Genomic DNA, 121896 nt, shown 5'->3' on the forward strand with positions numbered 1-121896 from the left:
CTTTATCACGTTGTTGTTGGGAGAGTTCCACTTTAAACAATAAACTATGATAATTTCACTACTCTTTTCCAACAGGATCCCATGTTGGAGAAAATGAAGCCATATATTGTGCAACAATGACTAATCTCTGAAGTTGTTTTTTTCCAAATCCACTGTGTTATTACTCTGTATAAGCAACTGGGAATCAGAGATGGCTGTTTTCATGTGACTCAGTTCAAATCATTTATCAGCCCAGGTTCACACTGGGTGCGATTTCATTCGATTTGAGATGCGATTTCACATGTAAAAATCGCATCTCAAATGCCTCCAATTGTGGGCAATGGCGCCGTCCTAATCGGTGCGACGCCGCATCTGCGGCGCTGCACCGATTTCAAAAAGTAGTTCTTGTACTACTTTTTGCGATTTCGGGCCGCGATTTACATAGACATCTGTGCAGAAACCTGCACAGATGTCTCTTAAATCGCGGCCGAAATCGGGACTGCCGGCGGGAGTGAAATCGTGCGAGTTCAGCTGAACTCGCACGGCTTCACTCCCGCAGCCCAGTGTGAACCAGGGCTAAAGCTTTTAAAAAGTAGTTGCAGTGATACAGAGAAAACAAAGGTTTCCTCCAATGGGGCTGCAGGGAAAGCTGAATGCAGAAGTTTTTTTTCCCTTATTGCGTAGAAGGTAATAAGGTAAAAAAAAAAAAAAAAGCTTCTGCCTTTACAACCACTTTAAATCTGCATAGAAAATGAAATAATTATTGAAGGCTTTTTTTTTTTGTGCCCAAAAAAAAATATTTATCTGGTTTAATCTTAAAGGGGTTGTAAAGGAATTTTTATTTTTTTCATAATAAGCATCCTTTACCTGCAGACATTCCTCTTTTCACTTCCTCATTGTTCGTTTTTGCCCAGAAGTTGCTCTATTTCTTCTCTGTTCTGTTCACTTCCTGCTTGTTTGATTATTACTCACCACCGTGATGGGAGGCTTTACTGCGGTGGTGAGTAACGTGCTCACCCCCTCCTGGGAACTACATCTGTGCGGCAGGACGCTCTCTACGTGTTAGAGACCTCAAGGAGGTGTGAATTACTGGGCGTGCCGCAATTCATACTGGGAAATGTAGTTCTTACATGAACGAGCGCCACAAACCAGGAAGTGAATGAGAGAACAGAAACTAGAACGCCGGAGGTGATATAGATTTAGGCCCCGTACACACCATAGAATCCATCCGCTGAAAAATCCCAGCAGATGGGTTTCAGCGGATAGATCCTATGGTGTGTACACGCCAGCGGATCTGTTTCCGCGGATATTTCTCCCCTGGGATGGATTTCCAGCAGATCGAATATTTGCTGACATGCCAAGCATATCCATCTGCTGGAATCCATCCCAACGGATGGATCCGCTGGTCTGTATAGACTCACCGGATCCATCCGTCCGAAGGGATCCCCCGCATGCGTCGTAATGATTCGACGCATGCGTGGAATTCCTTATATGACAGCGTCGCGCACGTCGCCGCGTCATAATCGCGGCAACGGCGCGACACGTCATCGCCAGAGGATTTCAGCGCAGATTTCAATGCGATGGTGTGTACACTCCATCGCATGAAAATCCGCCGAAATCCTCGAGAGGATTTATCCGCGGAAACGGTCCGCTGGACCGTATTCGCGGATGAATTCTCTCGTGTGTATGGGGCCGAAGGAATTTAATAGGTATTTACTTGTTTTTAAACAGAATCATTACACTATTCTGTCTGTCTACCTTGCAGACATTAATTTTAGGCAAACTGTTTTTTTCCTTTACAACTCCTTTAAGCAATGCCAATGTTCTTGTTTAAATCAATATGTATATAAATGACTTGTAAATGTTGGTATGGTCCATAATGCATTACTCATCTTTCTATAAATCATTGGATTATATAAATTCAATGCTGAATTCATTTTTTTGATCTGGTTCATCATACTCCCTTTTATTCTGATGACACATAGGAGATCCTGCTGTCAGAGACAAATTGCCAGCGTTGGGATAAAAAGGCTGCCTGTGTGTCTCTATGGAATCACTTCCTCTGCAGCCACAAGCAGCAAGATGTTACTTTGTCGGTGGGATGAACACTGCTGAATATTGATTGCTAGCGATAGGAGTGGCATAAACCAGGCAGCCTCTAGCGATCCTCCTGTTGTTGATTTTGACAGACTGTCAGAGGCAGGAATGCTAGCGGCAGAAATACAACAAACAAAAGTCACTGCCCCTACCTATGACTGGTCTAAACAATAAGGAGCGCTGAAAAGGGCAGATATACATACAAAAACATAGAATATCCAGGCTCAAACTTACCGACCAATCAGCAACCAACCAAATATCATCTGTCAAACTGTGTGCTTTAAAAACAGAGGTTTAGTTGCACGGCTTATGTGCAAGGGACATCGGTCCCAAAGAGGAAGAGGCAATTCTGCCTCATCTGTGACAATCAGTACCCCCTGCCAGTGCCACCTGCCAGTGCCCACGAGTGCCACCTATCAATGCCCACGAGTGCCACCTATCAATGCCCACAAATGCCACCTATCAATGCCCACCAGTAGTGCCAATCAGTGCCTCATCAGTGCTACCTAGCAGTGCTGCCTATCAGTGTAACCTACCAGTGCCAATCAGTGCCCATCACTGCCACCCAGTGCCTATCACTGCCACCTATCAGTGCCACCTATCAGTGCCACATATTAGTGCCACTTCTCAGTACCCACCAGTGCCACCTAGCAATGCCCTTCAGTGTCACCTTTCAGTGCCCACCAGTGCCGCCTATCAGTGCTGCCTTATCGGTGCCCATCAATGCTGCCCATTGGTGCCCATCAGTGAAACCCAATGGTGCCCATCAGTGCAGCCCATCAGTGCAGCCTCATCAGCGTACATCAATGAAGGAGAAAAATTACCTTTTTGCAAAATGTTATAACAAAATATAATATATATTTTTTTAATTTAACAAAAAATAAAAACAGAAGAGGTAATCAAATACCACTAAAATAAAGCTCTATTTGTTGGGGAAAAAAAGTATAAAAATGTGATTTTAGTACAGTGTTGTATGACCGCACAATTGTCATTCAAAGTGCATCAGCGCTGAAAGCTGAAAATCGGTGCACAGCTAAAGGGATGAAATAATTAAAGCAGTCTTAAAGTGTTACTAAGCCCACAACAGTAAAATCAGTCTGTATATGTGTAGCGCCTGTGTACTTTCAGTACAGGTGCTATGTTAAATTTAGAGGGGGATGAGAGAGTTACTTTGCTCTCATCCATGTTGTTTATGTAAATTAGGTTTCTGCCAGGCTGGACTGTTCTGTGGTTCCATTCTGTGTTCCAAAGATACCGTTCCATCTTTGGATAGCAGGTGGCGCCAGAGGGGTCCAGGCGGAGGCGCCTTTCTCCAGCAGCCAATCAGAGGAGTGTTTCTCTCACGGGGCATGCTGGGGGAGGGTATTCCTTGGGCAGACGCCATTTTGTGGCGTTCGTCTTTGCCCGTTCCAGGTTCCAGGTGCAGCACCCACCTTTAGGGTGTGCGCACAATCACGGGCCCCGGCGAGATGGCCTACCAGGCCGGGGCGCTACACAGAGTTCCTGACTCTGGGCCCTCATGGCCCAAAGCAACTAAAGCTGCAAAGGGGCCCCAGTGACTTACTGGGTCCCCACACTTCAGAAAAGGATCCCAAGCGAGTTATGCTGTTCGGTGGGGAGTCGGTCTGACGTGAGCCCGGAGGCAGGTGATCCAACAGGGCTTAGACAATCCATTGAGGATCTGGGTGACAGGACACTGAGAAGTTGTATGCTGCAACTTGTCAGTCGGTGACCCCTAAAACCAAGAAGTCTACCTGAGGAGATTCAGGCAAATTATATTCGCTCTATTATCTACGTTCCTGAGTAGAGGGCCTGTGGCAGAGGTTCCACTCTCTGATTCTAATTCCATTAGAGCCAAGTCGGTGGCAGAGACTTGTTCCTTCCCAGAGGTTCAAAGTGATACTCTGGCTGCCAGGTCAGTGAGAGAGGCCTGTCCAGGTACACTATACCCACTCCGGCTGGAGTGGCGACGTGAGTTAAAGTCCCATTGGAGGCAGGACTGCTTCTATTCTTCATAGGCCTGCAAATTCTCCTTTCACCAACCTATTTCTATCTACCTCAAGTTAACTGTTTGCCATGTTGGCAAGAAATAAAAGCACAGAAAACGACATCCTGTTGTTTGGACATTCCGTTATTGCTTCTCATCATCATCCCTAGACACATCACAGAGGTAACATAACATGCCGTCCCAAATCTAACCAGCGGCTCCTGAGGGGGTAGCGCTACATAAGCAGTAAGGCATGCTTGTTATACTCACTGTGGAACTTAAGGGGTTAATTTCACATTGTGTTTGATCCTGCCTTCTCTGACACTCCCCTCCTTCCACTGACTCCTAATAATTTCCTAATAACAAAGTCTATGGATTCACTTTGCACATACTCAGTTTGGTGTGTATTGCTGGAGAGGTTTTTATTTCTTGGGAGAATGCATGTGATCAGCACATGGCCAATCAGCACTGTCCAGACAGAGGGTCAGGGGTCTTGCAGTCTCATAGCACAGTCAGGAATCTCCTCCTACAAGCTTTAACCAGTGCATGGCTGGACACTTATAGAAGTCACAAGACTGCTTTAACTGCTGATGAGAAAGGGTAGTTAGCAGTTTATATATTTTTTAAAAATTGCATTTTCATGCTCTGTGTACTGTGGGGGACCAAATATTGTGAATGCAGGGTCCTGGGTTTAGTGACACTTTAGGCTCCATGCAGACTTTTTAAGCTCCTAGAAGTTGTTATTAGCATTTTTCTGCTCCTAGGTACTTAATATTGTTATCCTATGTGTCCAGGCTATTAAAGTTTTTTTTAGCTTCAGCATCTAGGAGCAGAAAAACAATTGTTTTTGTAGCGTTTCCTGAAGCATTTTTTCAGCAGAAACACTCCTAAACGTTACTAATAGCGTTTTTTTAGCTTTTTCCAGTCCTTTTTTAAAATGAACTGCAACAATGCTAATAAAACACTAATGCTTCTAAACGCTACTAAAATGCTGCTACAAAAAGCTGTTTTTTGTAGCTTAAAAAAAATGCTAGTGTGCCTGGAGCCTTAAAATTATTCTAAAGCTAAAATGTTTTTTACCTTAATGCATTCCCTACAATAAGGTGAATAATGTTTTGCCACTTGCTGTGCCCCCATTGATCCAGCTCTGTGCCTGTCTGCAGGTCTTCTTCCCTGTCTTTCTCTTCTCACAGGATGTTCATGCACCAGCGTGAACCATTGGCTCTGCTGATTCTCCACCACTCTCTTTCTCCAGTCCTTGCTCACCTCCCACTATATTGCTCACTCCCATCTCTTCCATTTTGTCCCTGTACAATTCTTCTTTGTCCCCCCCCCCCTAATTGTGGCAGGCACAGCTCCTCCTCCCAATCCTCTACTGCCCTCTTATGAGTCCTCCACAGCCGGTACTTAAAAGGTGCAGCCTACGTGTAGGTGGGATACAGCGTTGTGCAGCAGAAATAATTTACACAGTCAGGTGCAATGGAAAACTTCTATTGAAATTGTCAAGCTCAGTTCTCAACAAACCCAGCGGGAAGGCTGCCCATCAGTTGTACTCACAGTTTCTAGTAATGTGTAAAGAGCAAGTATCAGCTGGACTGGCAGAATGCAGCCAGGCCGTCTTGTGCTCAAGCAGGATGATGGCCAAGGGAGATGTGAGCCTAGGCTATTCCCTCCTCATCAGGAACCTTTTCCTACCACTAGTGCTGTCCCTAACAGGCGTGGTATCTGTCCCTACTGTACCAACTTGCAAATGCATGCCAAACCTGGAAGCCAGATAAAAAGGAGCCAGCACTTTAAATAGGCTCTGCCTGACCCAAGATGGCTGCCAGGGTCACATGGGGCAGCATCCAACTGGATAGCTTCCCCAGTGACCCAGGAAACTATAGAGGAACTGTGTTCCTCTTGACTTCCTCTCCAGCTACAGGGCTGCTGCGGGTGAGCGCCACCTTCAGTGGAGAAAGTAAGCTGTACCTGCCTACATGCGTGTCTCAGACAAATGATATCTTACACTTTGTTTACATATCCAGGAATACAAATTCTGGAGATGTAAGCATTCTGGTAGTGACCTGGTAAATGGAACTAAATTATGGTATTGCTTGATCAATTCCAGTAAACTTCCCAGCTATGGACATCAGGATGGCATTGGCCCTGAGTTCCAGCACATTACTTTTGTAATTCTCATTTATAAATTTTGGGGAAAGTCACACATGTCTGCTCCAAAACTCAGCAACTCCAAGCTGTTCCGTGCTGCATGTGTTTCTCTGCTCACCTTAGCTGGTGTTTGGCTGCTGGAATCTATGCTGTATGTGTTTTCTCTGCACACCTGAGCTGAATCATGGTGCTGGAGTTAGTGCTGCCTTTTATTTTCTCACAGAGGTACAGTATCTCACAAAAGTGAGTACACCCCTCACATTTTTGTAAATATTTTATTATATTTTTCCATGTGACAACACTGAGGAAACGACACAATGCTACAATGTAAAGTAGTGAGTGTACAGCTTGTATAACAAGATGTGTAAATTTGCTGTCCCCTCAAAATTATTCAACACACAGTCATTAATGTCTAAACTGCTGGCAACAAAAGTGAGTACACCCCTAAGTGAAAATGTCCAAATTGGGCCCAATTAGCCATCTCCCTCCCCAATGTCATGTGGTTCATTAGTGTTATAAGGTGTGAATGGGGAGCAGGTGTGTTAAATTTGGTGTTATCGCTCTCACTCTCTCTTACTAGTTCCTGGAAGTTCAACATTGCACCTCATGGCAAAGAACTCTCTGAGGATCTGAAAAAAAGAATTGTTGCTCTACATAAAGATGGCCTAGGCCAGTGATGGCGGACCTTGGCACCCCAGATGTTTTGGAACTACATTTCCCATGATCCTCATGCATTCTGCAGTGTAGTTGAGCATCATGGGAAATGTAGTTCCAAAACATCTGGGGTGTCAAGGTTTGCCATCACTGGCCTAGGCTATAAGAAAATTGCCAAGACCCTGAAACTGAGCTGCTGCACGGTGGTCAAGACCATACTGTGGTTTAACAGGACAGGTTCCACTCAGAACAGGCCTTGCCATGGTCGACCAAAAAAGTTGAGTGCACATGCTCAGCGCCATATCCAGAGGTTGTCTTTAGGAAATAGACGTATGAGTGCTGCCAGCATTTTTGCAGAGGTTGAAGGGGTGATGGGGGTCAGCCTGTCAGTGCTCAGACCATATGCCACACACTGCATCAAAATGGTCTGCATGGCTGTCGTCCCAGAAGAAAGCCTCTTTTAAAGATGATACACAAGAAAGGCAGCAAACAGTTTGCTGAAGACAAGCAGACTAAGGACATGGATTACTGGAACCACCTGTGGTCTGATGAGAGCAAGATAAACGTATTTGGTTCAGATGGTGTCAAGCGTGTGTGGCAGCAACCAGGTGAGCAGTACAAAGATGAGTGTCTTGCCTACAGTCAAGCATGGTGGTGGGAGTGTCATGGTCTGGGGCTGCATGAGTGCTGCTGGCCCTGGGGGGCTACAGTTCATTTAGGGAACTATGAATGCCAACATGTACTGTGACATACTGAAGCAGAGCATGACCCCTTCCCTTTGCAGATTGGGCCGCAGGGCAGTATTCCAACATGATAACGACCCCAAACACACCTCCAAGACGATCACTGCCATGCTATATAAGCTGAGGGTAAAGGTGATGGACTGGTCAAGCATGTCTCCAGACCTAAACCCTATTGAGCATCTGTGAGGCATCCTCAAATGGAAGGTGGAGGAGCGGAAGTCTCCAACATCCACCAGCTCTGTGATGTCGTCATGGAGGAGTGGAAGAGGACTCCAGTGGAAACCTGTGAAGCTCTGTGAACTCCATGCCCAAGAGGGTTAAGGCAGCACTGGAAAATATTGGTGGCCACACAAAATATTGGAATTTGGAAATTTTTACTATGGGGTGTAATCACTTTTGTTGCCAGTTGTTTATACATTAATGGCTGTGTGTGGAGTAATTTTGATTGGACAGCAAATTTATGTAGCGCTACCCCCGCAGGAGCTGCTGGTTTGTTGTTGGGATCGGCATATTAAGTTACCTCAATGTTGTCTAGGGGTGTAGCTGATGAATAAAGCAGTGAGCGAATGTCCAGTACATGAAGGAAGGATTTCAAATACTTTATTTCAGGCCCAACATAGCCAACTTTAACATGCAGTAGGAAGAAAAAGGTTGATGAAGCGATAGAGAACTTTGCGGTATCAGACCTGGATATAGAGAGAACAATCCTGCTCTCAGTAGTACAGTAGTAATAATCACAGTTCGTCACCACTCTAGCCAGAGTGGGTGAAGTGCCCCTGGACAGACTTCTGCCACAAGCCTGGCAGCCGAAGTGTCACTTTATGTTGCTGGGAGGAACAGGCCTCTGCCACAGGCCTGACTCTAGGGCCTCTGCCACAGGCCTAATACTTAAATGAGCTGAATGAATTGAGCTAATCCTCCCAGTAGATCAAGTCAGGGTCACCGGGTGACAGTTGAAATGTACTTGCCAATGTCCCGGTCACCAGATCCCCGACGGTTCGTTTAAGCTCTGTTGGACAACCTGCCTCCGGGTTCTCCTCAAGCTGATCCCCCAATCGAGCGGCACCCAGCCCGGGATCTTTTCAGTAAAGCAGGGGACCCAGTAAGTCACTGGGGCCCCTCTCTGCCATATGGAGCTTCGCGTAGCATGCGACCCCGGCCTGGAAGGATGCGCGCACCCTAAAGGTGGATGCCGCACCTGGAACCCGCGGGAAGAACCAATAAAGATGGCCTCAGCCACAGATATACCCCTCCCCAGCATGCCCCGTGAGGGAAAACTCCTCTAATTGGCTGCTGGGGAAAAGTGTCTCTGCCAAAAGAGCCACCTGTCGCCCAGGGGTGGAAACAACACCCCTGGAGCGCAGACTGACCTATAGGACAGTTCTGGAATGACAGCAGCCCATAATTTAGCAAATTGTGAATGGGAGCAAAATAACTCTCCCATTCCCCACTAACTTTAGCGTAGTGCCCATACTGAAAGTAAGGGGGCGCTACATTTACACTGTTATACAAGCTGCATACTCACTACTTTACATTGTAGCAAAGTGTCACTTCTTCAGTGTTGTCACATGAAAAGATATAATAAAATATTTACAAAAATGTAAGGGATGTACTCACTTTTGTGAGAATTTTTTCTCTATGTGTATTCCTAGGTGCTGTTATCTGTTGGCCCAAAGTTTGCTGTAAACATGCTGCTGCTATTTGCTATTTCCTACATCATTTTGTTCACCACTACCTTCACCCACAAGGCATGCAGCAAACATTGGATTATCTGTGTTTTACACAGGTTGTAATGTTTGCTGTAATGTTAAGCATACGTCTCCTCTTCGTTGGGACCCACCATGTAGCTAAACAAAGTGCAGGTGTTGACTGCAAGTTGATTTAGCTGTATGTGTGATAAGGAGTCGCACCAGTTTAGCAAACAGCAACCAGCACGATGTACCACTGACAGACACAATTATAATAATCACAGGTATCAATGTGAGGAACATTTTACTTTTCTTAAAACAAAACAAAAAAGGCAAAACTTTTTTTTTTAGTTTTGGATAGAGTGAAGAGAGATTAGAACACCCTCTCTACTTATCCTGTTTACTGTTATCATCAAGAGTGAAAATAAAAGAAATAGTTTGGATTGTCACCAGAACCACTTAATTGTTTTACATTAATTGTTCTAAAATATCAAATATACCATGACCCTGCCATTTTTGGTCTAAAAAGTGTCTTACCATTTATTTATTTCAGTTTTTTTAATTGTCCTGTGCACCTCCCGATCCTCCACTGATGCACCTCATTACTACTAGTGTAGTGCTATTATTTATGGTCACATGCTTCACTCTATAGGGTCAATTCACTGAGCGTTAAAGAACAGCAAATAAAATGTGGTAAAATAATGCATGCAGTAAATCAGTTGTAAAGAGAAAAATATTGCGCTTGTTACAGTGAAAAAAGAAATTGGGATCAAAAAGTGTTATACCACACAAACAGATATGCAAAAAAGGGAAGAGATCGCGCTAAATGAATGATGCATAAACATAAATAGTGACATAAAGTTCAAATGAATAATCAGTCCCGCCACAAAGGCAAGTAAATTCAAATCTCCCAAGTGATGAACTCAATCCACAAGGAAAAGTGCTGGACAAAAAGATCCTCCACCAACGAAATAAAAGCCTCTTACCAAATATAATTGATCTCCAGATTAAAAGAGATCAAACAGCGCATAAGAGACATGGATGGATTGTATCCCATAGACAGCAAACAGACAGCAACAGCGATGAAATCCTGGTAACTGTGTCTTTACAGATGCATCTCTCGATATGTCATCCAGGGGTATAAGAAACAGAGAGACCTCACATAGCGTAATACCGTCTTAGTTTAATATTAAATAAAAGTGAAAATGCACTTACATAGCATAGTAGATAAATATATTTTTACATATTTATCTACTATGCTATGTAAGTGCATTTTCACTTTTATTTAATATTAAACTAAGACGGTATTACGCTATGTGAGGTCTCTCTGTTTCTTATACCCCTGGATGACATATCGAGAGATGCATCTGTAAAGACACAGTTACCAGGATTTCATCGCTGTTGCTGTCTGTTTGCTGTCTATGGGATACAATCCATCCATGTCTCTTATGCGCTGTTTGATCTCTTTTAATCTGGAGATCAATTATATTTGGTAAGAGGCTTTTATTTCGTTGGTGGAGGATCTTTCTGTCCAGCACTTTTCCTTTGGATTGAGTTCATCACTTGGGAGATTTGAATTTACTTGCTTTTGTGGCGGGACTGATTATTCATTTGAACTTTATGTCACTATTTATGTTTATGCATCATTCATTTAGCGGGATCTCTTCCCTTTTTTGCATTTTAGTAAATCAGTTGTGAAAGTTCAATTCACTAGAATTTTTCAGCAACTACCGCATTTTCTCATGTGGTAATTTATTGCACGTGTCAGCGGTTAAGGGTTGTTTAAAGAGGAACTGCAGTCTGCTCACATAATTTGTAATAAAAACATATTTGCCATTTTGAAGCTTACCTCCAACCACTTTGCATATTATTTTATATATACTGTGATTCTGTACTTGCCAAATATGCTGCAGAAATCTCCCTCCACTAAGTCTGGTTGCATCTATTTTAACTGTGGGCAGCAGAAGCTGCTGCCTCTTAACATCCTGGATTTACACAGACACGCACCTCCAGCTCTGCAGCTCTCATTGGCCCTCTTTGACTCGCCTCCTCCCTTCCTGGCAAACTCTCACAAGAGTGAGAGAGAGGACTGTGCATGATGTCATAAGCCTAGGCTTTTTACCAGACAGGAAACATGAAGTGGGCTATATTTACTGGCAGAATTTTTTTTTTACTATCCAAAGTTAAAATAAGGGCAAAAGATTTAATAGATGGAAAGTTGAAAAAATTACTGAAGGTCTCCACTTCAGGTAATTTCCTTCAAATTGTTTACTTTTTACAATGTTTTTTTGCAAAACAATATTTTTTAATCTAACATCTTTTACAGTAATCTGTATTTGGAGGCAAAAAAAAGTTCTTGATGTTAAATTTCAGCAGATGTTAGCATTTAATGTGCACTGCACGTCATGCCTTTTTGATTTAAAAAAAAAAATACTTGTGCACTCGTCATGTATAATGCCACATTTTTGCGTGTCCACTGCTGGTGGAATAGTGTCAACTTTCTGTGGGTGGATTTAAACCCCTCTCTAAGGGTAGTATTTCATCCTTTTCTGTAGTTAGAATAGTACCCCTTCCTGTGGGTGTTCTGTGGGTGTTTTATCCATTGTTTACTGCAAAATCATTATTTAATTTTTTTGTGAATTGTATTTAACTCACTGCGTGCAATAAGAAACAAGGAGGGGGTAGGTGAATAGTTTCCTAAGTCGAACAGCAGTAACTCACAATCCCATCATAAGATACATAAAAGCAAAAATACATATAAGGAAGAGAAGAGTTCTCCTCCAAATATAGGGAATTTTTAGGTGAGGTGCTGTTCGTGGTATTTAAGGTAAGTGCACAAAACACAATGGTTTTAGAAAAATATCAAAAAGTTTTTAATGTTCATATAAAAATATCCATATAAAACAGTTTACATAATATGACCAAAATACATGATGAAAAAATTAAAAAGAGAGAATTCTTAAATGCAGACTGCCGACTAGTTTCGCACAGGTGTGCTTCGTCAGGGCTTGCAATTCATTCTTTGTGAATATGATGGTCTGTGTATGACATAAAGATATACGTCAAATACATTATAACAAAGTACAATATAGTCCATTTAACAATCTTAGTAATAAATGAAAGATAAGCTATAGTAACCATGTGCTTACCAATTCCGTTTAAGAAAATGAGCCAGAGCAATTTTTTGCCTAAATGTTAGCCAGTGAATCCCAGCGGAGTGGGCCGGTGCAGCGATGTGCTTAGACCAGTGGAAGCCAGATTCACCTGGCCGTAGCAAGTGCGGGTAAAGGGATGTTAGGACTGACGGCAGGGTCCAGGGTTAGATCTGTAAATGTTCAATATAATATATAGGTGTATGTCCTCAAAAAATGGTAAAGACACCTTGTGTAGAGTGACAATTGACAGTGGCAAGATACCAGCAATGCCAAATACTTTATGCAATACACTTATCTCATGCGGTAAACATTAGTGAATCGACCCCTATGTGTAACATTTCTATAAAACTGAATGTGTCTGCAGGTGGATGTGTTTTCCTTCTCAGGGGAGAGCAAGAAAGGGTGCATACGATTACATACACCAGGGTAGGGGTTTTACATATATACATAGTTACATAGTAGGTGAGGTTGAAAAGACACAAGTCCATCCTATGTGTGTGATTATAGGTCAGTATTACATTGTATATCTCTGTAAGTCAGGGGTCTGAAACTCAAATTACCTGAGGGCCACAAGACAAGTTTTCATATTCCATGGGGGGCCGCATGCAAACTTTCAAACTTCAAAAACAACAGTACTGGTGTCAGCGAACACATTATTAACCCCCCAGCACTGGTGTCAGCGAGCGCATTATTACCACCAGCACTGGTGTAAGTCAGGGTTTGACAAATTTGCTTGGAATCTAGGAGCCAGCTACAAAAGTTAGGAGCCAGAAAACGCACCCCACCCCAACGAGCTTGCGCGCAGAAGCGAACACATACGCGAGCAGCGCCCGCATATGTAAACGGTGTTCAAACCACACATGTGAGGTATTGCCGCGATTGGTAGAGCGAGAGCAATAATTCTAGCACTAGACCTCCTCTGTAACTTAAAACATGCAACCTGTAGATTTTTTTAAACGTCGCCTATAAAGATTTTAAAGGGTAAAAAGGTTTGTCGGCATTCCACGAGCGGACTCAATTTTGAAGTGTGACATGTTGGGTATGAATTTACTCGGCGTAACATTATCTTTCATAATATTAAAAAAAATGGGGATAACTTTACTGTTGTTTTATTTTTTAATTAAAAAAAGTGTAATTTTTTCCCAAAAAAGTGCGCTTGTAAGACCGCTGCGCAAATACGGCGTAACAGAAAGTATTGCAACGATCGCCATTTTATTCTCTAGGGTGTTAGGATAAAAAAATATATATAATGTTTGGGGGTTCTAATTAGAGGGAAGAAGATGGCAGTGAAAATAGTGTAAAATGACATTAGAATTGCTGTTTAACTTGTAATGCTTAACTTGTAATACCAACGGCCACCACCAGATGGCGCCAGCTCACATTTGGTGGTAATAACTTGTAATACCAACGGCTCACCACCAGATGGCGCCGGCTCACAAAAAAAAATGGCCCGCGGGCCGGTATTTTGAGACCACTGCTGTAAGTAGTGTTTTTTCGGGTGCTTATCTAATAGTTTTTTAAAACTATCGATGCTCCCCACTGAAACCACTGCCTGTAGAAGTGAATTCCACATCCTTGCCGCTCTTATCTTCTAATCTTAAAGAGTGGTCACGTGTCTTATTAAACTCCCTTCCATGGAAAAGTGTTAAAACTTATCAGCACATCGATGCATCACGATGCAGCCTTTAACGATTCTGCATCGATGCAGAATCCAGTTTAATCGCAATTAAGCATGACGTCATCCCGGCTCCTTCCCCTCCCTCCACAGAAGTGCCATGGCTCGAATGACATGCTTCGGCAGCCTGGCTGGGCCCGGCGCCGCTCCCCCCATTGGTTGGTGTAGCCTCAGGAGTAGGGCGCTGTAGCGCGTCACCATGCCGCCCCCACCTACTCTCTCCCCCTCAGGATTTGTTAGCTCTGTTACCACCCTGCTTCAGGAAATGAGCTGCAAGGGCAGGACAGGGTTGATAGGAGTGCTCTGGAGGTGAGAGACCAGCCTGTCATGCTTAATGTATGTGAGGGGTGAGTGTGTAGTAGTGGCACATCCCCCACCTATGCTGCACCTATTCAGTCTGTGTATGTGTGTGCTGTGTGCCTATCACATTGGGGGCTGAACTCCTTTTTTCTGGATATTAGTATTTTTTCTCTAAAATAAAAAATATATCATACCTGCTGACTGTCTCCTGTATCATGTCTGCAGTTCTGACCTTTTCCTGTATCATGTCTGCAGTCTCTGACCATCTCTTGTATCATGTCTGCAGTTCTGACCATTTCCTGTATCATGTCTGCAGCCTCTGACAATCTCTTGTATAGGGATGTGCTTCGTATTCGAGTCAAACTCATGTTCGACTCAAACATTGTATGTTCGATCGTTCGTCGAAATACGAACAAAACGGGTCGTTCTCACCAAATTCGAGTTACGTTTCACAGACCATAATTCACTGCGGCATCGCTGGCTGATGATTGGCCAAGCATGCACTATGACCAGGCCCGGATTGGCCATAGGGCAAACCGGGCATATGCCTGGTGGGCCGCGGCCGCCAGGCCGCTGTTCTTGCTTGAGGGGCCAAGGCAGGCTGCTCTGTAAGCCCGCGCCGGTCCTCCGACCTTTCCGCGGCCGCCCGGCTGCCAGTTCAGCCTTCGGCATCGGGATATGCAGCAGGAGGACGTAAACAAGAAGGGGGAGGGACTAGAGGAGACACCGCTCCACGGCCGCCAATGAACTGCAGCCGTTGGTGCCGAGGGGCGTGACCAGGAAGGGAGAGGAGCCTGCTACAGCCTGTTCTGCAGATGGGATCTCTCCGAGAAAACGTAAGTGCCAGCCCCTGTAACCTGAATAGGAGGAGCGGTGGGGTGGCTGCATCTAAAAGAATCATTCTCTCCATCTTCTTCCCGCGGTCTCTGAATGCCTGCTTCTCTCCCTCTCGCAGGCATTCAGGTACTGCGGGAAGAAGATGGAGAGAATGATTCTTCTATATGCAGCCAACCCACCGCTCCACCTATCCTGCTCATCTCTGCTGCCCCCACAGTGCTCTCTACCCCCCCCCACACAGTGCTCTCTACCCCCCCCACAGGACTCTCAAGCCCCCCCCAGTGCCTCACCCATGCTCTCTGCTGCCCCCTGCCTCTCTTCCTGTGGTCTGCACCTCCCCCCTGTGATATCCACCTCTCCCTGTGCCCTCCACTTCTCCCTCAGTGCTATCCAGCCCACCCCCCCTGTGCTCTCCTCCTCCCTCCTGTACTCTCCACCTCCCCCCATGCTCTAGGCTGCCCCCCTGTGGCCTCCGCCTCTCCCCCTGTGCTCTTCACCTCCCCCAGTGCTCTCCAGCCCCCCCAGTGCTCTCCACCTCCCCCCATGCTCTAGGCTGCCCCCCTGTGGCCTCCGCCTCTCCCCCTGTGCTCTTCACCTCCCCCAGTGCTCTCCAGCCCCCCCAGTGCTCTCTACCTCCCCCCATGCTCAACGCTGCCCCCTGTGCCCTCCGCCTCTCCCCCTGTGCTCTCCACCTCCCCCTGTGCTCTTTTCAATTCCCCCCTAATTCTCTCCAGCCCCCCCCCCTGTGCTCTCCACCTCCCCCCATGCTCTACGCTGCCCCCCTGTGCCCTCCGTCTCTCCCCCTGTGCTCTCTACCTCCCCCCATGCTCAACGCTGCCCCCTGTGCCCTCCGCCTCTCCCCCTGTGCTCTCCACCTCCCCCTGTGCTCTTTTCAATTCCCCCTAATTCTCTCCAGCCCCCCCAGTGCTCTCCAGCCCCCCTTCTCTCCACCTCCCCCATGCTTTACGCTGCCCCCCTGTGTCCTCCGTCTCTCCCCCTGTGCTCTCCACCTCCCCCCATGCTCAACGCTGCCCCCTGTGCCTTCCGCCTCTCCCCCTGTGCTCTCTACCTCCCCCTGTGCTCTTTTCAATTCCCCCTAATTCTCTCCAGCCCCCCCAATGCTCTCCAACCCCCCTTCTCTCCACCTCCCTCCTGTGCTTTCCACCTCCCCCATGCTCTACGCTGCCCCCTGTGTCCTCCGTCTCTCCCCCTGTGCTCTCTACCTCCCCCTGTGCTCTTTTCAATTCCCCCTAATTCTCTCCAGCCCCCCCAGTGCTCTCCAACCCCCCTTCTCTCCACCTCCCTCCTGTGCTTTCCACCTCCCCCATGCTCTACGATGCCCCCTGTGCCCTCCGCCTCTCCCCATGTGCTCTCCACCTCCCCCTGTGCTCTTTTCAATTCCCCCTAATTCTCTCCAGCCCCCCCCAGTGCTCTCTATCCCCCCCAGTGCTCTCCAGCCCCCCTCTTCTCTCCACCTCCCTCCTGTGCTCTCCACCTCCCCCATGCTCTACGCTGCCCCCCTGTGTCCTCCGTCTCTCCCCCTGTGCTCTCTACCTCCCCCCATGCTCTACGATGCCCCCTGTGCCCTCTGCCTCTCCCCCTGTGCTCTCCACCTCCCCCTGTGCTCTTTTCAATTCCCCCTAATTCTCTCCAGCCCCCCCAGTGCTCTCTATCCCCCCAGTGCTCTCCAGCCCCCCTCTTCTCTCCACCACCCTCCTGTGCTCTCCACCTCCCCCATGCTCTACGCTGCCCCCCTGTGTCCTCCATCTCTCCCCCTGTGCTCTCTACCTTCCCCATGCTCTACGATGCCCCCTGTGCCCTCCGCCTCTCCCCCTGTGCTCTCCACCTCCCCCTGTGCTCTTTTCAATTCCCCCTAATTCTCTCCAGCCCCCCCCCCCCAGTGCTCTCTATCCCCCCCGTGCTCTCCAGCCCCCCTCTTCTCTCCACCTCCCTCCTGTGCTCTCCACCTCCCCCCATGCTCTACGCTGCCCCCTATGCCCTCCATCTCTCCCCCTGTGCTCTCCTCCTCCCCCATGCTCTATGCTGCCCCCCTGTGCCCTCTGCCTCTCCCCCAGTGCTCTCTAGCCCCCCAGTGCTCTCTAGCCTCCCAGTGCTCTCTACCTCACCCTGTGCTCTCCAGCCCCCCAGTGCTCTTTAACACCCCAGCCCAGTTCTCTCCACCTCCCCCCATGCTCTACGCTGCCCCCCTGTGCCCTCCGTCTCTCCCCCTGTGCTCTCCACCTCCCCCATGCTCTATGCTGCCCCCCTGTGCCCTCTGCCTCTCCCCCCAGTGCTCTCTAGCCCCCCAGTGCTCTCTAGCCTCCCCAGTGCTCTCTACCTCACCCTGTGCTCTCCAACCCCCCGTGCTCTTTAACACCCCAGCCCAGTTCTCTCCACCTCCCCCCATGCTCTACGCTGCCCCCCTGTGCCCTCCGTCTCTCCCCCCTTTGCTCTCCACCTTCCCAATGCTCTACGCCTCCCCCTGTGCTCTCCACCTTCCCCCTATGCTCTACGCTGCCCCCTGTGCCCTCTGCCTCTCCCCCAGTGCTTTCTAGCCCCCCCAGTGTTCTCTAGCCCCCCCAGTGTTCTCTAGCCCCCATTTGCTCTCCCCCTCCCCCATGCTCTACGCTGCCCCCTGTACCCTCTGCCCCTTCCCCAGTGCTCTCTAGCCCCCCAGTGCTCTCCAGCCCCGACTGTGCTCTCCACCTCCTCCCATGCTCTACGTTGCCCCCTGTGCCCTACGCCTCTCCCCAAGTACTCTCCAGACCCCCATTGATCTTCACCTACCCCCTGTGCTCTCTACCTCCTCCCATGCTCTCTGCTGCCCCCCTGTGCCTTTCGCCTCCCCCCAGTGATCTCCGCCTCTCCCATGTGCTCTTCACCCCCGTGCTCTCCTGCCCTCCCTGTGCTCTCTGCCCCACCCTGTGTTTTTGCTTCCCCCTGTGCTCTTCAACCCCCCACTCCCTGTGCTCTCCAGACCCCCATGCTCTCTGGCCCCCTTGTGCTCTCCTCTTCCTCCCTGTGACCTCTGCCTCTCCCCTGTGCTCTCTGCCCCCTCATTCTCTCCACCTCCCACGTGCTCTCACCCCACCCAATGTTCTCAAGGTTCTTCCCTGTGCTCTCTGCCCCTCCTGCTCTTTCCCTGTCCCCTTGCCCCCTGCACCTTTGCAGGGTTTCCCCCTCCCCTCTCCCGGGGGATCCTTTAGGATGGAGAGTGGGGATGGGTCGGTTAAGGTGTCATGGGCTGCTCATTCCTATTTTTTGTCCCAGTCCGGGCCTGACTATGACCCACATGCTTGGCCAATCACAGCTTGCAAAAAACGGAGAGCCATAATTGGCCAAAGCCAGGGTGGCTTTGGCCAATTATGGCTCAGGGGATTTAGTACACGCCCACACTATAAAAGGCCGCCTGCAGGTCGGCCTTGTGTAGTGTGTTGCGGTGGTTAAGAGAGGACAGAGAGAGTGTCATTTTTTGCAGGTAGATAGAGCAGGCAGGCTAGTCAGTTAATGTTACAGTGTGAAGAGGATATATATACATCCCAGGTGTTGTACATATATTTATACACTGTATAGTTTAGCTAGATCAGTTCTTCCTAGTTTACTGGCAGGCAGGTGATTGTGCTAGCTGCAGTATTCTTACATGGTTTATTGCCTGTGTCCTCTGTAGTTTGCACCTAAAGCTACTTGGTGTGTACTGGCCGTGTGCTCTGTAGTTTGCACCTAAAGATTCAGGAGCAGTGATTTTAATGATGCTTAATTTAAAAAAAAAAAAAAATGAAAAATTCCTTTAAATATTGTACCTGCTGGGTGTCTATAGTATGCCGGTGAAAATGACATTTTACGACAATAACTTGCATATTAGGCTTTAAAATGAGCACTTTTGAATTCGAACGTTCGAGTCCCATAGACGTCAATGGGGTTCTAAATGTTTGCGCGAACGTTCAGGCCCGTTCGAAGGTTCTGGTGCGAACCGAACGGGGGGGGGGGGGTGTTCGGCTCATCCCTACTCTTGTACCATGTCTGCAGTCTCTGATCATCTCTTGTATCACGTCTGCAGTCTCTGATCATCTCTTGTATCACGTCTGCAGTCTCTGACCATCTCCTGTAGATTGTCTGCAGTTTCTGACCATCTCCTATAGTAGGTCTGCAGTCTCTGGCCAACTCTTGTATCATGTCCACATTCACTGATCATCTCTTCTATCATGTCTGCATTCTCTGATCATCTCTTGTATCATGTTTGCATTCACTGATCATCTCTTGTATCGTGTCTGCATTCTCTGATCATCACTTGTATCATGTCCGCATTCACTGATCATCACTTGTATCATGTCTGCATTCACTGATCATCTCTTGTATCATGTCCGCATTCACTGATCATCTCTTGTATCATGTCTGCATTCTCTGATCATCTCTTGTATCATGTCCACATTCACTGATCTTCTCTTGTATCATGTCTGCAGTCTCTGACCATCTCTTGTATCATGTCTGCATTCTCTGATCATCTCTTGTATCATGTCCACATTCACTGATCATCTCTTGTATCATGTCTGCAGTCTCTGACCATCTCTTGTATCATGTCTGCATTCTCTGATCATCTCTTGTATCATGTCCACATTCACTGATCATCTCTTGTATCATGTCTGCAGTCTCTGACCATCTCTTGTATCATGTCCGCATTCACTGATCATCTCTTGTATCATGTCTGCATTCTCTGACCCTCTCTTGTAGTATGTCTGTAGTCTCTGACCATCTCTAGTATTTTGGGGGGAGCCTGAAGCTCCTATAAATTGTTGTTTGCTTGTTTAGACTTTGCTACATGCAGAAAGTGTTGTCCCTGCAGATAAATAAATAAAAATGGTGTTCCTTTTGACTGCTTGAATTATTTTGATGAAAACCATGGGCAGTAATCATGATGCATCGTCGAATCGAATTACAGTAATCAAGTTAACATGATAATCATAATTGAAATTGAATCGTGAGGCCAGTAAAAGGGGCACAGAGAATGAACATAGCCACCTTTTGAATAGTCAACAAGCCTGAGAATAGCAGAAACAAGTTTACATTTAAGGGATGAAACAAAGGAAGGTACAATCTAGTTATATTAAAACATGTTGCATTTATTTTAGTTTATAAAAAATTTGAGTTCAGTGTCACGTTAATGTTCATAGAAATGTGAATCTGTCAGGAAGAGATGGAAACAATGTACACATTAATTTAAATTACTACCTGCAGCAGGAAAATCTGCAGTTTTGTAATGGCTTATGCTGCGTACACACAACCGTTTTCCGGGTTGTAAAAAATGACGTTTTCAATGGTCTTGAAAAAACAACGTTTTTTTCAATCCGATCATTAAAACGGCCTTGCCTACACACATTCGCTCTAGCAAAGCGCGGTGACGTACAACACATACGACAGCACTATAAAGGGGAAGTTCCATTCGGGTGGCGCCACCCTTGGGGCTGCTTTTGCCGATTTCGTGTTAGTAAAAGACGATTCACGCTTTTCAGTCTGTTACAGCGTGATGAATGTGCTATCTCCATTACGAGCGCTAGTTTTACCAGAACGAGCGCTCCCGTCTCATAACATGCTTCTGAGCATGCGCGTTTTTTTTCACGTCGTAAAGCCCACACACGACCATTTTTTACAACCTTAAAGCATGTTCGAAATTTTTAATGGTCATTTTTTACATCGTGATAAATGCTCTGGAGCCCACACACGATCGTTTTTAATGACATAAAAAAAAACCATAATTTTTTTACAACCCGAAAAACAGTCATGTGTACGCGGCATTAGGCTGGATTTACACCTATGCAGTTTTAGTGCTTTTTGCAGATTTTCACTACAGCCCATTTAACATGATTTCCTATGGAACACATTCTGTAGAGGAAATCTGCAAAAAGCACAAAAAATGCATAGGTGTGAATCCAGCCTTAGTGGTCTGAGTTTTAAGCTTGGTACACACGATGAGACTCTCGGAAGAATGATCATCTGTTTTTTTTTTTTGCATGCTAATCTCATGTCAAAAAGTGATGTAATGTTTTGTAATGTAGTTGTATTTTGGAAAAACTGTACTGATTAAACAAAAATCGGACGATCTGTTATGGTACAAGACATTTTTTTCTTGCTTGTTGCAACGGATAATTTGTCGTGATTGGCTCCTGAAAGCTGCGTACGAACGATCAGATTATCATACGATCGCTTAGAAAGCTGTAATTTTTATACGATTTTTTGTCCCTGTGTATGGCCATTTGACGCTTCAAATAATTCTTTAGGCCCCTTTCACACAGGTGCCTCCAGTTTGCAGAATCCGCTTGCTCAGCGGAGGATCACTCCGCCGATCCCTGCTGAGCAAGTGGATGACAGGTCCGTCTGCTCTCACTCTGCAGAGTGGAGGCAAACACAGTCCCACTCTCTTCTGCGGAAATCTGGTGACAACGGACCGCCTGTCCATTTTGATCCGATCTGCCAGACGGATGGAAAATAGGACCACCATTCGTCTGGATTTTGCGAGCAGGATCGGATCTGATAGCGGCGGATATTAGAGCTGCACAATTAATCGTTAAAAAATCGTGATCTCTATTCAACTCCCCTGACGATCTCCAATGCAGAGTTTGCTGATTCTTTCATATAACAGACTTTATCTGCTCACTCGGCTGTCAAAAGAAAATATCTGGGCAGTCTGCCAAGTTTGTAACTAATGCTTCCTTCTTATATCAAAGAGATAAACTTCTGTGTGTAAAGAAAAAATCAGGGCAGTCTGCCAAGTTTGTAACAACATGAAACATTGTAACTAACTTCCTTCTTAGAGCAAACTTCTGTATGTAAAAAGTCCAAATCTTTTTCTGACACGTGTTACTTTAGTTAAAATCAATATTTTTTGCTAGAAAATTATTTGGAAGCCCAAAAAAATTCTATATATTTTAGCAAAGACCCTAGGGAATAAAATGGCAATTGCTGCAATATTTTCTGTCACACTGTATTTGCCCAGCGGTCTTTCAAATGCAATTTTTTGGGGGAAAAAATACACTTCAATGAAAAAAAAAAAAACGAAACAGTAAAGTTAGCCCAATTTCTTTTGTTTTAATTTGAAAGATGATGTTACGTCGCGAGAATCGTGATCAATCTTCTAGGCAAAAAAATTGTGATTCTCATTTTAGCCAGAATCGTGCAGCTCTAGCGGATATCAGCGGTCTTGTGTCTGCTGACATCCACCGCTCCATAGGGGAGAGTGCAAGGTCCGATCAGGTATGCCTGAAAAACTGACAGGTGGACTTAATCGGACAGCCCATATGAAAGGGGCCAAAGCTTCCTACTTCACTGACTGTCACCACCAGGGCCGCCATCAGGGGGGTACAGGCAGTACACCTGTAGGGGCCCCAGATGGCAACCCCCCTTTTTAAAAGCAAAATATATATATTTTTTATTTATTTTTATTAAAGGGCCTAGAGGTCCCCAGGGCCCCGAATGGCTACCCCCCTTTTTTTATATATAATTTTCTTCTTCTTTTTGTAAAGGGCCCCCCCCGCTTCTCAATTCGCGGCAGCCCCCCCCCCGGTTCTCTGCTCCAGGAGGGCCCATGCCTGAAGCTGTGTAAGGGGCCCCATAATTCCTGATGGCGGCCCTGGTCACCACTGAGATGTTTGAGCTAGGTGAAGTTAATGCCTGTTTGGATTTTTTGAATTGTAGCAGTCATTGACCTCCGGAAGATTTACCCCCTTCATGACCCGCCCATTTTTTGCAATACTTTAACTGGCAATTGCGACACTGTACTCCAAATACATTTTATGTCATTCTCCCACAAATAGAGCTTTATTTTGGTGGCATTTGATCACCACTGTGTTTTTCTATTTTTCTGCTATAAGAAAAAAAGGATGAAATTTAAAAGAAAAAACAAAAACAATCTTTTTTACTTTCTGTCATAAAACACATCCAGTGAAAAAAAAAATTCCCCTGGCAAAGCACCTTGTCCCAATATTGATAAGGACAAGGGGCTCCTCCTCATAGCCCTGACCCTGTGGTTGTGGTGATTGCAAGCTGGGGGCTTATGGGATCTGGAAGCCCCCTTAAAACCCCCCATGCGAATGAGTAATTTTATCTCTACTTATTCACCAAAAAAATTGAAAAAAAGGCACACACTTTTTTGGAAAGTCTTTTATTTAAAAAAAAATCCCAAAAACGATCCATGATGTAAATTGGTTGTCTATCCAATAATGAAGATTTTGGACATGACCATATTTTGTCAGTGATGTCATGGGTCATTGCCCAAATATGGTCATGCCCCTTTTTTCTAAAGAGGGCTTTCAGATTCCAATAAGCCCCATGCCTGCAGACCCAAACAAACAAAATGGATTTCCACCATTTCTACTCCTAGAGATTCTAGTAGTATGTTAGAGGTACTCAAAACCACACATGCTTTTGCGCTTATTGTTTCTTCTAGACAGCTACCAACTGCATTGGTTAAAAACGACCTCCACAAAATACTTACAAATCTGCTTTGCATAGTGGCCAGTGGATGCAAATCATTTTTATCCCAACTTACATTGGTCAAGTTGGACACAATGTAATTATCCATGTATTAGATCTAAGGGGCTATTGGAGATGCTTTACCACCTCATTACATTTAGTGATAGCTGCAATCTTCCAAGTCTTGTTTGAGTAGTTTCCCCGTTGCACAATGAACACAGGGTCATAGCTCGGCGACCTGGTCAAAATTTGGGGTTCCTCGCACCTATGGTTCCGGACATATGGGGTGGCTTGTACAGCCTTTTAGAAGCTACATACAGAATGGCCAGTTTAAAGCGGAGCTCCACCCTAAAGTGGAACTTCCGCTCATCGGATTCCTCCCCCCTCCGGTGCCACAATTGGTACCTTTTGGGGGGAGGGGGGACAGGATACCTGTCTTTGACAGGTATCCTTTCCCACTTGCGGGAGTCCAGCCGTGGTCGTGATGCGGCAGTGACGTCACCGCGGGGCTCCCTCCTCCTCCTCCTCCCCTGGCCACCGGACAAATAGGAGAAAGGAGCGGAGACTTGCACATGCACAGTAGAGTCCCGGGTATAAAGCTTAAATGCTACACTGCCGGGTTCCCTTACCCGCAATGGTGGCGGCAGCACCCAACAGCTGATGGAAACATCCGATGCAGTGCTGACATCGAGGGACTGAAGGACAGGTAAGTGTCCTTTTATTAAAAGCCAGCAGATGCGTATGTGTAGCTGCTGGCTTTTTTTTTCCCGGACCTCCGCTTTAAATACATGCTGGCACACTGTTTGCAGCAGACTGAGAGGATGAGCTCACAGTGCCTCTCCTTACTTCTTGTCAGAGGCAATGCGCTTAACCTCCCTAGCGGTATTCCCGAGTGTGGCTTGGGGTGAATTTTCAGTACCAAAAGCGGTAACCCCAAGCCCCTGGCATCGCAGGATCCATGTACAGCTTACTTACCTTGTCCCCAGGATCCTTTGATGTCTCCCTGCTGTGTGTGCGAGCTGTGTCTCTATCACAGTGCCAAGCTCTGTTCCCTGCGAACGTCGCGACACATGGGGTTGGAGCTCGGCGCCAAATTCAAAAAGTGAAAAACGCACAATACATACAGTACACTGTAATCTTACAGATTACATTACTGTATCAAATAATTTCACATCCCTTTTGTCCCTAATGGTTTGTCCAGTGCACTGCATGCAGTTTTATATTATACTGTTCTTTCTGGCTGTAAACTGGAGATTGTCCATAGCAACCAAAAAGTGTCCCTTTACGTCAAAAGTGGTTTTAGACCAATATTATTATTTGTTATAATTATTTATAGTTATTTGTTATTTTATAATTTATGATTTTGTGTTTCTAACTTTATCATACCCGGGATGTCTATTAGACTCTTATTTGGACAGATTTAAGCAAGTTATTTTTAAGAATTACAGGCTTACAATATAAAACGCCAAATTTCCATGCAAAACATTGTACCACTTTTAGCATCAAAAATCTGACATAATCATGCTGCTAGGGAGGATAAAGCACCATTGGAACAAGCTTTCCAAAAAAAATGCTGCAGTGGAGGCTGTAATTTGTCCATTAAGCCACCTGCTTGAATACAGTTTTTGGAAAATAAAGTAAATTACATTAAAACCAATATATAAAAATGTGTATATTACTTATGGTAAACAGCCCCTTGCCACCCAGACCAATTCTGACACTTCTCTCCTACATTTAAAAATCATTATTTTTTTTTGCTACAAAATTACTAAGAACCCCCCAAACATTACAATATATGTGGGATAATGAGGATATAAAATAAACACACCAAACCACTCCTAGTGCTATATGGAAAAATGAATAGTAAATAGTAAAGCTTCCACTATAATAAATCAAACATAATACATATACTGAAAAGAATTCCAGCATTAGTGGCGCTAGAAGTCCAATAGAGAAGTTTTGTAGGTTGATCCTTTCTTGGAGCGGCAGGTACAGGTTAGTTACTCCATCTATGTGTCAAAGATAGGAGGTCATAGGCATATCATGATTTGTCCTTATGTGGATCGCTGTAATCCATGGGGCAGATCCACAAAGGAAGTGCCTAGATCACTAGATACACCGGCGTACTTTCAAATTTCCTGCGTCGTATCTTTGTTTTGAATCCTCAAAACAAGATACGACGGCATCTGGGTTAGATCCGACAGGCGTACGTCTTCGTACGCCTTCGGATCTTAGATGCAATTCTTTGGCGTCCGTTGGGTGGCGTTCCCGTCGTAATCCGCGTCGAGTATGCAAATTTGCTATTTCCGACGATCCACCAGCGTACGAGCGGCCATCGCATTCTTTTACGTCGTTTCCGTTCGGCTTTTTTCGGCTTATAGTTAAAGCTGCTATTTGGTGGCATACGCAATGTTAAGTATGGCCGTCGTTCCCGCGTCGAATTTGAATTTTTTTATTTTGTTTGCGTAAGTCGTCCGTGAATCGGGCTGGACCTAATTTACGTCCACGTCAAAACAATGACGTCCTTGCGACGTCATTTAGCGCAATGCACGGCGGGAAATTTAGGAACGGAGCATGTGCAGTTCGTTCGGCGCGGGGACGCGCTTCATTTAAATGAAACACGCCCCCTACTCGCCGCATTTGAATTGCGCTACATTATACCGCGAGAGATAGACTACGCCACCGTAACTTACGGCGCAAATTCTTTGTGGATTCAAAGCTTCAAAAAGTAAGTTACATCGGCGTAGCGTATCTCACATACGCTGCGCCCATGCAAATGCACGTGAATCTGCCCCCATGTCTGTACACTCATGGGTTGCTGCTATGTCTCCAAAGGCCTATCTGAACCTGCTGATACATAGCCCCCAAACATATTATATAAAATATATATGTTTATTTATATATTTAGCAGACACCCTAGGGAATAAAATTGTGTTTTTTGCAACTTTTTATGTTACATGGTATTTGCGCAGCAATTTTTCAAACGCATTTTTATGGGAAAAAACTTTTATGACTATAAAAAAAATAAGCACTAGTTAGCCCGATTATTTTTTTTTTGCATAATGTGAAAGATGTTACACCAAGTAAAGCGATACCTAAGATGTCATGATTTAAAATTGTGCACACGTGTGGAATGGTGCCAAACTTCGGTACCTACAAATCTCCATAAGCGACGTTTGAATTTTTTTTTACAGGTTACATGTTAAGAGTTATAGAGGAGGTCTAGTGCTAGAATTATTGCTCTCTCTCTAACGATCGATTGCGGCGTATGTAACCCATGTGTGTATATGGCTCTGATACTAGCCAGTGCCTCACCAGCCACTGACCTCACCGCACGTCCCTGGTTCATAGTCATTATCCTACCAGCATGGAGGTAACCCACACAAGCACAAGAAAAACATACAAACTCCATGAACATACGATCCCCATTGAAAACGTCTGCGTATGACGAAACGCACCTGGAACGGCGTACAGTTACGTCACTGCTTCGATTTGAAGGAGGAAGGGCTCCTAAAGTGCCGGCCGGCATTTATTACATGCTTTTATCATACATCTATTTGTAAGTGCAATACTTTATTTCAATAAATCTTTCTATATGGAATTATGCTATGGTCTCCTTTCCTCTCATGTGCCTCATGATCCACGGACTACATGTATGTAAGAGCCTAGCACCCTCAATACCGGAAGAATTTCTGTCTGAGTTCCCTGAGTTTCCAATCCTGTGGACGGAGGCCACGGCTGGGCATGATACAAACGCTGTTTAAAGCTTGCCCTCTGGTAAGCGGCTTTCCATTAGGTGGTGGGCTCTCACTCATATATGGATTCACAGTGGTGTTTATTCGTCATGCTTATGGATATACATTGAGACTACATACATTGTGTTTTGGGACACTGTTTTGACGTCCTTCATCCCCCCCAATCACCTCCGGTGTTGGTGTTTTTTTGGACTTATTGTTGGCGCAGTTTTTTCTGTTCCATGGAGGTAATATCCTGGTTTGGACTCAAACCAAGCTCCCTAGTACCACTTAGCCACTGCGCTGCCCTAAAGGGGAACTCTGATGGAGAGATACCACTTCTAGAGCTCCCAAGACCTACAAGAATGTAGGACAGCAGCATCCACCCATAACTGACATATAAATTGTAGGTGAACTAATAATAATTTGCTATGAATGAGTAGAATGTGACTTTTGTGTGCAGATAAAACCATGTTGCTGTTGCCCTATACATACCTCCCAAATTTTTGAGATGGGAATGAGGGACACCTATCAGCAAAAGTATGAAGGGATAGGACACACCCCTTGCCACACCCCTTAAAGGAGAATTGCACAACAAAAACAAGATTGGTTAAACCCACTACTATTTCTTTATATTGGCCTTTGGAATTAACAAATGCAGCAATTTAGAAATTAGTTTAGCCCTGGGAAACACTTTTTGATATAGAAAATGTGCATTTTATACATCTATATAGATAAAAATGAGGGACGAATGAGGAGGAAAGAGGGACGGAGGGACATTGCTCCAAATCAGGGACAGTCCCTCGAAATCAGGGACAGTTAGGAGCTACGCCTTTATATGATCATGGGTACAAGAGAAAAATTGCACATTGCTATCTTTATTGAGATGCTTCTATTGCTCCTGTAACTTTTCTCTGTATATTTTCCAGCCAGTAGCCTGTAGTCTCTGTTTACATTGAATGATTGGCTGCATGTGGTGTACATCACATCTTTTCAGACATAGGTGTCATTCTCAAGTCTCCATGCTGGAGCCTGCTCTGCCTGTGCTGGAATGCTGGCCAAACAATGAATGATCCTCCCATGAAATACAGTACACATGGATTTTCCTCCTTTATTTCGAGCCACCTATGATTGCAATGGCAGATGCTCCCAGGTGTGAAGGGGTTAATGGCAGCCTTTGAAAAGAAAAAAAAAAAAAGCTAAAAGGGGAGGAGAGGGGAGGATCAGATTTTAGGGAGAATTGGATCCCCTCCTCCCCAGGACTGTAGGAACAAATGGGATATTCATCTGGAGCTTGTCTATGCCAGAGAACCTCCCAGAGGGAAATGAGTAGAGGCTCAGGCTATAGGGCGATCCTCCTTATAAAACCCCTGTAGGCTCATCATCCTTACTTACTACTGGGGGGGACTACTGCAGGGACAGACATGAGCAACCAACTCACTGTGCTGCTCTCCTGCCTGCTCCTGGCTGCTCACAGCTCTGCACAGCAACCCAATGAGAGGTAAGGAGACACATCCTGGGGGTACCACCCGAACCCACTGTGCCCGCTCTGCCCATCCACTACTACCTGGCTGATCTGGGACCCCTCTCCTCTGTTTAACCCTTCCACTGCCATGAGCAATCTACAGACCAGCAATATGCTGCTTATCATACATGACAAACCAGACTACTTTCCCCAACCTTCCTCTTACTTTATTAGGTTTATCTGGTGTTGCAACCAGGAACACTCATCTGTCATTGTAGAAATGGCTGGCACGTGGTTGCTGTGGGTTACTAAAGTCAACTGTCCTTTATTAAATTAACTAAGGACGCAATGTGGTTGCTATAGGTTACTAATCTCATCTTTCATTTTTTAAATAGGTGAAGACTGACACATGATTTCTATAGGTTACTTAACGTGTCTGACATTATTAGGAGGGATGAATTACGGTTGCTATAGGTTACCAATCTCCGTTTTCCATCTCTAAATGGCTCAAGGTTAACACGTGGTTGTGATAGTTTATTAAACTAGCTGTCAGTTTCTAAATGACTGCAGGGTGAAACATGGTAGCTATAAATTACTAATCTCATCTGCGATTTTCTAAATGGCTGAAGGATGACACGTGGTTGCTGTAGGTTACTAAGGTCAACTGTCACTTCCTAAATTAATTCAGAACAAATGCAGTTTCTATTGATTTGCTAAGCCCTACTGTCATTTTCTATATGGCTGAAGGAGGAAATATTGTTACTTAACTCGTCTGTGATTTTCTAAATGAATGAAGGATGTAATTGGTTCCTGTAGGTTACTAAGCCCAACTGTCATGTTCCTAAGTGCCTATTCACACCTAGGCGTATATACGCCTGTAGTGCGACGCCGCAGCAGCCCCTGATACGCTGGAGGGGTGAGATTACATTGTCGGCTATAGAGATGGTTCACATCTCAACGCCAAACGCCGTACGCCTGCCGCCTGAAAACAAGTCCCGGACCTTTTTTTCAGGCGGCTTTCGGCCATAGCTGACAATGTTGTCACCCCTCCTGTGTATGTTACCGCGGCGTATTTTACCGCGTTTTGTCGCGGCAAATCACGGGACAAAACGCCGCAATTTGTCGCGGCAAAATACGCCGCGGTAACATACGTCTAGGCGTGAATGCAGCCTAATGGCTGAAGGATGAATTGCGGTTGCTATAGGTTACTATTCATATATTTTAAGTTTCTTAATGGCTGAAGACTAATGCCGCATACATACGACCGTTTTTAATGTCATGGAAAAAAACGACGTGATTCTTGTCAAGCCTGCCTTGCATACACACGACGTACAACACGTACATCGGCGCTATAAAGGGGAAGTTCCATTTGAATGGCGCCATCCTTTGGGCTTGATTATGCAAATTTCCCTTCTCATAACTTGCTTCTGAGCATGCACGTTTTTTTTCCCGTCGTTAAAGCGTACACACGACTATTTTTCACGACGTGAAAAATGACGACGTTAAAATAGTCGAAAAAATAGAGCATGTTCTACATTTTTAATGGCCATATTTCACGTCGAGAAAAATGCTCTGGAGCCTACACACGACCGTTTTTAATGACCGATTTAAAAAATTGCATTTTCTCGTCATGAAAAACGGTCGTGTGTATGCGGCATGACATGTAGTTACTATAGGATACTAAATTTACCTAAGTGTGGTTGCTAGGGGTTATAAACTCCCCTGTCATTTTTTTGTATTCATGGCTGAAGGAAGAAGTGTGGTTGCTAGGGGTTATAAACTCCCCTGTCATTTTTTTGTATTCATGGCTGAAGGAAGAAGTGTGGTTGCTAGGGGTTATAAACTCCCCTGTCATTTTTTTGTATTCATGGCTGAAGGATGAAGTGTGGTTGCTAGGGGTTATAAACTCCCCTGTCATTTTTTTAAATTTATGGCTGAAGGAAGAAGTGTGGTTGCTAGGGGTTATAAACTCCCCTGTCATTTTTTTGTATTCATGGCTGAAGGATGAAGTGTGGTTGCTAGGGGTTATAAACTCCCCTGTCATTTTTTTAAATTTATGGCTGAAGGAAGAAGTGTGGTTGCTAGGGGTTATAAACTCCCCTGTCCTTTATTTTTATTCATGGCTGAAGGATGAAGTGTGGTTGCTAGGGGTTATAAACTCTCCTGTCATTTTATAAATGGGTGAAATTTGGTTGCTGTAGGTTACTGAACTCATCTGTTATTTTCTAAACTGATGAATGATGAAACAATGTTGCTGTAGGATACTACATTTTGCACAGCATCACTTTATTAAATATATATAAAGTTATAAAGTATACAAATACTGCATGTAAATGTATATAAATATATATGAAATGTATGATTCTTGTTTGCTAATTCGTTCAGTAGACTCAGTGAAAGCTGAACTCTAGGAAAAGTGAATATCCCCCTTGCAGTGAGCTGCCTCTGTGAAACAAGGGTTAAATGCATCTATGGGATCAAGAAAAGCAGTTTTACTTACCCTATCCTCCGCTCTTGCATGCCACACTTCTAAACCGTTCCCTACAGCCCCCCCCCCCCACACACACACACTCCAGGAATCTGATGCCCTCTGACATCATCAAGTGCAATGCAGGGTCCATAGCCATGTATTGGACGTGAGGGCGCCAAGGTACCGCTAGAGCATAGGGGAAAAGAGGCGAGAACCAGCTGCCAGAGAAGCAGGGGATTGGGTATGTCAAACTGCTTTTTCCAGTACCCTAATCCTAAACAAGGCCCGGATTCACAAAGGATTTACGACGGCGTATCTCCAGAATGTGAGGCGTCGTATCTATGCGCCTGATTCAAAGAATCAAATACGCCAGAATTTGTCCAAGATACGACTGACGTAAGTTTCTTACGCCGTCCTATCTCAGGTGCATACTTACGCTGGCCGCTAGGGGCGCTTCCGTTGATTTACGCGTCCAATATGCAAATGAGCAAGATACGCTGATTCAGAAACGTACTTGCGCCCGTCGGATATAGCTACGCCGTTTACATAAGGCGTCGGTCCGGCGTAAGTTTACCCCTCATAAAGCAGGGGTAAGTCATGTTAAGGTATGGACGTCGGAAACATCGGGAACAGCGTCGTATTTTACGTCGTTTGCGTAAGTCGTACGTGAATGGGGCTGGGCGTTCTTTTTTTACGTTCACGTCGACAAAGCATTGGGCCGACGTATCTTAGATTGTATTTGCGACGTGACTCTGAGCATGCGTGCGCATGCCCTGTTCGTTCGGCCCCTCATTTACATGAGGTCACGGCTCATTGTAATACAACACGCCAACTGCCTTGATAATTTGAATTAGGCGGGCTTATGCCGGCCCATTTACTCTATGCCGCCGTAACTTAGAGCGCAAGTTCTTTCTGAATACGGTACTCGCCTCTCTAAGTTACGGCGGCGTAGCGCATATGAGATGCGCTACGCCCGCCGAAAATTACGCCGATCTTTCTGAATCTGCCCCCAAGTCTTTTTTTCCCCTGGAGTGAAGGGGTAGCCCCATTACAAAGGAAGGTTTTTAATGTACAATTTATGTCAGCCATTCTCAATAAGGCCAACCACCAAGGTAAGAGGTCACATCTCCGCTGTCCGCTAATGTAAAGGGCCCTTGCAGTTGCTAATGCCTGCATTTAATCATTTCCATTTGATGACTATTACTTAACATAATTCTCTTATAATTTGGGGTGCTGCTAAAAAAGTATATGGTCTGTCATAAGCTGTAGATAGTCGTTTTTAGTAGGACTTCCCTGAGACATGAAAATCACTTTAAGTGTACCTCCAGGGTTAAAAGTTGAGAAGAGTTAATCTTGATCTTCCAGAGCACATGCTAAACATTCTGGGCCAGATCCTCAGAGCGAGTACGCCGGCGTATCTACTGATACGCCGGCGTACTTTCAAATTACCCGCGTCGTATCTTTAGTTTGAATCCTCAAACCAAGATACAACGGCATCTGGGTTAGATCCGACAGGCGTACGGCTTTGTACGCCTTCGGATCTAAGATGCAATACTTCGGCGTCCGCTGGATGGCGTTCACGTCGTTTTCCGCGTCGGGTATGCAAATTAGCTATTTCCGACGATCCACGAACATACGAGCGGCCGGCGCATTCCTTTACGTCGTCTCTAGTCAGCTTTTTCTGGCGTATAGTTAAAGCTGGTATTTTGCGGTGTATAGTTAGACTTGCCATGTTAAGTATGGCCGTCGTTCCCGCGTCGAAATTTGAATTTTTTTTTTTTTTGCGTAAGTCGTCCGTGAATCGGAATGTACGTAAGTCCCGTCTAAGTTTAAAAAATTACGTCCTAGCGAGGTCATTTAGCGCAATGCACGCCGGGAAATTTCGGGACGGCGCATGTGCAGTTCATTCGGCGCGGGGACGCGCTTCATTTAAATGAAACCCGCCCCCTAATCGCCGATTTGAATTCTGCCGCCAGAGATACACTACGCCGCCGTACCTTACGGCGCAAATTCTTTGAGGATTCAAAGCAGCCAAAAGTAAGTTACAGCTGCGTAGCGTATCTCACATACGTTGCGCCGATCTGGCCCTCTGTGCTCATTGACTTGCTTCACATAGTCAGAAACCATTGTTAGCTACAAGAACTATTTAAAGCTGGCCATAGATAGGTCAAAATTCAACCGGTTTAGACAGGACCACCTGAATTTCGATCCATCTGTGGGCAGGCTGGTTGTACATAAGTCGATCTGTATATCAGCTTGATCAGTGATCAGTGCAACCAGCTGTAGCTGGCAGTGCTGATGGGAGTATTCTGAAGGCTGGGAACTCTCCCCATAATCAGAATACAATAGCTCCGCAGAAGGGATTCCCCCTATCCACCCTGAATGTGTAGATGGGGGAATCGATTCTATTTCTTTCGTTAAACCCGTTGGTTGTATGACCCATCTAAGGCTTTCCTATCCACTGTTTTACTGGCCCCATGGCTGCCCTTCTATAAAGCAAAACAACTACCTTGGGAGGCTAAACCTATACCTATTGTTTCATATATCATATTTTATCTTCATATAGATTTTTAAGATTTCACAAACAATTGTATATGGTATTTACCTTTTTCTGATCCCATATTTTTTTGTGAACTCAATGTCTATTGATATTACTTTATTATCGATGTTTGCTATTTTATGTTGTCATTATACAATAAAAAGTTTGTAAACACAACAACATTGGGAGACATTCTGCGTGGGGGATGCTGATAATGCCGAGTTGCATGTAAAACGTGACCATTCAAATCAATGGGGCTGCACCACAGCCGTGAGCCTAAAACTTTATTATCCATTATCCCTACTTTAAATTAGCAATCAGCAGAAAAAAAAAAAAAAAACGAAAAAAAAGGAAAGGCTACAGGATCACCTCCTGAATGCCTGACAGCGGTTGCTTAGCCATGGGCTGAAAAGCAGTCCACCTCAGATTGCTTTTCAGGGCATTGGCTAGTGTGAATCTAGCCTTCACGTACATTGTATATGTGACATCAGATAGTGTGTGTGTGTGTTTTTGAAACAAATATCTTATATTATGATTCATTAAAATACTTAAGACCAGGGCTTTTTTCAGCTGGAATGTGGGGGAACGCATTTCCGGCACCTACAGCACTGAATGTATGTAATGACAAGGGGTGCTGTGGTTTGCTGGAGGCAGATTGATGCTGGGGATCTATTGCTGCTGGGAATTTGTTGTTGGGGAGGTCTGTTGTTGCTGGTGGGTGATCTGTTGTTGCTCGGGGGTGATCTGTTGTTGCTCGGGGGTGATCTGTTGTTGCTCGGGGGTGATCTGTTGTTGCTCGGGGGTGATCTGTTGTTGCTTGGGGGTGATCTGTTGTTGCTGGTGGGTGATCTGTTGTTGCTGGTGGGTGATCTGTTGTTGCTCGGGGGTGATCTGTTGTTGCTCGGGGGTGATCTGTTGTTGCTGGTGGGTGATCTGTTGTTGCTGGTGGGTGATCTGTTGTTGCTGGGGGGAGTCATTTGTTGCTGCAAGAGGTCTACAGTTGAGGGAGAGCCTATTGATGCTGGCTGGTCTATTGATGCTGGCTGCTGGAAGATCTATTGTTGTTGGGGCGTTTTTGTGGGGAGTTTATTGTTGCTGGGTGATCTATTGTTGCTTGATTGGGGGGGGGGGTATACTGTTGCTAATTGCAGGGAATCTTTTTTACTGCTTTTTACGCTATTAATAAATTCCATACAAATTACCTAGAGCAGGGCCGGCCTTAGGTGTTCAGGCGCCCTGTACGAGCTAATCCTGTGGCGCCCCCCCCCCCCCCATCTTCACCCCTCGCCCCCTAGTCACCTAAACATACACAAAGATGTATGGTGGATGGTGTGGCTATGCACTTAAAAATGGCGCCACCCGACACTTAGACGCCACTGCGCATGCGCCGTCTGCCCGAGAATACCCGAGAGTTTTCAGGTGTCGAGGTCGGCAGCAGCCATTTTTTTTCAGGTGCCGCAGCCGATGCATTGCTCTTCACCCAGTCCCAGGGCAGGGGGACCTGGAAGCGCGCAGGGGGACTAGGCAGCGCCTGCTGCTGCGACTCGTAGGAGTCGGACTCCTGTGATGATCATGTGAGTAACTGACTGTGACTCATATTCTGCGAGCTGTGATGGCCGCACGGCGCCCCTGTTGCCCATGGCGCCCTGTGCGGCCACACAGCTCGCACACCCCAAAGGCCGGCCCTGACCTAGAGCCGCCAACATGATACTTTGGTTCTTTACTCTTGAAAAGGGGCAGTACAGAGAGGTGGGTAGGAGATTGAACCAATGGACAGTGCTTGGAGGTGGTTAGGGGGCGGAGACCAGGGGTGACTCAAAAGTGGGAGTACCTGCACCTATTTTCTGAGAAAAAAAGCCCTGCTTAAGACTGTATAATAAACAGAGCTTAAGTAAATAATCACACATAAAATCAGCAATCTGTATCAGTAATTGTTTATTGTCATGTTACATTAAAGGGTCACTAAAGGATTTTTTTTTTTAGCTAAATAGCTTCCTTTACCTTACTGCAGACCTGGTTTCATGTCCTCATTGTTCGTTTTTGCTCTGATGTTGCTGTAATTCCTCTCTGTTCTGGACACTTCCTGGTTGTCTGTTTCCTGATCACCACAGTACTGGGAGATTCTAGTTTTGTTTTCCAAACCATCACTTCTCTATCACTTCTCTATGGGTCTATACAGCACAGAGGCAGGATAACATGCAAAAACGAAACTACAGGTACATTATATGATTGATTTTTATCTATTTTTAATCGTTTTTAAAAGGAATCAGTTAACTATTATGTCTCTATACCCTGTAAACAGTTATTTGAGCAAAAAAAAATGTTTTCCTTTACAACTCCTTTAAGTATCTTAGTGAATCATAATAAATAATGTATGTTTTAAAAACCAAGTCCGATTTAGGTATATTTCTTCTTGGGGTTTTATCTTTATTCATAGTATAGTGGTTCTGGCTGTTATTTGAGTGTGCATGCTGTTTGCTTTTCCCAAGCAATTGCCTAGATGTGTATAGCATGCATACATCCTGCTTCTTCTTCAAACACTTCCATTAATCCAGTTTGCTTCTCATCCTACAATTGTCCCCGATCTTTGCATTCCTTCTACCTGCGGAGAACATCTTGCAAAGCTCTGGGAAGGTAATAACACGTGCTGGCGCTCTCTATATACATATTCCATTACAGCTGATGTTTCCTTGTGTTGGCTTTGCCAAATACCTCCTAGGAACCAAAGTCTATCTGCAATTGGTCATTATACCGCACTCCCTTTCCTCCCAAAGTGCAAGGAACCCAGAATTACATAAAATCCTCACTCCTTTAGTATCACGTTTCTTAGTGCGAGACTAAGTGGTACTTTCGCTCCCATGAACTGGTATTAAGTTGCATTTTGTACATTTGATTCTTTAGCAAAGTATATGTGATCCAGCCTGGCAATCAACGTGTGAAAGCTTTTAACCGCCTCTGAATTAATTCCACTCATAAAATGTCACTTTAATGCCATTAATTATCTTTCGACTCACTTTACAGGTGAGATAATTCCATTGGCTGTTTTATTCGATTTTATTACACAGCATGTGAACTCGGTTTGTGTTCTAGGTAATGCCTAACTGAACTGGTACAGCGTAGCTGACCTTTCCGTGAAGGGTCTTATAAGAAATAGAACATCTGCTACTAATGTTTTGCATTTTGCGTTGTGCACCTATAAAAGGACTGTATGGATTTTAAGGATCAATTTCAGCTATGTATGTTTGGCTACAGAAAATGTGTCAAATTAAATCCGGGTTCATTTTCCTTTTACGTTTTTGCGCCATTTACTTTTCACCTTATGGAACTCGACCCAATCGCTTTTTTGTACAGATACCGGGGTAGATTCAGATAGGTTAGCGGATCTTTAGATCCGCGTAACCTATCTCATTTACGTTACGCCGCCGCAATTTTGTGAGGCAAGTGCTGTATTCAGAAAGCACTTACCTCAAAACTTGCGGCGGCGTATCGTAAATCCCCCGGCGGAATTCAAATTCTGCGGCTAGGGGAAGTGTAGGATGTAAATTACGTCCATCCATATCCGCGAACGACTTACGCAAACTACGTAAAAATTCAAAACTCGACGCGGGAACGATGGCCATACTTAACATAGGATACGCCTCACATAGCAAGGGTAAGTATACGCCGAACGCAAGCGACTTAAAAAAAAAAGCGTCAGGCTGTTGTTCGTTTCTGAATCGGCGTAAATGCTCATTAGCATATTCGACATGTAAAAGACACAGAAGCGCCACCTAGCGGCCGGCCTGGAATTGCAGCCTAAGATCCGACGGTGTAACACAGTTACACCTGTCGGATCTTAGGCATATCTATGCGTAACTGATTCTATGAATCAGTCGTATAGATACGACCGGCCGGCCTTAGAGATACGACGGCGTATCAGGAGATACGCCATCGTATCTCCTATCTGAATCCGGGCCACCGTATTTTCCGGCGTATAAGACGACCTTTTATACTTAAAAAAAAAGTCCAAAAAGCAGGGGTCATCTTATACGCCGGGTATAAAATGCAAATTGCTATAAGATGCCAGTCTGCCGGATGCCCGCTGGGTGTGCAGTAATACTGTATGTAGCTTTAGTATTGGCTACAGCTTCAGCTACATACAGTATATACCGCTGAGCCAATCTCGGCGAGCGATGTATTCTATTATTGAATACAGAGCCTGCTCGGATTGGAGTGACAACCTCTGCCAATCCAAGTAGGCTACATACAGTGGCCTGTTCGGATTGGCTTTGAGAGTCAGAGGCACAGGCTGATGATGTTACAGCCTCTGCCAATGCAAGCAGGCTATGTATTTATTAATAGAATACATTGCTCGTCGTGATTGGCTCAGCGCGCTATGGTTCCAGCTCCAGCAAGAAGGAGATATAAGACATCGTCAGGGGGGTCGTCTTATACAATGAGTATAGGCAAAAACTGTAAAAAAAATATGTAAAATTAGGGGGTCGTCTTATACGCCCTGCCGCCTTATACACCGGAAAATACAGTACCTTTTTTGTTGAGTTCTTTATGTTAATATAATGGATACAGTGCTCTTTGCTTAGAGGAGTCCACCTTTAGGCCTAATTCACACCTATGCATTTTTAGTGCTTTTTGCATTTTGCAGACTTGTACTACAGTCCATTCAACATGGTTTCCCATGGAGCATGTTTTGTAGTGCAAATCTGCAAAATGCAAAAAGCACAAAAAATGCATAGGTGTGAATCAGGCCTTAAAAAAGCAAAAAAATTTAAATTCCAAAATATTATATTTCTAACATTAGGGCACATAGGCAAATATTATAAAATTAGGTAGTCATGATCACCTACAGTATACCAGTGGTCTCCAAACTGCGGCCTGGGCCAGATACGGCCTTTTGATTGCTTTTATCTGGCCATTGGGGCACTATTTCATCCACTGATACCAACAATGGGGCATAGTTTCTTCTACTGACCCCAACAATGGGGCCCAACGACAGCAACAAAAGGGCCCAATGACATCAACGATGGGTCACAATTCTTCCCAATGAAACCAACGATGGGACACAATTCCTCACAGTGACACCAAGGATGGGGCACAATTCCTTATAATGACACCAATGATGGGGGACAATTCCTCACAATGACACCAACAATGGGACCCAATGACGGGGCACAATTCCTCCCACTGAAACAAACAATGGGGCGTTAATTTTTCCCACTAATGTCAGGACCTTTTCAACTCCCACTGACCACTGTCCGGCCCTCGTAAACTCTGAAGGACAGTAAACTGGCCCTTTGCTTAGAAAGTTTTGAGACCCCTTACCTATACAATGCCCTAGATTGTGTCTGCTTTTAAAACTGCTGGTCTAAAGAAGTTTCCTTCAGCATTATCTGAGAAGTGTGCATATCAAAATCTTAGCATCTAGTATTTTTTTAGATTAGTGCCGTGTTGTGAATGGTTGTCAAGTGGTTTGAAAGGCTCAAGGTTTTTTACCTTAATGCATTCTATGCATTAAGGTAAAAAACCTTCTTTTCGCAGTGCCCCCTCCCCTTATACTTACCTGAGCCTCACCTCAATCCAGAGATGTACATGAGAGCAGGGGCATTCCCGGGTCTCTCTCTCCTTATTGACTCACACAGCAGTAGGAGCCATTGGCTTCTGCTACTAACAATCACAGCCAGTGAGCCAACAAGGAGAGAGTGGGGGCGGGGGGGCAAGCCACACATTGGGGGTTATTTACTAAAGGAAAATCCACTTTGCACTACAAGTGCACTGCAAGTGCATTTGAAAGTGCAGTCGCTGTAGATCTGTGGGTGACATGCAAGGAAAATAAAAAACAGCATTTTAGCATCCACATGATTGGATGATAAAATCAGCAGAGCTTCCCCTCATTTCATATCTTCCCCTCAGATCTACAGCGACTGCACTTCCAAGTGCACTTGCAGTGCACTTGTAGTGCAAAGTGGATTTGCCTTTAGTAAATAACCCCCTCTGTGTGTGAATAGACATGCAGAGCGTGGCTCAGGAGTGAGCCTGCTTGAGTGCCCCCATAAAAAGCCTTTTGCTATTGGCGACACGTGGCAGGGGGGAGGAGCCAGGACTGGCAGTGGGGGGACTCAAAAAAAAGGGGATTTGGGCTGCTCTGTGCAAAATAATTGCACATTGCAGGTAAGTATAACGTGTGCTTTTTCTTTTAATCTTTCCTTTAGAATCACTTTAAAATAAACCTTTGACAAACAGTAAACTGAGCATATAATGAAAAATACATAAGTATAGGATACCTTGTGTAAAAGATGGGTGTCAAAATAATCCATAGATCCAGAGATCTAGACAGCTGAAGTTACAAAGTTCAACATTTTCTGTAAAGGTAGAGCTTGGTCCACCCCACTCAACTTTCAAGCATGCCAAGTCCTTCACTTTAACCTCCCTGGCGGTGTTCCCGAGACTGACTCAGGGTTAGATTTTCCTGCTACGATCGGTAACCCCGAGTCAGTCTCGGCTCGCCTCGCTGAATCCACAGGCACTTTTTACTTACCTTGTCCCTGGATCCAGCGATGCCACCGCGCTGTGTGAGCGAGCGGGACCTCGCTCGATTCACATAGTGCCTCCGTGTGACGCCGATCTCCGTTCCCTGCGACGTTACGACGCACGGGGACGGAGAACGGCACCAAATTCAAAAACGTAAACAAACACCTTACATACAGTATACTGTAATCTTATAGATTACAGTACTGTATGTAAAAAAAACACACCCCCCCCCTTGTCCCTAGTGGTCTGTCCTGTGTCATGCATGTCATTTTATATAATAAAAACGTTTCTTTCTGCCTGCAAACTGTTGATTGTCCATAGCAACCAAAAGTGTCCCTTTATGTCAAAAATAGTTTTAGATCAGCTAAAAAACAGCGATAATAAATTATAATCACTTGCAGAATTGTGCGATAGCGATTTGTGGGGAAATTCGTCATAAAAAAAAAAAAATAATGACAGCAACAATTCTGCAACTGAGCAAATTTCAGTGATTTTAATTTGATTACATTATTGAATAATTTTTATTATAATTATATTATTATTTGTTATAATTATTTATAATTATTTATTATATTATAATTTATAATTTTGTTTTTAAAAAAATGTCATACCCGGGATGCCTATTAGAATCTTGTTTGGTCAGATTTAAGTGAGTTATTTCTAAAAATTACAGGCCTACAGTATAAAACGCCAAATTTCCTTGCAAATAATGGTACCGCTTTCAGCATGTTTTTTCTGAAAGAATCATACCGCCAGGGAGGTTAACATCCTTCGTTGTGATGGGAGGACTTTCTGACCAACATAGAGGCTTGAAAGAAGGGAAGCGGTAGGCAAGCTGGATATTTTGCATGGAAGCGTGGGGTATATATTGTACGTTTCTGCTGCCTTTACCTTTTGGGTCTACTGAAAGTTTTGACAAGAGCTTTCGTCTCAAAGTTAATGATGGCATATACATTTTTATCATCTGCTTAGTTTTATACGCTCAGGTTTGTGACAAGTTTAGTTTAAGGATGCATTATACACAATAAAACAGTGCTTTTAAAATTCCAAATGCTGCAGCTTTGGCACATTACCCACGGATATTTAGAGCCAGATCCACGAAGCGTTTACGCTGGCGTATCTATTGATACATGGCGTAACTTCTAGTTTGCTCCGGCGTATCTTTGTTTTGTATCCACAAAACAAGATACGCCTGAAGCTGGGCTAGATCCGACTGGCGTACGTCTTAGTACGCCGTCGGATCTAAGGTGCATATTTACGCTGGCCGCTAGGTGGCGTTTCCGTCGATTTTCGTGTTGAGTATGCAAATTAGCTAGATACGGCGGTCCACGAACGTACGTCGTTTCCGTAAGGCTTTTTTCGGCATATAGTTACCCCTGCTATATGAGGCCTATCCTATGTTAGGTATGGACGTCGTTCCCGCGTCGAATTTAGAAAATTTTACGTTGTTTGCGTAAGTCGTTCGTTCACGTCGTAAGCATTGGCTTGTTGCGGGTTAATTTCGAGCATGCGCACTGGGATACCCCCACAAACGGCGCATGCGCCGTTGAGAAAAAACGTCATTTATGCCGGGTCAAGACGCCGGCCGTAAAGAAGCGCCGCGCTTCGTGGATCTGGCCCTTAGAGAATACTGAGCATACTGAAAGCTACTTTAGCTAATGAGTAGCCTCGATCTCAAGGAGTCGCAGAAGGTTGGAAGCAGCAGGCTAGCCCTTGACTTTCATATCTGATAACCTCAGGATTTGGAGCCCTTGGTCAAGATGCTATGAAGCGGCATTACTTGTGTATTTTGAAGAATACCAGTCTTGAATGGGTTTGTTCAAATCTCAATATTTAGTCTAAAACCCTTATAATTGTGTAGATTTTTGTAATAAATTGAATATTTGAACCGTTATGCCACGTACACAAGGTCAAAATTTCCGATGGAAAAAGTCTGATGGGAGCTTATCATTGGATATTCCGATCAGACTTTTTCCGTCGAAAAGCAGGTTCTCAATTTTTCTGACGGAAAAAATCATCTGTATTGAATTCCGCAGAGAAAAAAAACGCATGCTCTGAAACAATTCAACGCATGCTCAGAAGCATTGAACTTCATTTTCTCACCTCATCGTAATGTTGTACGTCACCGCGTTCTCAGAGAACTTTTGTGTGACCGTGTGTATGCAAGCTAAGCTTGAGCGGAATTCCATCTGGAAAACCATCTTTTTTCCGACAGAAATTCCGCTTGTGTGTACGCAGCATAAGGGTTTGTTCACATCATGTGCAGTGGGACTGTGCTGGGTGGCTATTCCAGCATAGTCCCACCACATGACAAGGAAAAATACATTGTCTCCTGTGTGATTGGTTCAATTCAATGTGTTGCATGCAGCACTTTTTTTCACCGCAGCGCACTGTAAAGGCAATTCACTGCCTTGCACTGCACAACCAGCAGTTCAACTTTATGAGATGTCTGTGTGATATTTCAATAAAGTTTGAAAAAAAAAAAGAAACAGTGTGATGTACTGAGATCTTGCCAGCATCGCACTCCAGCCGCTGCATTGGAATGCAGCAGTTGGTGTGACCATGCCCTTACCAAGCTTTACCTGCCTTCCTTGAAGTATACATGTAGGTCAACAGAACTTCACCTCATTTACTAAGCTCTGGGGAAAATTCCCTTGCAAAGTGCAACTTCCCTTGCTACGTGAACGGTCTATTTGCTTCTTTTTTTTCTTTAAAGCGGTGGTTCACCCTCCTTAACAACAGTGCAGCATTACATTCGGCATAGTAGCGCGAGCTACAGTATGCCTGTCTGTATTTTTTTATCTCCGTACTCACAGTGCTATTGTACATTCAAGATTCCGACTCCCGCGGGGAATGGGCGTGCCTATGGAGAGGGAGGATGATTGACGGCCGGCTCTGGCACGTCACGCTCCCCGAAGACAGCCGGAGTAGGTCTCGGCTCTTCACGGCGCCTGCGCACAGGCTATGCGCAGGCGCCGTGAAGAGCCAAGCCTATTTCGGCTATTTCCGGAGAAGCGTGACGTGCCAGGGCCGGCCGTCAATCACCTTCTCTCTCCATAGGAACGCCCATTCCCCGGAATCTTCAATGTACAATAGCACAGTGAGTACCGGGATAAAAAAATACAGACAGGCATACTGTAGCTCGCGTTACTATGCCGAATTTAATGCTAGAGGGAAAAAAAAAATTTTTTTTTTTTTTTATATAGGGTGAACCCCCGCTTTAAGAGCATAAATGGGCTAATAAACAGCCCTCTCTCCCTAGCCTCTGTCCTAATCTAAGTTACAGTATAACCCTACCCCCTCAGGTGCTTACATTTGAATGGGGGCCGTATGCCCTAATCAAATCTATTGGGAATTTATGTAAATAGTTCTTCATAATAATAGATTTGTTCATGTGTGATCAAGTCACATAAGTAAAAACATTGGAACTGTCCTATTGCTGCACTGCGTCCACCGCAATGTAGTGCTTCTGATCCATCATGTCAATTGCCCTGAGCAGTCTTGGGCTTTTACAATTGGAAAACTCTGATGCTGCCCCAGGAAACCTACAAATTATATTTTCCAATAAAAGTAAACAAGTGAACTTTTTAGAGTCTTTTATCTTAAAACCAGAGTTTAAAAAAAATTGTCCTTGGGTTACGCTCATAACCCTGGGACCTACATTTGCAACTTCAATTTTTACATGTAATTACATCCAAAATACAAGCTGTGTAGTACTTTTTCAGTGGAGCACTGAATAATGGTGAAACAAGCTTGTCCTGTTGCTTATAAAGCTGGCTGTGGAAAGTGTGAATGCTCAGTTCATATGTGCTGGTGTTCACGTTTACTAGGGAATTTCCATTGAAAGTGGTGTAAACGCTCTGGAGGGGGGGTTTCAACCGCCAAACCCCCCCCCCCCCCCCATATCTACGTCCCTGGTGTAAACTGCCTGTAGCTTCAAATGAATGACCCTTCTGGAGAAAACTGCAATCTTGCAAAGTGATGTTACAAGTTGACTCATCTTTCGAGATTGGAAAGATCTTTTGGAAGCTGCTGGTGACCTCATTTTATGTGGGAGGTGTAGGTGTATGAGAAAACATCTCCATAACCGCAACATCAGATGGATGCTATCTCCCTGTTTGTGTCTGATGGTTAACCCTGGTTACATACAGCATCTGGACTGGAAATATGTAGTACAAACCACTGCTTCTATACAGACAGGGGGTATGAACTTTGTATTAGGAGGTCTTATATGACAGGAGAGGAAGGGAATAGAGTAACATAAGGAAACACTTAAAAATCTTTTCATTCTTACACAAACCTAGAAATCACTGAAATGCCATGATTATGGGAGTTCCCAATTTGGTTTTTTAAAATAACATTCTTTAGTCTGTCAGCTGGTAAAGCAGGGCCATGATGTATGTATGGAGGGATGTAAAGATTAGTCCTGGGAGTTATCTGGGCTGCAGTGTACATGCCTATTTCATCGACACAAACAAAGAAGACTTGAGTGATTTAAGAAGGACTACAGCCAGGACAAAACTCGCTCATTAATTTAGGTGCTGTCAGTTTTTATGTACATGGTACATTTTAAAATGAGTTTCAGTGTGCGGAGACGGAATTCAGCTTTAGGGTCCTTTCACACGTGCGGACCGTTCGTCCATTTTTTCATACGTCCGTTTACGGACTGCAATGCTTTCCAATGGGATAGCGTACGTTAGCGGATGAGCATCCGCTAACGTCCGTTAACCTCCCTGGCGGTATGATTCTGTCTGGAATTACGTACCAAAAGCGGTACAATTATTTTGCAAGGAAATTTGGCGTTTTATACTGTAGGCCTGTAATTTTTAGGAATAACTCACTTAAATCTGACCAAACAAGAGTCTTGTAGGCATCCCGGGTATGATTTTTTTTTTTAAAACAAAATTATAAATTATAATATAATAAATAATTATAACAAATAATAATATAATTATAATAAAAATTATTCAATAATGTAATCAACTCAAAATCACTGAAATTTGCTCAGTTGCAGAATTGTCGCTGTCATTTTTAATTTTTTTTTTTATGACGAATTTCCCCACAAATCGCTATCGCACATTTCTGCAAGTGATTGTAATTTATTATCGCTGTTTTCTAGCTGATCTAAAACCATTTTTGACATAAAGGGACACTTTTGGACAATCTACAGTTTGCAGGCAGAAAGAACATTTTTTATTATATAAAAGTACATGTAGGGCACTGGGCAGACCACTAGGGACAAGGGGGGTGTGTATTTTTTACATACAGTACTGTAATCTATAAGATTACAGTATACTGTATGTAAAGTGTTTGTTTACTTTTTTGAATTTGGCGCCGTTCTCCGCTCCCGTGCGTTGTAACGTCGCAGGGAACGGAGATCGGCGGCACACGGGGAGACTGTGAATCGAGCGAGGAGGACCCGCTCGCTCACACAGCGGGGTGGCATCGCTGGATCCAGGGACAAGGTAAGTAACTTGCCTGTGGATCCAGCGAAAGGTAAGCCGCGCCGCTGCACACTTTGCACGTCCAGCCCGAGCGTGACTCGGGGTTACCGATCCTAGCATAAAAAATCAACCCCGAGTCACGCTCTGGTTTACCGCCAAGGGGGTTAACATCTGTCTCCGTTAAGCTCCGTTTTTTTGAACGGAAGAAAACCCTATTTTTCTTCCGTCAAAAAAACGGAACGGACGAAAAACGGATGTTAGCGGACGATCCGTTTAACATCCGATCTGCTAACATCCGTTTTTCATCAAAATATGTAATAAAAATAAAGTTCTAACAAAAAAAAAAAACAGATGAAAAACGGATGAAAAATGGATGAAAAACAGATGAAAAACGGATGAAAAAACGGATCAACTGATGATAAAAAACTGATCTAAAAACCGGTCCGCACGTGTGAAAGGACCTGTATGTTTCATCTAATATTTTGTTTACATCACTAAAAATGTTTATGGAAAATTGGCTATTTTCTGTTTCAATCATTTTCAGTCCAATAATTTTTTATAAATTTTTAGACATTTCTCTTACAAAACCAACAATCATGCAGTCCGAACTCTCTTTACAATTGCAGTTAATTGTAAATATAATTACAAACCTTCCAAAAAAATAAATAATTTAAATAACATCTTACATCTTTTTTACATCTTAGAACCAGAATCCAGTAGTATATTTGAATTATATATAGAAGGTATTAGACATATACAGTGGAACCTCGAATTACGAGCATAATCCATTCCACAAGAATGCTCGTAATCCAAAGCACTTGCATATCAAAAGGGGTTAGATGTCAATGGAAAGAAATTAATTTGTTTTGCATTGACTTCTATGGCTTGTAAGCTTGCCCCCATCACCCGAGCCGTTCTGGCTGGGGGTTAGTCAGCCAGAACAGCTTACTGAGAAAGAACAGGAAATGAGAAATTCAGACAAAGAAAACAAACAAAAAAAACTGTTAGAAGGGAAATTGAAGGAAAAGGTAAGTAAACCAACAATGCACTAGCTTAAAGGAACCTATTTAGAAAATAAAAAACAAACCTTTACAATCCCTTTAACTAAAAAAAAAGAGACGTTACAATCACTTTAACTAAATGAAACAAAAAAAAATAAGGAAGAGGTGGAGACTGACTGACTGGTGTTTCTTATACTAGAGGGCACCAGCCCCCTGGGTAATTATGGTAATTGGCCAGCTATTATATTGTTTATGGTTGTCTGAAATTATATGTAAGGTTTATTGTTTAAGGTATGGCGCTGAATGTGTTTTTCGATTTCAATAGTTTTTACGAATAACTTTTGTAAGAGAAGCAACACATGATATACCTATAGGTGCTTTTTTTTCTAAGGAATCTTGTTTGGATTCCTTGGTTAGTAATACATATACAATATTTGCATATTCACTTTGGAATTAAGTCGTTTAAAGGTTTATTAGGTCAACAAAAGTTGACCTAATAAACTACAAAAGTTCTTTAAATCCAGAATACTGGATTTAAACAGACGCTCTAATGTAAAAAGTGCCCTGTCCCTTTAAATGTCGAACAAAATGATAAATCAATACCAATAACTGAAAGCCTTTTCAAAGCATGGACATAATTCATAAAGGTGAATAATCAATGACATTTTTTTATTTTGTACTTGTCATCGACTATGTGAATCAATACCCATAATTGATACAGTTGCAAAAGAAACATCATTTTCAATACAAATTAAGTACTATAAAAATGTCATATCAATAAAAATAAATGGATACAAAAAATGTCATATTAAATATAAATAAAGTCCATATAGTGATGACATCCAAGGTGCCTTTCAAGTGCTCAGTGCTCAAAAAATATATAAAAGTGCTCCAGTGCTATGGTCTCACCTCCCTCTCTCCCTCATGGGAAGGATTAATCTCATTAAAATGAAATGACTTCCCTCTATACTATACATACTTCATCATGTCCCGCTGTGGATCCCAAGGAAATATTTTAGACAGTTTGAATCTGCAAGGCTGTTCCTATTGGGTGCAAAGATGCCCAGGCTTAGGCTGATACTCTTATAGGCTTCATAAAAGGGTGGGCTCAGAGCGCAGGGCATTTTTTGAAGCCTGTTAGAGCCTCTTGCTATAATCAGGTGCTTAAAAAAAAAAACACCCACCCCACATTGGAATCCATAGTCCAGTGCCCTGATATGTAGATAAGGGGCCGGACACATGGATAGGGTAGGCAGCGCTCATTCGCCCTCTATGGATGGGCCGCCACTGATATTGCACAAGGCTTCGTATGAACCAAGATATGCTGTCTCTAGAACCACAGCAGGGTTTGTTTCATCTGCTGTCAACCAGTTGTGTGCCTGGGTAAGCAAAGCAGCAATCTAATAAGCAAATAAATCAGGGCAAGACAACCCACCCTGCGTACATGGTCTTTGTAGAATTGGCAGCCTAAACCTGGGCTGCTTTGCACCCCATAGGAACGAGGCTATTGCAGATTCAAACTGTCTACAATATTTCCTGGGAATTCACAGTGGGGCATGAAGAAGTATGTATTGTATAGAAGGTAGTCATTTAATTTTAATCTTTAATCTTGAGGGAGAGAGGGAGGTGAAACCATAGTACTGAAGCACTTTATTTTTTATTTTTTGAGCACTTGAAAGGCACCTTGGATGTCGTCACTATATGGACTATATTTATGTTTAATATGACATTTTTTGTATCTATTTTTATTGATATGACATTTTTATAGTACTTAATTTGTATTGAAAATTGTGTTTCTTTTGCAACTGTACCAATTATGGGTATTAATTCACATAGACGATGACAAGTACAAAATACAATTTTTTTCACTGATTATTCACCTTTATGAATTATGTCCATGCTTTGAAAAGGCTTTCAGTTATTGGTATTGATTTATCATTTTATTCGACATTTAAAGGGACAGGGCACTTTTTACATTAGAGCTTCTGTTTATTTCCAGTATTCAGGATTTGTAAGTTGGAGCAGTCTGATATCTATATTAACTGATCGCAAGGTTTTCATTATAGAAAAAAAATGCTTACTAAAGTTCTGCTATGGGGAGTTTTATAAAAGATTTCTCTCCACCAATCAGGAGGCAGGAGGAAGCTTGAGGAGCGGACACCGGTGTAACAGCACTGGTGAACGGAGTGAACCACAACTGCGGTTAGCAAGGATTTCAATGCGCTTCTTTATGTGACAACCAGGAGTTTGGGGGATCTCTACATCATCTCTCTGTCATATAAAGAAAGGCGTTAAGCTACTAAGGATGGACGCATTACATCATGCGACCAGAGCTTAGCATTTAAAATTATAGTATGCACTAAAAGATTGCAATGCACAATTGTACGCTAGTGATTATGAGTATTACATAGCGTTGTGCATTAGACGACTAAGGGAGAAGATAGAGAATACGTCAACCCTAAGCATAGAAGGTTTAGGCGAACATGTTCCGCAACTTAGGGCATAGGCCCATTTACAAGTAGCACTTATGTCAGCACGTAGTAAATAAGCGTTGTTGAGACAACTACTAGTTGCATAAGAGTAGCAATAGTAGAACGAAGTATCTATTTAATATTAATGCCTTTATAGGCAGTGGGGAGCTGCAGTGCATTGGCACTGATTCCAGTAAAGCGCCGTTAGCGGCGCACTTCCGCGTTCCAGGCTGGAACGCATCACGGCGCCCGGCGATGATGTCATTGCGCGAGCGCCGCATGTGCTTCAGCATGGAACGCACTACAGCGATAAAAGCGCCAGGTACCATAGGAAGTAACAGGCGCGCGGAGCGTCTGTTACAACAGGAGCCCCTGCTGCCCCTACTCCAGGAGAGGACACCACAGCCCCGCCACACAAGCCTGGGGGGGGTGCTGTTTTAGAGCTTTGCCGCTGGGGGGGTGCTGTTTGTTTGCTGCCCCCCCCCAAAAGAAGAACTCACCAGCTGCCACTGCGCAATATAATATATAGAGGCTCCTCAACCACCTTCCATGAAATCTGTTGTAAAGGCATGGCAATCCCAACACCGATTGTCCTCTCATAATTTCTCACCCCATACACCGCTGTGGCTCAACCCCTCCCTCAAACAATTCTCTTTGATCCCAGATCCTAATATATAGGCTTCTAAAGGGATAAAATACCTCAGACAAATTTGTTCAGGGGTGTTCTTCAGATCCTCTCTCTCTCTCTCTCTCTCTAACTCGTACCTGTTCTGTAATCCAGCTGCATCATGCATTTCAGTTGCAACTTCGCAATCAACCAGTATCTTTTACAGGAAACCCTAGATAAACCTCTCTCCACCATTTATAAGGACCTTTAGCCCACTATACACGATGGTCTTGATAAGCTTCTGTCCTGTTGGCGTGTGGAGGTCCCGGAGCTGGACTCGGAGGACTGGGAAGATGTTTGTGAATATCCCATACTGCACCTAGTTTCAGGCAGGGATAGGTAAATACAATTTAAAATTCTTCATAGAATCTAACTTACTCCCCAATGAATATATAAGACTTTCCTCTCACACTCATCTACATGCTGGCTCTGTTCAGAAGACCCTGCCACGTTTTTACATGTATTTTGCGATTCCCCGGGTATTAGACTATTAAACTTTTTTGGACTGAAATTTCTTGATGTATTTGTTCTGTTACTACCATTTTGTTACCCTTGTCTATTAATGTTTGTATATTAGGTCTGGTCCATCTATTAGCTACCTCCAGGACCATGAGAATGTTGATAGGCCTGCTATTATTGTATGCTTGTAAGTCTATATTCCTTAAATGGAAATCTCCTCAGGCCCCTACTTTAGACTTCTGGAAGTCCGTTGTTAATAAAATGATACCATTGTACAAATTCACATATGAATCTAGAGTTTTCCCTAATACATTTTCTAAGGTATGTTGGGCCATCTGGACGGAGTACAGGGATACTGTTGTCTCAACAGTAGTTCCCCCTTAATTAATTCTGACTTGCTCCTTTTTATCTTATACTAATTTAGCTTGGTATACTGTGGGAGAGTTGTGTCCTGACTTATGCTTGGAGTACATCAGCAGTTTTGGGACAGGTTTCCTTAGGTTGGTTGCTAATTACCTAATTTGTGTGCTTGAAAGCCTGGGTATACCGAATAGGCTCTGTTTTGTAAACCTTACCTTATTTTTTTATTTAATAAAAATAATTTACAAAAAAAAAGGGCTCCAGTGCTAAAGGTGCTTCTCAAATGTTAAAGGCCTCTTACCAGACTACAGAGATTACTCTCACCATCAGACCTTCCAATAACTTTTTAACCCCCATCCTTAACATACAGCAGCGGTGTCCCCACAACAGGAATGCACGTCTTAGGCCCTGTACACACGACCGGTTCATCCGATGAGATGTTTTCATCGGTCCACCACTGAAGTGGCCTGATGGTCTGATGTGTGTACACACCATCAGTTCAAAAACCGATCGTGTCAGAACGCGGTGACGTAAAACACACGACGTGCTGAAAAAAACAAAATTCAATGCTTCCAAGCATGCGTCGACTTGATTCTGAGCATGCGCGGGTTTTGAACCGATGCTTTTGTGTACTAACCATCGGTTTGGCCCGATCTGTCAGCGGTCCATCGGTTTGATTTTAAAGCAAGTTTTAAAATTTTGGTCCGAAGGACAAAAGACCGATGGGCCATACACACGGTCGGTTTGGACCGATGAAAATGAACCTCGGTCCATTCTCATCGGTTTTGACCGGTCGTGTGTACGCGGCCTTAGCCTCTACTTGAATCAACCCTATCCAGCATGGATATACAGTATATTAAGCATAAAAAGGGAAAAGCCTCATAATGCATTACTGTAAAAGATTTTTTTTTTTTTTAATTGATGGGTAATTGCACTTACATGTAGATGAAATGTACAAGTGGTTTACACAACCAAAAGTACAGCCGTGGGTCCATCTGATATGGCTGTGCGTGTTGACATAACAGCTCTAGCTCCACCCGACACGTTTCTATGTAATATGGGTCCTCTGGGATTGGAGACTTTGCCTAGCCTACATGGTTCATAAGGGAAGGTTTATTCCAACTGGATGACACCCTTGACATAAATCACCTCCTGGTTTCTTATACCCTTGTATCCCTGCAAGAGATTTCAGTCTCACCATGGACATTTCATGTGCTTCTACAACAGGAGGAATGTCAGTCTACCATAATTTCTTTATAATGTCTTTAACTACGACAAGTAGTCAAATCTGGGAATGTTGATGCAGCTATGTCACCATCAGCGGTATAATTACTAAGAGATATAAAAATCAGCTGCCATTTATCCAGACATGAATTATCAGGCTTTTGACTTAAAAAGGAACCCTTTGTGCAAGAACATTTGGGGTCTTTTATGGCTGAGCTCCTGAAGATGCTTGGATGTCATGTGAAGCTGTGGCCTTAAATTATATTTTGTGCCAAGGGTTTATAACTATTCTAATCTGGAGTTCTGACGTATTGTACTAAATGCTTGTTCCAGATCAGTGATTTAAAGTATTGCCACCCTGAAGAGTTTAACAGCTAGCAACTATTATTTCAAAGAAGGTCAATGCATGCAGTATGCATATTTAATTCAGCACAAAACTTTTTTGAACAGAGTACAGGAAGGGTACTGTATCTTTTCCAGGTTTTTATTACCTCTGTAACCTGCAGCGTGTCAATGAGGGCAGAAACAAGCAACAAAACACCTTTTTAATGTAGTTTGGGAAAGGGTTAGAACTTATGTTCTAATAAAACCTGTTCCTGGTATTAGAAATTTGATGAGAGGCCTCCCTAGTCCCCACAGTGTCACTGGTAGCAAAAAAAAAATCTGCCAAGGTTCCCCAGTCTATTAAAAATGTAAACAATGATTTGGTTGGAGTTGGACTCTCACGGTCTGGAGTCAGGCTTAGAGGCCAGTAGCTATAGTAGTGGTGCATCACCCACCGACAAGCCAGACAGGTATACAAGAAGGTCACTCTGGCTGATAATATGGGTTCCCCTAAGGTGCAGAGTCTACGTAGTAACCAGTATTCACCAGCGCTCCTCATACTGGAGATAACTTTTGCTGCATGTTAGTACCAGATCGCCCCTCCAGGAGGTGAGAATGCCGGGGTCCAGTAGCAGATATAGCAGGTAGGGATCAAGCAGAAGCGTAGTCAGGAAACAAGCCAAAATGTCAGTAACAAATGGTTGCAGGTTGGGATTAAGCAGAAGTGTAGTCAAGGAACAAGCCAAAGGTTGGTAACAAATGGCAGCAAAGATACGGACAGCAGCAGGAAAAATAGAGATATTGGCTGGAGGGAGAACAATAATCTGGCAAACAGAAAGTGCAGATATATGGCCTAAATCAGGAAGTTCATGGGGGAGGTCAAGGTTCAAACAAGTTTTAGAGCAAGATCATTCAAGGAATTGCCCAAATAACTGTCTAGCATTCCAGGTGGCTCAGCAAGCAGAGTCATTGTAATTCCAGGCCCTGACATGGACATTACTGAATGCGTTTCTTTGTGTTCGATTTATTGGAACTGCCAAGCACACCAAATAATTTGAACTTCATTGATCCTAAAATAGGTAAAGATGTCCTAGAGGCCCATAAATTGTATTATGTTTACAGGTCTTGATCTGGCTGTCAATTTATACAACAGTTTACTAGAAGTTTATGGTCAGATTTCATATACACATGTACATTTTGCATTCATTTGACTGAAGGAAACCTAAGACCAATATGCCTGGGTTTTATTAGATCCCAAGTGGCTGTGTTTTTTATGTCTGACATCCTACGCTGTGTACAATGACATATGGTCACATTGACAGCTCTTCTTGCTCCTACTAAGACAGAAAACTGAGCTCAAATCATACGTGAATCAAGCTACCCAGTTTTTCCCGTGAAGTGAGATGATTAAATGTTTATATAAACTTGCCAAGTTTGTCAGCCTTTGCGCAATAAAATATCCAATATCTGCCTATTCTCCAAAGACCGTTCAGAGCCAAAGCAAACTTGACAGTTTATGCTGACCTGATCTGTCTTTCTTCACATGGATTTCAGTGATATTTTTTATTTAAAGAACATTATCTATACATCTAAAGTAATGCCTCATGACATACCTGAATTCTAGGGTTGTTAACATGTAAGTGGCTAAACACCATTTTATAAAATTCATCCAAAGCTACAGATTATGTTTGTCTGACTCATTTGTTTTAAATTCTTCATCACTCTAATACATTTATTGGCTGATTCCCACATCAGTCAATATAGTGTATGGCTGCGTATATCATAGATGTGTAGTAGTCGCCTCTGCTATGCAGTACAGATGTTGATTTTTGGCATACTGGGTATAGAGCGGTAGAATGTACAATGGGCAAAGTGCAGTAATAGTTTCCATTACACAGACTTATGTAAACAGTTGTAAAATGTGAAATCTGACTTGCTGCTATAGATGGTGCATTAATACGTTGGCATTGCCCTTTTAATGTATTAAATTAGCCAATGTGTTCTCTATTGTTTTCTCACCACAAAAGGGGTATTATTGCACGTAACGCTTTACTTTTCTCTGTCAATGCTAGGTACTTTAATTTCTTGAACTCAATTACATTTTCTTCCGTACAGGCATCATTTTTCCTGTGGTGGAAATCTAACCGGAGAAAGTGGTCTACTGGGAAGTGAAGGATTTCCTGGAGTTTACCCACCTAATAGCAAGTGTACATGGAGGATTACGGTACGTGGTCACCCCTTCTTTTGTATGCTGTATCAGTTTGTAGAATGTTCAGACAAAACATTTTTTCTTAGCTTTAGATTGTGGAAAGTTTAAATATCGGTCAGCCTTTTACTGCTCTCAGGGGCTCTATTAAGAGATTTGTCCCCATTTTCTGTCCTGTGACAATGTTTTACCAGACAGAGTGTGAGAGACTCTCAAATAACACATACTGAAATTAAAATGCTCTTCTTTAGTAGAAGGAAAGGCTAGAACCCCCATCAGATTTTTATTTTTGTCTTGTCCCTGTTTCATATTTCCCCCTACTTCCTGTCAGTTGAAACTGTTGTCAATGGGACAGAAAGTGAGCAATAAAAAATGGATGGAGGATCTTTATACTAAACTTGGTTAGACTTAAACTTTAGGTTTTAAACTAACACTGTCAGAACAGTTAAAGCAGAACATCAAGCAAATCTCCCACTCTACAAGACTCTGTTCCGACCGCATCTTGACTATGCCGTCCAATCCTGGGCACCAGTCTTTAAAGCGGGGGTTCACCCTGTTAAAAAAAAAAAAAAAGTTTTTTTTTATTAGACCATTAAATTCGGCATCGTAGCGCGAGCTACGGTATGCCGGTCTTACATTTTTTATGCCCGTACTCACTGTGCTATCGATGATTGAAGAATCCGGGGAATGGGCGTTCCTATGGTGAGAGAAGGTGATTGACGGCCGGCCCTGGCACGTCACGCTTCTCCGGAAATAGCCGAAATAGGCTTGGCTATTCACGGCGCCTGCGCATAGCCTGTGCGCAGGCGCCGTGAATAGCCGAGACCTACTCCGGCTGTCTTCGGGGAGCGTGACGTGCCAGAGCCGGGCGTCAATCATCCTCCCTCTCCATAGGCACGCCCATTCCCCGCGGGAGTCGGATTCTTCAATGAGCGATAGAACAGTGAGTACGGGGATTAAAAATTTAAGACCGGCATACCGTAGCTCGCGCTACGATGCCGAATTTAATGGTCTAATGATGGAAAGGAGGGTGAACTACCGCTTTAAGAAGGATGTGCTGGAACTGGAGAGCGTCCAGAGAAGGGCAACAATGCTATGGGAACGTTTGACCATTCTGACTCTGTGCAGGCCAGTCAAGTTTCTCCACCCCAGACTCGCTCATCCATGTCTTTATGGACCTTGCTTATCCCAAAGCTTATCTCTGGTGACTCCAAGGCTAAATATTTCTGAATGGAGCTGTAGCATGGGGGCTTCAACAGCTGGGGGCTTCAAAAACAACAGTTCTGCAGGTTTTGTTTCCCATGGCTGTAGGTGGATTTGGAAATCATGGAGATGAATTCGAGGAGCTATAATCTCATCAGTGCAGAGTAGAATGCAGGTTAGATGTGTTTTGCACCTGTCATGACCAGGCCAAGTCCTCAAAAGCAAAATAGTTTGTTTCAAGCTTAGCCTAGGCTAAAGATCACATAGGGGTCTCTTTATAAAAAACACACTGTATGAATGCCTCAGCATTTATATAGATATTGGCCCGGATTCAGATACATTGGAGTATCTATCGGCGGGGCGTAACGTATCTCAGATACGTTACGCCGCCGTAAATTTGGGCGCAAGTTCCGTATTCAGAAAGAACTTGCGCCCTAAGTTACGGCGGCGTAATGTATGAGGTCCGACGTAAGCCCACCTAATTCAAATCTGGATGATGTGGGCGTGTTTTACTTAAATTTCATGTGACCCCGCGTATTTTATGATTTTTACGAACGGCGCATGCACTGTTCGTGAAAGAATCCCAGTGCGCATGCTCGAGATTACGCCGCAAATCGTCATTGCTTTAGACGTGAACGTAACTTACGTACAGCCCTATTCGCGAACGACTTACGCAAACGACGTAAGATTTTCAAAATTCGACGCAGGAACGACGTCCATACTTAACATAGGATACCCCTCATATAGCAGGGGTAACTTTACGCCGGAAAAAGCCTAACGTAAACGACGTAAAAAAATACGCCGGGCGGACGTACGTTTCTGAATCGGCGAATCTACCTAATTTGCATATTTGACACGGAAATCTATGGAAGCGCCACCTAGCGGCCAGTGTAAATATGCAGGATAAGATACGACGGTGTAAGAGCCTTACGCCGGCCGTATCTTAGTAAAATTCTGGCGTATCTTGCTTTCTGAATACAGAAAGAAGATAAGCCGGCGCTTCGTAGCACTTACGCGGCATATCAATAGATACGCCGGCGTAAAGGCTATCTGAATCCGGGCCTCTGTAAATAATCCCGTAATGTGCTTAATCTCTGTATTGCCTGTTATCCACAGCAACCTCTAGTGGTCATAATGCAGTATATTCCTAATTGCGGTATTTCAGGAAAGTGCTTCATTATGGCCTCTAGATGGAGCTGACAATTATAGAAAATGTTAGAGACCTTATGGGAACTATTTGTGGCAGCATTGGGAATGCAGAGGCACTTTCATAACAATTTTTTTTATAAATAGGCCCCATCATCTTTGGCAAGCACAAGCATTATGGGTATCTATGTCATTAAAGACTACTGTTATTTTAATCAGACAGGCCTTGTCTGCTATATATGTAGTAAGGTAAATGGATAAAAAAATACATACTCACCATGCAGCACTTGTACATTTAAAGAACAAATATGGCTGTATTTGTATAACTGTTGATAAGACTTTATACATTAAGCTATGGTAATCTCTTTTACTTGCTTATAAATTAAACAAATAAATAATAAGACTATAGTTTCAATTTGACTCCATTGCCTGTGATTTTCCAGGTCTTTAAGAATAGACGCATTGGTTGCAATGACCTGTTATAACTGTGAAATGAATAGTATCTCTCTTGTAATGAGATGGGAATGTTTCCAGACATGTAGATTAGTCACAGTTGGTTACTGGGATACCACTGACTCAAATATCCATAAGTCATAAGTGGCTGAAATGACTACAGATTCCATGCATAGCTAGATGTCTGCATTTGCTGTCCCCAATTATATGTTAATATGGTTCTAATATGAGCTCATGAGTCACTACAGTAGATAATGTTGGTGTTCAGTATTTCTCTAGCTTATTTGTCCTAAGAGGTGTATATAGACCTGTATATAATGGTAACCAGACTCCATATTTTTGTTTTACCTTTTGTTTTGGTCTAGTAAAAAAATAAAATGATACATGTCTGAAATTTTCAATTTTTTAGGCCTTTTTTAGTTTTTATGAAGGTGTTTGACTTTTCAGCTAGATCACAAAGTTCATAGCTGTGGGTGACCCAAGAGCTCGCCTGGGGAACTAGCAATTAGACTGGCTAGAAGAGTTGAAGGGCTAGGCCACCCAGAACTAAAGGATTAAAACATCAAACAATTTCTTAAATCCTTCAATTACTATTATAGTCTTTGCTCTTAATTTCCTTTACACGACTGCCGTGGCCTCTATGAGGGGTTATTCTCCCTGTTGGATTTTTTATTTATCTTATTTAAAAAAAAATGCACCAGAATAGCTGGAACATGCACTCGGAGATGGAAAAATCCAAAACTTTCAGTTGGAGGGGAAAATAACTTGAATATTGGGAAGGAAATCTCACGGTTACAACATGTTTAAGGAGCTGGAGGATGACTCGGTCCACCATGTTCCATTTATGATAACCATGGGGTAGAATGGAGCTGTAATAAAGCCTTCCTCAGCATGGTGCTGAGAACTTGACCTGAGAACAGTTGGATCATTTCTGTCACCTCTAAAGTCTAAAAACAAAGTTAGCAATGCTGCCTGCAGAGATTACCACTGTGTAATGTTGATTCTCTTATCTCTTGCCAGAGCTGTGCTATTAATCTTTATGGGGTGTGATAATCCTCAAAATACAACTGTTTGGAGGTGTGGAAATTTGAAGGAGAAAAGGGACAAAATGTACAGGTTTGCTACTACAGTAAACAGTACAAGGGGAAGCTGTGATACTGTATGCAAACTTATCATTGACCTAAACTAGATACAATTGAGCAAATTCAAGCTGTTACAATCTATATGCTGTAACCCACAGCTAGCAATGAGACATTGGCTATGTGTCTGGGCAAATGGAACTATTGAATCAGAAGCTAAAGTTTGATTAGTGGGATGTTACTGTTATCAATATTTTTTTAACAATATAGTACATGCTAACATAGTAGGGTTGGCCCCATATCCTCCTCCAGTCCCCCTCCGTTCTGCTGCTGTCTCCCTCCCTCCATGTCCCCCTCCATGCTGCTCTCTCCCTCCGTGTCCCCCTCCATGCTGCTCTCTCCCTCCGTGTCCCCCTCCATGCTGCTCTCTCCCTCCGTGTCCCCCTCCATGCTGCTCTCTCCCTCCGTGTCACCTCCATGCTGCTCTCTCCCTCCGTGTCCCCCTCCATGCTGCCGTCCCCCTCCGTGCTACTCCTCCACCCCCTCGATCTGTCAGGATCGAGAGCGTAGTTAGGAGCCAGTAAATCTGGCTCCTTACTGTTCGGAATGTACAGAGTCAGTGATCACTGACTCTGTCCATTCACATAACTGAAACATTGTAAACTGTGTTTACAATGTTTCAGTTTATGAATGGAGAGGAGCCGCTGTCTTCTCTCCATTAATTTTCAGCACAGCTGAGGCTGCTGAGAAAGGACTGGGGAATCTGTGTCCCTAGTCCTATTCCCTGTCTCAAAGGGGAAATGTTAAGGGCCTGTTAAGACCCCTGGTATCTCACCTAAGCCCCCGACAGGGCTGATAAAAAAATTGCAATAAATAATAAATCCCCCCCCCCCCTAAGAAAAAAGAAAGCATTGTAAAAAAAACTAAAATTACATTAAATAAATTCTAAAACATAAAAAAAATTGTAAAAAAAATAAAAATAAACTACTGACACATGTGCCACTGTCACATGAGATTACTTGAAAAAAAGTATCGGTACTTGTACTCGGTCTTAAAAAAGTGGTATCGGTACAACCCTATAACATAGTTATAGTTTTAAATACTACTTTTTAAAACCCCTAACTAACTGTGCAGCACGGTATAAATGTGTTGTAGACTGCTCATATTTTTTTCATTAGCCTCACTGGAAATGTTGAAAGGTATGTCTGTGTGAAGTATGCACAACATTCTACATCTGTGAACGGCCTCCTTGGCTGATAGTATGCTGATTCATTCTTCTTTGTGGTTCAGAGTATTGCTCTCACAGGGGTCCCACACCATGCAGATCTGCTTAACGTTTTCCTGAATATCTGTTTTGTATCTGGAATCAATCCCATTCTATTTACAGCTCCAGTGTTCTGATAAAGAAATGCAACATCTAAGTTGGAAAACCACACAGTAGTTCTTCATTTAGGCAAATCCTTGTCCCATTATCAGACAACTTTTACTTAAGCGCTGCAAATTAGCCTTTTTTATAAGAAATATAGATAAAAGGCAAGATGAACCTTATTGCATTTCTGAGAATTGTTTATGTCAAAAATGGGCTACACCACACTCAACAGTGAATAATTGTGTGTCTTTTATCTCTACTTCCTTTGTATTGGCATGTTGAAGGAAGAGACAGCAGATGGTGAATCTGACATGCATATTTTCAGTGTGCTTACTACAACTGGAAAGAAAATGTTCATAACTCAAATCCTATGGGGTATAGTATGCTATTGAGTAAACACAATAAAGTAATATATTTATGTAGCACAACCCCCGTAGTAGCTGCTGGTTTAGATTTTGTCTTGCACGTTACCTCAACATTTGTCGTCTAGGGGAAGAAAGTCTGAGGCCCGTACACACGTCCGAGAAACTCGACAGGCAAAACACATCGTTTTGCTCGTCGAGTTCTTTGTGAAGCTGCCGAGGATCTCGGCGAGCCAAGTTTCCCCATTGACTAACGAGGAAATAGAGAACATGTTCTCTATTTGGCTCGACGAGTTCCTCGTCGGTTTCCTCGGCCAAAAGTGTACACACGACCGGGTTTCTCGGCAAAATACGGCTCCCATCGAGTTTCTGGCTGAATTCTGCCGAGAAACTCGGTCGTGTGTACGGGGCCTGAAAGAACTCCAATGTCCACACAAGATGTAAAACCTCTAGCTGTCAGGTTTTTTTCTTTTGCTCAAAACTTGTGAAGAAGTTAGAAGGATGAAGGGGCAAGAGAAGGTTCAGGTACACGGTACAGATCACTGAGGAAAACCCCTAAACTCCAAAGTCATTCACCACTCCCTCTTGAGTGGGTATTGCTCACCCTGATAGACCCCTCTCAAGTGTCCTAGCAGCCAGAATGATGCACGAACCAGTTCGATAACAGTCTCTGCCACAGACTGATTAAGAACAAATTGAACAGTCCGGAATCCTCTGCCACAGGATGTAATACCCGAACTTCCAGCCGTACAGTTAAAGAGCCTTTAAGCCGACCCGGCGAACTGTAGGACAAATTGAGTTGTGGATCCATCCTTAATAAGGTCAGCAGGCCTATCCCGAGACATAAGCCTTCCGCTTGGTCCCCTTCCACGGCAGGTCCTCCCCTAGTTTCCTTTATTAAGTATAGCTTCCTTCACTTAGATGGACAGCTTGGGATCCCTCTTGATTCATAGGCCCTAGTTAGCATAACTGGGCTTAGGCACTGCCCTGACGGGTTAGTATTTGGCGCATTATAAATCTATTAAATCAATCAATCAATCTTAGTGATAGAGATGCAGCCTCAGGCCAACGTGGTCCCGGGGCTGGAAATCACGCAACACATACCTCGTGCCAGGAGGGCTACGAGGCGAAGGACCCCAAAACATGGCATCTGCCCCTTAAGTACCCCTTCCCGGCATGCACAGCGGGGTACCACTCCCACTGGGCTGTTCCCGAGGAAAGATGCTCAATGATCTACGGCTTGTTCCAACACTGGTCTGTGGGAATATGCTACCAGACACAGCCACTGCCAGTACAGAGGCTAATTTAGTATAAATCATACAGTCTGAGCCACATTATCGGCACCCACTAAATTTAACATAGCGCCCAGTCATTTGGGTGCAGGGTGCTGCATTTATATTTATTATAGCTTAGCAGCTAAAACCTGTATCTACATATATCCTGGCCATACAGAAGTGGTAAAACTTTGCTGGACCTGCTTCTTATATAAACAGCTGGCAGCAAGAGGGAAAGTGGACCCTACATAGTTATCAGAGCAACTGCTTCCTACTAGGCACCCTACTTCTGCTTTGCCACATGTTGTAATGCCACCTTCAAATTCTTGAGCTTTATAATACCCAAGACTCAAACAAAATTCAACTGAAAAAAGGGCTACATTAGGTAGCATAATACGGCATGAGGCCCAGATAGCTATGCTTAACATGTCTTATGAAGCAACAGAACAGAGGTTATGGAGGGGATAGGATTGGAGTTTATCAGTTAGAAAATGAAGAGTCATTGCTTTGATAGCATGCTATAATCATTTCATGTTGCCTTAGCGCAGCAATGGAAAGTGGTATTACTTTGCTGAGAACTTTCTTGGCAGCAGTGAGAATATGCTAGACCCAGCCAACTATCCATATTCTGCATTTTATGAAATGGGGTAATGACTCCTGGTTCATTTTAAAAAAAAAAGAGATTAAACTCACAAAGAATATGACCAGATAATAGCAGTCCAAAACATATTTAGAAACCATCTGGGGGTTTTAATGACTTTAAAGGTTCTGTACTAGAGGCAACAGTAACACAATTAGGAAGTATAAAAATACAAATTTTATTAGTCACAATTTGTTGACAAAATAACTACTACAGTAAAATCTTGGTTTGAGAGTAACTTGATTTGAGAAATGTTTTAATACATTGCCTTGATATACAAGTGATGTCTTGATATAAGAATAGCGTCATGTCACAACTGAGTATAAAAAAGAAGAGAGGAGCCTCTAAGTGTAGCAAAATGGTTACATTTAATGAAGGTACAACATTTAGCAACTTATTGCTACACTTAGAGGTGTCTCTCTTCTCTTTTATACCCTGTAAAAAAAAAATGCTTTGATATACAAGTGCTTTAGATTACAAGCATGTTTCTGGAATGAATTATGCTGGCAAACCAAGGTTTCACTGTAGTTGTATTGACATGCTTCTGCAATTTTCCCAAGTATCATAAAATAATGCAATATCCCATGCTAAAAAGACTTATACATAGTCCATTTAGTGATTTTATTGCGCATTCCTCAAATTCAAGTCTGGACCGCTGTTTCTTCAGGGGCCGAATGCAATACTATCTAGAATATTAATAAAACAATAGTTATACCTACACATATATGAACCCAAACATCCACTCCACTTAAGACCAACCATGCATATTGCCACACTATTATATACAATAGCCTGCAAAAACCCTATCCATCCTACACTCGTACTTCCACTCCACTTTGACCAAACAGCTACCATCCACTGTCCCCCCCCCCCCCCCCCCCCCGCACAGGCATACCAAACCAAAGCTCCAACTAATATATGGCAACTTTGCCCCCTTATATAACATGAAACAGTCTCAAAGCCACAAAGTAAATCCCCTTGCATATAGCAAAAATATGTATTCCAATTATAAGTCCAAAGAGCATACCCAATAGTGCAAGTTGTTCAATGCTGGCTCCCCATCACATACTGCTGCCACTGCCTTCCCCCGGCATGTTCGTCCTGCCCAGGAGGACAATATAGGTGGATGGATGTTGGTATGAATGGTTGGAGGCAATGGTAGTAATGGATGTCTGGGTGTTTGTTGCATGTTAGTGGGTTGCATCTATGCACGACTGAGTAGTGTTTTAGTGTGATTAGATAGGTATTTGTATGATCTAAGCAGGTGTAGGTTGGGTTGTGAGTGTTGTTTGATTTGACATATATGGGATTGTTTGGTGTGGTCAAGTTTCTTTTATATGTGATGTGAATGTGTTCTAGGTGGGAATTACAAGGATTCTTGCAATAGCTTCTCATTATTAGTATATATGAATAGCTTCATATTATATCATTTCATTTGCAGTTATGTTGTTGGTTGGTGTCCATCCTGTTTTGGCCACAGTCTCCTCCCTGTGTGGTCCAATGCCTTGATGGCATCCCTGCCCATTTGTGGCTAGGGGTTTGTTTGGGCCATCTGGTGGTGTGGGATATTAACTATACCCAAAGTGTATTTAATGTTGGAAGTTGCCAGTTGACTAAACACTTAAAATTTCCTTTGATTATACATGTGAAATATGTGTATGAATTTCTATTGTTTTATTATTTTTCTATTATTAATATTAATATTCTATTAATATTCTATTTATCAATATTCTAAATATTATAGTATTTAGTCCCAATGGAATTTTTTTCCTTCGGAAATTCCGACGGACTTTGGCCTTGTACACACGATCAATCCAAGCCTGATGAAAACGGACTGAAGTTCAGTTTCATCGGTCCAAACCAACCGTGTGTACGCCCCATCGGTCTGTAGTCCTTCAGTCCAGAAACAGAGAACTTGCTTTAAAATTGGAATGATGGACGCCTGACCGATAGGTCAAAACCGATGGTTAGTACGCAAAAGCATCGTTTCCAAACCCGGGCATGCTCAGAATCAAGTCAATGCATGCTTGGAAGTGTCACCACGTTGGACTCGATCGGTTTTTGAACTGATGGTGTGTAGGCACATCGGTGAACCGATGAAACTGAACTTCAGTCCGTTTTCATCAGTTTGGACTGATCGTGTGTACAGGGCCTTAGAAAGTTCTCTTTTTTTTCAATCGGAAATTCCGTTCGTCTGTATGGAACTCCGACGGAGAAAAAAGCATGCATGCTCAGAATCGAGTCGACGCATGCTCAGAAGCATTGAACTTAATTTTTCTCTGCTCGTCGTAGTGTTGTACGTCACCGCATTCTTGAACGTTGGAATTTGCTGTGACAGTATGTTTGCAAGTCAGCTTGAATGGAATTCCGTCAGAGTATGAGTGTACGCAGCATTAGAATGACAGAAGCATATCAATACAACCATTTATTATTTTATTAACAAATTGTGACTACCAGTTATATACTTCCTAATTGTGTTAATGGTGCCTCTAGTACAGAGCCTTTAAAGTCTCGTACTAATGGTATAAGTTAGTTACTGAATATGGGGCAGATCCCCAAAGAAATTACGCCGGCGTATCACTTGATACGCCGCGTAATTTCAAATTTCGCGCGTCGTATCTTTGTTTTGGTATCCACCAAACAAGATACAACGGCATCTGTGTTAGATCCGACAGGCGTACGCCTTAGTACGCCGTCGGATCTTAGATGTAATTTTCCGGCGGCCGCTAGGTGGCGTTTCCATCGTATTCCTCGTCGAGTATGCAAATTAGCTATTTCCGACCGTCGCATTTTTTTACGTCGTTTCCGTTCAGCTTTTTCCGGCGTATAGTTAAAGCTGCTATATGGTGGCATACTCAATGTTAAGTATGGCCATCGTTCCCGCATCTAATTTTGAAAATGTTATGTCGTTTGCGTAAGTCGTCTGTGAATGGGGCTGGACGCTATTTACGTTCACGTCAAAACCAATGACGTTCTTGCGACGTCATTTAGCGCAATGCACGGCGGGAAATTTTAGGGACGGCGCATGCGCAGTTCGTTCGGCGCGGGGACGCATTTCATTTAATTGAAACACGCCCCCTACCCGCCGCATTTGAATTCCGCGCCCTTACGCTGCGAGAGATACACTACGCCGCTGTAACTTACGGCGCAAATTCATTGAGGATTCAAACTAAGCCAAAGTAAGTTGCAGCGGCGTAGCGTATCTGACATATGCGCCAGGCACAGCGTAGGTATGTGGATCTACCCCTATGTGTTGAATAGTTGTTTTGGGATGTGGCACAAGTACGATTTTCCCCAGGATTTGGTTAATTATCTTATTTATCTGGACCAGATAATAGCAGTGTAGAGGGTAAATTCTAGACATAGTCATGACCAAAATTTCCATTGGGATCTGTTCATATGCTACATTGTGAACTTTAGTCACAACTTTAAGTTAAAGGATGTGGATACATTTATAGGGATGGATTAGGCATGGGGGGGGGGGGGGGTGTAGAAAACATAAGGGTTAATGTATGCCTATGGTTCCCTGTACGACAAAAGTGTCAACTGGACAACAACTGTTTGCCGTTTCAAAACAAAAATCTAGTGGATCTAGTGGATTTTATTGCTGTTCATACAAGTTAATTTTTAGAAACAATTTCCAAATCATTGACCTCCTAGAACAATCATTCAAGTAAAATCTGAATGAAGGCTAGTGAGTCAGAATATGTTGCCCACTAGATTATGAGAGCCAGGTAATCAGCCTTTTTAAAGAGGGGCCAGCAATTGCAACCTACATCTCTGTTTGAGTACAGGCTAAGCCTGCCAGGCTTTCTTTAATAATTATATTTAACATATACAATTAATTAAACCTGCTACTGCACGACAGCATATGAACTAGCTGAGGAACTCTTTACTATATTATATTGGAAACAATAGTATTCCACATCTGTGCAGCACACTGTTTGCATCACTTGCAGGGGGTCTTGCCTCTTTCCCTTTTCTGTCGGCAATGGACATTATATTATATGTAAGTGCAGTGGTGTCAGCTTGTGTGTTGCCTCTAAAAAGAATATATTTCTAAAGGTGGTATTGACATGAAATGTTCACCACCTGTCGGTGACAACCCATGCAATCCATATATACAAAGAAACCAAAACAAATATGTTTAGAAATTAAGTTATGTGTAATAAAATGCAATCACACATGGAAAAGTATTAAACACATAAAGAAAGGGAGGTGCAAAAAGGCATGGAAAGCCTAGACACCAGCTGAAATCTATCAGTAATTAGAAAGAAATCCTTCCCCTTGGCAGTTCAAATTAATATCAGCTGATTCAGTCTCAGCTGATGGCATTTAAAAAGGTGTCTCATTACCAAGGTGTCACACAAGAAAGATCTCATAATGGATAAAAGCAAAGAGCCTTCTCAAGACATTCGCAAACTTATTGTTGCAAAACATACTGATGTCATTGGTTACAGAAGGATTTTTAAACTTCTGAATGTTCCAGTGAGCACTGTTAGTGCCATAACCCGGAAGTGAAAAGAACATAGTTTCAGCATAAACCGGCCATGACCAGGTGCTCCTTGCATGATTTCTGACAGAGGAGTTAAATTAATTATCAGAAGAGTTGTGCAAGAGCCAAGGACCAATTGTGGAGAGCTTCAGAAAGACCTGGAATTAGCAGGTACAATTGTTTCAAAGAACACAATAAGTAATGCACTCTACCACCATGACCTGCATGCACATTCACCACGCAAGACTCCATTGCTGAAGAAAAAGCATGTTGAAGCTTGTTTAAAGTTTACTGCATAACATTTAGACAAGCCTGGCAAATACTGCAAAAATCAGATGAGACCAAAATTTAACTCTTTGGATGCCATAATACACATCATGTTTGGAGGTCAAATGGCACTGCATATCACCCCAAAAAACATCATACCAACAGTGAAGTTTGGACGTGGGAACATCATGCTGTGGGGCTGTTTTTTAGCATTTGGTACAGGCAAACGTCAAATCATTGATCGAAGGATGAATGGAAAAATGTACACACCATTCCTGATAAAAATCCGCTGCCATCTACCAGGATGATGAAGATGAAACAAGGGTGGACATTTTAGCAAGACAATAATCCCAAAAACAAAGTCAAGGAAACTCTCAAATGGCTTCACAGAAAAAATAAATAAAGCTGCTTGAATAGCCCAGCCAATCAGTTGATTTGAATCCAATAGAAATTCTATGGAAAGAACTAAAGATTTATTCAGAGTTCATAGAAGGGGCCCATGGAACCTTCAAGATTTGAAGACTGTGTGGAAGAATGGGCCAAAATCACACCTGAGCATTACATGCGACTAGTTTCTCTATACAGGAGTCTTGAAGCTGTCATTACCAACAAAGGATTTTGTACAAGGTATTAAGTAAATTTTAGTTAGCGTGTTCAATACTTTTTTCTGTGTCATTCCATTTTATTACACATATACTAATTTCTGAATGTATTTGTTTTGGTTTCTTTGTATGTATGGACTGCATGGGGTGTTACCGGCATGCAGTGAAAATTCCATGTGTTCAATACTTATTTTACCCCCTGTAGCAATAAAAATAAAAATAAATTGTACAGAAGGTACAGATAGAATCTCTGTTAAAGAAACACTAAAGGTTCATTTTTTATTAGATCAATTGATTGCTGTAAGCTAGAGCATATAAATATCACTTACCTCGTTTTTCCTTTTGACCTCCAAAATACAGTAATCCAGGTTTGAAAATGCCACTTCCTGTCTCTCCTCTTCTTGCTTTCCACCAGCATCTGAGCTGTTTTGCATGGTGGAAAGCAGAATGTGCTCACCCCCTCCCTATGACTACAGCCCTGCGTGAAGATGCTCTCTTATCCCTCACAGGCATGGAGGCTAAGCCTAATGGGAACTGTAGTTCCCATTAGCCCAATATGTAGCAAGAATGAATGCGCACCGCAAACCAGGAAGTCAGTGAGAATAATGATTCAGGAGTGCTGGAGGTGAATAAAACAGCTTGATTTCAACAGGTATCAAACTAGTTATAATGCAAAAAATTACTTTTTACTTTATCAGCTACTGTCAGACTTTAATTTAAGAGGAAAATATTTTTGTCTTTACAACCCCTTTAAGTTTTTTTTTTTTTTTGTTGCCATCTGTGTCTCATTCCCCTACTTCCTGTTCCAATGTTTACTTTTGTTGATAAATGTGATTTTATGCACAACATAAGTTCAATTAAATTAAGTTTTGATTAAACACCTACAGAGCAGGGAATATGGGGTCACAATAAGCTATCAATTTCATGGCCTGTCAGTTAAAATTTCCCATGAGGAAGATCAGACTTTTTTCTGGGACGACTAACCCCCCCACCCCTTCAACCTCTGCAGCAATGCTGGCAGAACTCATACGTCTATTTCCCAAAGACAACCTCCCGATATGACGCTGAGCACTTGCACTCAACTCCTTTGGTCGCCCATGGCGAGGCCTGTCGTGAGTGGAACCTGTCCCGTTAAACCGATGTATGGTCTTGACCATCGTGCTGCAGCTCAGTCTTGGCAATCTTCCTATAGCCTAGGCCATCTGTATGTAGAGCAACAACTTTTTTTTAGATTCTCAGAGAGTTCTTTGCCATGAGGTTCCATGTTAAACTTTCAGTGACCAGTATAAGTGAGTGAGAGCGATAACGCTAAGTTTAACACACCTGCTCCCCATTCACACCTGAGACCTTGTAACACTAATGAGTCACATGACCCTGTGGAGGGAAAATGGCTAATTGGGCCCAATTTGGACATTTACACTTGGACTTTTACTTGAGGTGTACTCACTTTTGTTGCCAGTGGTTTAGACATTAATGGCTGTGTGTTGAGTTATTTTGAGGGGACAGCAAATTTACACTGTTATACAAGCTGTACACTCACTACTTTACATTGTAGCAAAGTGTTATTTCTTCAGTGTTGTCACATAAAAAAGATATAATAAAACATTTACAAAAATGTGAGGGGTGTATTCACTTTTGTGAGATTCTCTCTCTCTCTCTCTCTCTCTCTCTCTCTCTCTCTCTCTCTCTCTCTCTCACCAATAGGGAGCCCTGTGGAGAAAATAATCTTTCTAAAGGCTATACCTACAGTCACTATGACGCGTTTGTTATTTCACTTGTGAGGACAACATATGGTGGTCAACGATTGTGACATAAATAGTAGCCTAACTAAATACTCCTTTTAATTTTTTGGAAAGCATGAACAATGGTCAAAATATAGAGTTTTTTGCCCACTGTGTACCAATTAGGGGAAATTCTCCTTACTTCCTGTCCTTCCTCCCCTTTATATGGCAGGGTTTTACAGTGATGAAAAGTGTGGAGATTTTTTGTGAATTGAAGCAGACAGTAAAACAAAATGTGAATGGGGGGTTAAAAAAAACAGAACCAGCGCAAAGTGGAGAGATAACAGTAACAACAACCAGAGCAATTAAAGTAATTAAACAGGTGAGTATTGATAAGGAGCAGCACATTATAAAAGAAAAAATTAATTAATAGAAATCAATAATAAATTGATTAAACCGTGCTCCTTCCGTTTTAAAGTGCAAAGTGATTTCAGCTGAACACCAACATGATAATATGATAATATGTGTGTAAAAAGTCCAAACACAAAATGAGTTCAATAGTGCAAATAGTGAATGTTCAAACAATGTATCAGAGTCCTCAGGCAATGTATCAACTTCTTCAAATAGTGTACACGATCTTCGAATCCATGCTGAACAGTAGGTATATTTGACTGGAATTTCTTCCACCACCATCACCTGTCACACATCCTACTCACCAGACTTCCATGACCCCCATTATGCCTCGTACACACGATCGGAATTTACGATGGAAAAAGTCCGACAGATTTTTTCCATCGGAAATTCCGACCATCTGTATGCCCATCAGAGTTTTTCCATTGGATATTCTGATGAATTCCATCAGAGTTTAGATAGAGAACATATTCTCTTTTACTCCGATGGAATTTCGTCGGAATTCCAATGTGAGTTTGGTTGGACAAGGTCTGATAGTGTGTACGGGGCTTTACAGGTAGTCATAAAACGCATATAGGTATATCCAGCAGGAGTTGTACACAATCACAATGATGATCCCAAGGTTTAACCGACCTCCAGGACACTCACGCCCAAAAGGGATTCAAATCGTTTGAGCACGTTCCCAGGCAAAAAACGATTTGAGGAGAGTTGTCCAATGGTTAATGGGAAAAATCAAAAAGAAAGGGCTTCCATAGTGAAGTATGTCACGGTTTTATTCCAAAAACAGATAAACAGATACATTTTTACGATTTAGAGTACATATGTCCTAAAGGCAGAAAACCTTCAGTTAAATCTTAGTTTTAGGCAACCTGCTCAGAATGCTTTCTTTCTTTCTTTGAGAGACAATAAAATGCAAATAGTGGATAGGATTTGTGATATCTGATCCTTAATGTGCACTAGGGAAAAACAAGTATTATGCCCATGTTGTAAATTTCACTAGTACTCAATAATAACACTGACTTTCTTTTAGGTTGCAGAGGGTAAAGTTGTTGTCTTGAATTTTCGTTTTATCGATTTGGAAAATGACAATCTCTGCCGATACGACTTTGTGGATGTTTACAGTGGTCATTCAAATGGACAGCGCATTGGACGATTCTGTGGTACTTTTAGACCCGGTGCTCTTGTATCCAGCAGCAACAAGATGTTGGTCCAAATGGTGTCAGATGCCAACACAGCAGGGAATGGTTTCATAGCAATGTTCTCAGCAGCAGAACCCAATGAAAGAGGTATTGGCTTTGTATTTACAATATATCAATATAGGCATGGGTTTCAGAGGACAAAACAAATACAGGCATACCCCACTTTAAAATACACAATGGGGATTATTTACTAAAGCTGGAAAGTGCAAAATTAGACTCACTTCTGCATATAAACCAATCAGCTTCTAACCTTGTTCAATTAAGCTCTGGTAATACAACCTGGAAGCTCATTGGTTTCTATGCAGAAGTGAGCCTGATTTAGCATTTTCCAGCTTTAGTAAATAAACCCCATTGTGTACTTAAAAGTGGGGTATGCCTGTAATTGTCTGTAACAATGTTTACAAAAGAGTGCCAAAAAAAATTATGAAATTATTTTTTTTGTAGTTTATTTATTTTTGTTAATACCGTAAAAGGTTAAATATACACAACTCCCTAAAAGAGTGTATAATCGGTACAGATTTTAAAACATGAGGAATAAAGGTAGAAATACAACCACACTACTTAAAATTATAATTTACAAAAGATATTTATTTTTTTCTTTTCAAAATTTTTATTAAAGAGCAAATGACAGAGTACAGAAACAATTATTTGCATGTTACCACACAAATGAAAACATACTGGTACAATCCATCAGAGGCAAGTATCAGCTTAAAGACGATTACAAAATATATAAGGTGTGGAGGGTCAAAATACAAAATGAGGATTGTCAAGTATATCTCGTAAATAGGAAAGGACCAACAAATCCGCAGCCAGAGAAAATTAACAGAAAAATCAACATAAGTAGGGGGGGGGGGGAAAGGATAGGGGAGGTCCTGTATCATCAAAGGCATATATACCAAAAAAAAAAGGGGGGTACTCTGTACATTATACTGGGACATAACGGGATGTAACACTAGGCAATAGCTAGTAGCCTTGCACAGTAAACACAAACAAGAGCATTTCAATTAAGAACAGAGAAGGAAAAGAAAGAAAAAGATTAGAAAAGAGAGGACAAGGGGAATAGAAGGGGAAGAGAAGGCCGGAGCGGCCTGGAGAAGGTAGGAGGGGTAGGAGGGATGTCGGCTGAGTCGCGCAAACCCCAACGGGTTCGGGTTCAGTGTGGTCGGAGCACACATCATGTCTTAAGATACTAACAGAGTTAAATCAAATCCCGGGGGCAGAAAATGTTCCACCCAGGGGGTCCAGGTTTTGTCGTGTTGAGCCATTCGGTCGAGAATCCTGGCCTCAATCTTACTATGGATCATCGCCTGAGTCACCCTATTCTTAACTTCTGCAATATGTATAGTTGGGGTCTTCCAAGCCCTAGCAATAGTTTGCTTGGCAGCAGTAGTCAGTTGAAGCAAGAGTCTAACTTGGGCTCTGGTAAAATCTGATTGTATATGATTCAAAAGGGCTAGGGATGGGTCGGGCGAAATTTTTTCTTGTAATAGGGTGGAGGCTATTTGAAATATTGCTATCCAGAACCGTCTCACTATCGGACAAGACCACCAGATATGCTCATGTGTACCCCTCTCTCCACATCCACGAAAACATCCCGCTGGGTAAGAGGGTAGAAATTTAGAAATCCTAGCGGGGACTAGATACCATCGCATCAGGACCTTATAATTGGCCTCAAGGGCTATAATGTTTTGGGATGAAGATTTTGTGCGATTCCAAATACCAATCCAATCCTCCCTATCCAATGTTATCTGGAGATCCTTGGACCACTGTGCAGCGTAGAGGGGGGGGTCAGTGGAGTCAGAGGTAAAATGACTATAAAGGCGGGAGATGATACCAGGGGCGTGGGGATCCGATTGACATATGTTTTCAAAGACGGACATAATGTCCAGGGAGGAACAGTCCCCTATAATTGAGCGAACAAAATGAGTTATTTGTAGGTAGTGGAAACATTCCCTAGGGGGAAGTTTAGCCTGAGCTTGTAAGTCTGGAAAGGACTTAAGGGACGTGTCAGTAACAAGGTCCCCTATCCTGTGTAGTCCTGCCCGGAGCCATAGATGGAAAGAGTCAGGTTCTGTGTATGCGGGATAGAACTGCGGATGGCCAAAAAAAGATAGTAGCGGGGCATGGGTGGACAACAGTCGAAAACGGCCACGTAAACTATCCCATAGCTTAAGTGAGTGGCGTGTTACCGGGTTGAGAATTGGACTACGAGCCAGCGGGGGTAACCATAGGAGATTAGAGATTAGCAAGGGATAAATGTCAACGGCCTCTAAACTAACCCAAATAGGCGTTTCCGATGTGGCGTGAAATAACGTAATTTGGGCAAGTTGTGCAGCCTGATAATAGCGGGCAAAATTAGGGACACCCAGGCCTCCACTAAGTTTATTACGCAGGAGTATAGATCTAGAAACTCGTGGTTTTATGGGACCCCAAACATATTTAAAGACTCTAGATTGAATGACACGGTGAAAATAGGAGGGGACCGGAATCGGGAGAACTCTATATAAGTACAACAGCTTTGGGAGTAAAGACATCTTTACGGCTGCCACTCGTCCCAACCAGGAAACACAAAGCGGTTTCCAAGAATCCATTAAAGCGGTTAGGTGTGACAGCATAGGGAGGTAGTTAGTTCTGTAAAGGGAAGATAAATCCGATGTTAATTTAATACCTAAATATGGGAAGGAGGTGGTAGACCAAGCGAAGGGGAAATACTCTTGCAGATGGGTGACTTCTGAGGGGGGAAGAGAGACATTGAGAGCCTTGGATTTAGATTTGTTCACCTCTAGGCCAGAGACATTGGCAAACTGTTCCAAAATTCTTACGAGGTTCGGGAGAGATGTACGGGGAGAGGTGACAAATAAAAGTGCATCATCTGCAAATAGACAGATTTTATGTGAGGTAGAGGCCACCTCCAATCCCTTGACATCAGGGCTAGCTCTAATCAGGGCTGCCAAAGGTTCTATAGCCAGGGCGAATATCAAAGGGGATAGGGGACACCCTTGTCTAGTACCCCTCCCTATCGGAAAGCTCTCTGAACGGAAACCTGAATATTTAACATAGGCCTGGGGATGGTTATAAAGGGAATTCACCCATTGCAAAAAATGTGGACCAAAGCCCCAACGGGCCAGGATGTAATTTAGATAGGGCCAGGAGACCGTATCAAAGGCCTTCCTGATGTCAAGGGATAGTAAATGCATAGGGATCTTGCGTGTTCTGGCAAGGTGTTGTAGGAGAACAACTCGTCTTATGTTATCACTAGCCTGCCGGCGTGGTATGAAGCCCACCTGATCTTTGTGAATCAGTCTCCCAATAATGGGGTTAAGACGCAGGGCCATAACTTTAGCTAGTAACTTAATATCAAGATTTAAGAGTGAGATAGGCCGAAAGTTCGACCAGAGGGAGTTATCTACGTTGGGCTTAGGGATCATGGCTATGATGGCTGTCAGGGTGTCCCTTCCAAAAGACTGTTGTCGGAGTAATGCATTGAAGGAGTTAGCAAGGAGAGGGGCGAGGGTACCAGCAAATTTCTTAAAGTAAGTGCCCGAGAGCCCGTCAGGACCAGGTCGTTTATGAGATTTAAGAGTCTTGATAGCAGCTAAGACCTCATCCACTGTGACGGGTCTCTCGAGGCACTCACGATTCGAATCAGATAAAGTGGGTAAGGGGATATCCTGTAATAACGAATCTGCCATGGAGGGGGAGAAAACAGACTGGGTATTGTAGAGGTCATGTAACCTCCGTCGAAACTCAGCTAGGACTTTTATAGGATTACTGGTGTAGGTGTGTTTGTCTATCCGTAACCTTATCGGAACATGGTTCCTATCAGGGCGACGGAGACGAAGGGCCAAAAAGGAGTCTGGTTTGTTGGCTTTAGTGTAGATGGTGTGACTTGATCTACGGATGGCCTTGTCAGCCGAATCGGCCAGGGCTAAATCTAATTCAGTCTTAGATTTTTCCATCAAAATTCTATGGGCTTCGGTGGGGGAGGATTGAAATTGAAGAGAGCAGAGATGGAAATCGGATTCCAGTTCAGCTAGCCTAATTTTTTTATCTCGGTTTAGATGAGTGGATACTGAGATACATTTGCCCCGGATAACCGGTTTATGGGCTTCCCAGAGGAGGACAGGGGAGATATCAGGGATGGCGTTGTGTTTCAAATAATCCGCTAAAGCAATTTGAATGTCAAAACAATATGATTGGTTGGATAGGTGGGCTTCATTTATACACCATGTGCGGTCTGTGGACAAAGGGATTAGGGAGGAAACGGTGGTAAGCACTGCACAGTGGTCGGACCAGGAGATGGGTTGAATTACGGATTTAAGTAAAGTGGGGGAGGAGGCTACTGAGATAAAAATATGGTCGATTCTAGAGAATGATTTATGCGGATAAGAGTAAAAGGTGAAATTCTTTTTAGTTGGGTTACATTCTCGCCAGGTGTCAAGCAGGGAGGCTTGTTGCAAGAGTTTACGAAATCGTAGAGAGGGGGAATACTGATCAGGAGCATAAGGTGATTTATCGATGTGCGGCTGTAGAACTGAGTTAGAGTCTCCACACAGGAACAGTGTCCCTCTACAGTGTGAGCGCAACACCTGTAACAGATGTGAGAAGAAAGGATTTGGACTAGTATTTGGGGCGTAGTAAGAGACTAGGGTAGTTTCAACATCCTGGAGTAGTCCCACTAGTATAATGTATCGGCCTTCCGGATCTCTGATCTCCGATTGCACTGTGAAGGGAAGGGTGTGGTGCAGTGCAATCAGGACACCACGATGTTTAGTGGAGGCCGAGGCAGTATACACCTGTGGGTATCGGGAACTAAAACATTTAGGGGTGGTGCGAGCTGAAAAATGGGTTTCTTGGAGAGCTACAATACCTGCCTTCAAAGTAGCAAAAGTTTGGAAGGCCTTGACTCTCTTATGCGGTGAGTTGAGACCTTTAACGTTCAACGAGAGCACAGTCAAGGGGGCCATCCAGGATCAGGAGTAGGATAGCAAAATGAGACCATCGGGGTCACGCAGCCCAGCCGACCTGAGAAATAGGGGAGAAAAGGAGAAAGGGAAAAAAAAGCGAAGAGGAAAAAGGAAATAAGAGCAATCATGTAGGGCAAGCAAATGGACAAAGAGAAGGGGAAGAGTGTAACTCTATCGCCCGACTAAATAGTGCACCAACACAGGGGCCAGCCAGCTAGCCCGTGGGTGGGTGGACCGTAGGAAAAGGGGAGCAGTGACGACTCTCCGCCACAAGCGGGAGAAACATAATATATTATACAAAACGACATATAATAACCAGTTAGGTGGATAGAGACTAGTGCTTATTAGCACATATCTACAAACAGTGCTAAAATAGCTGATAACAACAAAAATCAGCTGGGCTGACAACTGCAGCCCAGCCTGTGCAAAGCCATATAAGAAGTCCAGAGAGGGGGGACCCCCTTGAGATCAGGAAAACATTATAAAAGGGTAAAATCTCGGGGGGGGAGGGGAGAGGGAAGGGAGGGAAAAAAATAAAAATAAAAAAGAGGTGGGAGGGGGGGGGGGTACAAGGAAGGATTGGAGATGGGTGGGAATATCAGGACGGGAAAATAAAGATACGGTGAGGGGCAGGAAGAGTGGGGAGGGGGTGAAAAAGGTAAGAAGATGGAGGAGGGGAAAGAGAAGAGGGAAGTTGGGGGGGGTGGGGGGCTGTAAGGGGGGGGGGTAGAAGGGGAAGGATCGGGGGGGAGGATCAGGGGGGAAGGGATCAGGGGGGAAGGGATCAGGGGGGAAGGGGAGGGGAGGGATCAGGACAGAGAGGAGCTAGAAACAACCTAGTGGTGATGGGGTAGCAGTATCCCATTCATACATTTATGGCTATAACAAGAGGCTTTGCACATTTCAAATATCACTCAAGGGTCAATGTCAGCCAGCACGCCGTAGAGTACAGGCGGAGATCAACCCAGCATCACTTAGATAATCACCCGTAATGGGTGGATCTTAAGATAAGGAGAGAAAAATCCAGTCAAACTGTCTGGAACGTCAACATTAAATAAAACACAATTTAAACATAAATAAAATAATAATACAGAAAAAAAAAGGCTTTTAGGAAAAGTGTAAATCTGGACCTTAGCAACCTCCAGATTGGAGGTAGATTACAGCAATCCCCTCCTCAAAGGGAGAGAAAGCCAGAGCCAGTAGTCCCTGTGTGCCTCAAATGACGAATCGTCCATAGGCAAGTTGAAGTGCAATGGAAGATCCATGCGGTTCGATCATCTCAACTCAGGAGAGGAGGCTAACTTCGACGTCAGGGGAGTACTGGAAAGAAAAAACCTGTAAGATAAAAGTCAGGTAAACAGGCTCAACGAGGCGAATATAGTCGGCGGTCAGGGAGACCGGATTTTGGAGTATGAGCAGGGGTTCCCTTCCGAACAGAGGATGGACCCGGGTGGGGCCTTTGTGGGGTTGATCCGTATGGATGGGCAGCATCCCGGGCTGGAGTACGGGGCAAATTAGTCTCTGAAGATTGTGCAGGGACGACCAGACGCAGGGTTTCTAAGAGACGCTGGAGAGAATCCGGCGATGTACACGTGTGTTGCTGACCTTGATGCGTAAACTGTAGAGCAAAAGGAAAGCGCCAGGTATACTTCAAATGGTGTTGCAGAAGCACCTGTAGCTGTGGTTTCATGGCGCGGCGCTTGGCAACGGTGAGGGGGGCTAGGTCAGAAAAAAGCTGGTAAGCATGGCCCTGGAACAGGAGGGCGTCCTTGTTTCGGGCAGCAGCCAGCAGCTGCTCTTTTGTACGGAAAAAATGCAATTTAACGATAATGTCCCGAGGGGGACCGTCCTGCTGACGTCGGGTGAGTGCCCTGTGGATTCGATCGAATTCTAGCCACTCAATCGGTATGGAGGAAGCTGAGAGTTCTTGGAATAGGGCTGTTGAGAAGGACTGTAAATCGTCGACGGACTCAGGTATGCCACGGATGCGCAAATTTGACCTGCGGGAGCGATTTTCCGCGTCTTCCAGGCGTGAGAGGAGGGTGGCGTTCTCATCACGCAAGGCGGCCTGCTCCTGGGCCTGTTCTTGGAGGGTGAGGGAGGGTGAGTTCCAGGTCGTCCACCCTGGTTTCTAGATCAGATGTTCTCTGGCCCAGCTCCCTGATTTCACGGGACAGTCTGTTTGTTATTTGGTCAGATGTTACTTTAAGGGCTTTTTGCAGCATAGACTCCATGTGTTTGAGAAAGTCTGTCTGAGACATACCTGATGCCGAAGGATTGGGGGGGCTGCCAGAGTGAGAGTCGGAGCAGTCATCTTCCCCACTGTCAGCCTGTGCAGATTCGTCCGGGGGAGCGGCCTGCAGTCTGGCTAAGGCCTTCGCCGCCATTTTGGAGGAGGCTCGGGCTAACGCCTCTTTGATGGGTTTTGGCTTTGTTTTACCGCGATGGCCGGTTAAAACCATCACGAGAGGAGCGGTGGGTATTCCGGAGGGGGTTGCTTGGAAATGCGGGGTTGTAAAGTGGTCCAGACGGCTAGTTAGGTCCCGGCAATGTGGCGGAGAGTGCGGAGCTCTAACGGGACACGTCCTCCATCGTGAGCCTCGCGCATGCGCCCCCTACAAAAGATATTTAAATGTAAAAAGTAAAATATAAAGACTCCCTAATTAATCACTTTCTTTTATTTAGATGGTTATTTGTGTTTCATTGAAGTTTAGCCATGATTGTTTGGTTGAATTGAACAACCAGATCCTTAATCAGCTTAGTGAGTTTTCTGTGATTACAGGGGATCAGTACTGTGGAGGAAGGCTGGAGAAACCTATTGGAACTTTTAAAACTCCAAACTGGCCTGATAGAGATTACCCAGCCGGTGTCACATGTTCCTGGCACATTGTTGCACCTAAACATCAGGTGAGATATATACGGTATTAATTATGTTTTTATTTCTATAAGCAGGTGCTATTACTTTTTGTCTTCCATTATTTATGTATTGTAAATGTTTAAAATGCAATTAAGGTCTCACGTTCTGGCATAGTCGTGCTTTATTTCATATATTTATTCTACTTTTTATATTTTTTATTAAAATTTGTATTTTATTATCAGAGTGACTAACTCAACCCAGTTAAATGCACAGCAGAACAGCGGTATTTAGCAGGCTTAGAGTCTGTGTTGACTGACTTTTTTTCACTTCAAACGAGTTTTGCATTCCATTTGGAGACTCTGAGAATGTAAAACTAGCTTAAAGCAGGTGTCATGCAGTTCGAAAGGAGGTCAAATGCATTGGTCAATGAATTCTGAATGGTCTCAGAAACCTCTTTAACTAGTGTTACACTGATGCCATCTGTACAAGTCTGAAGCCTGTTGACACAAGCCTTAAACTGAGAATTTGTTCTAGCGTTCCAAAAGCATGGGACTGATGGTGAGTGCTAAAAATGCATTGTTAACAATGTTTAGATTTATAATAAAAGTACCTAAAGTACAGATTTTTAATAAAATGTACAGGCAGAATTAATATGGTAACTTTTATGCCATGTAAATATTACTATCTTCCCTGCATTAAGGTAAAAAATGTTTAGGTAGTAATATCATTGACACCCCCCCCCCCTATATATTTGCCTGAGCCTTCACTCGATCCAGCTCCGTGCCCATCTGTAGCAGTTCTCCCTGCTCTCACAGGCTTTTCTAGGGCAGTGGGAGCCATTGACCCGCTGCTGTCATTTAAAATCTGTGACGAAGGAGCGGGGGGACGGGGTCAAGCCGAATTGTCTGTGTCTATGGACGCAGACAGCGAGGCTCGTGATTGAGCCCGCAGATGTACCACAATAGGAAGCAGCTTCCTATGGTGGCACACTGAGAAGAGGTGAAGCCAGAAGCGCTAGCAGGAGTCCCCAGAAGTGGAGGATCGCGGCCGCTCTGTACAATTCCATTGCATAGAGCAGGTAAGTAGAACATGTTTGTTTTAAAAAATATATATATTAACTTTACAATCACTTTATTCATACAGTACAGGATGCAGGACTTGTATTCATAGACCATAGGTTATACACAGGTGTAGCGCAACCCCCATAGGAGCCACTAAGTAAAATGCTAGGATCCATTAATGCCAAACTCATTAACCAGTCTAGGGTTATGTTTTTCAAGCTTTTTTGAGAACTTGGATAGGTAATGGGTGATGGTAGGAAAATTCAATAACCTTTAGTAACAATTTGAGGACACTAGACTTTCTCCTTTAGAACTGTGAGCCAAATCCTTGCACAAGTAAATGATGGACTGAGCTTTGTAGTAGCAACTTGAGATTAATCTTCTTCCTTGGACACCCAAGCAAAGTCCTTTCACTAAGAATTAAATAGATGAAGCTATTCAGGACACCAGACACAATGACCCCTTCAAACTCGCTGACTCTAGCATAGACATAAGCTGGATGGCAACAGCACACAGTCTCTAGGCTCTCTTTCACCAGTCTGTACTCACTAATGTCCTTGCAAAATTGGTTGTCTCCTTCCAATTTCCTCCAGACACTTTCACACCATAGTACCAGTCTAGATCCTCAGATGACAGTCCCTCAGTCAGCTTCAACAACTCTCAGCAAAGTAAGCCTCCAGCTAGCTTCACTGAGGCCTCTACAGCTCACAGGCACGTTGCAGAATGGCCAATTTAGGGGAAATTGGCCCACAATGGATGTTTGATCGCTAGCCGTGGTTCTGCTTGATTTCCAGAAGTTGGTCGGGGACGGAATAGGCTAGATCGCGTCATCGCGCCCCACTTCCGTCAACGATCCAACTTCAGGAAATCGAGCAGAGCGGTCAACCATCCATTGTGGGCCGTTTTCCCTTAAATGAATCACCTGCTATTCATACCGGGTGCCAGGATGTAGGCACCTTTACATGTGAGTGAAACCATTCTGTTTTTATCAATAAATCCTTCTTAAAACAGTATTGCGCAATGACGTTTCCTCTTTATTCCTACCTATTCCTACCTTATCCTGTCTGACAAAGCTGATTTTTCTGCCACTGTGTCTGCATTCTTTCGAAAACTTTTGTCAGTCCTAGAACCTTCAGATTCCAGGGGCCAAAAATGCAACACTTCCTCTCCCCTTCCGACTCTGTTCCTGAATCAGAGATGGGACCTCCAAACCTCTTTGAGGATGAAATGGAAGAAAGCTATGGGGGCACACATACTGTAGTGAATGCTGCAGAGGATTTTCAACCCCTGCATTTTATGAGCCACGAGCTGTGGTTTCTTGATAAATGCTCTGCACTGCTGACACACTGATTGACATGGTGCAAACTAGCCTTTGCCTAGCAGGACCTGATTCTCCACAGCCAAAACAAACCCCTATGGGCACTAGGAGGCTGGCAAAACCAAAGGATTTTCCTACTTATACACAAATTGAATGTGCATTATATGAGGATTGGGCTAATCCTAAAGTATATTTGCATCTTAAAGTATTTGTTAACCAATTCACCCCGGAAAGATTTACCCCCTTCCTGACCAGTTCATTTTTTGCGATACGGCACTTTTGCGTAGTCTTATGACGTAGTTATTTTTTTCTCCACAAACAGAGCTTTCTTTTGGTGGTATTTGATCACCTCTTCGGTTTTTATTTTTTGCGCTGTAAACAAAAAAAGAGCGTAAATTTTGAAAAAAAATCCAATATTTTTTACTTTCTGCTATAATACATATCCCCCAAAAAAATATATATATGTAAAAAAAATGTATTCATCGGTTTAGGCCAATATGTATTGTTGTACATATTTTTGGTAAAAAAAAATCGCAAGAAGCGTACATTGATTTTGGGGACCAGTGACACCAATACAGCGATCAGTGCTATAAAAATGCACTGATCTCTGTGTAAATAGCACTGGTAGGCAAGGGGTTAACTGTGTTCCCTGGGAGGTGTTTCTGCCTGGGAGAAGAGAGAGATCGCTGTTCCTGATCACTAGGAACAGCTGATCTCTCTCTCTCCTCACCTGTCAGAACGGGAGGCTGGATAGTGCATTATTGCTAGTTTAAAAATGTATAACATCAGAGTACTCACACATTTTAGGTGCTTCCAGCACACCAAACTATAAAAGCATTAAGCATAGGATTCCTCTCCAAATGACTTCCAAACTTGTATGTGTCAACAGCTTTAACAAACAAGCATGTATCCAAGCTCCTCCACCGTCCTGGCCCCTCCCCTACATGTGACGACACAAGGCTAATCACGTGTCTTCCTCAGGGGGATCTGATCATTTGGACTTTAGTCTCACAGAGTGGGTGGGGTTATATGTGCATACACTAGTTCCAATCACCTAAAGGTAGCCTGCATTTATCCCATGGTCTATGAATACAAGTCCTGTATCCTGTTTTGTACTCCAAGATAAGATATTTACAGGTGAGTTAAAAATGCAATTGTTTTATTAGAAATGGCTGCTCTTAGGCCTTTAGCATGTGTAGCGCCCCCTTGCTTTCAGCATGGGCACTACGCTTTAATTTAGTGGGGAACGGGAGAGTTACCTTGCTCCCATTCAATGTTTGTCTAAATTTGATGATCTCTGTCATTCTGGAAGGTCAGACTGGGTGGCACTGCACTTTTCAGGGAGTGCAGTGCCACCCCTGGCCGGCGGCTGGCGTTAGAGGGGTTCTGGCAGAGCAGATCTTCTCCCAGCATCCAATTGGAGGATGTTTTCCTTTGCGGGGCATGCTGGGGGAGGGTATATCTGTGAGAGAGGTCATGTGTTGAAAACTTTCCGCGGGGTCCCCGTTCCAGGTGCGGTACCCACCTTCAGGGTACGCGCATCCATGGACCCCGCCGGCGTGGCCCACCTGGCCAGAGCTGAACTCTGCAGCGAACCTCTTCCTGAGGAGAGAAGGGACCCCAGTGCTCCACTGGGTTTCCGAGGCCTATTGAAAGGATCCTAGTTTGGGATCGGTGTCCGGACCACTGACAGATATGCTTGCTGTCATCCGGGGACCATTTGCAAAAGAAGTTTACTGGGAGGATTCTCTGTCCTTATTTACTTTAAGTTCTCTATTGAAATTGGCCTGTGGCGGGGGCCCTAAAGACAGGTCTGTGTGAGAGACCTGTTCCTCCCAGTACTATTCAGAGTGACGCTCCGGCTGCCAGGCCTATTATAGGGGTCTGTCCGGGGGCACTTTACCCACTCCGAGCAGAGTGGCGACGTGTATACATTTGGTTTAATGCTGAGCAGAGTATTGCTCAGTTCTATATCCAGGCCTGATACCGCATGGTTCTATTTCTTCCTTCATCAACCTTGACCTTCCTAATGTATGTTGATGTTGGCCGTGTTTGGCCTGTACAATAAAGTATTGAAAACTCTTTATTGGATGTCTGGACCTCCACTCACTGTTGCTATTCTCACAATTACACCCTTAGACACTGCCAGGGTAACTTAGTAGGCCGGTCCCAAATCATTTAGCGACTCTTCCTGGGGTAGCACTACACATGTGATTGAGCTAGGCCTCAAACCTAGCCACTGCTCTCTGATCTGCTATAATCACATTTATTGGATAGCTGGCTACTTTAAAGTAGAGCTGCAGGAAACATTTTTGGACTCATTTAGTGGAATAGTAACTGGTAAGAGATCTTTGCACACTGATGTGGGGTTGGTTTTGTCATTTTTTAAATGTATACATTTTAACTGAATTCATCACTTTTTTTTAAGGTTATTGAATTAAAGTTTGAGAAGTTTGATGTTGAAAGAGACAATTACTGCCGATATGATTATGTTGCAATATTCAATGGAGGAGAAATAAATGATGCTAAAAGGATTGGGAAGTTCTGTGGGGACAGTCCACCTGCGTGAGTACTCGTACATATATATGTATGTACCTTCATTTATAAGTACTGTGCTCAAACAATAGAAAATGTTGTATTTATTATAATATCGTGTATATTAAAAGCAAATGCTTCTTTGAAGATACTATTTATACAGCTGTTGCTTTTGTTGATTTGCAATAGAAATGTTAAGTATGATAACCAATTGCGTACTTAAAATCAAGCTCTTGAATTATTCAATATACTTTACAGAGAGTGCTCAAATTTGGCTTGATGCCATAGTTGGGGTCAGCCTACTATTGTGTACAGTTTCCGTTTGAATTCTGTATTTACATTGACATAGCATTGCCCTCTTTCTGCATTTCCCATAAGGGTAACTGTCAGGGCACCATTCCCATCTCTGTTGAGCTCCCGCGCATGCGCGGGGCAATGGGGCTCCGGCGCATGCCCGGGCGCAATGTGCGCGCGCGCATGTGCGGTACAACGGCGCACCGTGTGCGTGGACGCGCGCACGGGCGCGCACGTGACAGCCCTGTGGCCAATCAGAGGACTGACAGTCCTATTTAAACCAGCCTCTTCCCCTGAACAGGTTGCTGGTTTGTCTTCAGCTTCCATGTGTTTACCCGTTGCCATACCTGCCTGTTTTGACCCGGACACGCCCCGCGTAATGTTTACGCGCGGACTTCTGTACAATGGTTAGTACAACCATCGTACAGAAGCCCTCTGGCAGGCATGTACAGTGAAAACGGTCCGACGGACCGGTTTCATCGTACATGTTTGCCCGTGTGTACCGGGCCTTAGACGCTGGGCGGGACTGACGTTTTGACGTCACTTCCGCCCAGCAGAGATATGGGGACGGGCGAAGGAGATTTTTCCTTCAGTCTCGTCCCCAGTCACTTGCCGAACGGACCCGATCGCCTCCGCCGCTACCGACGGCTACGGTAAGCGGCGGAAGGCGCGGGAGAGTGGTGGGAGGGGGGGGGCCCTCTCCCGCCACCGATAACAGCGATCTTGCGGCGAATCCGCCGCGGAGACCGCCGTTATCGTTTACAGGACCGTCGGCACTAAAGATGCATACCTCGGTTGTGGCAGCAGCTGCTGCTGTTACCGAGATATACATCTTTAAAAACAGGACGTCTTTTAGACATGAGGCGGTGGGCAAGTGGTTAAAAAATAAGTTCATCCGTCCTTCCTCCTCGCCAGCTGGGGCGGGGATCTTCTTTGTCGAAAAAAAAGATGGTTCCCTGAGCTATTCCAACGGTTCCGATCGGCCCAGATCTTTTCTAAATTAGACCTCCGGGGTGCCTACAATCTGGTCCGAATAAGGGCAGGAGATGAGTGGAAGACAGCTTTCAGGTCCAGATTCGGGCACTTCGAGTATCTGGTCATGCCCTTCGGGCTTTGTAATGCTCCCGCCACTTTTCAGCACCTAGTCAATGACATTTTTTGACAATATCTGGATGACTTCCTAGTAGTATACTTAGACGATATTCTCATTTTTTCAGCCACAACGGAATTACATCGGCAACATGCCAGGCAGGTTCTCACCATCTTGAGACAACACAAGCTTTATCTGAAATCAGAGAAATGTGAATTTGAAAAGAGATCAGTGCAATTTTTAGGATTTATCATTTCTGTGAATGGGGTAGCCATGGACCCCCAGAAAATCAGAGCTATTCAAGAGTGGTCACCTCCAACGGACAAAAAAGGCGTTAAGCGCTTCATTGGCTTCGCCAATTTTTAAAGACGATTCATCATCGGCTTTTCGTCAATTGTCTCCCCTATCACCAAGTTGACCCGCCAGGGACACCGCTTTCAATGGCCACAAGAGGCCCAGGAGGCTTTTAGCAAACTCAAAACAGCTTTCTCCTCGGCACCTGTACTTTGTCATCCGGATTCTACGCTACCTTTTGTCCTAGAAGTTGATGCCTCGGAATCTGCTACAGGCGCTATTCTCTCCCAAAGACAGGGGCCAAAGTTACTCCTTCACCCAGTAGCCTATGCTTCTCGGAAACGAAGTCCTCCTGAGAGGAATTACGACGTAGGCAATAGGGAGCTACTGGCCATAAAATTCGCACTAGAGGAGTGGAGGTACCTGCTGGAAGGGGCAGCTCATACCATTATCATCTTCACCGACCACAAGAACCTAGAGTACTTACGGTCTGCAAAACGCCTTAGGCCCTTTTCTTCGCTCGCTTCAATTTCCATATTACCTACCGTCCTGGCGCAAGAAATGGAAAAGCTGACGCCCTCTCTAGGATGTTTCCTGAAACGCCTGATACTTCCGAACCCAGCACTATCCTGTCGCCTCAAAATTTCTTACTTCTCCCTCAAACGGATTTGTTGACCACCCTGAAAACAGCCTGCCGACGGTGCCCTGATCACGAGATCTCCTCCTTGGAGAAAAAGGATGACTTGCTGTGGTCTCGAGGGAAAATTTTTGTGCCAACTGAAGCAAGGCAATTGATTCTAAGCACCTTCCATGATCGTAAATTGGCTGGCCATTTTGGCGCTCGTAAAACCTCCGAGCTAATCTCTCGCTCCTTTTGGTGGCCAAAATGGAGGTCCGACTGCAAAGATTACGTCTCTTCCTGCATTCGCTGCCAACGGAATAAGGGGCCAAACATGAAGACCTGGGGCCTGCTGAAACCTCTTCCTATTCCGGAACGGCCCTGGGTTGACATTTCCATGGACTTTATTGTCGATCTGCCCCCATCAGCAGGGTTTACCACGATCCTAGTCGTGGTGGATCGTCTGTCCAAGATGGCGCATTTTTTGCCTATGATTGGCACACCGTCCGCGGCAGATACAGCCAGAATCTTTTTTAAGGAAATCATCAGGCTTCATGGGGTGCCCAAAAGCATAGTATCTGACAGAGGTACTCAATTCACATCCAAATTCTGGAAAGAACTCTGCAAAACTCTGGAAGTGGAAATCTGCCTGTCCTCGGCCTATCACCCCCAAAGTAATGGTCAAACAGAGCGCACTAATCAAACGTTGGAACAATACTTACACTGCTTTTGCTCAGTCTCCCAAGACGATTGGTCCTCTTTGTTATCTTCAGCCGAGTTCGCCTATAACAATTCCATACATTCCTCCACAAACCAAACTCCGTTCTGGGCTAACTTTGGTTTCCACCCTTCCTTTCTCCCGGACTCCATTCCTGAAACATCCGTGCCAGCTGTCCAGGAACTTGTAACCTGCATCCAGCAGAATTTCCAGAAATTACAGGAAGGCATGCGGCAAGCTCAGCAGGACCTGTTCTATGACAAGGGGAGGAAGGATTGCCCAGTCGGTGAGAAGGTCTGGCTGTCCGCCATCAACCTCAAATTACCCATTCCCTCTCGAAAGCTGGGTCCGAGGTTCATCGGGCCATTTGAGATCAGGCGGAAAATTAATCCAGTGGCTTTCGAGCTGGCTTTGCCCGAGTCTTACAGGGTCCATCCCGTGTTTCATGCCTCTCTACTTAAGCCCGTTGTGCCGGATCCCTTCAACGGAAGAGAAGAACTGCCGCCACCACCAGTGGAGATTGAGGGGGAAAGGGAATTTGAGGTGGAAGCTATCTTGAGTTGTAGAAAGAGAGGAAGGCAACTGCAATACCTCATTAAATGGAAGGGGTATCCTCCTGAAGATAACTCCTGGGAGCCTTCCCGAAATCTCCATGCTCCTCGCCTGATTCGGGCCTTTCATGTGGAACACCCGGAGTTGATGGCCAGTTTGGGCGTCCAGAGTCCGCCCCTTGGGGGGGGGCACTGTCAGGGCACCATTCCCATCTCTGTTGAGCTCCCGCGCATGCGCGGGGCAACGGGGCTACGGCGCATGCGCGGTACAACGGCGCGCCGTGTGCGTGGGCGCGCACGTGACAGCCCTGTGGCCAATCAGAGGACTGACAGTCCTATTTAAACCAGCCTCTTTCCCTGAACAGGTTGCTGGTTTGTCTTCAGCTTCCATGTGTTTACCCGTTGCCATACCTGCCTGTTTTGACCCGGACTTCCGCACGACTCTCCTCTCACCTGGAACCTTTAACCCTTTGGCTGACGTTACCTGGATTGCTGTTGTCTCCTGCCCTTTGACCTTGGCTTGCACTTACGGACTTCCTCTGATCTCTCCAACTCCTGACCCACGGCCTGTGACCCGGATTTGCCTTTGTTTCCTGCCTGATCCCTCTGGACTTCCTGCCAGTTCCTGCCTGACCTACAGTTGTCTCCAGTCTTCTGCACCTGCCCTGCTTCTGTCAGCTGCACCAAGTCTACAGTACCTACCAGTTTCCGGCACCGGTGCCTCCTTGTGCCGTCCCTCCTCTGTCTCAACTCCAGGGAGCGGACTGCGCAGGGTCGCAAAGGTGAGCCGTCCTCAGCATCTCGGCCTCGGTGAGTACAGGTTCTGATAGTAACTAGCTGTAAAGGCATTATTATATAAATGATGCAATGAAAACGATTTGTCAAGTTAATTATTTTGTGTGACTTGGAATATCAGCTTCACCATAAATATTTATATAGTGAAGGTTTTGCTTTAGGTTCAAAGTTTTGACTTTTTTATGATCTGTTTAAAAAGATAACATTATCCAACAGCTGAATAGTATGGGAGAAGAAATAGTTATGTAGATATGCTGAACTTTTGAAAAGTCTATTGTTTTATTTTTCTGGCATTATCTCCTTTTTATTTTAATCTGTACTTACAATAAAGTTTATTTTATTTATAAAACAATTTCTTAAAAAATACTTATTGCTGTCAAATTTAGGACTATTTTACAGTTGCACAATTACCCAATTTTAAATAGTGCAAGCATAACCAAATTATTGGGTACCACTTTTGTACCTGACTCCTTAGCCTAATGCCGCGTACACACGATCGGAATTCCACTCAAGCTTGGCTTGCATACACGCGCTCACAAGTTCTCTGAACTTAGGTCTGTCAAGAACGCGGTGATGTACAACACTACGACGCATGCATCAAATTGTTTCCGAGCATGCGTCGGAAATTTGCGCATCGGAATTGCTACAGACGATCGGATTTTCCAATAGGAATTTTTTCCATCTGAAAAATTTGAGAACCAGCTCTCATTCTTTTGTTGGCGGAAATTCCAACAGCAAAAGTCCGATGGAGCATACACACGGTCGGAATTTCCGTTCAAAAGCTCACAATGGACTTTTTCTGTCGGAAAATGTGATCGTGTGTACGGGGCATTAGCCTCATTATTGGTTAGTGAGGACACCCCTCACAGTGATAACCCAATAGTAGGGCTCTGGAAGTGGGAAGAAGCAGGCAAAGCGACACTAGGAATAATAACAGATTGCCCTGGTATTGATCTTACAAAGATCTTGAGGTGTCTTACAGACATCTTGTGGTGCAGTGGTTTGAAGGTTCTACTAAAGGTACAAATGTACTTTAAAGCTGAACTCCAGGCAAACAGCTAAATACTATAACAACTGTGTAGGATGAAATGTGTCAACTGTCTGTACCTGCGTACTGTAAACTGTGGTTTCCTGAAAAAAATGCAGGCTTTTAGAGCAACCGTGGTTGTGTGGATCATCTTTATGAAACAGCTAAATACGCAGGTGAAATACTTTTAAATATCAATTTTTTTTACCTACCAATGGATTTTATTTATTTATTTTATCTAACGTATCAAAATACTCGATAATGCTTTACAACAGGTAACCACCTGCATACATTAGTCTACGAATCTTGAAGCAAACGTTTCTCCATGCTTACCCTGTATTTGGTCATGTAATCTCATGTTACATGACCAAATGCAGGGAGCATATGGGGAAGCATCACTTTGGTAGCCTTGGAGCATCTCCATGCTTTTCTGCTGTGCAGAATCTATCACATCTGTTTTGCGTTTTGCATTAATGTGAGTATACAACAGTGTTGTGGATGCCCAGGTGTAGGAAATGCCCTGCATTGGTGTGGGGTACGGCAAGCTGGAGGGACCCTGGCATCACTAGCTGCACTTTAATCTTTGCCTTGAGATAAACTGAAAATCTTTGGTCTTGCTGCCATGCCCTTTCCACTCTACTGTTTAACCACTTAAGACCCGGACCATTATGCAGGTAAAGGACCTGGCCAGTTTTTGTGATTCGGCACTGCGTCGCTGTAACTGACAATTGCACGGTCGTGCGATGTGGCTCCCAAACAAAATTAGAGTGACAATTTTGATTTTTTTTTTATATTTTTTACTTTTTGCTATAATAAATATCCCCAAAAAAGATATAAAAAAACATAATATTTTCTCAGTTCAGGCCGATACGTATTATTCTACCTATTTTTGGTAAAAAAAAATCGCAATAAGCGTTTATCGATTGGTTTGCGCAAAATTTATAGCGTTTACAAAATAGGGGATAGTTTTATGGCATTTTTATAAATGTTTTACTACTAATGGCAGCGATTTTTTTCCGTGACTGCGACATTATGGCGGACACATCGGACAATTTTGACACATTTTTGGGACCATTGTCATTTTCACAACGAAAAGTGCTATAAAAATGCACTGATTACTGTGAAAATGGAAATTGCAGTTTAGTTAACCACTAGGGGGTGCTTAAGGGGTTAAGTGTGACTTCATGTGTGTTTCTAACTGTAGGGGCGGGCTGGACATGTGACATCAGTGATCATCGTTCCCTATATCAGGGAACAGACTATCACTGACATTGCCACAGTAAAGAACGGGGAAGGTGAGTTTACACACACCTCTCCCCGTTCTTCAGCTCCTGTGACCGATCGCGGGACACCGACGGCGATCGGGTCCCGTGGGCGCGGTCACTGAGCTTCGGACAGGGTCGCGTGCGACCCACGGCTGGGCTCTTAAAGGCGACTTACCTGTATGTGCCTGTGCCCAACCGTGCCATTCTGCCGACGTATATCGGCCTTAGGCGGTCCTTAAGTGGTTAAAAGGCTTTGTTTACACCATATACAACATACTGATACATGTTTTTTAAACACATTTGAGATGTGCTTAGAAGGTCCCCGTTTGTTTTTTTTGTTTTTTTTTAATAACAAACTATTCTTGGTGTAAACAGTTGATTAGAAGATGAACTGTATTTTCCCATGATAAAAAGGGGCTTTATCACTATCGCATGTGGCAGAACGGTCTTTAGCGATTCACACCAATGCTTGCTAGCTCATTCTTTTCTATTCTAGAGTAATAGCTACCTACTTAGCAATGGTATTTTTAGGGATATTGCTGGGCTATGAAGGACATAGAGATGTTCTTCTATTATATGTTTTTAGGCCAGGGTCAAGAGCTCAGGGGCATTTATATGGGCAATGTAAGTGGAAAAACTGTAGAAGATACAATTATAGTAACATTTTTGACTTTGTTTCCCAGGAATATTTTATACAGGTACTTATGTACACTGCTCCAAAAAATTAAAGGAACACTTTTGAATCAGAACTCCAGGGATATTGATCTGGTCAGTTAAGTAGCAGAGGGGGAGGGGTGTATACAGAGGGGTTGTTAATGAGTTTCAGCTGCTTTGCTGTTAATTTTTAAATTTTTTTTCCCTACTCATCTTTTCTGACTGTTTTTCACTAGTTTTATATTTGGCTAGGGTCAGTGTCACTACTGGTAGCAATAGGCAATACTTGGACCCTGTAAAGGTTGCACAGGCAGTCCAACTCCTCCAGGATGGCACATCAATACGTGTCATTTCCAGAAGGTTTGCCGTGTCTCCCAGCACAGTCTCAAGAGCATGGAGGAGATTCCAGGAGACAGGCAGTTACTCTAGGAGAGCTGGACAGAGCTGTAGTAGGTCCTTAACCCATTAGCAGGACCGGTATCTGCTCCTTTGTGCAAGGAGGAACAGGATGAGCACTAAAAAAATGACCTACAAAATGACCTCCAGCAGGCCACTGGTGTGAATGTCTCTGACCAATCAGAAACAGACTTCATGGGAGTGGCCTGAGGACTAGACGTCCTCTAGTGTGCTCTGTGCTCACTGCCGGACACTGTGGAGCTTGATTAGCATTTTCCATTGAACACCAGAATTGGCAGGTCCTCCACTGGTGCCCCATGCTTTTCACAGATGAGAGCAGGTTCACCCTGAGCATATGTGACAGACGTGAATGGGTCTGGAGTAGCCGCGGAGAACTTTATGCTGCCTGTAACATCGTTCAGCATGACCAGTTTGGTGGTGGGTCAGTGATGGTCTGAGGAGAAGGATGAAATCCTTGGACCCATTGTCAGACCCTATGCTGGTGCAGTGGGTGAAAAGGGAATTGCCGCTCCAGGTGGGAACCCAGATGAATATCCTCCGTTGCAGACAACTCAGGTGCAGGCAATGCACTTAGCAAAGCAGGAACAAAAATTGTTTCTGGACAGCCGCACTCTGAAAAAATTGTAGCCTTTATTAAAAGAAGGACAGCACTACAAATCACAGCAACATAAAATAAAACCTGATTCTGACGCGTTTCGCACTGAAACTATTGCTTAGTCATAGCTCAGCTAAGCACTAGTTTCAGTGCGAAACGCGTCAACAGTCGGGTTTTATTTTATGTTGCTGTGATTTGTAGTGCTGTCCTTCTTTTAATAAAGGCTTAAATTTTTTCAGAGTGCGGCTGTCTAGAAACAATTTTTGTTCCTGCTTTGCTGGTGCAGTGGGTCCTGGGTTCCTCCTGGTGCATGACAATGCCGGCGAGAGCAAACATCCAGTTCCTGGAGGATGAAGAAATTTATACCATTGAATGGCCCCCACACTCATCTGACCTAAATCCAAAAGAACACCTCTGGGACATTATGTTTCGGTCCATCCAGTGCCGCCAGGTGGCACCTCAGTCTGTTCAGGATCTCAGTGATGCTCTGGTCCAGATCTGGGAGGAAATACCCCAGGACACCATCTGTCGTCTCATTAGGAGCATGCCCTGATGTTGTCAGGCATGCATACAAGCACTTGGGGGCCATACAAACTACTGAGGACCATTTTGAGTTGTTGCAATAAAATTTCAGCAAAATGGACTAGCTTGATGCATTATTTTTTAACTTTGATTTTCAGGGTGTATTGGATTCAGCCCTCTGTAGGTGGATAATTTTCATTTCCATCAAATGATGTGCCATCCTTTCATTCCTAACACATTACCCAGTCCATATCAGTATTGATATCCAGCATGAGATTTTTGCCCGTTGAGATCTGATATGTTTTCAAAGTGTTTCTTTAATTTTTTTTAGCAGTGTAGCACCTTCAATTTATGCAATGCTTTACATATATATATTTTAGTTTTACTTCAGTCCCTGCCCTCAAGAAAGTTGCAATCTAAGGTCCGTAACTCACATACACACACACAATCTAGACAGGAGCTAATTAACCTACTAGCATGTCTTTGGAGTGTGGGAGGAAACCCACACAGGCACAGGGGCAACATGCAAACTCTGTACATTTAGTGCTGTGGCTGGGATTCAAATGCATGACCATAGAGCTGCCAGTTGGAAGTGCAAACCACGTACTGCCCCTACTTGTAAAGAATTACAAATCCTTTGGTAGGTAAAATGATAAACATAATATACTGTATATTTGCCTGGTTATCAGCTTTTTTTAAGGATTTTTCAGGCAGCACAACTCCCAAGAAAAGCAAAGTCATCGCTGAAATATTTGAAACTATTCTGTGCTGTAGAGGGAATCTCATGATCTGATTTTTACCGTAGCCAAAATACTGCTTAAATCATTTGAAATAATCTGTGTTTGAAAAGAATGCAGCTTATGTTCACCAGAGCATGTGGAAATAGTTTTTTGTGGAATGACTTACACAGACGTGTTTCAGGGGAAAAATGGTGTGAATACACACCTGACCAATACAAATTGCATGTTTATTTCCTATACACTCAGTGAAGTAGATTCAGTGTACAGTAAAACCTTGGTTTGAGAGTAACTTGGTTTGAGAGCGTTTTGCAAGACAAGCTATTTTTTTTATAAATTTTGACTTGATATACAAGTGATGTCTTGATATACATGTAGCGTCATGCCACAGCTGAGTATAAAAGAGAAGAGAGGAGCCTAAGTGTAGCAATATGGTTACATTTAATGAAGGTATAACATTTAGCAACTTATTGCTACACTTAGAGGGGCCTCTCTTCTTTTTTATACTCTGTAAAAAAAAATGCTTTGATATACAAGTGCTTTGGATTCCAAGCATGTTTCTGGAACGAATTATGCTCGCAATCCAAGGTTTTACTGTACTAATAAATTCTATTCTTTACCAACATTTACCACATTGGTCATTAAAATTTTAGCAATTCGTAAACAGCATTGGAAACTGGAAAGTCAGTTACTATAAGCACATCATACCATGCAGTCAAGCAATTTTTTTATCAAGCAGTTTTTCCAAACAATTTTGTTCATTTTGGCATGTGTTCTGTTGGTATGTGCAACCTGATAGTATGAAAATAAAAAAACATAAGCTGTATAAAAAAAGAATAAACTAACTTGAATTGACAGGAGTACCTAAACGCTGGCGGGCACACACTTCATTTTAGTCTCCAGAACATCCAGATAGCCCCCTTAAATCTTAGGCCTTGTACACACGACCGAACATGTCCGCTGAAACTGGTCCATCGCACCAGTTTCCGCAGACATGTCCTACCGTCTGTAGGGCCTACCGGACAGTTTTCCGGCCTAGCGGACAGGTTTCCAGCTGACAAAAGTTTCTTAGCATGCTAAGAAACTTGTCCGCTGGAAGCCTGTCCGTCGGACATGTCCGATGGTTAGTACAACTCATCGGACATGTCCGCTGGCCCGAAATCCCGCGCATGTGTCAAATTGATTCGACGCATGCGTGGAAGCATTGACCTTCCGTGTCAGAGAACGTTGGTGTCGTCTACGTCACCACGTTCTCTGTCCGCAGGGATTTTGGTCTGATGGTGTGTACACACATCAGACCAAAACATCCCAGCAGACATGTCCGATAAAAACAGTCCGCGGACCGTTTTCATCGGACATGTCTGCTCGTCTGTACAAGGCCTCACTCTACAGCAGTTTTCATCTCCAGCAGTAGTGAATGGATGATGGATCCTCTCATCCTTGCTGTAACTGCTTCTATCTTCGCTCATAAGCCACTCTTCTAGAAGTATAGGCATACTCCTGGAATAGTGGCCTATGGTCAAGCACTTTCGTGTGTATTGCTGACATTTTTATACAGAATCTGGTGATCTCTATTTGCAATGCTTGCTGAACTAATTTTTTATAAAGGTGAACAGAACTCATATAGTAAAAAAATATAAAAATTCTGGTCTTGAATGGAGTAGTAAATGGTTGGAATCCCTTGCCCTCTGTATCCAAGGTAGGTAGATTCACCCTCTATTTGTTCTGGTAATCATTGTCACTAATGCCACGTACACATGACCGTTTTTCATGACGTGAAAATTTTCATTTTTTAAAATGGCCATTAAAAACGATCGTGTGTAGGCTCCAGAGCAATTTTCGCATCGTTTTTCACATTGCCTTTTTTCACATTGTCGTTTTTCACAGGTGTGTGTAGGCTTTAACGACGTGAAAAAAACGTGCATGCTCAGAAGCAAGTTATGAGATGGGAGCACTCGTTCTGGTAAAACTAGCATTTGTAATGGAGATGTAATGGAGATAGCACATTCATCACACTGTAACAGACTGAAAAGCACGAATACTGAAAAGCACGAATCGTCTCTCACCAAACTTTTGCTAACACAAAATCAGCAAAAGCAACCCAAAGGGTGGTGCCATCCGAATGGAACTTCCCCTTTATAGTGCCGTCGTACGTGTTGTACGTCACCGCGCAGTTTTTTTCATGATCGTGTCTACGCAAGGCAGGCTTGACAAGAATCACGTCGAAAAAACATAGTTTTATCTAGGACATTAAGAATGGTCGTGTGTATGCTGCTTAAGACAAAAAAGTGATGGGAAGTCTAAAATGTCATCATCACTAGAACAAAAGCTGAGGTTAAATCTTTCATTATGGACTCTAGTGTCAATTGTCTAAGAGAATTTCCCTAACCTGATTTTAACCATCCTCTACTCTATCCAAAACTAAATAGAAATGTTTGCCTCTACATATACTTTATTGTAATTTAGAAAGAGTGAAATTGATTTGTTCTTATTACAAAAAAAACATGCTTTTGCAATATGGTACTTTTTGTGATTTTTGTTTTGTCCTTCTTTCAGACCTATTGTATCTGAGAAAAATGAACTGCTAATTCAGTTTTTGTCTGATCTAAGCTTGACTGCTGATGGCTTTATTGGCCATTACAAATTCAGGCCCAAAAAGTTACCCTCTACATCTGCTCCTGTTACAGCTGTTCCTACCACTGCAAGTAAGTATTTTGGCAATCAATGCTAGAACTGTATTAGGCGCTGTCTAACGCTATCCTAAATGGTCACACAGCAATGCTTACCTGTCTATGATACATTCCTTCGGTAATGACTGAGATGCTAATCTCTGAATACAAAAATCTGCTAATTACAGATCAGAAAAAGGCATTTTAATGGAACAGTGCTGATGTTTATCAAAACAAGTCCTTTGAAGTCTGAGACTGCTTATTTTCACCATCAGCGAGGTTCTCAGAAATTACAGTGTGATTGCTCATGACTGTAACAGATACCACTCAGCAAAGCTTAATAAGCATAATGGGAAAAGTCTTTAATGATATCACATCTGTCAGAACAGGCAATATTGGTACAGATATGATTAAAATCTTTTGGGATTGAATGACAGCAAGGAAATTGCTGCACATTAATATTTGTTATAAACATTGTATAGAACGTGGTAAGAAAATTTAAAACAAATTATCTCAAATATATAACTTTTTGGTTTACAGCAGTTCTGCGCAAATATATAATACAACGCAGTACAGTTAGAACATTTTAAATTATACATGCCTTCTATACACGCACCCATTGAAAGGTGTGCACAGCAAAGCAGTGATAAATACATACTGGTCAATACTTGGTAAAAGCTCCTATAGGGCATAATATGCTGGGATATTTTTTCTGCATTTTAGATTGTCACATGACTTTACCATATGGAGTGTAAGACCATGTGACTTGGTATATAGGTACCCTGATGCCGCGTACACACGACCGTTTTTAATGGTCTAGAAAAAACTGTTTTTTTCCAAAGTGATTCTTGTCAAGCCTACACACGATCGTGAAAAAAAGATTCTCCAGGCAAAGCGCGGTGATGTACAACACGTACGATGGCACTATAAAGGGGAAGTTCCATTTGGATGGCACCACCCTTGGGGCTGCTTTTGCTGATTTTGTGTTCGTAAAAGTTTGGTGAGAGACGATTCGCGCTTTTCAGTCTTCGTGCTTTTCAGTCTGTTACAGCATGACGAATTTGCTATTTCTTTTACAAATGCTAGTTTTACCAGAACGAGCGCTCCCGTGTCATAACTTGCTTCTGAGCATGCGCATTTTCTGAGCATGCGCATTTTTTCACGTCATTAAAGCCTACAAACAACCGTTTTTCATGACGTGAAAAACGTCAACGTGAAAAACGACGCGAAAAAATAGAGCATGTTCTAAATTTTTAATGCCCACATCATGAAAAAAGCTCTGGAGCCTACCCACGATTGTTTGTAATGACCATTTAAAAAAATGTAATTTTTCACGTCATGGAAAATTGTTGTGTGTACGCGGCATAAGGATTAAATACATATTATCTGGCCAGAAATATTTTGGATAAAATATTTTCTATTGCAGCCACACAAGCCAATTTAAAGTTAACTCGTCCTGAAAGAAATAGAGGAGCTACTATTACTGAACTTCTTAAACTAGTGGGCTAAATGTTATGCTGTCCCACTTCTTTTGATACCTTGAGATACTGTTACAGGAAAAGGGTGCAGGTCAGGAAAGTCAGAAGTATGAGCAGTGCCGGATTTAAACTTGGGGGTTCTGGGGCACTTCAAGTTTGGGGGACTCGCAACATAAAAAAATTAACTATATGACAGGCTTCAGGACATGGAAATTAGATATCAACTTCACTATTACACTCGGTGTAAGACACGTAAGGAAGGAAGGTCCTCCACGATTTCGATCTCTATGTCATTCTGGACAAATTCTGATCCAGGGGCCACGTCTGTCACTAATTCGTAATTTTGAGTTTGCTAGCAACGTTTTACCCCATTCAAGATTGCAGTGTCGAATTCGCCCCTTGACCCAATCTCTGATGTTTCTCACTGCAGTAAATCAATGCTTGTCTTTAACCTCACTCCCACACGATGGTGTCGGGGCTGTTACCCAATAAATTCCAAGACACAGTCATGTAAAAGCAAACTACTCAAATAATAAAATAATAGGAGAATTTGAAATGTAAAACATCTGCCAGAAGCCCTTATCCCTTTCTTTCCCTCTGACTTAACTGCTCTGTATCCTGGCACCCACACACTCTTTGTTAATTTTTTTAATAATACAACAAATTTTATAATTATTCAATTTTTTATAAAGAAAGTCTGGGGCCCCCATTGGTAGGGGGGCGGGGACAATTTACCCTTTTGCCCCCTTATCCGGCACTGACTACTAGAGCAACTGTATTAGAGTAACAGCCCATTTAAGAAGCATTTTCAGAAAAAACAGTAGGGTACACCGCAGTCAAAGATGAACAATTTGCCTTAAGACCAACAATTTCATAAGAATGTTTTGTTTCACACCGCTGTTGGTTAAAGTACATAAGTGAGGTTAAGGGAACCAAATATAATGTTATGGAATTTGGTATGGAAGTTGAACATCAAACTCACAAAACTAACAGGAGAATAATATGGGAGCCACCACAGTTAATTACTTTTTAAAGGCTGTCATCATAACCATTGCTTTACTGCCTTGTAATCTACTAAACTGAATTAGGGTTTGTGTCAACATGCTTTTGTTTGCATCAGAACTGCTTTTTTTCCCATAAAAGTTAATGGGAATGCAAAAGCAGCTGAAGCAAATCAAATGTGGGTCAACTACACTTTCAATGGATTCTAACTAATCTCAGAACAGTCTCAGAGTGATGTCCAAAGCACTTAGTAAGTCTAGGTTCACATCTATGTGGCTGTGCTTGATGTGTTTTTCAGGCATGTTTTGCAGTGCATTTTTAAACCAGCATGTTTTATGCGTTTTTGCATGCAGTTTTCATGCATTTAAAAAAAATATATCCTTAAACGCACTGTAAACACACTGTATATAGCTGGTTTCTAAGGATGGGCCACCGATGAGCCATCAGCTGTCAACCGCTGAAAGCTGAATGTAAAAGAATTGCCGGCAAAAAGATTTTCTCCCCCAGGTCCATACTAGGTCCATACGTGACATCACAAGGGGCGGGCTTTTAGAGCGACATCAATGGATGGCCAGGCCCCATGCCTATATAAGAGGTGCCGGTGAGTGGGAACATCACAACAAGCTTCACGACAAGACCAGCTTTTTTTGTTTTTTTGGGGGTAACCGGCGGTGATGAAGAAGATGGAGCCGGCAAGGAAGAAGACACCGGGAGATGACGGGGAGAAGACAGGGACAAAAGAAGACGACGGCATCTGGAGAGACTGCAACGGGAGAAGACAGCTCAGAGCTTTTTTACTACTAAAGGGACATTTTTTTTTTTTTTTTATTTCCCTGCTTTTTTAGGTAAATGGGTAGGGGTACAATGTACATGATACCCATTCACGAGAGAGGGCGGGATCTGGGTGCCTCCTTCTTAAAGGGGGGCTTCCAGATTCTATTAAGCCTCCAAGCGAACTTCAATATGAAAACCACAAATTAGTGCATCTCTATAATAATAATAATAATAATAATAATAATAATGCATCACGAAATGTATGGATTTAAATGCAAGCAGTGCAGGTAATAAGTGGGAGAAGGGGAAGCAGTCTATGCACAGTATGCCACAGTAAATAATCCTTCTAAAAGGAGAAAGAGCAGAGTGACAGAGATTTGAGCTTTTGACGTGTGTTGCTTCTATTTTTACTGTCTAGTCACAGGGTAGGGATGAGTTGGAGAGTTCTATTAGTCCCCTTTCACATCGAAGTGCTGCTAAAACAGTCGCTAAAGTGCCAGTAATTTTTGCAGTGCTTATCGGGCGCTAATTGGGTGCTTTTTTTAAGGCCACGTGACAACGCGACCTTAAAAGCAGCCAAGAAAGACACGTCTTGTGGTGTTTTGGAAGGGCTGCCCATTCATTTCATGGGCAGGGGTATTTTTGGAGCACTTTTTACAGTGCTCCAAACACACCATAAAGATGCTGCTTGCAGGACTTTTTCTCTGCCTGAGTGTGAAAGCACCCATGCAAATGAATGGGAAGCAGTTTTCAGGCGCTATTTTTAGCGCCAAAATGCCTGAAAACTGCCTCAGTGTGAAAGGGGTCTTAGTGAAAACTGCAGCTTGGAGAAATTAGGTCCCTTCTAACCAGACAGGGTTCTGCTGTATGGTAGCGCTGCATGAATATCAGGACAGAATGAAAGGAAATACAAATGCTTTGGTAGGTAGAGCAGATTTCATATATATAATCATTGTATTTAGTTATTTTCCTGGAGTTTAGCTTTAAAGAAGAAGCTCTTTTGGCCTTACTTCTCCTGTAGGTCACAGGGTGCACTTTGTTTTGCATTCCTGTGGCCCATATTAAACCAACAGCATGCTAAAGTCTGCTATCGGCTGACATGACTTGGTCCACCCAGGCTCTGGAGGAATGCTGACTTTAATGTTGGCATCCACCCAGAAACCTGACCTGAAACTGGTTTAGCCTCTTAGTGTGTCACTGAGAGTCTGAGCCAGGTCCTCAAACCCCCTCTACAACCCGAGCACTGGAGGGGCAAAGCAGAGAGCCATGACTGACAGTCAACAATCTCTGCTCACTGAAGACCTATAACTGAGCAGTCAGTGGTCAAAGGGGTGTCAAGGGACAGACATCTAGATGAGTACGTATGTTTCTTTATTTTTTTTTTAAAACCCGCACTTCTCTTTTAAGATGATTTCTTGATACACACATAAAATGTATGTGACTTTTCCTGTGAGTGTACAAGCATGCTTCCGGCTTCGTAAACAGTCATACAATGTCTTGCATTTCTTCCCCAAGCTTCAAGGCTAACCAGTAATCTCAAGCTGCAGTACAACAAGGGCCTGTACTATTTTTATTTTACAGGTTTTCTTTAGAGGTTTGAAATGACACTGAAAATTCTATGTTTAGTACTAAAAATACATCTGGTTAGATGGGGAATTACAGGGTGGCAGTGATTTAGGATTGTCTCAGTTATTCACACATTCCATTGTGGCTGGCAAATTAGATATATACACATGTTGTCCTACATAGGCCAATATTTATGTCGTTTTTGCATTTTTACCAGTTTCCCTTCAGCGTTCAAAGTATGTATACTGTAGATATGTTTACCACCAGCACACTTAAAAATCACACATTAATATCTGACATTCACACAAAAGGCTGTGATGCTTGGCTCTAAGCTTATCTTTGTTCTGACATCTGGCATTTTCAGCATGGCTGAAGTCATTCAGATTTTGGTTTCTTGTTTGTGGGCTGCTACACGCATTACCAGTATGAACACAATTCCTAGTGCAGTTTATGTTCTTGTCTCTTGTCTGAGTTGTTGGTTATTGAGAAATAAAAGTACATGTCTGATACCTTTTTATTTTCCTGCTTTAATTCCATCATTATATACAACCACGATTCCAGAAATACCTGCGCTGATACCTGGGATGGACTAGCCATTGGGACTACAGGGAGTTTCCCGGTGGGCCTTTGGCTCAGTGGGCTGGCTTCAGTGACAGCGGACCGCCGCCCCCCTCTGCTCCTCTGTCTCTCCCTTCCCGCAGCGCTCACCTCCTCTCCCTGCCCACAGCGCTCACCTGGGGGGAACAAAGAAGCAGGGGGAGGACCAGACGAGCATGGGGGTGGGGACAGACAGCTGACTCAACAGCTATGGCCTGGGAGTTTCTCACTTTTGCCTAATCTGGTCCCATAAGGGGGGGCCACCAAACTGATTCTTTGCCTGGGTGAAATAATGTCTAGCTTCCCCACTGGTACTGCCTATAAGAGTACCAGTACCAGTCGTTGTACTCTAATAAAGTAGAACGGCTAGTGGCTAGTAAAGGTGGAGAGGGGGCTTGGGTGGCCGGGGGGGTGCGGGAGTTGTCCGGCCACCGTGGGAGAGACCTGTCAAAGTGGGCCAGTCTGGATGAAGTCCAGGGCCAAATTTTTGTCTCAGTCCAGCCCTGGCTGATACACTAGTAAGCCTTAGGCCTCCTCGGCGCCTGAGCCCAATATTCCACCTACTCGCATTCTGGCAGTGGCCTCCATTTCAAAAACCCCCATTCCTCTAGGCAAACCATCTCTCTTTAATTCTCATCTGCTTACAACTCTTAAACAAGTCACAAACTGAGCAGTACATCCGCTCTCTCTTTTTTGCCTACTATGAGAACTGGGCCTCTCTCCTGACTTGACCTGAGCTTGCCCATAATAACCTCAATAATTCAACCTCCAGGTAATTTATTTTCTTTATAGCTTCTCATAAGCATCCCAGGGTACCAACTCCTATTCCACGAGTTGATGATGTGTCCCAGCTACCATGCAAACCTCTATCAACACACTTTTGTCCCAGGCACAAAAGAACAATCTCAATTTTACTTCCAGACACTTCGAACCTGGAGTCAAAACCTTTTCATAAAATTAATCTCCACTAGGTTTGCTCCATAATATGTTATTCCTTTTGAGGTTTCAACCAAGATCAATCCCATGTCTTTGAAGCTACATCTTCCTTTTCCTTTCCACATTCTCGAAACATTCCATGCCTCCTTTCTGAAGTTGGTTGTTCTCAACCAATTCTCTACTCTACTCCCAGTTGTTTCTCCTTTAACTGCCTTCTCCCAAGAATACAAGGACCAGTAAATCGGATTTCAAGATCTTCAGAGGCAAGTTGTATTGCCTGTAGAATTAGAAAGGCTTTGGCCTAGGATAAATCTCCTGGACCCTGGCATCAGGTATTTTGTATAGAAAGTTCATCCATTTTCCCTCTAAAAACTAAGGATACCCAAAGTCTCAAGCTCCATCACGTGATGCATCACATGACACAGCAGCATGCTGGATCTTCCATTTAAAATCAAGCATGGCACTTAGTCACTGCTCTAGCAAGGAACCAGTGTGCTTCCCTAAATATCATAACCCAGTGTTTTTCAACTCCAGTCCTCAAGGCGCACCAACAGGTCATGTTTTCAGGCTTTCCATTATTTTGCACAGGTGATTTGATCAGTTTCACTGCCTTAGTAATCACCACAGCCGTTTCATCTAAAGGAAATCCTGAAAACATGACCTGTTGGGGCGCCTTGAGGACTGGAGTTGAGAAACACTGTCCTAACCTATGTGTGTGTACACCTCTGTTCACAGCCTCAACTTGCCCTCTTGCCTCTGAAGCAACCACCTCTGCTGTAACTGCAGCCTCCACTGCACCACCACTGCACCCACAACCTTCATTGTTTTTCTTCTGCTCTTCCTCTGAACCTGCAGTTTCCTCTGCATCCACAGTCACAACTTCTACTGCACCCAAAGCCTCATAGCATCCTAATCCACTGCCTCCAATCTGAGCCTCCAATACAAACCTCAGTCTCAGCCTCTGCTGGATCACTTTCCCCATCAAAAGATTAATAGGAGTAATATTAGAATATGTTAAAGGAGTTGTAAAGGCAGAAAGGGTTTTTAGCTTAATGCATTCTATCCATTAAGCTGAAAAACCTCCTTTGTGTAGCAGCCTCCTCAGCACCCCCCCCCCCCTAATTACCTACCTGAGCGCCTTCTCTCTCCAGCAATGTCCACAATTCCCTTAGCCATCCAGGACACTCCTCCTGATTGGCTCCTATGGCTGTCAATCAAAGTCAGTCAGACAAACAGGGGAGAGAGGGGGCGGGGCCAGGTCGAACTCTGTGTCTGAATGGATACATGGAGCTCTGTAGCAAGCTGTTGGCTGAGGGGCACTTAAAGGAGGGAGGGGCTAGGAGCAGCGAGGAGGGACACGAGAAGAGGAGGATCCAGGCTGCTCTGTGCAAATCCACTGCACAGAGTAGGTAAGTAAAAATAAAATAAAAATCACTTTATTTAATAGCTACTACAGCCCCTGTTCATTTAAACAACAATAACATTTAAATTAAATTATATGTGCATTTAAATTTTTTTTTACATATTTTTACCTCTTATAACTCTATTTTTATCTGTAAATACCAGAAGAGGAAAGGGTTCTGGTGGGCTGTGCTAGGGAATAGGTTCTGGAGGGTCAATTCCCTAGCAAGTTCAGAGGCACATTGCAAGTCAATAAAAAGTTTTTTTATGGAAAGGACAAAGTAAGCATATACTTCTATATACACGACTTGATGTAGCACTACCCCCGGAGGAGCCGCTGATTAGATTTGGGATCGGCGTGTTTAAGTTACCTCTATACTGTGTCTAGTGGTGATGGCGGTGCCGAGAGCAATGATAGAATGTCCAGAACCGTTGGTTGGCGTTTTCAAATGCTTTATTTTGCCGGTCAAACACAACCAACATGTGAACTTGAGGTAGACAGGATAGGTTGGTGAAAGAAGAGCAACTTCACAGTATCAGGCTATGGATAGTAAAGGCAGTCCTGCCCTTTAGCAATGGTATTTGTATGCATCGCCACTCCAGCCGGAGTGGGTGAAGTGCCCCTGGACAGACTTCTCTCACAGGCCTGGCAGCCAGAGCGCCACTTAAAGCTTCTGGGGCACCTCTGTAGTTTCAGTTGCTCCGGGCCATGAGAGCCCAGAGTCAGGAACTCCGCGTAACACGCGACCCCGGCCAGGTAGGCCATAGGGGTGGGGCCCGTGATGTGCGCACACCCCAAAGGTGGGTGCCGCACCTGGAACCAGGAACCCGTGAAGAAACCCGAACAAAGGCCTCCGCCACAGAAATACCCCTCCCCAGCATGCCCCGCGAGGGGAAACTCCTCCAATTGGCTGCTGGGAAGAAGCGGCTCCGCCTGGACCCCTCTGGTGCCACCTGCCGCCCAGAGATGAGACTGCATCTCTGGGGCACAGACTGACCCACAGGACAAATCCAAATTTGGCGACAGCCAAATTTGTCAAATCAAAGAATGAGAGCAACATAACTCTCTCATTCTCCCACTAAATGTAAACATAGCACCTGTACGAAAGTACACAGGCGCTACATTGATTTTTATGTAAATCGTTTGAAGTTGTCGACAGGGTTTCTTTAAATTCCTGTGATGAGCGAAATATATGGATAGCTATTGCAGATGATCTCCTTTTGGAAATGCTGCCTGTTTTTCTGGATTCACAATTTTATGAGTTGGAAAAAGCATGCAGCAAGAGAAGCCAGAAATGTATATACTTTTCCAGTTGAGTAACAGACCCCAAAAGCATGATATTTGAACAGTTGGCATTTTTTGGAAAGAGGTCAGAAAGGGCAGCCTAAGCATTTCTTTTATTACAGGCTTTCGTTAGATACGTTTTATGGCTTAAATCACCCCTTTAACTTGTCTTTTAGATGGAGGTTATCCAAGAGTATGTTAGCTGAAGTCCTGAGTTTTAAGATGGGCTTTAGAGAAAAAAAGTTCACGCAAAGTTCATTCACTCTTAGTACATGCCATCATCACAATAATAATGCACCTGCATGCTATAAGATCTAGTGCTACCAGAAATGGAAAGTGTCTGCCCGATACAGTACAAAAGTATCCTACCTATAACATTGATTTAAGATATCCCCGTCTACTCAATTTCCTTGGGTCATTGTGTAGTTTCTTTACGATTTCTTTGTCATAAGTGCTAACATTTTCTTATATAAGATGTACTGTACAATGATCTTGATTTTCTTAAGAAATTTCTATAGTGTTTTTTTTTTATACAAGTATAATGTATTATTTACAGCACTAAAATACAATATATTGATTTTTTTAGTTTTTTCCCTTTAGGCAAATATGAAAGGTTACACATGAATAATTCATGCTTACCACTTGCAGCCAGCAGGTGACCCTATAATATAAGTAGGGTCTCTCTAATGTCTCAGCAACTGACGTACACAGTGAAACAGAGAACATATAAAGCCTCGTACACACGACCGAGAAACTCGACGGGCGAAACACATCGTTTTGCTCGTCGAGTTCCTTGTGAAGCCGTCGAAACTCGACAAGCCAATTTTCTCCATTCCCGTCAAGGAAATAGAGAACATGCTTTCTTTTTGGCTCGTCGAGTTTCTCAACAGTTTCCGCAACGAAAATGTACACACGACCGGTTTCCTCGGCAAAAAAATATCTCCCAGCAAGTTTCTTGCTGGTTTTTGCCGAGAAACTCGGTCGTGTGTACGAGGCCTAAGTGGTGCTGGGCTATAACCGTTAAGCTTCTAAAAAGTGTACATCTCTTACCAGGCTATTGTTTTGGGATAACTTTCCACATATTTTTGTGTCTTTGAGCCCTTTGACAACATTTTTTCAGATGTGCTTTTTTGATACAATTTTGAATTAGGTGATGCACCAGGGTTTTAACCATACTGTACAATGTATTTGGCCCCTTCTCTCCTTGTCCTAACTGCTTTCCCTTTTGTCCAACATTGTTACTCTAATGATCTTTATTCAAAAATAGTTCTTTCTGTTGTCTTGTGTAATAGTTTATCTCATACGTATGTATTCATAAAACCTTTATATTCCATTTTAGATGAATGCTCTTATCATTTTTTTTTTGTCTGTGTCTCATTGGCGAGTTTTCCCTTCACTTTCTTTCCCAAAAAGTAGAGGGAATTCCCCTGTTAGACAATTGTCACTGGAACCAATGTCACTAGTCCCATTTTAGACAGTTGTCACCAGAACAAATGTCACCCCTTTTCCCTTTTTCCAGTGAAAACTGTAAAAATTTGATTTACCATAATTTTCTGTCTGTATGGTAATGATCCTCAGGACAAATAGAGAGGGTGCATCTTCCCAGTGAGGACAGCTATGAAAGCTTGACGGGGTTCTAGCCCTATCGGATATACTCAGTCCAAGACTAAACAAAAGTTTCACTATACATACATTTACCATTACCAATTGACATTGGCAGAACATTTTTAATTTTTGTCAAAATTATCTTCTATTTGTACTACTAATCTCATGATCACCCAATACGAATGAACAAAGGCAGACATATTTAAAATCTGGGACAGGACAAGAGAGGAAGTGTGTTTTAAATGTCATTATAATGCTTTTGGTGCCAATGCATTATTTTCTATGCTCACATTATTCTTACTTCACAGTTGTACTGAATGCTGCTCTTCTATATGGGATCTGTAATTTTTACTCTGTAATTTATTTTGTTGGCACAATAAGGCTCCATGCACACTGAAGCTGATAAACTGCAGTTTATTGGCGTTTTTTTTAAAGCCTTTTTTTTTGCGTTTTTTTTATCCATTGAAAAAAAAAAAAAAAGGAAAAATAAAAATAAAAAAGCTACACTGAAAAACGCTCATTAAAGCTATTGCAAAAACGCCTAAGGCTCCTTTACACTGAAGCTGATAAACTGCAGTTAATTGGCGTTTTGGCTTTTTTTTTTTTAAAGCCCATAAACTGAACTCTATGTTAGCCTATGTGCCCATGCACACCTGGGCGTTTTTTAGTGTTAATGAGATTTGTAGTTTATTGGCTTTTTTCTGAACGCCCGAAATTTGCGTTCAAAGTGCAGTTTTTTGGCGGGAAAACCCGCAAAACGCAGAAAAACGCTCAAAAACGCAGGTACCAGCGTTTTTTTGTGTTTTTTAATCCATTGAAAAAAAAAGTAAAAAACAAAAAAAAAGCTACACTGAAAAATGCTGATTAAAGCTATTGCAAAAACGCTAAAAAAACATTGAAAGGCTCCCTTTAAAGCTACTGGCGTTTTTATTATAGCTTTTATCAGCTTCAGTGTGCATGGAGCCATCTTTTTTCTGATAAAAAAAAAAGATAGAATATTTGACAAATCCACTATAAACTCGTTTTAATTGCAGTCACCCAGTCAATCGGTCAGGCTCTATCTTGTACGGTCTAACTTTAAATTATTGGCTGCTATGGGTCAGTCACTGCAGTTGAAGTTCATGTAAAAGTGACACCAAAGTTTGTAAAACAATGTGGTTTGATGGCTGAAAAGTAGCACCATTAGGAATATGATTGACCTGGCCCTTCGTTAAATATACCTGATTGATACAATTCAGTGAATTGCAACATCTTTTTATTTTTAAACTAGCTACAAATACAGTACACAAATGCTTTTTTTTTATTGAATATCGCCATACCTGGAGGCTGGGACATTTTACATATGTAATTATTTTTCAATACGTGCGTCCTTTCGTTTTTGCCTTTGTCCAATATGTTCAGTTTTAGGTGCCCCAGTTACTTTAATCAGTATGATGTCTGAACATGATTTATTTGCTTATGCAATACGCCTGTATTTTTTTTTTTTTTTTCAGTCTGTAATGTCACAGTATTGAGTGAATCATTCTGCTTTACTAGAATCTTTAGCAGTGATGTAATATGGAAAGTATTTTGCTCACTGGGGAATAAATCATGGCCAATAATGTGTATGCCTAGTACATTCCTCTTAACTGCTACTGTCTAGGTAATGTTAACTCTAATGCCGCGTACACACGACACGTTTTTTGGGTTCTAAAAAAATATGTTTTTCAGGCTCTAGAAAAAACAACGTTTTTTTCAAGCCGATCAGTAAAACAGCTTTGCCTACACACGATCGTGAAAAAAAAATGTTCTAGCAAAGAGCGGTGACGTATCAAAAACGTACGAAGGCACTATAAATGAGAAGTTTCATTCGGATGGCGCCACCCTTGGGGCTGCTTTAGCTGATTTTGTGTTAGTAAAAGACAATTCGCGCTTTTCTGTTTGTTACAGCGTGATGAATGTGCTTACTCCATTACAAACAGTAGTTTTACCAGAACGAGCGCTCCCGTATCATAACTTGCTTCTGAGCATGCACGTTTTTTACACGTCGTTAAAGCCCACACGCGACAATTTTTTACAACCTTAAAAACGTTGTGAAAAAATAGAGCATGTTTGAAAATTTGAATGGCCATTTTTTAGATCGTGAAAAATGCTCTGAAGCCCACACACAATCGTTTTTAATGACATTTAAAAAAAAAACGTAATTTTTTGGAACCCGAAAAACGATCGTGTGTACGCGGCATTAGCCTATTACCAGGTTGTTGCCCTAAAACCCCAAGCCATGTGGATGACATTCCCCAAATCTGGAAATAGATTTGCTGTAAAAGATTTTATGAGAGTTGCCTATAGTTTTGCAGCTTCAAATTCCAATGTGTTACAGCTGTAGGTGGTGTAGCAACAAGTCCGACTCAGAACACCTAGTAATGACTTTGTAATGACCTAGAACAGATGACAGTGTCTGCATGATGCACTGTGGTCCAGTCCATAGAGTAAATAGCTGGATTGTGGATTGCTGTAATTGGAATATTATTACATGTCATCTAGGATTCCGTAAAACGGAAGTAAACTTGGGCACTTAAAAAAAGAAAAAAAAATTCCTCTGCAAGGCAATGGCATAATGTGCTAGTATGATTGCATGCAAGCACATTATGAAATACTTACCTTAGAACAAAGCCCTTCAGTGGAGTGTTGTCTCCGCTGACAGGGATTCCATCTTCATCCGGGCTTCCTTTTTGGGTTTGCGGGTTCCATCTGTATGAATGGCCGAGCTGCAATGATGTCACCCATCTGTGGCGTCTGGGTATGCCATCCTTTCAGAGCACATGTTTTGGTGACATCACTGGCTGCATCCCATGGGAATATCTCCTAAACAGTGCAAGTTTAGGAGATCTTCACTGTACCTACAGGTAAGTCTTATTATAGGCTTAACTGTAGGTAAAAGTTCAAAAGTAGACTTTGCTACCACATTAAGCTCAATTCACAAAACTCTGCACTTCATATTTGCCATGTGACTGCAGTTTTAAAATATCATTGGAGCTCAAATTAAATAACAGAAAACATAATTATTGACATTCAAACATTGTATAAATGTATAACATTTTGTATATATTCTTCTTTATTTATTTTAGTGAGAATTACATTTTTTATTTTTTTTTAGTCCGGTTGATTTTATATATTGCATTTTAATTGTTTGCATGCTCATATAGAGCCAGCAGGGGGAGATTTAAACACCTTTTCACATACTTTCTATGTTTTTCTTTTCTGCTTTGTTAAAAAAAAGGTATTTTGTATAAAGAAGCAGTATTTCAAACTGAAATTTAAACACAATTATATATATTAAATTAAGCAGGACTGAAGCTAATCTGAACTGTCATCCCCTTACTTACCTTCTCTGATGGAAGAGGCCTCCAGTGTTGTCTACATCTCAGCCAGTAAAAATCTAGTCCCGGGCTGCACTGTTAAGCCGTGTACACGCGATCGGTTTGTCCGATGAAAAAAGACAGATGAACTGTTTTCAGCGGACAAACCGATCGTGTGTGGGCCCCATCGGTCTTTTTTCCATTGGTGTAAAAAAATAGAACATGTTTTACATTTTCCTATGCATAATAAACCGATAGGAAATTCTGATCGTCTGTGTGGAACTCCATCGGAGAAAAATCCACACATGCTCAGAATCAAGTCGACGCATGCTCGGAAGCATTAAACTTTATTTTATTTTTTTCGGCTCGTTGTAGTGTTTTACGTCACTGCGTTTTGGCACAGTCCAAAAGTCCATCGGATTTGATTCCATCAGAAATCCAATCGTGTGTACAGGGCATAACTGTATTGCAGGAGCTACATCTTAAGAAAGTGAAAAAAATTAATTAACTAGCTAGTCTAATAAATGTTCTTCCACCATTGGTCTTAGTATGCCCCTAGACAGTGGAAAATCACTGGCTTAGGAAGGAAGGCAATAGCACCGGACAGCTGGCCTAGGCAGGCAAGAAGTATACATCTGGCCTTGGATATCATCACACACAGATATGTCGTTTTCTGGCATTCATTCCCTTTCCTCTATGAAAAATAGCCTCTCAAAGCCCCTGTTTAGACAATAGCCAATATAAGGGTTTTAATCCTAATTAGCCTCTGGAAGGTTTTTACCCCCTTTGTGACCAGGGTATTTTATGCTATTCAGCACTGTGTTATTTTAACTGGCAATTATATATATATATATATATATATATATATATATATATATATATATATATATATATAAAAAAATATACAGGGTATATGTGTGTGTGTGTATGTGTGTATATGTATATATATATATATATATATATATATATATATAGAGAGCTTTCTTTTGGTGCCATTTTGATCACCAATGGTTTTTTTTCTTTTATATATATATATATATATATATATATATATATATATATATATATTTTTTTTATATATAAACGAAAATTTAGAAAAAAAAATATTTTCTACTTTCTGTTAAGCCGAATGTATTCTGCTACATGTCTTTGGTAAAAAAAAATCCCAATAAATGTATAATTATTGGTGTGTGTGTGAAAGCTATAGCATCAAGCCGATACAAACTATGGTATATACTGGAATTTACAGTCAGTGATTTACAGTGTGGAAGACAATCTGGCGCTGGCTGGGAGGGACACTAACTGACACTGACATCACTAGCGACACTGATACAGTGATCAGTGATAATCCTGTACACTGTACTAATGACACTAATGGGTGACAGGGGTGATCAGAAGGGCAATTAAGGGGTTAAATGTGGGCCTAACAATGTATGTGTGCTTCTTTTACTTACAGGATCTGGCTGTCTTTTCTCCCTGAACTCAGAGCTGATTTCAGGGAGAACAAACAGCCAGATCACTGTTCTGTGTTTGGTGTTCTTTGTGTTTAAAAACACAGAACGCTGTGCTGTCATTGGCCACAGCCGATTTGCAGGTATATAGCCAAAATGATTGGCTGCAACTTGCTGACAAACTCGTGCTGTGTCCAGTCGCAGCACAGGTCAGCAGGGGGCGCGTGCCCGAAAACCAGGAAGTTAACTGCGATGTACAGGTATGTACTAGTGCCTGGCTGTGCCGTCCGCTAGCAGTAAATGTACAGTTGGTGGGCAGCAAGCAGTTAAGTACAGAGCCATTTTAATATTACTATTGTTTTTTATCATAAAATTTCATTTACATTTGAATTTATCATATAACGTAAGATCTATTGTTTTCTTGATTAACTGTGACTTGTTTATTTTATTTTTTTTATCTAGGTCTAAAACCAACAATTGCACTCTGCCAACAAAAATGCAGAAGGACTGGATCCCTGGAGAGCAATTACTGTTCAAGTAATTTTGGTATGGTGATAGGAATTCGATGATTTTTTTTTACTCCTTAATCAGTGACTTGAATTAGTAAGAGAGTGTGCTTGAATGTTGAGAAATGGCAAAAAAATATAGCTAAAGTTTGGAATCAGTACTCAGACTGCCCCGCCTGTGTCTTGCATTAGTGTCTGTGAGACTGTGACTCAAAGGATTCCTTGAGACATTTAGGAGAGAAAAGCATAAACATCTGTCCCAGGCAAACAGGGTAAACACAAATGGCCAGACAGAAGGTAAACTGTTACTATATAAAGGTCTTTATTCAGAATTTTGTATTGCTGGAACACTGTGTATATTTTCACCTGACAAGGACAGGTTTGTCACGCTGAAAACCAAATCTATACGGTACTCTGTTATGATTTCGTTTCACTGTGACACATGCTAAAAATAAATTCATGGGCAGATTTATTATATATTAATGCAAACTAATCTTGGTACAAAGTGAATCAATAAAACAACTCAAATATACCCATATATCCTACCATATAGCATATATAGAGGTATATTACAGCTGTATTACTGTTGTACAAAATGTTTCATTTTTTTACAACCGTTCAGATTTAGTATCCCTTGAAGTCCTCCTGAGGAAGCGAGGTTAGCCTTTGAAACGTGTAGAGGCACAAAAGAGCTATACAAGGGCCCCCTATGTATTTTGGGAGAACTTATGCCATATGTGTTATGGGTAACTTTGTTTGGGGTCCAATATAGCAAAAAGAGATGCTCGATCGGGGTAAATTTTCCTTGCGGCTTCACTGCCCGGTTCCCTACTGCGCTTGCGCGAGGAGCAATCGCTTTCCCAGTGGTCCCCGCTGTCTCCTGAGACCAGTGTGTTTCCCAGAAGGCAGGGCGGGGGGGCAAGGGGGCTAGTGGAGTGACTTCTGTGGGAGTTATTCCCGGAAGTGGGTGCAAATACCTGTATTATACAGGTATCTGCACCCCCCTCCCCCTGAAAGGTGCCAAATGTGACACCGGAGGGGGGAGGGTTTCGAAAAGCGTAAGTTCCATTTTTGGGTGGAACTGTGCTTTAAATAATAAAAATGAAGTAAATAGCACCTTTGGCTTGTGGTGCTCAAATGCAGTGTAGTTCTGCTTTAATAGTTCTTTTACACTGCTACTCAGCATCCAGATTTTTTACAAGTAAACTAAATGATATCCATGTACTCAAGCAAATGTGGTCAGCATTAATTTGGAGTTTTCTTTTCTGAATGTTATCTATGCAAGTACTAACAAGCTGAGTATGTATGCTGAATGCCAAGTAAGGGCTAAAGTCACTTTACCTGGCTGATAATATAAATAACATTGGGGCTTACACTATTCCACTCCTGCTTCCTGGCATTATATAATTAAGAGTGCTTCTCATGTAACGACTGTAAAGATCTGAGCTTAATATGCCATTTTTTGTTTTTTGTTCTTCAGTGATCACTGGCATGGTTATAACAACAGTAAGCAAAGGAGGAAGTGTACACGCAACGCTGTCCATTATCAATGTTTACAAAGAGGGGACACTGGCCATCCAGCAGGCCGGGAAGTCAATGAGTGCCAAGATCATAGTGGTGTGCAAACAGTGTCCGCTGGTCAGAAGAGGTCAGTTGCAAAATGCAATGTTAAACTTTGATTTATGAAAATAAACATAACCCAGCAGGGCAGAAATAAAGCTGAATTCCAGATATCGTGTTTTATGTATAGTTGGGCCAGCTTGGGCCAATGTAAGTACCATGTTTCCCCTGAAAATAACAACTGCCCTGAAAATAGGACCTACTGTGATTTTCTACGAGGGCTGCAATCTAAGCCCTTCCCCTGAAAATATAAGTCCTAGTTTAAAGTGGTTGTAAAATCATATAATCCATTCTATTACAGTATTATATAATGTACAATGTGTGTGTTTCTGTTACATAATTGTGCCAAATACCTTTGTTAACCACTTAAGGACCGCCGCACGATGATATAGGTCGGCAGAATGGCACGGCTGGGCACATAGACGTCCCCTTTAAGAGCCCAGCTGTGGGTCGCGAGCACCCGCCGCCAGCGCGCCTGCGACCCGGTCCGAAGCTCCGTGAGCGCGCCCGCGGGACCCGCGGACCCGATCGCCGCAGGTGTCCCGCGATCGGGTCCCAGGAGCTCAAGAACGGGAGAGGTGTGTGTAAACACACCTTCCCCGTTCTTCTCTGTGGCAATGTCACTGATCGTCTGTTACCTGATATAGACGATCACTGATGTCACACGTCCAGCCCCGCCCCCCTACAGTTAGAAACACACACGAGGTCACACTTAACCCCTACAGCGCCCCCTAGTGGTTAACCCCTTTGTTGCCATTGTCATTTTCACAATAATCAGTGCATTTTTATAGCACTTTTCGCTGTGAAAATGACAATGGTCCCGAAAATGTGTCAAAAGTGTCCAATGTGTACGCCATAATGTCGCAGTCATGAAAAAAAAATCGCTGATCGCCACCATTAGTAGTTAAAAAAATGATTAATAAAAATGCCATAAAACTATCCCCTATTTTGTAAACGCTATAAATTTTGCGCAAACCAATCGATAAAAAATCGGTAGAAGAATACGTATCGGCCTAAACTGAGGGAAAAAATGTATATCTTATTTGGGGATATTTATTATAGTAAAAAATATTGCAAATCTATTTTTGTTTATAGCGCAAAAAATATAAAACATAGAGGTGATCAAATACCACCAAAAGAAAGCTCTATTTGTGGGGAAAAAAGGACGTCGCACGTCTGCGCAATTGTCAGTTAAAGCGATGCAGTGCCAAATCGCAAAAAGGGGCAAGGTCCTTAACCTGCATATTAGTCCGGGTCTTAACTGGTTAAAGTGGTGCTCTGCTGACCCCCCCGCTGCTCTTCTCCCAGCTGTCAGGGGGGGATCTCAGGCCCCAGGGTTGCCAACTTTCAGTAAATTTACGAACAGTTTGTAAAATCTCTACTTTTTGCATCTGTCCTTGAATGTCCATTACGGACATGTAGGCTGCATGTCCGTAATGGACATTCATGGACAGATACAACAATTATGACTTTTACAAACTGTTTGTAAATTTACTGAAAGTTGGCAACCCTGTCAGGCCCCCCTTCTGCAGTGCTCGGAAAAGAGCTCCGGCAAGTCCAGAAAGCGCTCAGTGGCGCTGTAATGAAGGTATTTGGCACAATTATATTACAGAAACACACATTGCATGGTATATAATACTGTAATAGAGTGGATTATGGGATTTTACAACCACTTTAACTTTAACACTGGGGATTCCTGACAGACAGGGAGAGAGAGAGAGAGAGAGAGAGAGAGAGAGAGAGAGAGAGGGAGAGAGAGGGAGAGAGAGAGGGAGAGAAGACGGCACATTACATCATAAGACCTACCCCAAAAATAAGCCCTTCCATGTCTTTTGTTGCCAAAATTAATGTAAGACACAGTCTTATTTTCAGGGAAACGCGGTATACATATTCCATACCTGGCTGATCCCTGTGGAAGCAGAAAATAACTACTACAATGATCCTCACTGTTCAAAGTCCTGTGCCGAGCAGCTGCCCTGCTGTATAGTAATGACTCACTCAGCATGGGCACCATTCAGAGAACAGCTTGCATCTTCCTCAATAAATGCAAAGTGGAGAGGTGGAATGGTGACTTCCCAATCTCCACCTTGTCCAATTAGAGAACACTTTGCTTTCATTGGGAAAAATGCAAGATGTTTATTGAATGGTGCCCTTGCCAAGTGAGCGACCCCCTGTGGTTACAATGCAGCAGGGCAGCTGCTCAGCACAGGACCCAGAGGACAGTGATGATCAATGTAGTAGTGGTGGCTACTAAGGTGATTCTCCACTTCCACAGAGATTAACTAAGTATGGAATACGTATACTTAAAGCGGAAGTAAACCCACCGATTCAACAGTTTCAAAAAGCAGTTACATTTCCGGCATGCCGGGATTGCTAACTGTCCCATTGGTTGTGGTCTCAACCAAACGGTCAAACCATCCAATGGATGGTGTCATAACTGATCACATGTGCAGCACCATGGCAGTTGAAGATTAAATATAGGCCAAGATGGCAGCTTCCTTGGCTGAAAATGATAGGTGGGTTTACATACACTTTAAATTGGTCCAAGTTGGACCAACATAACTATGCAGAGAAAACTATATAAAAAAGCTGAAATTTAGCTGTAAAGTGTAACTGTAGGCAAAAAAAAAGACTAAGCTGTCCTGTATATGGGACATTTACATTAGGTCCCTGGCTCAACTGCTAAATGGCCAGAATAGTTGTCAATCAGCCAGCATTGGGCAGAGACTGCAGCAGATTTACCACTGGCAGGGGTACTTACAATGATCTGCTTTTATTTATTCATGTAAAATCTTTATTCTATTCTTTATTTATTTTTTCTGCAACTGCAGTGTGAGCTGGAGTATGGCTTCAGTTTGTTAGTGTATCTAAATTTGTTAGTACATAAAGCACTCCCCTCCCCCCAGACTGACAATGCTGCTGTCCAAATGTGCCCCCTGTGCTCCTTCATCCAGAATGGGGGCACTCTAATACAGGAGATGTGTTACTGGCCAGATCACCAGGTGGAAACAAAGGGAAAAGCCTGAAGAAAGAATACTAATGCAGCCACCACATCTAAGGCTCAGGCCTCGTACACACGACCGAGTTTCTCGGCAAAAATCAGCAAGAAACTTGCTGTGTTTTGTTTTTTTTTTTGCCGAGGAAACCGGTCGTGTGTACATTTTTCGACGAGGAAACTGTCGAGGAACTCATCGAGCCAAAAAGAGAGCATGTTCTCTTTTTCCTCGACGGGATGGAGAAAATTGGCTCGCCGAGTTCCTCGACAGCCTCACAAGGAACTCGACGAGCAAAACAATGTGTTTCGCCCATCGAGTTCCTCGGCCGTGTGTACGAGGCTTCAGAAAAATGCGATATATTAAATTTTTGATTTTGAGTTTAATAACGCTTTAAATATGCAACATTTTGGCATAACTCAGATCCTTTTTTCAGACTTTGTACATTTCCGGATGGGGGGTGCGGCATTTAAAAAAAAATCTGCATGTGATTGGGAATTAATTCTGAACATGAGCATTCTTTTCAAATATGATTTGATAGTGAGTGTCTAATTTGTTCTCCAATTTCCTCCACAGGCTTGAATTATATTATCATGGGCCATGTAGATGAAGAAGGCAGAGCAAAGGTCTTTCCCAACAGCTTTGTCATGAGCTTCAAGACGAAGAACCAAAAAATGCTGAACACACTGAAAAATAAGAGATGTTAGACACCATTTCTATTTTTAACAAATTTGACTGTGTTTCCCCTGTTTCAAGAGGGAAATTAAATGTACCCACAGTTCAATCCATCAAGAACACTGACTTGTACTGGGCCTACGGCACAGTGACAGCTGCAATGGGCAGCCATCTTCTACAATTGTACTTATTAGCACCTCCACTTGGGGGTGCTGTCAAATAAGCTTCTCCCATCGAGATTCCAGTGATTATAAACTGAACTGTTCTAGGTTCTGACTACTTTTGAATTTGTTTTATTTATACATTTCTGAAAACTTTGAGAAATATATTTTTAGTAATTAATAATATGGTCTTGTAACATATGAAAATTTCTAAGTGCAATATTTATACTTTTTTCTTCTTTTGATCGAGATTGTTTTTTTTTTCAGTGAAATATGTCTTTTTAAATGCTGGTTTGTGTGCGACCTATGCTTAATAAAGCCTATTCACAAATGTTATTTCATGGTTATGAAAATATACACTAATAACAATGCACTTATTAACAACTAAGTTAAAATAGAAAACTTCAATCCAGGAAACGTTGTACTCTGGCAACGTGGGAAAGATCACTTATTTTAAACTGAATTGCATTTTACTGTTTAAGTTTAACCTAATTCACTTTCCGTTCAATTCCCCACCATTATACAGGCTTAGTTGCTGTCATATGGGGGGGGGGGGGCGGGGGGTGTCTTTCCCACTGGCTATACACTGGTAGAATTTTGTACAAATGATTTTATTTTAATAACCTTCGTTCAATGTTCTAATCATTAATGGGGTCAAATCGATGGTCATTTTCAACCATAGTTATGAGAAAATTCAATAAAACAGGATGAGGCCTCATACACACGACCGTTTTCCTCGATAGAATCCATCAGGAAACTTGGTGGGAGAGCTTTTTTGCCGAGGAAAACTGTCGTGTGTATGTTTTTCATGGAGGAAACTGTCGAGGAACTCGACGAGGAAAAAAGAGAACAAGTTCTCTTTTTCCTCGACGGGAGTCTCAATTTCCTCGTCGTGTTCCTCGTCGGGCTGGTTTTCGACGAGAAACGCGAGCGTGTGTATGCTAAGAAACCCGCGCATGCTCAGAATAAAGTATGAGACGGGAGCTCACCTTCGGTAAAAGTAGCGTTTGTAATGGAGATAACACATTTTTCACGCTGTAACAGACTGAAAAGTGCAAATCGTCTCTTACCAAACTTTTACTTAACACGCAGTAACATGAGATTAGCAAAAGCAGCTCCAAGGGTTGTGTCAGTGGAATCGAACTTCCCCTGCCGTTGTATGTGTTGTACGTCACCGCGTTTGAGAATAAGGAGATTTTGTCTTGACCGTGTGTACGCAAAGCAAGCTTGTCGAGTTCCTCGACAAACCTAACAAGGAACTCGTCGAGGAAAACGATGTGTCTTTTCCGACGAGTTCCTCGGTCCTGTTTGCGAGGCCTAACAGTAACTGCTTTATGTTCAGGAAAGTTCATTCATTCCAAAATAGAATGTTAAAAGCAAAGGAACTTTTGAAGTACTTTTAACTGACAGTCGTCAAGTCATCAAATGTACTAAGAATTTTCTCACAAATGTTCATCCAAATTTTCGTATGAATGTTCTTAGAAACATTTGTTTGAAAATCTACTAGTGTATGGCCAGCTTAATGGAGAAGTACGGACAAAACTCGCTTGGAGAAGCTGTAGTTCGTTATGCAGTCCTGTGAGACGTTTTCAGCAGACAGAGGGCTGAAGCCCGCTGTCAGCTGACATCATAGGGCCGGTCCAGGCTGGGGAAAGATCATGACTATATGGTTGGGACTTGCCCACATGCCTGGACTAGCACCCTGCTCGGCCTCTCAGCGAGCCACTGAGATCCTGAGCCAGCCATTCCTGTCCCCTCCACAGCCCAGCGCTCCAGGGAGGGGGCAGAGCATAGAGCCATTGACCGACAGTCACCGCCTCTCTGCTCATGGAGCACTGAGAACCAATCGATCAGCAGTGATTGATCGCTCAGTTCTCAGCCTTAGAGCCAGTGGGGGACAGATGCAGCATCGGACCAATGCTGCATCCACCTAAGTGAGTATGATTAGAAAAAGACAAGAAAACCTCAGCCTCTCTTTAAAGATGGATTTCCTTTCAGTCCTTGAGGTGACTAGAGCAACAAAGGAGAGTACACGCAACAGGCATTGAAGAAAGTGGGAAACTAAATACTGCTACTTTTTTTTAAAGATGTTAAACTAACCTGCTCCATATTGCACAGAAAGGTCTCTTACCTCCTCTTCTGGCAGTCCCCTTGCTGGTACTGTCTTTTAAGGAGGCACCCTTGTGTGCGTGCTCCTGAGCCAGGTTGTGTGTGGGCCATAAAACAGGAAAGGTAAAATAGAAATTTTATATACAACAGGATATGCCCCCTAAAAATTAAATTGTATATAAAACTAAGACAGCACTGGAGCAGCTTGGTAACTGAACCTGAAGCTTTGTCCTGTAATTTAAAAGCTGTTAACTATGCCCCTTGTTACATTATCCTATGCTGCATGACTCCCCAGTATATAAACTAAATCCACTCAGAATTATAATTTAGCTACTAACTGAAAGTCAACATGAGGACTGACCTGACCTAGCAGAGACCCTGGAGAATACAATGGCAGTCGTTGCAACTTTTTATCTTGCACGGTATTTGTGCAGCAATTTTTCAAATGCTTTTTTTGGGGGGAAAAAGGAACAGTTTCATGCTTAAAATGTGAAAGATAATGTTACGCCACGTAAATAGATACCTAACATGTCACGCTTAAAATGTGCACACACCAGTGGAATGACGCCAAACGTTGGTACTTAAAAATCCCCATAGGCGACGCTTTCAATTTTTTTACTGGTTACATGTTTTGAATTAGAGGAGGTCTAGGGCTACAATTATTTCTCTCGCTCTAACGTCCGCGGCAACACCTTACATGTGTGGATTGAACAGTTTTCATATGTGAGCGGGACTTATGTATGTGTTCACTTCTGTGTGCGAGCACATGGGGACAGGGGTGCTTTAAAAAAAAAGGTCCTCTTTACAGTGAGATCTAGGGTCAATAAGACCCCAGATCTCACCTCTAGGCAGGGGAGAAAAAAAACTATTTGCTTCCCAGCCAAGACGCCGCCGTTTGTTTGAATGCAGAGGCCGGGCGTGACATCTTAACTTCGCGCACGGCCTCCGAATGATCATAGAGACTCCAGGGGCCATCTGGTCCGCCGGAAATCTCTATGGTCAGCATCCGGGGCCGGCGGATCCATTTTCCGACAAACTGATGGCAGGGGTGATTTGGTAGACGCACCGGAGGGTGGCAGGAAGGGGGTCGTCCTATCTGGCCGCCCGTAAGAATGATCAATCGGCTGACCAGCCGCTATGATTGTTTTTATGGTGTAGGGAATTGCTGGCTCTAAAAGACAATATCTGAAAGATGCCTGTAGCTGCACCCATCATTCAGATATCCCTGCTCAAAGTCAAGGATGATGTCATATGACGGCCGGCAGGCGGGAAGTGGTTAAAATGTTGAGAAATTAGGTCAGGCCCCTGCCCCAATAACTTGTTTTATTTTATTTTAATAACTTTTAGATCCTGATAGTATAGGTTCCTTGGTCTGCTCTACATTCAGTGCCTCTGGGTCACACATAAATCCACATAGACAAGGTGTGGCGCTGGTTTTCCACTTGCTTGTCTGTAAACACACACTAGTAACTCCTGAAAATCCTAAGAGACTTAAAATACGTATTAGTAACCTAGCACAATCCCTCTGGAAACATTGACCAGTCCAATAAATATTCATAACTTCAAAAAAATATTATTTATCCTAGCTCAAACCTCTGGAACACACCAACAGAAGCTGGCTAGAGTAACGATAATAGAGCTTAAGGATTCTAATACGACATCCATAAAAATCCAGACAGCTCGGCTAACTACACCCTGGGGTGTGATCCCAACACTGACAAACAGAGAACATTGAGCTGTCATATGTCCATGAAGAAAACTATTGACCAAGGATACTATCTTTCACGCTGATCTTTGCATGTGGCAAGCTATGAATCTAATGTCAGCTTAGCTTGGGTAAGCCAAACAATGGTATGGAACAATCTGGGGAATGCAATAATGTAGTAGCGTCACTTTTCTGGTAGTATTGCCCGTTATTATGGCCTGCGCCTAGCTCATGAAAGCCTTGTGCCAGTTTCAGTACAAGAACATGTGCCAGATTCATGTCGTTTTTACTACAGATTCTAAAAGAATTAACATCTGTGTTCCCGTTTGGGAGATTCACCCTTCCGCTTTGTCCTGTTTACCGTTAACACCACCGAAAGTGAAAGTGATAGAAAATCACAAATTTTGAGTTGTCACCAGAACCAGAATAGAGCGGAAATCCTCCTACGGGACACTAGTTCTGGTGACACTGTTTACAACCAGAGAATACCTCACTTTCGGGGAATTTCCACTCATTTCCTGTTTCGGTAACAAGACAAAAAAGTGAAGGAAAATCTCACGAATGGGGCACAGATGGCAAAAATAAAGATGACAGGGGTTATAAACCTCCCTTAAGCAAAATGATGTGAAATAAAAATAAAAAAAAGCCTTGAGTTCTACTTTAATCTCACAAGATCTCTTGAACCATGTGCTAAAATATTCGTTTGGAATAGACTTGCCCGTCAGGGGAGGTTTATGTAGGTTGCTATTGATCGCCTCTCCTTAAGCCTAGTACACACCATACCAGTCGAAGCCGCTGTATTAGAAATCCGATGTTGGTACAGCAATCTCCCCTGCCACCCCCCACCAGAACACTCCGCTCAGCACTCTT

The 121896-nt window shown here is 43.1% G+C and overlaps 1 protein-coding gene across 1 annotated transcript; it reads left to right on the plus strand.

The window, feature by feature from the left end:
* The first annotated feature begins 28735 nt into the window (after positions 1-28735).
* PCOLCE2 (procollagen C-endopeptidase enhancer 2) lies at positions 28736-117548 on the plus strand. The gene is made up of 9 exons (XM_040349113.1): positions 28736-28964; positions 54528-54636; positions 70671-70926; positions 78589-78713; positions 83471-83607; positions 95712-95860; positions 111720-111803; positions 113244-113411; positions 116953-117548. Exons 1-9 carry the CDS (start codon positions 28888-28890, stop codon positions 117081-117083), a joined length of 1236 nt encoding a protein of 411 aa, XP_040205047.1. The 5' UTR covers positions 28736-28887; the 3' UTR covers positions 117084-117548.
* Positions 117549-121896: the final 4348 nt, after the last annotated feature.

Source organism: Rana temporaria, chromosome 4, assembly GCF_905171775.1.
Source record: "Rana temporaria chromosome 4, aRanTem1.1, whole genome shotgun sequence".
Taxonomy (NCBI): Eukaryota; Metazoa; Chordata; class Amphibia; order Anura; family Ranidae; genus Rana; species Rana temporaria.

Excerpts from the sequence above, each read along its gene's own strand:
- PCOLCE2 (XM_040349113.1), top strand. The coding sequence starts at position 28,888 with ATGAGCAACCAACTCACTGTGCTGCTCTCCTGCCTGCTCCTGGCTGCT. Across the intron at positions 95,861-111,719 it reads AGCTGTTCCTACCACTGCAA|GTCTAAAACCAACAATTGCA; the intron begins GTAAGTATTTTG and ends TTTTTTATCTAG. Across the intron at positions 113,412-116,952 it reads GTGTCCGCTGGTCAGAAGAG|GCTTGAATTATATTATCATG; the intron begins GTCAGTTGCAAA and ends TTTCCTCCACAG.